General features: G+C 35.8%; 18 protein-coding genes and 3 non-coding genes across 24 annotated transcripts; 5 read left to right on the forward strand and 16 right to left on the reverse strand.

The window, feature by feature from the left end:
• Positions 1–3,950: 3,950 nt before the first annotated feature.
• LOC132176155 (transcription factor PRE4) lies at positions 3,951–5,401 on the forward strand. The gene is made up of 2 exons (XM_059588283.2): positions 3,951–4,287; positions 4,980–5,401. The coding sequence occupies exons 1-2, from the start codon at positions 4,168–4,170 to the stop codon at positions 5,130–5,132; spliced, it is 273 nt and encodes a 90-aa protein (XP_059444266.2). The 5' UTR covers positions 3,951–4,167; the 3' UTR covers positions 5,133–5,401.
• A 3,038-nt stretch (positions 5,402–8,439) lies between these two features.
• On the reverse strand, positions 8,440–9,642 carry LOC132176381 (protein LURP-one-related 11). The gene is made up of 3 exons (XM_059588573.2): positions 9,388–9,642; positions 9,071–9,304; positions 8,440–8,704 (listed from the first exon to the last, which is right to left on the reverse strand). Exons 1-3 carry the CDS (start codon positions 9,622–9,624, stop codon positions 8,570–8,572), a joined length of 606 nt encoding a protein of 201 aa, XP_059444556.2. The 5' UTR covers positions 9,625–9,642; the 3' UTR covers positions 8,440–8,569.
• Positions 9,643–13,553: 3,911 nt separating this feature from the next.
• LOC132175581 (Plant invertase/pectin methylesterase inhibitor superfamily protein) lies at positions 13,554–14,636 on the reverse strand. Its single transcript, XM_059587559.2, has one exon. The coding sequence runs from the start codon at positions 14,541–14,543 to the stop codon at positions 13,818–13,820; it is 726 nt and encodes a 241-aa protein (XP_059443542.2). The 5' UTR covers positions 14,544–14,636; the 3' UTR covers positions 13,554–13,817.
• A 1,906-nt stretch (positions 14,637–16,542) lies between these two features.
• Positions 16,543–19,452, reverse strand: LOC132176472 (small ribosomal subunit protein uS4y). Its single transcript, XM_059588696.2, has 3 exons — positions 19,316–19,452; positions 18,219–18,600; positions 16,543–16,907 (listed from the first exon to the last, which is right to left on the reverse strand). The coding sequence occupies exons 1-3, from the start codon at positions 19,341–19,343 to the stop codon at positions 16,724–16,726; spliced, it is 594 nt and encodes a 197-aa protein (XP_059444679.2). The 5' UTR covers positions 19,344–19,452; the 3' UTR covers positions 16,543–16,723.
• Positions 19,453–21,298: 1,846 nt separating this feature from the next.
• EB1A (microtubule end binding protein EB1A) lies at positions 21,299–27,796 on the forward strand. Its single transcript, XM_059586989.2, has 8 exons — positions 21,299–21,606; positions 24,447–24,515; positions 24,647–24,733; positions 26,001–26,107; positions 26,241–26,383; positions 26,485–26,561; positions 26,939–27,052; positions 27,371–27,796. Exons 1-8 carry the CDS (start codon positions 21,499–21,501, stop codon positions 27,518–27,520), a joined length of 855 nt encoding a protein of 284 aa, XP_059442972.1. The 5' UTR covers positions 21,299–21,498; the 3' UTR covers positions 27,521–27,796.
• A 1,823-nt stretch (positions 27,797–29,619) lies between these two features.
• HVA22A (HVA22 homolog A) lies at positions 29,620–32,029 on the reverse strand. Its single transcript, XM_059588243.2, has 5 exons — positions 31,797–32,029; positions 31,601–31,627; positions 31,268–31,390; positions 30,104–30,347; positions 29,620–29,945 (listed from the first exon to the last, which is right to left on the reverse strand). Exons 1-5 carry the CDS (start codon positions 31,862–31,864, stop codon positions 29,889–29,891), a joined length of 519 nt encoding a protein of 172 aa, XP_059444226.2. The 5' UTR covers positions 31,865–32,029; the 3' UTR covers positions 29,620–29,888.
• A 1,200-nt stretch (positions 32,030–33,229) lies between these two features.
• On the reverse strand, positions 33,230–36,576 carry PYE (basic helix-loop-helix (bHLH) DNA-binding superfamily protein). 2 transcript variants are annotated; one of them, XM_059588745.2, is made up of 5 exons: positions 36,360–36,576; positions 35,715–35,818; positions 34,332–34,450; positions 34,032–34,159; positions 33,230–33,810 (listed from the first exon to the last, which is right to left on the reverse strand). In XM_059588745.2, the coding sequence occupies exons 2-5, from the start codon at positions 35,780–35,782 to the stop codon at positions 33,370–33,372; spliced, it is 756 nt and encodes a 251-aa protein (XP_059444728.1). In that variant the 5' UTR covers positions 35,783–35,818; positions 36,360–36,576; the 3' UTR covers positions 33,230–33,369. The 2 variants fall into 2 exon arrangements, with proteins under 2 accessions (XP_059444728.1, XP_059444726.1); XM_059588743.2 differs by having other exon boundaries at positions 36,373–36,575.
• A 1,373-nt stretch (positions 36,577–37,949) lies between these two features.
• LOC132176533 (uncharacterized) lies at positions 37,950–44,332 on the reverse strand. Its single transcript, XM_059588771.2, has 10 exons — positions 44,133–44,332; positions 43,493–43,659; positions 43,316–43,380; positions 41,874–41,914; positions 41,615–41,703; positions 41,410–41,523; positions 40,888–40,965; positions 40,087–40,152; positions 39,497–39,577; positions 37,950–38,191 (listed from the first exon to the last, which is right to left on the reverse strand). Exons 1-10 carry the CDS (start codon positions 44,287–44,289, stop codon positions 38,090–38,092), a joined length of 960 nt encoding a protein of 319 aa, XP_059444754.2. The 5' UTR covers positions 44,290–44,332; the 3' UTR covers positions 37,950–38,089.
• Positions 44,333–50,017: 5,685 nt separating this feature from the next.
• Positions 50,018–51,702, reverse strand: TCP14 (TEOSINTE BRANCHED, cycloidea and PCF (TCP) 14). Its single transcript, XM_059587181.2, has one exon. It carries the CDS (start codon positions 51,383–51,385, stop codon positions 50,222–50,224), a length of 1,164 nt encoding a protein of 387 aa, XP_059443164.1. The 5' UTR covers positions 51,386–51,702; the 3' UTR covers positions 50,018–50,221.
• An 11,466-nt stretch (positions 51,703–63,168) lies between these two features.
• On the reverse strand, positions 63,169–64,468 carry LOC132176515 (flavonol synthase/flavanone 3-hydroxylase). The gene is made up of 3 exons (XM_059588746.2): positions 63,955–64,468; positions 63,553–63,874; positions 63,169–63,438 (listed from the first exon to the last, which is right to left on the reverse strand). The coding sequence occupies exons 1-3, from the start codon at positions 64,320–64,322 to the stop codon at positions 63,175–63,177; spliced, it is 954 nt and encodes a 317-aa protein (XP_059444729.2). The 5' UTR covers positions 64,323–64,468; the 3' UTR covers positions 63,169–63,174.
• Positions 64,469–64,898: 430 nt separating this feature from the next.
• Positions 64,899–71,403, reverse strand: NRP1 (NAP1-related protein 1). Its single transcript, XM_059587881.2, has 10 exons — positions 71,119–71,403; positions 69,740–69,862; positions 69,582–69,632; positions 69,349–69,420; positions 69,079–69,195; positions 68,927–68,988; positions 68,077–68,137; positions 67,889–67,945; positions 67,690–67,734; positions 64,899–65,411 (listed from the first exon to the last, which is right to left on the reverse strand). Exons 1-10 carry the CDS (start codon positions 71,248–71,250, stop codon positions 65,322–65,324), a joined length of 810 nt encoding a protein of 269 aa, XP_059443864.1. The 5' UTR covers positions 71,251–71,403; the 3' UTR covers positions 64,899–65,321.
• LOC132176804 (small nucleolar RNA snoR109) lies at positions 70,532–70,625 on the reverse strand. The gene has a single exon (XR_009439665.2). It is a non-coding gene; the product is annotated as a small nucleolar RNA snoR109 (small nucleolar RNA).
• Positions 71,404–76,038: 4,635 nt separating the features above from the next.
• LOC132176259 (protein PHYTOCHROME KINASE SUBSTRATE 3-like) lies at positions 76,039–77,410 on the reverse strand. The gene has a single exon (XM_059588414.2). It carries the CDS (start codon positions 77,314–77,316, stop codon positions 76,165–76,167), a length of 1,152 nt encoding a protein of 383 aa, XP_059444397.2. The 5' UTR covers positions 77,317–77,410; the 3' UTR covers positions 76,039–76,164.
• Positions 77,411–79,095: 1,685 nt separating this feature from the next.
• Positions 79,096–87,737, reverse strand: LOC132173835 (putative methyltransferase PMT2). 2 transcript variants are annotated; one of them, XM_059585464.2, is made up of 7 exons: positions 87,370–87,737; positions 85,659–86,306; positions 85,081–85,291; positions 84,340–84,628; positions 83,404–83,793; positions 81,324–81,401; positions 79,096–79,713 (listed from the first exon to the last, which is right to left on the reverse strand). In XM_059585464.2, the coding sequence occupies exons 2-7, from the start codon at positions 86,301–86,303 to the stop codon at positions 79,479–79,481; spliced, it is 1,848 nt and encodes a 615-aa protein (XP_059441447.1). In that variant the 5' UTR covers positions 86,304–86,306; positions 87,370–87,737; the 3' UTR covers positions 79,096–79,478. The 2 variants fall into 2 exon arrangements, with proteins under 2 accessions (XP_059441447.1, XP_059441448.1); XM_059585465.2 differs by having other exon boundaries at positions 85,659–86,335.
• A 1,397-nt stretch (positions 87,738–89,134) lies between these two features.
• On the reverse strand, positions 89,135–89,215 carry TRNAL-AAG (transfer RNA leucine (anticodon AAG)). Its single transcript has one exon. It is a non-coding gene; the product is annotated as a tRNA-Leu (tRNA).
• Positions 89,216–90,447: 1,232 nt separating this feature from the next.
• LOC132174938 (transcription regulator/ zinc ion binding protein) lies at positions 90,448–94,257 on the reverse strand. The gene is made up of 4 exons (XM_059586698.2): positions 94,003–94,257; positions 91,558–92,241; positions 91,349–91,447; positions 90,448–90,963 (listed from the first exon to the last, which is right to left on the reverse strand). Exons 1-4 carry the CDS (start codon positions 94,156–94,158, stop codon positions 90,604–90,606), a joined length of 1,299 nt encoding a protein of 432 aa, XP_059442681.2. The 5' UTR covers positions 94,159–94,257; the 3' UTR covers positions 90,448–90,603.
• Positions 94,258–94,508: 251 nt separating this feature from the next.
• Positions 94,509–98,420, forward strand: LOC132174822 (Pentatricopeptide repeat (PPR) superfamily protein). The gene is made up of 2 exons (XM_059586510.2): positions 94,509–97,261; positions 97,916–98,420. Exon 1 carries the CDS (start codon positions 94,796–94,798, stop codon positions 97,127–97,129), a length of 2,334 nt encoding a protein of 777 aa, XP_059442493.2. The 5' UTR covers positions 94,509–94,795; the 3' UTR covers positions 97,130–97,261; positions 97,916–98,420.
• Positions 98,421–99,583: 1,163 nt separating this feature from the next.
• OTP87 (pentatricopeptide (PPR) repeat-containing protein) lies at positions 99,584–104,508 on the reverse strand. Of its 2 annotated transcripts, XR_015911650.1 has the most exons (4): positions 101,782–104,508; positions 101,604–101,699; positions 101,038–101,241; positions 99,584–100,082 (listed from the first exon to the last, which is right to left on the reverse strand). XR_015911650.1 is itself a non-coding variant. In XM_059587611.2 (2 exons), the coding sequence occupies exon 1, from the start codon at positions 104,488–104,490 to the stop codon at positions 101,803–101,805; it is 2,688 nt and encodes an 895-aa protein (XP_059443594.2). In that variant the 5' UTR covers positions 104,491–104,508; the 3' UTR covers positions 101,566–101,699; positions 101,782–101,802. The 2 variants fall into 2 exon arrangements, 1 of the variants encoding a protein (XP_059443594.2); XM_059587611.2 differs by lacking the exons at positions 99,584–100,082; positions 101,038–101,241 and having other exon boundaries at positions 101,566–101,699.
• Positions 104,509–104,633: 125 nt separating this feature from the next.
• On the forward strand, positions 104,634–104,714 carry TRNAL-CAG (transfer RNA leucine (anticodon CAG)). Its single transcript has one exon. It is a non-coding gene; the product is annotated as a tRNA-Leu (tRNA).
• A 989-nt stretch (positions 104,715–105,703) lies between these two features.
• LOC148587115 (uncharacterized) lies at positions 105,704–107,527 on the reverse strand. Its single transcript, XM_088514491.1, has 2 exons — positions 107,244–107,527; positions 105,704–106,534 (listed from the first exon to the last, which is right to left on the reverse strand). The coding sequence occupies exons 1-2, from the start codon at positions 107,525–107,527 to the stop codon at positions 105,889–105,891; spliced, it is 930 nt and encodes a 309-aa protein (XP_088370617.1). The 3' UTR covers positions 105,704–105,888.
• A 20,156-nt stretch (positions 107,528–127,683) lies between these two features.
• On the forward strand, positions 127,684–131,532 carry LOC132174823 (alpha/beta-Hydrolases superfamily protein). The gene is made up of 4 exons (XM_059586511.2): positions 127,684–127,939; positions 128,843–129,158; positions 130,224–130,383; positions 130,807–131,532. The coding sequence occupies exons 1-4, from the start codon at positions 127,760–127,762 to the stop codon at positions 131,273–131,275; spliced, it is 1,125 nt and encodes a 374-aa protein (XP_059442494.2). The 5' UTR covers positions 127,684–127,759; the 3' UTR covers positions 131,276–131,532.
• Positions 131,533–140,498: the final 8,966 nt, after the last annotated feature.

The following is a 140,498-nucleotide window of genomic DNA, read 5'->3' on the forward strand; positions in this document are numbered from 1 at the left end:
GATATCTAAAATGGATATCTGCATTTTGCAAATGTAGCTACAAATATTGTAAATAACTAAATCCGTATGGATTCGCATATATACCCTGCATCTGCGTATATTCCAATACAGTACTAAACAGTGGGGTCAAAACTTGTTTTGAGGAAATGTACTAAGTTTAGGTGTAGGGTAGGTAATGACCAATAGTACTAGAGATAGAGACTCATTTTTTACTCTAAATTAATGACTGCGAGACTCATTAATTTGTATTCAACCCCCTTTTTCTTTTTTCTTTTTTGCTGCAACAAATGGTTGCCTGCCGGGGCTGGAATAGAAGATATTCTAAGCCTCTTTAGCATTGAAGTGTCATTTAACATGCCAAGCCAGATTTTGACCAATTAACACTTTCTGATTCTGAGTTCTTTGTAAACCTATAAGGTTGTGTTTGGTACACTGGGATGATGATTACTTAAAAATAAGAATGAATATTGCTATAAGGATGTGGATTAAGCGTTGTAAAAAAATTACAGCATATGCACCGAAAGCCTGAAATAGAATAATTATTTATATTCATTCATTTGGTAACAATATGAGAGAATGACCGAACTTTTTAACATAAATGGAATCATATTTCAACTAAATTTCCTAAAATACCATTTTTTTTTTTTTTTTTTATCATATACATATATGAAAAATAGCGGAATCCATCAAGAGAATCGACTAAAATTGTGACAAATGTCATTGTTGAGTAAAACGAGTGTTTAATTTAGTCACTTTTCCCCCTCCCCTTCTTCTGTAGACATGTAAAAAAATATATATATATAGTCACTTTTGAGACTTTCAACTGAAACGTGTGTTTAGTATTTATTTTGGCCAAGTATTTATGAAGAACATTTTCTAATTAAAGTTTTATAAGCAATATTAAAGTTAATTACTTTAATATTATTTACGAATACATAAAAGATTTGCCAAAAAAGAATTGCAGAGAGATTGAGCAGAACTTCTTTGGGACTAGATCTCAGCAGAGCCTCAATTCCAAATGGTCCGTCTCTTTAAAAACAATTATGAGGGTTTTTATTTTTTATTTTTTAAGATATTATTTGTTTGTACGCATATATGATCAGATAAAAATATGGGAGAGTGCAAGTCAACTCATAGAGATAGGAACAAATTTTCCTTGGTTTAAATCTAATTTTATTTTTTATAATTTGATAATATAATTGTTTATAGAAAAGTTTTGTTTTTGTTTTTGTTTTTTGTTTTTTTTTTTTTCTTTTTTCCTATTTCTAATGTGTTTTAAGATGTAATTTTGTATGTTTTGTATTTGATTTCTAGAAGACACAGCTTTTGCAACATATTTTTTAGGGTAAAGTTCACTAACCACCCTCAAACTACCACCCAATTGACACTTGTTAGAAATTAAAATATGGTAGTTGATTGCACGTTGCAATGAATACCTGCTAGAAAGAGTGAATGAGATAAAAAACTTGTGGGGGTTCTAGCAAGAGATAACTATGATGCTTAAGTTATAAGTAATGCTAGAAGTCTCTATTGTGTTATTTCAAGATTGATGTGACTCTTAAAATCACCATTGAACTTGTGATTGATCATTATTTGATTTTGATCAAATAATGATTTTAAAAGCCACCTCATTTATAGAGGGACACAAGAATGCCACAAAAGAGACTTATAAGTTAGCGATGGATTGAAAGTTTTTTTTTTTTTTTTTAATACGAATAATAGTATGGGTGTGTACGTGGATATATAGATTGTATCTCCCTTCTTATGTGAAGAGCCTCCAAACAATATATGATCTCGGGCCTCGGCCAAGTGCCATCCAGGAATAGGGCATGACTTTGACCAGACGCGGTGTAAATAACTGTCTCATAGCGAGGCATGCTCTTAGTCAAGTGTCGCTTGCTAAAAGGGTACAACTTTGGCCATATCGCGGCACTAATTAAATTCTTTGCCCACTAGTAGGTTAAAAGCGTTGCTCAAATTTTCTTCAAGAATACTCGAACAGCTAGGACGAAACAGTACAGAACTATTTTCAGTACTTGTTTCTAGTTGTTATCTACGCGGTTAGCGTGTTGGCAACATAATGGGGGAGTTGGGGCAATGATAAAGACAAGTGGGTTAATGAAATTTTGTGAGGGTATGTATAGTCTGGCGTGTTAATATGTACCAATTTAATAGGACAATCATTAATTTATGGGAGACAATAGGCTTTGTAACCGGAAATTTAGGGTGAGATTGAAAGGGTTGGCCCTTGACAAAGACAAAGACAAGGTAGGTAAATAAAGCCGAAGATCCAAATTATTGGATTATATATAGCCTTGAGCTCCCCCTCACCACCTCAGCTTGCGCCATTCTTGCGCATGTCTCTGTGTAGTTTAGTCATTCAGCTTCTTCTGCATATGCATTGTCACATCGCCCTTCAGATACCCATTTCTTCCATTTCACCGACAGGGAGAGAAGAATTCTACAAAGTACAATTCTCTCCCTCCACTTTAGGTTTTATTTATTAGGGTTCGTTTGGTTTTACTGTTTTCCAAACGAGAAATTCTAGTTTCATCTCCGCACACAAAGATATAAATATATATAGTTCATGTGGTTGATCAGCATTTAGAAAGATTTATTAACAAAAAGAAGAAACAAGTTTGCATAAGATTTAAGATCTGGGTCTTGATTGGCAAGATAATTAAGTTTTTTAAGATCTGATATAGATGAGAGAAAGAAAAAAAAGGGAGCATAGGAGAAATTGACGATATATTAGGGTTGGGAATCATTGGAACATATTTATCAACTGATCATCATATTCATATTGATACAGCCCAACGTAACAATCATGCGAAGATCAGGCTGATCATAAGGATAAGAAGCTGCAACAATCTGATAAAAACATGACCTAGCTTATAATTTTATGTAACTTTTATCTTATGTGTATACAACAACTTTGAAATATATATATATATATATAGTTACATAAAATACTAATAAGGTAATGTGTTTATCATGAGATTATTGCTGCTTCTTATGTATCCTTATGATCAGCCTGATGTTGTCATGATTGATGAGCTTTCTCATTATATCAGTTGATAAATCTGTTCTAATAAGAAATAAGCAGGAGGTCAGGAAGAAAAAGATAGAGATATATATGGCTGAAAAAACGAAAAGAAAAGTGAAACAGATGGGATAGGCCGGTGTGATGGTCAATATAATTCATTACTTATAAAGTTAGTACAAAATTCAACATATAAAAGACAAACTTGTCTCATTAATCTTTTCATGATAAGACCTGATCATCTGGCATTTACTGCAACTCATTTTCATCTAATTTCCAAAACTTTATTAAACTTCTATTATGAGGTGAACACAGCTTTAACGAGCTAGGCTCTTTAAGGCATTAACTCTTCAATCAACAAAAGTTCTTTAAAACCCTTGGAATGGATTTTTAGAGAAGCCGTTCTTACAGAAAACAAAGTTTTCTTTCAAACTGTACGTCTCTTTAACTTAATCTATATATTAAAGTGACATATGTCCTTATTGCGTGCGATCTAAGAATAGATGTCAGTTTAATATTTCTCCAACTTAGTTTAAAGAAAAATAAAACTTTGTCCAATCACAAATGCAATTTTTAAGTCTGGTTTCTGTCCAGTTCTTGTGCAAATTGGTTGAATCCAAACATAAAATAATGGCTTCCTCAACATTTTAGATACGCCAAAAGAAAAAAGAAAAAAAAGAAAAGGGAATTAGACAAGGAAAACATTAGTGGCCCCATAGAGATCCCCCATCAAGCAAACAGAGGAAGAAGTATCTTTTGGTAGGACATGCATATATATTTTAAACCCTAATACATAGCAAGTACCAGCCTAAACATCCATAGACACATGTCCTACACCGATAGATGTATTAATTATTTTTGGAACTATTTTCAGAAATTAATTAATTAGCCAAGTTCCACTTGATTGTTTGGCTTGGGTAGTACAGAAATGTGGGACAAGATGGGCCTTGATTTTCTTATCAAAACCCCTAATTTCTTTGCAGAGGTCTTTTTCCAAGTAATTGATTTTTGTCCAAACCTCAACTCTCACTCTCTTTTTAAACACCCTCTTCCTCCATCGCCAACTTCCACTCTAGCCGTTGATAGTAAGGGGTTGCAAGAAAGCAAAGCACCAAGCTTCAGCCATGTCTACCAGAAGATCATCATCAAGAACTTCAAATGCCACAGAGGAAGAGATTAATGATCTTGTTTTGAAACTACAGACATTGCTTCCCGGCCGGCATAATCAAAGGCGCAACAGAGCGGTATATATAGGCTAGGTTTTTTTCTGTTTTATTAATGTTGTTAATCATTAATTTCCTACCTTCATTAATGTTTCTTCATAATTGTCACATATTGTTCTTATGATCATCATACACCTTGTAGCTGCTCCCTTAAAGTTTCAAGAAAAAAAAAAAAAAAAAGCAAACATGACATTGTGGTTTGATAGGGATGCTGGAGATGAAACTTTGTGCAAGCATTGGCTTGTTTGTTAATAATTTATGTCATCTCTTCCTATCATCCCACTTTTACAGAATCTTTCTAATGATTTTTTCATTGGTTGCAAGCCAAAAACTCTTTGTAGGAAGTGATGTTGATAGCAACTCCATAATAAACCCTACAAGCATGTATATAATTCCATAATAAACCGGCCCATATATAGTAAGATACACCTATAGCTACTGCAACCATAAAAGCTTTTAGTTTTTTTTTTTTTTTTTTTTTTTTTTTTTTTTCTGGTTTTAGTTGTAAGAAAATTTATTCTCTTCTGTCTCTTTTGGGTGCAAAACTAGAAAATAAGACTATATATAAAGCTATAAAACAAGGGTTTTGTTGAAAAGATTTTTGTCACATAAAGCTAGCTACGACAAAAGTATTGATAAGTGTAGAATTCTTGTAACTAGAAAACAACATTTGTAGTCTTTTAATGCTAACAAATTCCTGTCGTTTGGTGCAGCCAACAGCATCCAAAGTTTTGAATGAAACTTGCACTTACCTCAAGAGGTTACAAAAAGAAGTTGATGACCTTAGTGAACGGCTCGCTCAACTGCTGGATTCTGTGGACACCACTGCTGTTGACACAGAGCTTATTAGAAGACTTTTGCAATGATAAATAACACCCCCCCCCCCCCCCCCCCCCCTCTCCTTTCTTATGTTTCTCTTTTTTCTAGTTGGAAAATGTTTGCAATATTATAATTTTTACTACAACCCCTTACAAACGTATGTGACAATCCACATGAGTGTCAGTGTCACGTGACATCAAATGCAAGTTTAATTGTTTAGTGGTTGACGTAATAATTTACATGAGTGTCACTTTGACTATCAAGCCAGTTTGTAAGGATCAATATTATAATAAAAGTTGTAGTACTATTAACAACATTACTCTTTTTAGTGAAGATTGTTCGGGACCGGGACCCTGCTGATCGAGTTGGACATGTAATAGCCAAATGTTCCTTTAAAACCAATAAGTGTATGTTCAATGTATTCTCCAACAAAACATGTATGTTTGGTCCTGGATTAATATTCAAGTACATATTCTTAATTAATCTATTTTCGATCACTAAATGATCAGATCAGAATCAAGACAAGAGAAAAAGAAAGAGCGCCGGTCGACAATAATTTGTATGCTGATATATTTTATTATTTTCTCCCTTCTGTCTACCCGCCAATCTAAAAGGATGTCTCCTTCCCAATATGATAATCATTTGTTGAACACATTGAGGGGGCTAATAACCCTAGAAAGTTAGGACTTAGGATAGACTATTACCTAAGAAAAACAAACATTTGTAAACTCTTCCTTAATTTATTCCCCCTACCAAAATAAGTTAAATAACCAAATCTAGCTTATGATTTTTGTAAAGTTTTTGTAAGATTGAAGATACGAAGAACTCATTCGCAAATGAGGTAGTTTTACAAAGTTCAAAGATACAAGGCATAATGCCTCAATCGCAAATATGTTCGAATGAAAAGATCAAGACAATTAATGAATCAAGTTCCAAAATTGACGTAGCAAAGAATACCTCGATTGTAGTCATGATCACATGTTGTTCGAATCGAGGACTTTAAGGCTTCAAATTTTAGGCTCTCAAAAGGCTCAATCACAAAGGCGATCGCTCCTAGTTTGAACACAGGCTAAAATCACATTGTTTCACAAAGTGTCACCGAAAGCCATGTTTGCAATCACGTTCGAAGCTTAATTGTTCCAATGCGATGATCATGAAGCCAGATTTGAGACACTCGATTGTTAGCTACGGTGTTTGAATTTCAAACACCGTTACACGATAAGGTGTGAAACCCTAGTTTCCGTTCAAACGATACTTAATTACTCCCGTTCGAATGCGACAGTCTCATACTGTTTTATTGTTAACCGACATGTTCCTAAAACATCAGTTTTCTTCCAATTTATATTAGGTAATTCATAAGCCACGATTTTCAGAAGACCTTGAAAGCTTTGTTTTTGGTTCTTTGACAGTGATTTTTTCTACCTATGCCTTAATTATCAAACCTTTCATTGATTTCATTAAACCACACAAATCGAAACCTCGCATTCATTTCATTAAGCAAAGATAGTTGAAGCATTCAAATCTGCTGACTTAATGAGTTTTTCAACCCGGATTCTGCGGCACAAATACAAAATATTTCTCTCAGCCTTCAACCTTCAATGGACTCCTGTATCCAGACTCCTTCTACTTCAGGTCAATTTTCTATCAAAACAGCTCATGACCTTGATCTTAATCTAAACGAAATCAGTACAAGCCCTCTCTCTTCAGAAGAAAGGAAGAAACTATATATGAAGCCTAAAACTTCAGCATAGGCTTAAACATTTGTTGTGGAAGCTTGCTTGGGATATATATCCGGTCAAAGCTATGTTAGCCGAATTTGTTCACTCAAACAGTGAGGACAATTGTTTCTGTCCTCTCTGCAACCTTAAGTTGGAAACAACTCAACATCCTTTTTCTGGGATGCAACATAGCTAGAATTGTTTGGAGACATTCTAAATGGCCTCTAAACATATCAGCCTTTGAAGATTACCCTATTGATCTCTCAGGTGGATAAAAAATATCCTCAATCCTCAAAATACTCTTAGCTATTCCTAAGAATGTGATCCACAGTTTCCAGCTCTTGGCAGCTATTATGATGGATACAATATGGTTCCATAGAAACCAAATCAACTCAACAATGAAGGCTCATGAGTATGCTTGGAAGGTAAATTCCCCTCCTGTTAATCTATGGAGCAAACTTTGATGTTGCTGTGAGGCAAACTTTTTCAGTAGTTGCAGCTGTTATTAACAATGAAAATGAGAAAATCATTGAAGACAAAACAGCTAGATTGTTGGGGAGTTCAATCATGGAAGCATCCCCAGCAATTCAAGGAACATGTAGGGATAGATCCTCAAGCTCCTATAGATGCTTTGAAAAAACCCACGTCTCTCTGTTTCTTGGCAGATTGCAACCATTGTGGAGGATGATATCCTTAGTATTTTCTGTTGTAATATACGTGTTACAAACAATTGTTTTTCTTTTCTTTCTTTTCAAACCCTTTTATTATTTATTTAATATCCAGCAAGTGGTTTTCTAGAAATAGTTTTGTGACTGTTTGGTCATTAAGGAGCATTTAATTTTTCGTACGTTTTTTACCTTGAGTCATTAAACCTATTGATTTTTCTTTTACCGTTTATGACCGTTGGTTATTAATATGTTTTATGGCCTTTTGATTCTTCAATTGCTATGGATATTTGGTTATTTTTAATTCCACACTAGCAACTATTTTTTGGTGTTGTATGTATTTCGTCATCTACTTTGAGGAAAAAGGGTTGTTCTATTACTCTTAGTTATTAGAAGTGTGTCCTTAACGAAGGTAGATACTATAGTCTAATCCTAGGAGGTTGCGTGTTAAAGGATCCGATCGCACCAAGTTATATACTCCAGGAGGCACGAATCAACCTTTAAGGATAACGCTCTTGTGTGATTTTATAGCATTGTGAGATCTTTTCATACTCTATTTTTCATCTCTTGTATTTATTTTATTTTTCATATTATAATTATTTTACCATTCAAAAATATTTCCAACATTTTCAACATTAATCAATTGGTTCAATTTCATTTAGCTGTTGGCTTGCTTTCTATACATTTAATTACTCCAGCCTTGTGAATCTTACTTCTTCTAGTCATAGAGCTGAGAAATCCTTTCCCTTACAGAATGGTGTGATTCAACTACTCCGAGTATAATTAGGAAATTACTTTCAATTTCCTAGGATGTCATCCTAATATGTTGTCATCTGTTACATAGTTTTCTTTTTCCATGGTTTTCTTTTTTGCTCTCCATGTATCATACTCTCAGAACAAAACGAAAAAACAGTTGAGCAAATAATTGTGATTGGCTTTTGGGGCTTGCTAATTGGGAGCAAGATTTAATGTTATTGTACCTAACGGTGTAGATGATGCAGCTACCAAGCTAAGTCTTAATATGTCATGAAGCACATGCTAGCATATCCCAGATAACTAGTAATTAACATTCAAAATGAACAAGCTATTGCCTCCATATGTTCACATTTTACAGTTAATGAGACTGTACACAACAAAAACACCCATGATAAGAGAGTGATCAATATAGGGCTCCACCACCATTGTCAAAACGTCATCGCCTAAATCAACCCCACATGCTGATTTCTTTCTCTTTAACTGTCCATGAAAACATGATAAGTTAGAATTAACACTCAAAGCAATGAGCTCTCATTCTATTTTAGGGTTTGTTTGAATTTACGATTTTAAAATGCACGATTTAAAATTTGCAATTTGAAAACACAATTTTTTAAAACATAGTTACGCGTTTGGCTTTTAAAACATAATTTAGCCTTTAAAATTGTGAGTTTTTTAAGATGCACTCTCTTGCATATGACTTAAAAACGCAAATTTTTCTACGTTTTTGAATTATAATTGTTTAAAAATGCAATCCCAAACAAGAATTTTTTTCTGATTTGGTTTAAAATCGTATTTTTGGTCTGCAAAATCACAGTGCGGAGAAGAAAAGGTGTAGACTAAATTCACCTCTGCAACAAGTCCCCCGAATTGGTCTACTATCTTGCATGCTGACTTGCTGCTATCCCAGCTTTGGATCTTGTAATGACGGGGTTGGTTCTCATCTAACCCCACAATAACCTCACATGGTGAGTCCCCTCTTGAAATCCTCAAGGTTTGGCTTACTTGGAAACCAAGCTTTTTACTACCAACCTCTGTAGTTGTGGATCTGTAGCCCTCCCAAGACCTGAACAACTTGAATCTCTACGCAAGAAAAAGCACAGATTGTGAGCATAAATGGAGTCCAAACTTCTCAAAATCATGCTATGTGATTAACTGTTTTTTACCTTTCTCAGTATGGTGAAGAGGACTTTGCCTTTGAAATCCATAAGATAAACTTCATCTCTGCATTTGCAGCTGTAGATATCAACACGATACACAAGTTGACCCTTGGCATCAAAGACAGTGCACCCTTTGCAACCAAGCACCAGAGACTTCATCCATATTGTAAAGGTTTCTTGTTTGGAAGTGAAGTAGCAGGTGGCAGAGGAAGGTAGCACTTGGGGATGAACCTTTGCCGCCATAAAGGTGGATTTACTCTTCAACAACTATAGAGTATTTAGATGTCTTATCTTTTTTGGCAAGTACCTGGAAGTTATGTTGGCATATATATAGACCACAACAACTTCTTTGAGCTACTGAAAATTGAGAGTGAAAGTAAAAAAAAAAAAAAAAAAATTATAAGCATATTGCAGTAAAATTAAGTTTCTGTCAGATATGATATGTGGTGGAGCACCAATGCTATATTTTTATATAGATGAATCAATTTAATAAGTTGAAAGATTAGGATGAGAGAAGTAGCAAATTCTTATGTTTATTCAAGTTATTGACTTGTTCTTAAGCATGAAAAAGTACACCCAGAAAGGCTAATCATCAACCATATAGTATTCAAAAGTGCTTACTTTTCATATATATATGGGACCATGTACATGTATTTGAACCTTATCAACACTTTAGTGACTCCATGCCCTATGTCATATGGAGCTTTCACTGTTACAATCTGGAGCTTTAGTCAGCTCTCCTGCTTGATGTGTGTGTGTGTGTGTGTGTGGGTGGGGGTGGTGGCACACATTCCTTGCATATGCATGATGCATGCATCAACATATAGTTATGCATACACAGTAGATACTCCCCTATATATTTTGAACAATTTTGTCATGTTCTGCATGATTAGATACTTCCAAACTGAGGAATCCTTATCAAGAAGTGCCTTGAATCATTGGCCAACATGAACTACATCTACATACATGCATAATTAATCACTGCTTGCTGCCAAGAAAAAATGTTGCAGCCTGTGGTTTTTAGAGCAGAAAATAATTATCTGTGTGCTGAAACTGACATTTGTTTTCGGAAGATATGATTCTCACGTACATTTTTAATATAAATCGACATTTGTCCTTAAAGCATATAATTCGCACGTGAGAATCTCCTCGAGATTCGATTCCAAAGTCACGGGGCAACAGTGCACTTTAATGGCTGCAATTGCTGCCTAGTGGACAGTGGACAAAAATCAGGTAAAGAGAAACCTACTGGTGAGAATTCATTAACAAGTGTCTAAAATATGAACAGGCAGTGACATGAAATGATATAGAATTAGCACGATTGTAAAAGACACATAAACAAGTTTTGTGTTTTCGTTGGTTTCTAAGGCAGTGACATGAAATGATATAGAATTAGCACGATTGTAAAAGACACATAAACAAGTTTTGTGTTTTCGTTGGTTTCTATCTCTCTCTCTTCCCCTTCCCCACTCCTTTTCTGGCGGCATTAGTAATTAGTATTCTACCACTAGATTGTGCAGGTTGAATGCAAGATGAATCCTAGACCTCTTCTTAAATGTATTTTAATCTTACTTGACATTTTTTTATGTTCAACAACTTAATATTCTGTAAGTTGATAGGGATTTAGCTTAATGTTTTGTTAGATTATCTCTTATCCTCTTCGTACTAGTCAATGGTTTTTATTTCTCCCTTAGACCTTTTTCTAGGGGCTGGATAAGTATCAGCCACTCGTTCAGATAGTCGGCTGATTTTTAATATTTTGTTTGTGAGAAATAATGTTATATTCAGAGCACATGCAGCATCCACTCTTAGATCAATCTTAATTAGAAAGGAAAAAAAAATCAAGAGTGGATCGAGCATATATATCACGTCAGTTGAGTATGCTAGGAGAATACAAAATAGCATTTTTCTACCCCTCCTCCCTCTCGACAAGCCAATAAAGTTTTTTATTAGAGCATGTGATTTTCACACACACACATACATATATATATATATATATATATATATATATATATATATTCTAAAAACCTGAATTGAATAAATTTGTTTCTAACCTAGTTTAGTTAAAAACTTCGTCTTTTAAAAAATGACAAACTTAAGGTTGTTGGGCATCCCAGGTAAGGTAAATCGATTCCCACCTTCATTGCATTACATATTGAAACATCCATCTATTAATCTATACATTATGATACATAAACAATTTTGGGGGTTTAATGGGCCCAAGGAAATTTCAAAGTGGTTAGGACATGTACTAAGGGTGGGTTCGAATCTCTGCAATGAAGAATCCCTACATATGCCTGATTAGTATTAATCGCCTTGGATTCCTATTGATGCCTTGGTGGAGTTGGTTCAGGCTATGACTTAGTCAGATTTGAGAGGGCGCCTGCGGTTCCCACCGTCTAAGCCCCTTCTGTGAGGCTCTTAGCGGGTAAGTGCTATTATGGTCACGCCCAAGTATGATAGGCACAATTGGTCTCCCCGGCTTACCCTTTTTTTTTTCTTTTTTTTTTTCTTTTTTCCATGATCTTTATGTCACCGATTGAAGGGAATACTTTGTGTTTATGCTTATAAACTTTATACCAATGATGAAATAGATTTTTGTAGATTCTTAGCACACTGGCCAAGCGACCAACGAAAATGGTGATTTTTTGAGGCATTCAATGGACAGACTGTCTGGAAAAACATCTACTGTTTAGAGAACATCATGTTTGGATCTGGAGGCCCCCAGGGGTCCAAGGCCCATGAAATATTTTTGAATTAGTCGGAAAAAAGGACTTTTTGAGGCTTGTAGTTGTATGCAGGGGGGAAGCAAAACAGAGACCAATGGGCTCATGGCCCATAGAATTACTGGCAATTAAGAGTCTCCAACATATCAAATGGCCCCAACACTCAAGTGCTCCGTCTGTCTGGCCTTCTCTGTCTGAATATTTCTGGATTTCAAAGTAGTTTGAGGATATCCCTATCATTCTATATTTCTATGCTTGTGTCAATCCAACCAAAAGGAACTTTCATTTTAGAAAAAATGTAAAATGAGTCCTTATAGTTACACTGATTTGCAACAAGCTTCTTGTGGTATAAAATTTGCTAAGAACTCATAATAAAAGCAAATAGGTCTTTACTCTCAATTTCGTCCAAAATCTTGACGGAATTTGTTAATATGTGTTACCCACGATAAAAAAAATATAAAAATACCAACAAAAAAAGAAAATTAAGGGGATGGTCAAGTTGTCCTTTGGCCAAATGGAGGATAGCTGAACCACCTCCAGGCTCCAAGGCCATGGACAGCCAACCTAAAGTATTCTTATACTTCAAATTTATTGAACTTTTTTAGATGAACAGCCAACCTAATTTAAACCTAATTTAAGATAGGTTTGCGTTTATTGGCATTGGCTGGTTTTCAGAATTTCATGATTGTCACACTTCAAAAACCCTAAAAAAGAAAAAGCCAATTTCAAGTAGTCCCACTAAATACTAACACAAAACTAACACTCACTAACGTCCCAATCTGCCTTCATTTCAAGGAGACCAATTCATGACAACACCATTTTAGCACAGAAAATCTTTCAGTCCATGAAACATAAGAGGGATAATGGAGGGCTGATGGCCCTAAAGCTAGACATGGAGACCCCTTCTCACCATTTCTGTTCATCCTTGGCCCTCAGATACTTTCCAGACTCCATGTTATGGTGTTCTCTAAGGCCACTGCTCATGAACCCACCATTGTCTTGTTCTGTCTCTCTAAATACTCTTCTTGGTCGTTCCAAATTAGCCATTTTTACAGTAAAAACTACAAACCCTCCTCAAACCCCTCTGCCATAAACTCAATTCTCAAACTCCCCCAAATATCTCGGTCTCCTCCTATATGTGCACAAAAAAAGTAAAAAAGTTGGTGTTTGAGGATATTAAGTCCAAAATCCTCCAGAAATTTTTGAGCTTGGAAAATAAAAACTGTGTCCCAGGCCGCCATAACAACCCTTATCCAGCTTTCACCATTTCCCTCTTCCTTTTCCCCCAAACTCTCTGTGAGGAGATTGAGACCCTCCTTTTCCTTTTCTTTTTTTGTGGATTCAAAAGTGCTAAGAAGCATAACTTGTCCCATTGGCTTGGAGCAAAATCTGTTCACCAAAATGGTTGCAGAGAAAGTTGCTTCTTTGGAGCCTAAAACTTCGACAGAGACTAAATCACTACTACATTTGTAATGCATTTTGACAAAAACAAGAAATTTCTATCCAATAAACAATTACTAGTGTAAATTTTACAAGATAGGGATGTGCCCCTAATATCTCTATCTCTATACATGCATTACCAATTTAACAGTGCGTACAAGATGACAAATAAACATCAGAAACAAGTCAAAAAAAAAAAAAAAAAAAAAAACACAAATTAAGATCACAAATTATGAGCAAGATTTCAGGTGGTTTTCTTTGAAGAAAAAATCAGTGAAGTGGGGACATATGGAGTTTGTCAAGAAGGGTGTGGATATTAGCCAATATTGCCAAGCAATTACTGGTGTACTCCCTAGACATCTGCATCTTGGTCCTGACCTCATCCACAGCAGTTGACTTCATCTCCTCCAACCCATCCAAGCACGTCTCCTGGTCCGTCATCGCAGCGCTGATCCACGTCTGCAGATCGCTGATCTTGGCCTCCGTCAACACCTTCTCCTCTCCCGGGCCCACCTCCATCGCCGCCACCGAGTCACCGAGTCGACCCAGCGCGTCCTCCATCTGGGTCTGGCAGTCGCGCAAAGCAGCCTCGTTCGAATTCGAGACCGTGGTCTTGAATTTCGTGAGCTCGGCGATGGAGACTCGGAGAGAGAGCTTGAAAATGGCTTCTGGGTCGGTGGGTTTTGGGGAGGTGAGGTTGGAAATGCTGGAGAAGCACGATTCGGGGTACCGGGTAACGTTGCACACGGTCTTGAGCGAGTCGGCCGAGTTGGAAGAGAGCGACGGGGACTCCGGTGGCTCGGTTTCTACCTCGTGGATCAGCGCCCCGAGCAGGAAACCGATGGTTAGAGTCAAAAGGAGGATGGAAAAGATTGCGACGGTGGTGATGAGGGGCTTTCGAGTTCTGGCAATGGTGGCGTTTGTGTTTCGGGGTTGGGATTGATCTTCAAGGTTCTCCACTTTGCCGTAACCTTTGAAGACGTTGATGGGATCCATGCCCCCTGTTTCTTTCGTTTTTGGTGTTTCAGAGTAGCTAGGAAGGAATTGCCAAGCAAGTTTAGATATACAAAAATGAGGGGGTTAAGGGAGTTTGGCTTGAGACTAATAGGAACTTCAGAGTATATATTATATATATATATATATATATATATATATATATATATATATCACGTACATTTTGTATATATCTCCATTGAGTTGACATTTAGTTTTTTTTTTTGTATTTTTTTTAAAAAAATTAATGATTAATATAGTAGGTCAACTCAACAAAAATATATAAAAAATGAACGTAAAAATACAAAAAATAAATAAATAAAATTTCTCAAAAAAAATAAACGGTAAATATGCTTCAAGTAAAAAGAAATAAGTAAAGTTTTTCTTTGAATCTTTGCCATATATCTTTCTACAGAAATTTTTCGTTAGGTTTTGTCAAGTTTTGTCAAGAGGAAAGCCAAAATCAAATAAGTAGGGCTGATTTTACCTGGGGAGAAAAGGAAAAAAATTTCTCAATTTAACTAGTTCAAATCTAAAAGTAAGAGATTGTTGCCAATTTCCTAATGACTTATCTTGTTTGGTAAAAGGGTTGGAGTTGGCCTAGACACTATTTATCACAATTTCCCAAAAAAATCAACATCAAAACATTTTAATTTTTTCACTTTTTATATCAAATCATTCACTTTTTATTATTATTCAAATAAAAAAATTACTACAAAATAAAATTTTTTCACTTTTTCATACCACTTTTTCATTTTTTTTATACCAAACTTTTTTTTTTTTTTTTTTTCACATCAATCTACATCAACTACAGTGTCTAGGCCAACCCATTTACCAAACACCACCTAAATTTTTATTTAAAAAGGTTAATCAAGAGTTAATTTTAAAAAAAAAAAAACAAAAAACAAAAAATTAGTTAACCACTTTTCAAAAACATCATACCATTTATCTAAATTCTTTCTCTACGCTATTAAAATAATATTTCTAAAATGACTTGAATGATCAAAAAAATGTTGTTGATGTCTCCATAAAAACTCCCCACACCCCCCTCCCCTCCCTCTCTCTCTCTAAGATCTCAATCAAAGAGTTATGCTCTTCTCTCCTCTCTCTCTCTCTCTCTCTCTACTACAACTCCCATGTTTCCCTCTTCACCATCTTCTCCTTTCTTTGTAGCTTCTTATTTTTTTCTTCTACTTTAATTTTTCTAATATTTTGTTTGGGTAATTAAATGTTAGATCTACTAAAAACTCACAACCAACACCCATGTGTGCCTCCTCCTCCTTCATTTGCCATGCCTCCTCCTTCATTTGCCGCCACTCGACATCCCCCCCCCCCCCCCCCTGCGCTTATACCCCATGCACCTTTGTGGCGCGTGTGGATTATACATGTCGCAACTCCTTATGTTCTATTACAAGTTTACAATTAATCTCCTCCATTACAGTACCTTTTGGTCTATTAGAAATTTCAAATCTGAACCTTCAAAAAATATTTGGTCTTAATGGTTCTCTACCCTACCGCTGTAGATGGTGTCTTATCCACTACTCTATAACTACCTCTTAGTCTCACAATAACTAAATTAAAATGAGTTTTCTTCGTTGATACCCCCATCGTCCGGCCAATCATCTATAGAGCTATTGGGCCTTTCTACATTTGGAAAAGCATTTGTAGATGAAATAGATGAAATGCATTTGGTCTAGAGAACTGACTGAAGCTATTTTTTTAGGGATTTGGTTAACCATTTTTGATAGAAATTCAAAATGCATAAGCCATTGTGGATTGATTTTTAGTCCAAAGAATACATGCCCGTGCCAAAGATTTTTATTTAAAAAAAAAAATTAAAAAACAAAGGATCCATTAGAATACACTAGAAAACATTAATATATAGAGTACTTTCGGGTAAAAACAGTCGCATTGTTAAGGTTTTAGCCAATAACCACATCCCACATACAAATAACAAGCCTAAAAGGCTTATCAGTGACAGCAGAAAGTATGCTAGCAATCCTCAATAATAAGTTTCCGCTATCAAAACCCAAGGAAGGACAGATTGTACATGAATAACAACCAGCTAATTCTATTCTCTCAAACAAAGCAATGCTAAATAGTGCAGGCAAAATATTGAAAGTTCAACAGAAGTGGAGACACAAGCTCTACTAGTATCACTAGCAAAAGTCCTAACCCATGCCTCATTCCTCGTCCTCTTCATCTGCATCTCCACCACCAGCCTTCTTAGCAGCTGCCTTCTGATTCTTTCGCTTCACTCTTCCAGGTCGGCCACCACCAAATGGACTGGTAAGTGAGAAATCAATATGCTTCTGTGAATCAACCCTCACCATGAAAGATGCAATATTCACAACCTGCCTCCCAACCCTGCCCAACCAAAAAACATACAGCATTGTTAGAGCATATGGCCCTTAATTCTACATAGCAGCCAAAATCATTAAACGTAGGAGTTTAATGTTCAAAATTTTGTCAATAGAAACAGACTTATTTTCCATTATACACCCAAAGCATTTTTTTTTCTAGTGCAGAAATCATTCTTTTGAAGAGGGGGAAAAACATCAGGGCACTTTTGGAAACACCGGTGACTGTAGTAATTGGTTGCATTTGTAAATATTTGTAAAAATAAGATAAAGGAAGAAGAATCCAAGGTATTGCCTAAATTCATTCGTACATATTTTCTGAATATTTTTTGACTCGGACCAGCAGTTCTCCTAGGAAAAATATACTAGTATTTATTGGACAGACTTAAAAGGCTAATCATTTGAACCAATGGATCCGGCTTAGGTGCGGTAGTTAAAAACTACTGCACCATGCTGTTAAATCTCCCAACAGCTGGGATTAAACAAAAAAGAAAAAAAAGAAAACAAAGGTTGTGATTTCTTTCACCGAACTGTTCCCTTCTCTCACGCTTCTTCTCCTTCTTTCCTTCTCTCTCTAAACCCATTCTTCTTCTTCTTCCTTTCTCTTTCTTGTTTTTATTTTGGTTATTTTTTATGCCTAGGACGATAAATAGGGGAGTTTAATTGGTTATTTTCTTTTCGTTTGGGAGGAAGGAAGGTGTTGGTTTTCTTGAGAAGTTTGTGGCTTGATTTTTTTTTTGTTGTGGCTTGAATTTTTTTGGGTTTTTTATCTATTGACCGCCTGGGTTGGTGTTCTTGAAGATTTGGGTTGTTCTTAAATTGAACCCAGTTTTGAGGTCCAGTTTTTTCTCCACATTCAACATGTTCTTCATCATGAATTGCAAGAACACCAACTCAGGCGGGTAGAGAGAGAGGAAGGAAGAGGTTTAAGAGAGAAAGATGGGTTTTGAGGAGAATAGGGAGAAGAAGGTTAGAGAAATTCCGTGAAAATACTCAGTTTGGTTAGAAATTGTCTTGATTAATTCTCAGATTAAACAAAAACAAGAAGAGAAAGGAAGAAGAAGAAGAATGGGTTTAGAGAGAGAAAGGAAGAAGAAGGAGAAGAAGCGTGAGAGAAGGGAACCGTTCCGTGAAATCACAGCCTTTGTTTTCTTTTTCTTTGTTTTCTGTTTAATCCCAGCCGTCGGGAGATTTAACAGCATGGTGCGGTAGTTTTTAACTACCGCACCTAAGCGGGATCCTGAACCAATACCAACTTCAAACACCGTAGCAGTTAAATAGTTATTTTGCATTTATCACACAAAAAAGATTACTTTACCTGATATGCCTCTGCCTAATGAGCACTCGAGCATGGTGGATGGACTTGGCCATGCCTGACTTGAAGACAAGTGTCTGAAGACGGCGCTCAAGGAAGTTCTCCACGGTCAGGGCCAAGACATAATCAAGCTTGTTCTGACTCTCATCCAAAAGCCCATACCGGTTCATCCGCCGGAGAAGAGCCTCACCCTCAAAGATACGACGGGGGTTCTTCTCATCAAGGGTCAAAAGCATCCTCGCATTGTTACGAATACGGCTCAGAGCATATTGAACCCTCCAGAGCTCTCTCTTGCATCGCAGCCCATACTCTCCCACGAGCTTCAACTCAGCATCCAACCGTTCCTTCTCATATGGACGGCGGGGCTTCTTAAAGGTCTTCCCATCTGCATATAACTCAGAATTTCTAATAACATAAATCATGAATATACAAAGAATTATCTGCAATTTTTAACAAACACCTCAAAGTGATCTGTTAACTTATGCTGTGCAAAATTTATGAGCTAAATGCATAAAGAGATTAGAAAATAGCTCTCTATTTAGCTGCTGAGAAACCTTGATGACAACAGGACTACGTCTAAATCCCAACATGGCTGCACTTTGGTTTAAAATTGCAATTTTAGTCTACGAAATTGCAATGCCAACGCTAAGCATGGCATTAACAATTTGCATAGTTTCTGAGAAAAATAAGAAATTAACACTATTTAGCTGAAAAAAAAAAAAAAAAAAAAAATCTATGAAGATAAAGGAAGATTGTTCAATCCTACATTTTCCAACTTTGTATAGTTCCTACATCAACCAAACAGCAGAAAATGAATGGAATTCAAATTGACCTTCCCCCCATTAGACCTCAGACCTATTATTCTAAATCTCAAACGTGCAGTCATTATTTGAAACCCAAGAACCCCCAAACCCCCGACCTTCCATCAATTTTATCAGCACCAAACAAGGATTAACATTTAGAAAGAAAAAAAAAAAAAAAAAAAAAGGTACATAAACACCAACGATTCAAGCATCACAAAAATTAAAAATATATAGTAATCTGTGAGATATATAGAAGACAATGAAAGAAAAAAGCGGAATTAAAAAGCAGGGTTTTACAGTTGCGGTAGAAGGAGACGTGCACCATGGCTCTCTTGATTGATCGCTCGCTCGCGCCCTCCCTTGCTAAGTAAAAAAGATGAAAGCTTGGTTCTTTGGTGGTTATAAGGGAACTCTAAAACCCTAGTCCTGGAATTACATACAAACCAGGCGTTGCCAAACGTGGTGGTTTAAGGCCTTTCTGGTGTTAGGACTTTTGGAGTGACCCACGGGCCACGGTTCACTTGGGCCCAACTTAAAAGTACATTTTTAACAAAATTACATAAAGTATCCCATTTTAACAGCTCATTGAGATTTGAATAAATCATATTGAGCCACATAAATCTAAATAAAAAAAATACTTAAAATACATCACATTAAGGGGTGCGAAATAAGTGTAATAACTATTATTACTCTAGCAAAATAGGAATAAAATAGTTAGTCAAATACTATTTTACCCTTTGAGAAGTGATCAGCCACCTAAAAGAGGTGTCCAACCACCCCTTGTGGTTTGGAATAGAAGATGCATGAAGTGGGTAATATTTATTTTATAGTTAGGATTTAAAATTAGTGCATTTAACGCGGTATATGATGTCATATTATTTAAACTTTTTAAAAAACGTGTCAATATTGGCATCACGTGCACCATTAGATGCACTCGCTTTAAATTATAATCATAAGATAGAATTTATCAATTTTATTTATAATTGAGAAGATGCTACTACATTTTGCACTGGGTTAGCACCTTACATTTATCATCAATTAAAAAGAAAACAAAAAACATCAATGGTGGATGGATGATGCCAACTCAGAAGAAATATACGTGAGACGTAAGTCAAACTGCAAATAAGCTTTTCTGATTTATTGACAAAGAAATTATAAAATTAATTATTTCAATCATCTTTCAATTATCTCCGTATATAATAAATGGGTAAATCTAACATTGAATTTATATACAACCCATATGAGTCAACAAATTCAAATTAATTGTGAAGCAATGTCTTTGATACTCGTGTCCACGTATGTTTGGTCAGATACCATCTAAACATATCGTAAGCTGGCCGGCCTTGTTTCCTACCTAATTTAACCAACTATAATTTCCTAAATCTGCAATTGATAATTTTATTATAAGAGTGAAAACTTACAAAAACACCACAAAAGCCAGAAGAGTGTTTTAAAAAAAAACATTTACATGAGAAAATATGCATAAAGGTTCTAAAGGATATTAATTCATGCAACATAACTTTATTTACAAGTATATATATATATATATATATATATATATATATATATATATATTTCGATTTTAATTGGTACAAACCAAACAAATTGATTGATATTTGATACCAAATTAGATCAATCTTTTTAATTTCACTTGAAATAGAAAGAAAAAAAAATTGTAATTCATATTAAATTTTTACAAATATAATAATATATATAAAATATAAACTGTTATATATATATATATATATATATATATATAAGAGAAGTGCTAAAGAGCCAAACAAATAAACTTAGAAAATTTTTTAAATTGACGTGGTAAAAGTTTTTAAACTAAAAAAAAAAAAGTAATTTTCTCTTCCTTGTCTGCCACTCACGGTCTGCTACGTCAATTTAAAAAAAAAATTTAAATTTATTTATTTGACTCTCTAACACTTCTCTATATAAAAACAAATTCTGAATCATAAATTGGATAATAAGTAGATCCTATTTCCACCCAAATACCAAATACAAAATTACAGGCCAGATGGCAGATTGTGGCATTAAAATTGGAAAGAAGTAATCGAACAAATTACAAATTAAAAAACTTCCAAAATCAAATAAAAACAAACTCCTCACACTTCAAAATGTTATTATTTAAAATTAGAAAAAAGAAAAAAGAAAAAAAAAGAGAATATAAAAAGAAAGAAGCCTAAAATTGTCTTTTTATGTCCGTGGTTACTTGGGTATAGTGGCAGCCGGTCCTTTTGTTGTGGCCTTTCGGTTTCATTCTCTGATTCTCCCCAATCCCGCACCATTCAATTCCTCCCACTTCAGTTTTTTTTTTTTTTTGTTTAAAATAACCAAACAGATTATTAAACTTTCAAAATCCCTCCAAAGATTACGCTTTTAATCACCATAATCCTCACATTATCTTTCTCATTTTCCCATCTCTCTCTCTCTCTCTCTCTTTCTGTGCGTGAAAATTGTTTGAAGGCGTTGCAATGGCGACGAATATAGGAATGATGGACAGCGGGTACTTTGTAGGGAGGAATGAGATATTGACTTGGATTAACAATAGGCTTCAGCTCAATCTCTCTCGCATTGAAGAGGTACACTATTCCCAATAATTCATTCACCCATTTTTATTAGGCTTTTTGTTGGGTTCTTGGCAGTAATGACTAATGAATGGGAGTTTCTTGGATGGATTTAAGAAAAAAAAAAAAAAAAAAAGAAATCTTTTGATGTTATATGTTGTAAAAAGTTGTACTTTTCGCATCTGGGTGTTCTTGTAGTGGACGTAAGTTTTCGCAGGGTACTATTTAGTTGACAAAGATGTTGTTTGGATGCATTTTGATGACCCAGATGGAGTTCCTTAGAGACGTGTGGTTCAATTTTTTATTTCTTATTCTTTACATAGAAAATATCGCCTTGGATTTCAGTTTTTCATAGTGGTTTCTTTTCTTAGCCCAAATGAGGTGGGAATAAAAAGTGTGCTGATAAATTACTGTATACTCCAATATGTATGTAATGGTTCAATGTTGATTGGGATGCCATACACTGTGCCTTTTGGCTGTGTGCATACAATTTATAGTGTTATCTGTCCTATTTCTTCAAATCTTGGAAATTTGGTTTACAATTTTGATGCTGCACAATAGGGTTTTATTAATGCTGGATGTGGTCATATAGTAAGTGTTAAATCACCGGTTATCCCAAAATGTTAAGTTTATAGGGAAGGTGAACTTAGTCATTTAATTACTATTCTAACATATAATGTAGGTCGAGAGCTTGATTGGTCCATGTGTGTGGGTTTAAAACTGGGGTAAAGTGATTATGTGGCAAACATTTAGTATGCAGTGAGTGGCATATTATTATCCGGCTTAATCTATATCAAATTCTAGTTCACATTATTTAGATTCAAAGTTTACTGTTTCTTATTGAGCTGGGCACGGTGTAAACTGAATCTAATCTGACAGCTCCTTAATCAGCTTTTGTTCTAGGCTGATAGGCTCTAAGAAGCGAATAGGTAAACAATATTTTCTTTGGCTTAAATCATCTATGAGTGTCACTATTTTGAGCTTAGTGTTTACTTATGTTTGCTTTAGTCTATCACTGGAGAAATCATGTTGGCTAGGCTGCTAATCGAGCAAAGGTTGACTACTCTCGAATTTTGAAATGCATTACCATCACAACTTTGCAAAGCAATGCCCACTATCAATTTTTTGTTAGTAGAAATATTGGATGAGCAATTGGTTGTCTATGACATTCATTATTGTATAATTGGGATGTTCAGATTTTGTGTGAATGCATATCTACTTTCCATGTGTCAGTCTTCATGAAATATGCACTAGGGGGCAGTGGGGAGGACACCAAAGTGCTTGAATTTTGAATGAAATGTTGTTGTGACACTTCTTAACTTGTTAACTTGTCTTATTGCCCTAATGAGTTTTTAAGATGGGCTTAATTGTTTTGCTTGTTGATCAAGTCCAATTGTTTCTTTTTGTAGTGTGACCTTTGATACAATACATCAATCTAATGAATAAACTCTTTTTTCTTGGGTATGTACTTTTCAAAATCATCTTATTAAATATTTCCATTCCTAGCGTGAGGGCGGTGGTAGTTGGCACGTGATGGCATTGGCACGTCCCGACGAGATTGTCATCAGATTTGTTTCAGTTTTGTCTTTTGGTTCTGTTATAACATTAGAGATGGCAATGGGTTTACGCATCACCGAGAGGAGCACAGGGGTCTCTAGAGTGTTGGTTTTGGGCAAGTGTAGCGTGTTTTGGTTGGTGGTTACAGTGGAGGAGGTGTTAAAAGGGGAGAATTTGAGGGAATTTTACAAGACTATAAGGGTTGGAAGTAGGGCTTATATTGCGTAGAGGTGCGCGAATAGCCATGAGCGGTACATGGCACTGGTGGAATATGGAGGAGGGTGGTATGGCTTTATTGTTGTTCCAGAGGGCCAAGAAGGTGGAGGGTGGACCAATTTTGCTGTGGAGTTGAGAAAGGGTGGTAGTGTTTTTTGATTTGGCAATGGGAGTAGTGGTATGGTTTCCCTGAAGCAGTATGGTGGTTCATTGCTGCTGGCAGAGAAGGACCAGTTGGTGGATCAAGGAAAGAAATTGTGTGTTGACGCTTTGGTAGGGAAGGGGCAGTCTCAAGAATTAGAGTATTGAGGCAGGGGTAGGGCAGGGATTTCGGAGGAGAAAATATTGAAAAGGAGGATGGATATGGAGGAAATGAGCAAAAGGCATTACCCTACATTCACAGTGATAAAGAAGGTGATGACAACTTGAAAATCTTGTCGGCGGAATTGGGTGAAGCATTTGAATTACGATCTATGCAACCTAACCCAAAATTTAATCTGCATGTGATGGACGTGCAAAGTTCATAGTTATAATTACCCATATCGAGCAACATTGATTAAGATTGTCATTCATAAATGTAGTGGAACAAAACTGTGGCTTCATAAGAAAGTAATGGAACTATGGAAGTCTTAAAATACACAACAAAAGCATCATTTCCATGATAAAACATATTTTTTTTATGAAGGCTTGCAAGATGTTGACATAAAATTTCACTTTCTATTTCTTGCTAAATATTGTTGGAGTCATGTTGATTGAGTTTGATGATGTTTTTGAGGAACCACATCAATGAAAATTGATTGAATTGGGATTGGAAGAAAGCCTTTTCATAGCACTCGTGTTATGTGCAAGTGTTCGAGCCACCAATCCCATTTGAATTTTGTTGTATGTGATTTTATTTGCATTCCGGATAAGAGAAGGCTAGTTTAGTAGCTATGAGGGTAGTTCTTATTCGATGCTTGTTTTGCTGTTGTTAGTCACATCATACTTCTCTCATCTTAAATTTTTTCCCCAATGAAATGGTTTAAGTAATTTCGGTTTTTATTTTTTTTATTTTTTATAATTATGTAAATGCTTGTGGCTAGGCCGCTTCTGGTGCAGTGCAATGTCAGATGATGGACATGACCTACCCAGGAGTAGTTCCAATGCACAAGGTGACAAACTGCCTCTCCTTTTTTGTTTTGTTTTGTTATTTTGCTTTTTAATGTTTTTTCCCCTGCAAATTCTCTTCTAATCAATAACATTATTCATAGAATTGTCTTCACTGTTTGTCATTTGGTTCTAGGTGAATTATGATGCGAAGACAGAATATGATATGATCCAAAATTATAAGGTTCTGCAGGAAGTATTCAACAAGTTGAAAATCGATAAGGTAATTTTATCCAACCGGTCAAAGTCTTTTGTGTGGTGCTTTGTGCATGAATTGTTGTGGTTCTGTTTTTCTTTTCTTACCAACTTCCTTTTCTTTAGGTGTTAAGTTTTTTATTATCAATATTCTTTTGAGTTGTTCATTCCAGGGTGTTGGATCAATTATTAGGGTTTGCCCATTTCTGACTTTGAGAAAAGTGGAATAGCATTCTAGTCTGAATTTTAGAATCAGTTTTGTTTGAGCAGAATTGAATCTTGGCCAAGAAAGGGATATGAGGATAAGAAAAGAAAATACTTGAGAACGACTTAGTTGTACTGGATAAAAAGAATGGAACTAAAGGCAAATTCTTGAATAAAGTAAAATAGAATAACCAGTATGATGGTAATGCACAAAGATATTTCACATTGGTGGTAGCCTCTTGGCTTGAATGCTGGTCCCATTGTTCCTCCAATTGGGGGACTAGTGGAAAGACTGAATTGGCTTAGAAACTGTTAAAGTCATCAATAATTTAATATTCTAACACTCTTTTTCACGTATTGGCTCAAATTCTCCTCAACTAGTGAAGTCCAACACAAAATTATTTTAAACCGAAATGGGGTAGATTGTAGGGTTAGATTTGAATTCAAGACCATTGTAGGGTCAGATTTGAATTTATGACCACTATTCTGATACCATGTTAAATTACCAATTGTTTCAAAATTTTAAACTAATAAGAACAGAAAATCTTATAAATTCCTTGTGCATGTGTGTGAATTTCTTGGGTTGCAACTCTTACTAGTAGGCAACTTTCGTGTTAGAATTTTGCTCCAAAAACGCATGAGTTTGGTTCAAGGATTTTCCTTTGTTAAAGTCCAAGTAAAATGTGCAAATACTCAATTTTAGAGTAATTTATCATTGCCAACTGGCTACAGATATAGGGCAATAGAGAGCAATGACTTTTTGAAATGGCATAAAGAAGAAAAGAGGGCCTGCATGGAGACCTTCTCTGTTTTGTAAATGAAATTAGAGGAATAGAAGAATTTGTGGGTTTATTCTAGCTAATGAAAGAAAAGGGAAAAGAAAAATTCTTCTTATCAGTGCAAGTATTAATTTTCTTGATAAAGGAGATTACTCCATTAAAATTTAGTCACATTTAGACAGCGAGCAAAAGGATGAAGTGCAAGGCTCAATTATTGGTTTTTATGTTAACCTAAAATTAGTTAGGAAGCTGGATTAGAGAGATTTACAAATTACTTTTGCATTGACTGCCAAGTCTTCTTCTGTATGGCAGCATATTGAAGTCAACAGGCTAGTTAAAGGACGGCCTTTGGACAATTTGGAGTTCTTACAATGGCTGAAACGCTACTGTGATTCTGTAAATGGTGGCATTATGAACGAGTATGTTAGTTTTTCCTTCAGTGTCCTATTACCCTTCTCCCCTTTAACATTTTGAATACTGTTGCATCAATGTTGCCACATTTTCTTTGTGATTTCTCCCTGAACTTTGACATGCATGTGGTGTTTCTTGTAGGAATTATAATCCTATTGAGCGAAGGGGTAAAGGTGTGAAGGATCGGAGTACTAAGGGGTCTCAGAAGAATCCGAAATCACTGCAAACAAACAATATGCACAATCCTGGTTCTGGTGACACAGTTGGTCTTAATAAAGCCTCTGGTCAGCTTGTTTCGCCCATTTTTATTTCTCTGTTGCTTCCAAACTTTCTATGTTTCTAACATTTCATCCTTCCCATTGTTGTTTGCTGTTTGTTGCTATAGGTTTCAGGCAAGGGAAGACATACGGAGCAGCAGGTGGAGGTGATTCTTCAGGGGAGGTTCAGGCGTTGTCCAAGGAGGTATTGACATTAGGTTCACATCACAGTTTTTTCTGTTTACATTCAAAATGTGAGCAGTCCATGACTTAAGTTGTTTATGATGACTGTCTGAGGAGATCATCCTCCTTTATCATCTATTGGAGGATAACTACTTCAGACAGGACAAAGGTAGTAGAAGGATGACCCACTGATTTAGTGCTTTCACTTTGAAATTTCTCTGGACCAATCACCACGTTTGTTCTAGACATGGTTCTATCTCCCTGATGCATGCTCTCTCTCTCTCTCTCTCTCTCCCCCCTTCATTGTTTGATATGCTCATCCTGCAGTTGAAACAGTTTATTGCATGAAGTTCAATAGAATTGATTACTTGCTGTTGTTATATGCTTTTTGTCACACAGATTTCTGATCTTAAGTTCTCCGTGGATCTTTTGGAAAAGGAACGAGATTTTTACTTCGCAAAATTGAGGGATATAGAAATTATCTGTCAGACTCCTGAATGGGAAGATCTCCCGGTAAGAGTTTCTAGAGATCCCTGATTATACTCATAGTATGGTTTTACAACTTATGTTCTTGTATTATGTCTTTTAATAGCATTAATTTTTCATATTAATAGCATATCTTGTACATGGAATTAATATTTATTTGTTAGTTTTCCATTCTGCATATTTCTCTGCTAGTGTTATGATCTTGTTCTATTTTCAATGTTGTCCTCCTCATTTGACTCTCCCAATATACCGTGCGGGTGATGAAGGAATCTAGGTCCCATTCTGCTTTTAAGAATCACTCATCTCAGTAAATGTTCTTGGCACATTTACTTCGATTTTGTGCAGATGTCTGTGGCGATTAAGAAGATATTGTATGCTGCTGACGCCAAGGAATCTGCACTTTCCGAAGCACAGGATTACCTGTCCCAGTTTATGCCTCCTGCTGAAGCTGAAGCTGAAGCAGGAGCAGAAGCAGAAGCAGAAGATGAAGCCTGAGTCTTCTGACTGCCAAAGGAGGGTTGCCTGCAAAACGTAAGGCATTTGCAGGCCCTTCTGGCTGGATAAAAGTTTAAACCCCAAGGCTTCATTTGATCAATGAGATGCTAGTGATCTTTCACGCTGCTTCAGCTGCTAAATGCCATTTAGACCTTTATGTCTACTTGTATCTGCTGGATAGATGGTCATAAATTGAAATGACTAGCCTAATAATAGTATATTGAACTTCTTTTTCGCCTAGAACTTAATTTGAAGAGAATTGGTTGGTCACCAGAAGCTTTGCTCAGCAGCCAGGGTTTTGTTTTTTTGGTTTTTCCTTCTTCTTCTGATCTAGTTCTACCATTGGGATTGCAATGTCTCCCTTTCTGTATAAAATAATCTTTTTTTGAAGAAAATGAGAAATTTAGAAATTTTTTTTTTTTTTTTTTTTTTCTAGTAGTGTATTTGTCATTTTGGGGGACAGAAAATGGACATTGCAATTCTAATGGTAAATTGGTAGGGTATGTTAAACAAATTAAAAGATCGAAAGTAGATTACAAATTGAGTGATAGATTGAGAGATGTTAAGTGTAGTTTCCTGTTTTATTTGTAAGCATTCTTTAGTTACAGAATTGATGTCTGCTTTTTCCGACCTTGAACCTATAATTAAATCATAATGGTATTTGATATTTGGGCCATTACGAAATTAATAAATTTGCTCTATAAACCCTAATAATGCTATTATTGCCATAGATTCGACTTTCGAGGGTACAAAGGCACTAAAAATGGCTGCTAAGTTAGCTCGTCTCTTTTAAAGCTTTATCTCTTTTTGGTGATTGTTTGCATTATTAAAGTGAGGAATACGACTTTGTCGTCATGCATGTGATTGTCTGCGTCGTTAAGTGAGGGAATCCACTTTATCATCATTATGCAATACATAATGGAGCTCGAGCAAAGCAAAAGTAGTCTTATTCCATCGATGGTTTGTTTGACTTAAAAAACAATTCTATTATTCCTCTCAAAATCAATCTCTAACATTTTTATTTTTTACATTACATTAATTACTTTTTATTACTATTTAAATAAAAAAATTATTACAAAACAAATTTTTATTTTCACATTTTTGTACAAAACATTCATTTTTATTTTTTTATTTTAATTTTTCACATCAATCAAATCTATTACAGTTTCAATCTACTTCATTTTTCAAGTCCTTTAGCAAACACACCCTAAAAAACATTAGGCAAAAGCAGGTTAAGTGTTATTTACACCGTGACAGGAAGACCCAAGTTCTTGAAGTGACATAAGAAACGCAAAAATAACTTATAGAGTTACTCAATTTATGTTCTTCACGACCTAAAAGAATCAGGCTGTGAGACCCATTTACAATAGACAATCCAAAATGCAAGACTCACCTATCCAAACCCCTCGGTTTTTTTTTTTTTTTTTAAAAAAAAAATTATTAACAAGTAGGCCTCGTACTTCCAATGAGCAAAGCATTCACACATTTATCCACTAGTAAAATTTCTCATAAGCATCCGGGATTCACATAGATAGATACATGAGCTTTCTCAAGGCTCAACCAGAGTATGATTTATCATGACATTGACCATTAAACAAACGCCATCACCATAGCCCAAGTTATTCAACCAAAATCATGGCCTGTCAACACATCCATGACTCCACATTCAGCAACAAATAAATACCAACTTGGTGATAAGGACTGGCTCTTGGCTGGACAGAACAAGAAAGAGGTAGGTTTAGCCACCAAGGAAGCTGCAACTGGCAAGTGAGAACTAAGTACCAAACATTATTATCCTTTTGGACCAAAAAGTACAAAACTAGAACACAGCCTAATGGATTAGAGGAAACCTCGGCTGAGATGATGCTCTATGCAATGAACATGGATCATCACCTAGGGAAAGAATAATAGGTCCCAAGTTGAAGGAAAAGTAGAGGGGCTACACACAGGGTAGACGATGATCCAGGGATGTTAGAAGAGAGATATATGGGCAATACCATGTAACCACAAATGAGAATATGCAAGCTCTGAAACCTGATGGTTCTGTAATGGAAAGAGGAGCACTATATTTACTTTTAAGCAATGGGAAAAATAGCAAATGGAAAAACTGTAAGGTTTAGCAATATAGTGCTTAATTCAAGTTAGCATAGCCGGGTAGGAAAAACTGTACCATAGAGTACTGATGCACGGAAAAAGGGAAATGCGAGGCACCCTTTGCTAATTACATACAGTAAACTAAGACATTAAGCAACTTTTTACAATAAACAAAGATTGTTTCAAACAAGAAACAGAAATACCAAGCATTAACCACGAACATCCTTTTCTCCACAAGAAACCAGATGGCAAAACATGCTCAGAGCTACAAGGCTCAATATCGAAGACCCTCATTAAAGATTGAGTGGCCTTCACTCCTGGACTTGTCAGCCTGCGGAACAAGAGAAAAAATACATTAAACCAGCAGCTCCCAAAAGCATTAGTCATTAATTGCAGGAACACACACGCATTTGCATCATTTACCAATATAGTCTCAAAAGCATGTATAAATATACTATTTTCCTTAACGGTTATGGCTGATGAGAATACCTTGTTAATAATATGCTGAAACTGTTCTGTCCCGTTCTCAGCAATATATTTCTCTGCAGCAGTAAGAATGTCATCTGGCTTACTGAAGGCGTCCTTCTTCCTTGGGACATACCAGATGTTTACAGTCTGTGGATTGATGAAGAAAGGTCTCACGTAATGCTCATATACATATGCAGCACCACTGAAGTATGGGATAACCAACCAGCAGATCAAGATTAGCTTTGCATATGGCCAGATAGGAATCCTGCCACATAAATTTAGAAATTACAGCAAAAGCTAAGTAATCCCTAACAGCTCCACACAAAAATCATAAGAAGCAGTACTGTTTTTTCATTTATAAGATTTGAACCTAAGACATTTCCCCAATTCGACCCCACCGCTTAACCATCTGCACCAAGGGCCATAGGCTACACAACCACATGCGAAATCTGTGAATTAAAAGACTTGGATGAATTGCAAATTCCCATCCTAAATTATGAGGTCTGCAATGTCCACCTTAAGCTTTAAACTTAATACCCTTAAGCTATGAGGTCAATTACCATGTGATTGTCTATGATCACATGATAAACATGTGAAAATTAAGGTTAAGAATGACAAGAATTGAAATGAACAGCCAGGTAACTTTGCAACTAATCACATAATTCAGGGGGTTGATCTCAAATTTAAAGTATGTGGAACATTGCAAATGACCTTAAGAGTTTAGGGTGGGAAAACACAATTTAGCACAAAACATTTCAAATGCTCAATACAACCCCCTACATATTAAAGTTTACTTTCCATATAATGACAGCCGCCCAAGTGTCTAAGGAGTCTCACAGGTTATCAATATACCTTCTACTGCAACACTCTGAAGCAGTAGTTCTATTAAAGAGTTCTATAAAACTGCCAAAATTACGTGAAACAACACAACAACCTAAAGCCAAGTAAACTTCAGGAGGGTTCCTTTGTATTTTCAGAAATCTTGTAAAGGAACCATGTTCGATAGTGTTGAATGGAACACAGCTCGGAGAAAATTAACACTAAGATAGCTAATGGCCAGATGCACCAAATTCAAAACCCATATTTTTCATAAGTTAGCAAAATTAATACAGAGTGTTTCCGAACAGCAATTGCTTCCAAAATAACAAAGCAACTGCGTGTAAACCCTATTATATTGCTGCTCACCATTCAAGGACTTTGGCTAGAGTGAGCTCGAAGAGCGTGATCATGGAGTACAGAACCCAATAAGTAAGCCATTGCTGATCATCGACAGGAGATTTGGTCTCGATTGCCCGAACTGAGGCGTATCTGTTGAATAACCCAAACCACAGCAGCCATGAATACACTTACTACAAATATAAAACCACCCATCACAGAAAATCATAAGCTAAGCAAAAAAAAAATTAAGGGATGCCAGAGATTATAGTCGATTTTAAAAAAAAAAAACAAAAAAGAAAAAAGAAAAAAAGAAAAAAAAAAAACAAAGAATTTAAGGAAAAGAATCAGAATCCCACTTACAGAGGATAAACAAGGCTAACCACAGGCCTGCGAATCAAACCAATGAATCAAATTAGTGAAAATTTTCAGTGCCTTTGTTTGCATAAGCAAAGTTTTCAAATAAAAGAAACTTATTAAGCGATTAACTACTACAGCATATATCTCTCATAAACCCAACAAAAAAAATTGGGTAAAAGAGCGAAGGAGGAAGACATACCAGGCAAGAATATCAAAGTTTTTGAGAACCACCTTCAAGAAACTTGCAGTTCCAGCCCCAGATCCCATCTCTCCCTCCCTCTCCCTCTCTCTCTCTCTGTCTGATACCTCAATGCGTCTTCTTCCTAAGTTGTTATCTCAAATCTCTTCCCAAAGCAGCCAAAGGTTCACTCTTTGTCTACTTCAAATCAGGTTAAAGTGGAATTGCATTGGTAAAGACGGAAAAGAGTGTTAGTACGTGTGCGCTGCGCGCGCGTGTCAGAAACCAGACAAGTGGGTGAAAAGCAAAAGCTGTTGTACTAATTACCAATGGAGTTGGGGGCATCGTGGCGACAATCTATGGAAGTTGTTGATCCGTAGAATCAGCACCGACATTGTGCGGCTGATATTTTGTTTTTCATATATTTTCAATTATGTCTACGTGTATAGTTCAATCGGCCGTAGATTATATCTCATATAATAGTAGTTACTAGTTCGAATTTTCCTCCCCTTTCCTTATGTGGACATGTCAAAAGAAAAAAAAAAAAATGTTGAAACCTATTCAAGCTTTTAAAAACATAATATTTAAAAAACCAATTACTCTCTTTTTGGACAAGGAAAAGTAAGGCAATGGAAATATGGAATGAAAAAAATGAGTGGAACGGTACGATAGAAGATTTGATTAATATGAGAGAAAAAAGTAAAAATATTTTGTATAAAAAAGTGAAAAAATTTGTTTTATAGTGATTTTTTTATTTGAATAGTAATAACAAGTTATTGATGTGATACAAAAAGTAAGAATGCTAGAGTTAATTTTAAGAAGAATTTTTTGGGAATGAGGCTTGGTCCGGTCCAGTCTCTTGGCAAACACATTCTAGAATAACTCATATGGTTTGAATTTGCATTTTAATATCTTTACAAGCCGAATGAAGAAACTAGCATAAAATTTGTATTTAGATATTTAAAAATGGATCGAGATTTATTATAATTTGTTGATTGAATTATAGCCTACTGCCGTCCTTCATAAGAGGACACCAATGAACCCACCTGCCCAGGGAACAAGATCATCTTCAGTTCATTTGAATTGGATAATATCTAGTTAATTATATTTGAAGAGTATTTTTGTCTTTTCATTTTTTGATAGGACAAAAATACTTCTCCAATATAACTAACTGAATATTATCTAATTCAAATGCACTGGAAAGAATCCTATTCCCTGCCCAGCAGGTGTTTGGGTGACCGGCAAGCGTCACTGTTAAGGCCCCCCTATCTCTATTGCCTATTAGGATTGATTGCAATTAGAACAAGCAATTACAGGAGATCGGTCCTTTTAAAATGGTTCAATGGAGCAGTTAACTTTTCATGAGTCAAACCACCATTTTTGGAACCTTTCTCTGATTGCAGTGCATTGGTGACCAACCGCCACCTGCTTTGGCCAGAAATCAAGCATCACCCAGTTGACCCAGTTCACCTCAGAACGGTATACTAATCACTACTTATCCATATTGATACACAACCCTCCAAATGGGCATAACCAATTAATCAAAAACACGGAGAGGAAATGCACAGCTACAGATTAGCGAGGAGGACAAAAGTCAAATGTTTCGAGTGCCATCTTCCCCAGTACAATTGCTACCACTAAGTTGAAATTCCTTCGTTGCTGTTGCCTGCTGCCTGAGAAGTTCCGACGGCCAAGAATCCGCCGGAGTTGGGTACCTAGCATGTGGTTTGCTCACATTTGAGTTGGGCTTAGATGTCAGCTGGGAAACATCAGGCAACGGATAAGCTTGGGGATCTGGACCAATGGGGAGGACAAAGACGGCGGATGCTTGCTGCAATGAGGGTTCTACAGCAGGCAATCTCAGACAGTCTCCCGGAAAATGTGATGTCAATTCTGGTTGCTGAAATTCAGGAGGTGATACATTTAGGTCAGGTTTAGACTGGGCCACCCTCGCTTTTAGCTCACTCTGCAGTTTCTCAATCTGATTTTCTAGGGCAGAATTCTCCTCCCTTAGCTCATTCTTCTCGATGCTCACCTGTTCAAGACAACTTAAACTAGGATCAGCAATTCAACGCATTTTCATACAAAAAGGAGAATGGATCAGGGGTCCGCTCAATGTAACAAGCAGGAGAAAATGACAATTTTCTAGCTTGCTTTCATGGAAGAAATTCTGCTGCTACCATTTAAGCTGGATAACCTCACACATGGGAGAAGACTATTTACCAGAGATCAGTAAAAGAGTGTTAAGAGCCTTACGTAGTTAGATTCAGACAAGAGAGATTCGTTCTCCTTTTTGAGACACTCAATCTGGCCTATCAAGTCTTTCAATAGTCGAGTAGCTTCACACAATGTAGAGGCCTTTCCAGTGTTCTGCTGGGTCAGTTCTGCACAAGATCCACATCATCTTGAAAATGACCACTGTTTATAAAGTCAAAGCCAAAAAGCTAATCAAGATTATTAGGTTGCTTGATTAAACATGTTGACCAGTGGACTTCTATGAATCTAAAACATGAGTAGGTGGCTGAGTAATCTCGTCATTAAACGAAAGGAAGTTACCGAGTGCACTGGCCAGGTCTAGAAAAAGCTCGTTCAAATGCTCACGCTTCAATCTTTCCCTCTCAGCCTTCTGTATTCTTTTAGGAACTTTCCCCTTATTCTTTTTGCCAGGACAAGTCCTGCACCACAAACAACTTTAAGGCAATCTAACAAGGTGCCCGAGCGATTTTTCACCCACATTTAAAATCCATGTGAAGCTACTTCGATGTATTATCTCAAGAAATTAACATGCACCGGTTATGGCCAGAATTAATGTTGCTAAGAAGAAGTTCTGAGCATTTAGCATCTGTAAGTTGCATCAGCATTAGCAGAAACTGCTAACTATTAGTATTGATGCATGTAGGAATATGCCCAAAATTAGATGCCTGCCAATGCAGAACAATGCATCCTAGTATAACTCAAGTGGGCTTCCTCAACTAAACTATTAAAGTACGGAATGCATAGACTAGGAATTACATACAAAGAACATGGAAAGAAAAAGGAAAAAAAAATTACTCCCCCCATCTAGTAGACAAAGATAAAACATCCTAAAAAACAAGGATGTTTGTAGCCTCATATTAACAGTATGAACTAGGGCTCGACATGAAAAGGCGAATATAAAAGTTCGGATCAATCACGAAAACAATGTAAGCGAACATAACATCATAGATTCATAGAAACCCCATTTCTGGAAAGAATTCCAGTCAACCACTTAAAGTGATTCATCTGTTTATCTTCTTACTTCCTTGACAAGAACGATATATAGTTATTTACAGCAAACTAATTCAAGCCCATATGTGTTCATTGTCTCCTTTTTCCAATTGAAGTTTATTTAAAAGCTATAAACCACCTACAACCATTTAAAAGGTATATTGAAAATTTCCGTGCAGCATTTTGCACATTAACGGACTCAAAAATTTCTTAAAACTATAAAATCAATCATTCATTAAATTTTACAACTGGACTCTAACTCAAATGGCACCTCCTCTACCTGTAAAAATGGTGTGGTGGTTGACCTCATAGAATCAAAATCCACTAGGTGCATGTGTAACTACCAATCAAAGAATTGCATTTTACACCATTTGTTCATAGGCGCAGGCCTGTGGAAGCGCCACAAAGTCATGACATCATCCGCCTACACTCTTTATTGGTTTCCACAGCTTCAAATTTTGCAATTAAGTGGCATTACAATCAACTGTATCTTGTCTCTTGTAAAACATTCTTTTAAAAGGGTAATTTTTAGTTTCAGGTACATTAGTTCATACTAAAGAAAATCAAACCAGCCCCAATTAATCTGTAACTCAAGCATTGAATTTGAGATACTCTGCTTTTATTACAAGATATCTTAGTGGCAGATAAATACTCAACCATCCAGCATCAAACTTAGGATCTATGAGCAATTACCTATTCATAGAATCCTCCACCACCACATTGACCTTGTCAACCAATGCGCTGTGAGCTTCCGAGTCCATGCTCGTCTCGATGAATTAAACGCCAGCGGAGAATTCCTTAAGAATAAAAAACAAAACCAATTCAAACTTTCTTTTTTTATAATAGCAGATAACCAAATAGAAAGGAGACAATAATATAATCACAATTAGGCTTGTTTTTTCCACGCTTCAGCATTCCATAGTAGCTGCATCAAACAATTATCTAGAAATGGAAACTTTGTTCATTTCCCAAACATTGGTGTTTCTTAATTCAAGCAGCTTCTATCTGACTGCCAACAAAACTACGTTTATTTATTTATGGGGAAAAAGAAAAGAACTTTAAATTTTTTTTGGACAAAAAGAAAAGAACCCATTAGAGGGATGCCCAAGACTTGGGTTAGTTCAAATTTGACTAATTCTTGGGAACCAAGAACATCTTTCACTTTCCTGTACTTTTCCACCAATTTCATAGCAACCAAAACAAAAACAGGGCATTGCTAAAACCAAAAAACCGAAATCACAAACTAACCCACCCAATAAAACCAAAAGCAAAGCAAAGAAAACAAAGGAAGCACATTAAAAACCATTGATTAAACAAGAGGCCAAAGAGAGAACCCACAAAATATTGATACCTCCAGATCAAAAGCCCAGCAGCAACCCAACCAACCCAGCCACAGACAGTTCCTGAAGAAAGCGGTTTCTGACAAACCTTAAGAAATGCAAAAACGAAGAACAGGGGAAAAAAAAAAAAAAAAACACAGGGGAATCGTATAATTGACGATGAAATTTAGGGCTTTTAGAGAGAGAGAGAGAGAGAGAGAAATCCAAACGCGTGCTTCGTATAGTACGGAGAAGGAGAGTGGGAGAGCGGCGGGGACAGTAGAAGAAGGCACACAAGAGCGCGTGGCGAGCAGGTGCCACCCACTTGGGTGCATTGTACGGGAACGTGTGAGTCCGCCACGTGATTTCTCCTTTGTCTCTGTATGGCTCCGTGTTTTTCCACGTCATGCACCCATGACATGACATGATTCCAAACTAAGATTCTTCATAATATATATATATATATATATATATATATAATCTTGATATTTTTTTTAATTAATATAAAACTATATATATATTTTAATAAGAATTGATCAAATGGTTGGCTAAAATTGTTATAAAAAAATAATAATTTTCAAAAATTATAGTATCAATATTTATTACTTTTTAAAATAAAGTAAATGATGATAAAATAGAGAGTGAAATGAGAATAGGATAATAATTAATAAAAATGAAAATTTATTATTGCGACTGAAAGCTAATAGGGAGCATGTTTCCACAACGGATGGGGGCCACCGCCACGAGGGGCGTGTGGCATCCACGAATGGGCATAGGTATCTTAACTTGTAGTACTGGTGAAAGGGAGAAGCTACTCCATTCCAATCTTTTGTACTGCACATTTATTTCTACCAACAAGCGCGTGCCATCCACGAGGCCGCATTCCAAAAGCGACTCATTCTTCTAATCCCTAAAATTCAAAGGCCATGTCATCCAAATGGACATTGAAGGTAAAGGATCGAAATCTCCTAAAATAAATTTTAATTGTTTATTTTATTTTATTTAAGTGTTTAAAATAAATTATGTTTCAACATTTAATAAGAAAAATTTAATGAGAAAATTACTCTCAATGAATTTAATAAAAGAAAATTTTAGAAAATCTCAATCCTGATTACAACTGGTTCCACTTTATTTATTTTTTCTTTTTCCTGATTTTTTTTTTTCTAATTAGATTTTTGTTTGTTTGGAATGAGATTACAGTGTATTTTTAAGAGATTTTAGATGTTTGAAATTGTTCATTTTAAAAAAAAAAAAAACCTTATTTTTACCTTTTCGAATCGTAAATGCTATTTCAAACAATCTGTTTTTAGCAACTAGATTTAAAATCACACTTTTTGTCTATGAAATCACAATGCCAAACGCACCCTTAATCATATATAAGTTTAGGTTTTTTTTTTTTTTTTTTTTTTTGGGTAGTGATGGTTAATAATTTTCACACTGCTAAAACAATAAAAAATTATATTTCTAGGATTAATTTTTCAAGGTTTAAACCAAAAAAAAAATAAAATTGATAAGACTTTTTTCCATAAACAATTGTAATCTACTTGATGTAAAACTCACTCACACACATAATTATTGAAATGAAAGAGGGAAAAGATTGATGCAAGAATGGGGAGATTGACTGATATTACGACCATCAATGACTAAATTTGTATATTTACATAGACATGTCCAAAATGAGAGAGATCCAATAAGCCTATGAAATATGTTTTTTTTTGTTATCTTTATCATCTTTGGAATATCTTGGATTCATGAGCAGCCAAGTTGAAACCTGCGAACCTTCATTCTTCCATCCAATGCAAGAGCCAGCACATCATATTCCTCTACATACCAGAGCTCGGATACCACTGCCTGAATTACATATATCCACAGACCAAACATTAGAAGAGTTAAATCAATCAGTTTGCAAAAGCTGACAGTGTAGCCTTGCCAAAAGTCTAAAAGTTCGGCTAAAGATACTGTAACTTTTACTACAAGTTTATTGATATAACAATTCATGTGACATTTACCATGTCAGCTACTAAACAATAAAATTTACATGATTTGGTAATGCATATTGCTACATGCTTAATTTTTTTTTTTTCCACTATTAAGATACTGTCAAGTGAGTTTTGTATGGGAGTAGTAAAATTAGGGTTGGCAATTTTTGACACGACCCGAAACTAATATGCGAATAGAATTGTCACCCCTAAGTAAAACCCGTAGTACCCCAAGCATTTTTCCTCTAAATGATGTTCAAAGGTCAATACTTTCAAGCAATTCTACCCCTGGGTTGATTTCTTAAAAAAGAAGAAAAGAAAAAGGATTTCCAAAACAGAGAAGTACCAACAGGCAACAGCCTTTTCAGATAAGTTATACAAAAGGTCCCACCGACCCAAATGGAAAAGATAAAAAATTGAGATGTCAATTTTGGGTATCACTAATCTGAATATTGAGGTTTTTCTCCATTAAGCTGCTCCCAAAAGTGTGCTAGACTCTACAAGAATAATTTCTATAGGCTGCTGCAGGTAAAAGTGAAAGTTGATAGGTGATCACAAGAAAGCTGCACTTCGACATTCTTGTCAACAAGGTGCCTTAAAAAGTGAATGTATCCTACTTTATGAAAAGTTCGTTTGATTCATCTCTGAAGATGCAAAGGAAGTGCCATGTGAGCCTTGTATTCACTATCACCAAATTCTTACCCTCAATAAAGGTGCTTGATATAAAACAATTATCTTATGCAGACACCTTCTACTTCTTTTTGTTACTATAATAATTTTTTCAGTTCCACACTTGAGCATCAAAGCATGTAGGACAAAGTTACAACTTAATTTCACAAGAAGGATCATACAGTCCCAATGTTATTGTATGCCATTATACCATAAAAAGTTTTCCTTTGCTTTTTGAATGACATGCCACATTCAAAAAGGACACATCACATGACTAACAAGTGAAGGTTGCTAATGCCAGGGCACAATGCATGGTCACATGAAATGATTTTTTCAAATGTATGGACATATTCCCATCTAATCTCATCTTCTAACACGAGTAAAAACAGAAATTGACAAAACATTAGTACTGAATGCTACTAAAACAAAAAGCCCAAGTTCAACTACAACCATGTAACCAAAAACTTTTAAATTTTAAATACTACCATAATTGAACATAACAACTTACCTCAAATCCTCGGATTTTATTGTTTAGGCGAGCAACTAGATCATGGAAAAATTGAACTTCGCCTGAAGTTTTATGCATCTCCTAAATAGGACAACAGTCACAAGAGTAGATATTAGAACCAAGTATATTAAAAAAAAATTAAAGCTGCAATTCATCTTAACATGAGAAACAACAAATGTTCCTTAACTTCTGATTTGGAAGAGGTGATCAAAATGCGACATTTGAACACTCATAAAACTTCTTACAAGCAACAAAGTCATGATCACATCCACAATTTATTAATAGTCATCCAAGACCAGTAATCTCAGGCCTCGTGAAAGGTGTATTGCATGGGCACTAAAATGCCTTGATATCTATTGGAGTTTTTATGTTATCACAAGTTGACATGAAGAATATATCGTATGAAAAGCATTTGTTTCTACACAATTCTTCTAAAGCTAGTGCCAAAAGTTACTTCTTGACTTCCGAGACAACAGAAGCATGTACTTTTCAACTGGTTTTCATTGCCACTTTTTAAAAATTGTGAGTGATTTCAAGCAGTAACTTGATCACACATAAGATGCAACAAAGTTAGAGATATGGTGTACTACCATTGATGATGCTGTAGGGTGTCCTAGAAGCCTTGCAAATGATGTGTGAAGAATAGCAGCATCATACTGTAGCATAAAATAACTGCAGATTAGCAAATGATAATAAGCACATACTTATCATTTCTTATATAATCATTCTACTTGAGGAACGCCAGCTACACAGTTTGAATCTACCAATGATATTGAGTAAGGAACCAATAAGGCCAGGACATGAAGATAGGACCCACCACACAGAAATGAGATCCAACATAGGATATATCAGCATCTCTTTATTCTTAACATAAACTAACATAATTAGATGCACATATCATCAGTCAATGTATTCTATAAAAACACCATGTGGTGCTGGACCTGAAAAGGTTTACCATCTGGGAGGCCATACAGCTCAATATGCTTTTCTGAAAGGTGCCTTCAATAACATGTCAAATTTTCGAGATTTGAAATCCCTGTTACTTTCCTAGGGGCCTCTTCCTTCTCTCCAGATATAAAAAATGAAAGGATAGAAATCAAGTCCATGGGGGGCATACAAAGGAGACCCAAAAAGAATTTCGAACTTCTTCCAAGCAAGGGAAATGTGAAACTTATGAGAGAGGTCTATTCGAACTTCTGGGGGCCGTGGCCTCCTTAGACCCCAACCATGGCATGCAGAGGTCTGATGAAGACATTCACATGATTCAAATATTGCAATCCAATACTAGGAGTTGAAGTGCTGCGTGAGCCATTCATACCTCAAGCCATTGATTTCCTTCACTTCAACTTCTAAGAATTCAACAAGAATAAAGAGATTCATTTGGTTCTTACAAGTTGCTTTTGTGGCGCATGTGGCAATGCAGTCCTCAGCTTGGCACGAATGGCTATGGGATCTGTCCCAGAAATTACCTACATTAAAGACTAAACCATTAATATGAAGTGGTGATGCACATTATTATTGTATTTCTTACAAAAAATTGTCAATGTAATGATTCACAATAAATTCTGCAGATAATAATACTGCTTAAGAATTTCTGAGACACATGGAGTGGTTACCATATACAAGGTTCTTCCCCACCCGGTTGGTCTCCCTAACCAATAATTAACCAATCTGACAGTGACAACCATCCACTTACAGGAACAGAAGCTTGTAAGATGAAAATTCAAGGTTTAAGTTTACGGGCTTGAATGATAAAAGTAAAGCTTCAGTGAAAACATGCACAATAGATAAACCTTCATTGCAATGCACATTGAGATATATGTAATTTTTAACAATGCAGATCATATCTCATCTATACATACAATAAGAGGTAAGGAAAAGCAAATGAGCATATAAAAGTTATCAAGAATAACCTGCCAACATCCCAGAAGCACTCCAGTTGAAGTCAAAACCACCCTGTCTAAAACAATTTTTAAAGGGCAAAGAACATCTGCAACTGCATGAACAGCGCTTGCTTCAGCTTCTATCTGAGAAACCAAACAAAAGGTTCAAGAATTAAATCTGTACTCCAAAAAGAAGAATTATGTGCACATAAAATCGCTCTAAAAGGCAGTTTACCTCAGCTTCGTTAGCAGGAACAGGTGCAATATGATGTGAGGCATGAAACATGCTAAAATGGTACAAACTGGAGTTCTGAAACCAGATTGCTAAACAAATACAAATAAGAATGCCAACAAAATAAGGCAACAAGCTCAAATCATAATTTTCTAAGAAATGTGAATTATATCAACTAAACCAAATTGTAATAGTTTAAAAGCAACGAATAACAAACTGATAACAACACAAATGTGAAGAAGTACGCAAGTTAAAAGCTTACCTTTATCAAAGTATGGATTAAATATATGTTTTACAGCCTCCCTGTCCCAAGCAAGCATGTATGGATTTAAAAAGGAAAGAAGAGAAAATTACTATATAAAACCTAAGAAGATTAAGGTGCTAAAATATGAAAAATAAGGAAAGGTGTAATATTTAATATATTCTTCCCAACAGATGCTTGAGTATCACAATTTTGGAATCAATACTTGAGTATCTTGTTGTGAAGGTCAAATTTCTATTTCACATCCAAAACCATCAGAACTGCAACTATTAGTCTCATTAAAGGCTTAAAAACCCACAATTCAAAGATTCAATTTAGCAAAACTAAGGACTTAGATTAATCATTTTATGAGTTCTCGAATTAGAATTTAAAAAGTCATCATGATTTGATGAGTTTTAACCATCTATTTCACATGCCTTTTATAGATGACACAAAACCCATTGAGAATTTTTTTTAAGGACACAAAACATGTAAATTTGATGGCCATAACTCATTAAATCATGGAAATTCTTTGCACAATTAATCCTGTCAATGGGATCCATCAATTACTAGGCCATTATGTTTGCAGCTAGATAATAAATCATTCAGTTAAGTTGATTTTTCACCAAAAATTTTAATTCAGCCGATTCGAATGTGGGCCAAACCTTTTCTGAGAGTAAGCCACCGAGGATGACAAGTGAAGCTATTGGCAATTGGCAAACAACATTCCTAGACTGAGAAGCATGGTGTCTCTACTGGTCATACTTCATGCCATATGATCAATTAATCAGAAGATAGAAGGCCATATATTAGAGACCACCTTCTAATAACTGACAATGCGAGAATCAATAAGATTGGATAAGTTTAGCCGTTTCAACTTCTATGAATGTTGGGATGAGCCTTAAGAATGTTTCAAAAATCATTCAAAAACCCCAAGGGGTTGGCTTAAGTGGTGGAGGCCTTGGTCTTGAGGTATCATCCCTTCAAAGTCCAAGGTTCAATACCTCATGGGTGCAAACAATCATTTGGGGCCACACCCTCTGGTGAAAAGCCAGCAATTTAACTAGTTCCGTGTAGGAAAACTTTCGAGGGTGCGCAAGACCGGGGTTTACTCTGCAGAGGTGGGTCCAAAGGGCTCTACCTTGGAGAGGTTCCCCGACATAAAAAAAAAAAAAAAAAAAAAAAAAAAAAAAAAAAAAAAAAATCATTCAAGTTAGACTGTTAACCTTTGGTCATGAAGATTTTTGGAATGTCTCACAAATCATTCAAACAAATGGGAGCTTGAATTTAATATGACTGCACCCAAGTAGAGGAAAGGTGACCATTGATTTTTTTAGTTTACAATAATTCTAAAATTAAAAACTCCAGATGTTTACTTCACTAAAAATCTCAAACATATGAATTTAACATATAAGGAACTACAACAAATTGCAACAGCATGGACTATGAAAATAAATGCTTACGAGATGTGCACCGAGTATGCTGTGCTGAGATACAAAACATTAGCTCGTACAGGAGGGTTTGCTGCCTAGACACACGCACACACAAAAGAGGTAAGCCATCATTGCCACTCGATCAAAGATTAAATTAATTATGCTAGCTCAGTATGTAAATGGAACAACTTAATTATAGTCTCATACTTTAAGTACAGGTGTTACAGATCCATCCTTCAAAGTGAAAATATCCGAAAGCGACAACGACTGAGATGTTTCACCCTGTTTAAGAAAAGCCGCCCCATTCTCATCTAAATCCCTCTCCATCTTATCATACAATTTCGACCTTAGATGCCCATTAGTAATTGCAGAACCTGATGCAAGTTTATCCCAAGTTAGCATTACCCCACTAATCTACCACCACATATTATAATAATCAAACAGCTTCTAGATAATCTAGAATAAACACAGCAGTGAGCTAAGTTCTAGCTATGCACCCAAACCGAAATTCGCATAAAATTATAATTTTTTAACAAGGATTAGCCGGTAAATCCACGAATATATGCAGAAAATCAGTAGAAGCGAATTTTATAATATATCTAGCAGTGAGCTTCAACTTACATGCATAAAATTAAGACTAAAAAGGATTAGCGGGTAAATTCATTGTTTTTGTACAAAAATCTCACAACAAAGCACCGTTAAATTAATGGGTCTTTCCTATTTGAGATTTCACTTACGGTGTTTAAGAGAATTTCGGATTTTGAATCTTGAAACAATGCCACAAACATTAAATTCAGTCCCAAGATTCCCAAACAGGGGCAGAAGAAAAAGGAATTAGGAGCAGTACCTGAAGACGAAGAAGAAGGTGGGGTTTGGTCATGGGAGGAGTTGCGGACGGCCATTTGGAACAGAGCGTAGAAGATGCAGGCGGAGGTGACCCAGATCAGAGCTACGCGTTTTGAGTGACTCCACCGATACCCGTTCGGAGCCCTTGGCGTCACCATTCTCCCACGTTATGATTAAGCGTAAATACATTGCTGTTAAAGTCCTAAACTACAGAACAGAGGCATTGGTCAAAATCCTCAACTCTTAACCCAATAATTATCTAATACAAATAAAACGATAAATTGTATATATTCAAAGATTAATCAATTTCTCAATAGTTTAGGACAATTTTTTTAGTTTAAAAATTACAAATCTAGATTTATATATTGTTCTTATTTTTTTTTTTTTTTATCATGATTCAGACCATACAATGTTATAGTATATTTTGACATACTACGTTTTCATTCAAACAAAGATGCATTTTAAGGGTGTTTGGCTTTGTGATTTCGCACATCAAATGCGCCTTTTTAAACAAAATTGCAGAAAGTATCCTATTTAAAAGTGCATTAGAAAAAAGTTGTGATTTGAAAGCATAAAAAAATCTCCGTCCCTGTCTTCGTGCAATAAGCAATTGACTCAATGTGACAATGTGTGTATGTTTTTTTTTTTTTTTTTTTTTTTTATAAGTATGATTTTGAAGGTCGAACCATACTTTTACGGAACATTTAACTTTTTTTCCTTTAGAAAACCACGTTTTTATTAATTGTATTTTGAAATCGTTGTTTTCTTTTTCAAGCCACATGGTTTTACTACTAAACCAAACAAAAACTTCATTAATTGTGTTTGCTAATGTGTTTTTAGAGGGTTTTCTTTTTTTCCTTTCACGTAGCAAGCGGACTGCTTTTAATACCCAATGTTGGGTGGGTGCTTGGATGGACTTTGGGCCTAGGTTTTGTATGCCACACAATCAGCCAGTAAATGACTATTTTGGATGAGATTTTGCTTAGGTAACTTAAAAAACAAATTATAGCATATTTGTTGCAGTCTTTTTCACCGATGAGATTTAATTTCAAGTTTTTCACGAAAAATAGAGAAATATTAAGATTAAATTTAGACCGTTAATTAAATTACAACACACACAGATAGACTGTAATTTTTATTTTATTTTTTAATTTTTTTACAGCACGTAAACCGAAAATGTACCCAATTGGGAGGGACAAGCATGTCCGAAGATGAGCATGCAGAAGCCACCATTTGGGGTGGATGTGTTGGTGGGTCTTGAGCTATTTTGGGGTAGATGTGATGGTGGGACTAAACCTAATTACTTTCAATTTTCATCCTAACAACCAACTTGTACGCTGAATGCCAGTAGCCAGTAGGCAGTAGGCAGGCACATGGTTGTGCAACTTTATCTGCCATCCAAAAACCAGTGGGGGTGGGGGGAGGGATTAATAGATTTTCTGGGCCCAAACAACCAAATCAGAAGGGAATTAAGAGATTTAATGGGCCAAATTAATAGAATCTCTTGGTTCTTTGTATGTATTAACCAACCTTTTACAATATATATATATATATATATATATATATATATATATATATATATATATATAGATATCCAATGCAGTTGCCGACTTGCTTGTTCACCAGCCAGAAGAATACATGGCTTGCAGGGTGTGTCTAATCATGCTATTTTTGGGACACAAGGTTGTGTTGCAGGGACCATTGGGTTGTATGATATGGATTCACATCCATGTGCAACATGTGTTCAACCAACACTATTTCTATTGGATGATGATGGTGTAACACCATTCTCCCAGACAAATACAACAAGACAATAAATGGCATAAATGTGCTTGTCATGCAGGTAGATTATTGAGGAATGGATGAGTTTAGCTTCCCTTTATGTGTAAAAAATAAACGGTAAAAATTGTCTCCATACCAAAAGAAAAAAAAAAGAAAAGATTTTTCTCTCGATCATTTCTTCTCAACTGTTTACTGAAATGCGATAAAGACATTTTACTGATGAGATTAATATCATAGGAGTTCATGACAAGAGGGGCTTAGACGTTAAACCATAGCGTGACTTAGTCTCATCCGAACACCAACGAAACCTAATTTGGTTTACTTACACTAATCAGACATGAAAATTTTCATTGCAGAAATTGAACACATGTCCTTGTGTTTTACCTAACTACATGAAAATTGCCTTGACGCTGACCTATGAACCACCTGTACGTACTCTTGATAGTTAAATGATATTAATATATTAGTTTGACATACAACTATTTTAATCCTCCCTTTTGCTACAAATAGAGCACAATATATGAAATATTTAACTAAAAATATGAGTAACTTGTGTTGTCGAGTTCAAGGACATCGACTTTAATATCATTACTATAAGTCATTTGATAAAAAATAGTGACTTTAATTTAAAATTTTTGTAGAAAAAATATGACATTAGTCTATTGATAGATACCCAGATGTAGACAGAGGTACTACATTGAATGTACTTTAGAAGTGTTAGGACCAAAATTTTCAATTTGAAACATGAAAAATTAGATTGACAATAAATGGACATTTAAAGGGACCAATTTTTAGTATATCTTTTTCTTTTTCTTTTTAATTTATTTTTTTTCTTTTTATATGAACAAGAACAAGCAACTCGACAACTTCTACCAAATAACTGCCTTATAGTTGGGTGGGTCAATCATATAATAAATTTAAAGTTTGAGTTTGTTTTAAATTACACCCACAAGAAAATAATGACAACATAAATATCTCATACCAAATTATTGAATCTCGATATACATTGAATCTCTATTTATTTATTTGAAAAAAATAAAATTTTCATTCATAATTGTGGTTGCTTTAAAGAAACAATAATATTACAAATACAATGAGGAATTTCTTCCATCCAAATCTCATTTATAATAGTTTTATTTGTTTGTTGGGCTAATATATGTGCCACCGCATTAGCTTCTCTATTAATATGACCAATTTGCCATCTATGCATCGAATCTAGCACCGCACGTATATTTTGCCATTGTCTGTCCAAAGCGGCTTCAATTTCGTTCTGTGCACATCACGTATATTTGAAGGGCATCCCATTCCATAAAAATATTATGTAGTCTCAAATCCCTACTAAATTTAGCCGCATTAAAAATCTGCCAAAGCCTCTACTACCACCGGTTGTAAATGCCCAAGAATTGTTAGGCCACGAGCTGCATTTATATGCCCCTCGAAATCCCTTATCACAATGCCTATGCCTATTCGCCCCATAACGATATATGTTGTAGCGTCCCAATTCACCTTATATGTACCTCTATTAATTAACACTAATTAAACTCACTCAAACTATATTTAACATCTCTCTGGGTACTAAAAAAATCCATTACTTTGAATGTCCAAGTAAAATTTTAATACAAAAAAAATCACAAAAATAAGGAGATGTTCATCAAACTATGTTTATTTGTCAAGATTGTTTCACACATTTTTTTAGTTATTTTGCAAGTTTTTTAAATGTCAAAAATCACTTCTGATTAAGACAAAAGTAATATTACTCCTCACACTTATGTCATACAAGTTGACTATGACATATTTTAAATAGCTTAATTTTTTTTTTTTTTTAAAGTATGTAATATGAAAAGCCACATAAAATACATTACATTAGTGGTGTGAAATGAATATAAAAAGTCACATTATTCCAAAATTAGCGGAATGATTTAAAATTATACATTATGTGAGAAAAGAGTAATGCTATTCTTCGTACACATTTCATATTAACTGATATAATATACTTTAAGTGATTAACATGTAAAGTGACTTAGAACATGTTATATTAGTCTATACAAAAATAGTGTAATAAATAAATATAAAGAATAATATTATTCATGAGTAAAATATTAAGATAATTTAGAAGAATGATCTGCTGTCATATCACAACTATGGAGATGGCTGTTGGGAATACTTGGGCAATGATTTTTAATAACGGATATTATATATATAGTTAATTGGGAAAGTTTCGTAAGAGATGGGGATTAGTTAATTTAGTTTAATATGGTTGATTTATTTATTAATAAAGTTGTGTAAAACTTATGGAATCTACGAAGCAGGTATTTTGAATTTTACAATGTGAGTACACCTGTCAGACTCTCTTTTTACATGCCGTATCATCATTAAGAAGCCCGTAGGACACGACCACTTTTATAGTTTATTTTTATTGTTTGCTGGGCATTAGAAAAAGAAAATATATATATATATATATATATATATATATATATATAAAAAACCACCCACACCCATAACTTGAATTTAACTCTTCCTTGATTGCCCAACCCAGGTGATTACAAGACCCTGCCAGATATACTTATATACAACAAGATGTAATTACAATATATAGAGAAGGAGTAGAGAAAAAATAACAAGGAAAATTAACTGTTAATGACAAAAAAGCTATGTGAATCTACAAATTGATGTACGTTAATAGTTTTATAATTAAATTTTATTATTAATGACTGACATAGTAAGTAATACGTAAACCGTTACGTTAGTTTTGTAAAAAATTTATAAGATGTATTACGTTGCTTTTTCGTGTGAGTTGTGATGTAATTCATTTTCCCTTGCTTGTGATCTAAGCTACTTCTTAGATTCCAACTTACCCTTCACTTCATCGATGGATGCCATGTACATTACACTCTTATTTTACTTACTTGGTGGTGTGATAATATTTACTAGCCTTGATTAAAAAAATTAAGGGATGATAAGATATTATCACGTCAGTCTAATAAAATAATAATTAGGATGAAGATATTATATTTAACATTTAGGAGCTATGATTCCTAAAAAGTGAATAAACCAATACCTCCAACTCTAATCATGACTTTTGTTTTTGATAAGTAGCTCTAATCATGATATATACAAATTATAGGATTGTGACACATGTCCTTTGTGTCCCGATGTGGGACACGTGTTACAATTGAGTAACGAACTTAATTTCAAATTGAAATCGAACTAAAGCAAAACCCTACAAAGTATATGTATACGAGCATATATATATATATATAGAGAGAGAGAGAGAGAGAGAGAGAGAGAGATGTAATAGGGTGTTAAAAAAAGAAGGTCCAACAATTGTGAAATGCCAACTAGAAAGTAGTCTTAAAAACATGTTGAAGGGAGACAGTAAACAAGTTGGACCATGGGAACTGCAGATTCCACATCTTTTCCCCTCACTGAGACCCAATCATTCAATGTGCCCATGAAAATGGTGGCCCAGCGAATGAACGGTGTAGATTAATGAGCTGATGGGGCCATCTGGGAGGTGGGGTCATCAACACCCACCACCGATTTCTCTATGGTGCCAGCAACTGCACCATAAGAAAAGATGGGGAATGATCCACCTGTTTGTCAGTGACATTGTACATTGGTTTGGGCAATGACCAGCAGCCCGGTCCCACCACCTGAGCCAACACCTGGAACTGATAAGGTCTGGACCCCACCCTTCTATTAACCCCATCTCTCTCTCCTTCAATCTTAATCATTGATGCTGTAAACCTTCTTCACATTCATCAAAAAAAATATATATGTATATATATATATACAAAGTGTAAATTTTGAACACCCTTTCTCACTGCACCAGATGCCAGGTAGGCAGAACTTAGGAGACTTACCCTAGGATGCAAACAGGTCATTTTCTCCAACATAAAAAGCATAAAATTACAAAGTAACAGCTTTGGAGAAAAAAGAAAAAACAAACAACCAAAGATTGATTGCACAAACAATGATGATAAGATATCGTCTTGTAAAAAACCCAAATGCCACTTTTAGCCAAAAAAATAAAAACCCATGTTATATATATATATATATATATAGAGAGAGAGAGAGAGAGAGAGAGAGAGAAAAAAAAAAAAAAGAGAGGGAGAGAGATTGTGTCTTCCCCAAACCCTAAAAACCTCATATTAATCACACAAGAAAAAAAAATTTGGGAAATAAATAAAAACTCAAATTTTTAAGAGCAATCAAGCCTCACGTGTGTTACACATCAAACTAGTACACATGTGATGTGGGGGTGGGGGTGGGGGAGGGGGGGGGGGGGGGGTGATGAATGATGATAGTCTATGAATGGTGGCTAGTTGTGTCGTGCCGGTCATCGCCGCCGCCGCCACCGTGATGCGAATGGGAACCGCTCGCCTGCGACTCTGATATACTTGTACCGGAAATAGGCCGATAAGGATTGAACCCAGCAAGCATATTCAAGTGGCCTTCGCTCATACTATTACCACCCCCACTGCCACCACCGCCGCCACCGCCGCCAATTCCTGAGGCTAGTTGTTGGCCAGGCATTAGGGCCACCGGGGGAGGGAAATTCATGAAATGTAACCCACTTGACATGGTGCCCCTATACAAAGCAGCAGCGCTGTTGTTAACGGAAGGAAACGTCCATATAGGGTCACCGCTCATAACCTGGTTATTGGAATTAGCAACCATCCAAAAATTGGCCGGAATCTGACCGTGGCTCGCCGGAATTGCCCCGGTGCTCGACTGCATCAAGTAGCTACCCATTTGGTGCTGCGACATTAAGTCCTGCTGCTCCGGCCTCCGCTTCCTCCCTCCTCCCATGCTCTCCTCCGTCGTCTCTGACAAGTCCAAAGATGACGTGGCGTCGCGCAACTCTTGCTTCGCTTGTAGCATGGAGTTCATGCCGCCGGAAGACTGAAAATTGAGGAGCGTCGACGTGCCGCTGTCGGAGGATAATCCGATACCGGGAAACAAGCTCCGTCGGCTTTGTTGCTGCATCGAGTAATTGGGACTGAAGTAGGAGGATCTTAGTTGGGAGGGAACGGACATGCTGGAGCCGGAGCTCCGGAGAGATATATTCAGAGACGTGAAGTTGGCGGGGATGGTGCCGGTGCCAGTGGCGGCGATCACAGCCGGCTCGGCTTGCTGGAGCAGCCACTCGATGGTCTCGCCGTCGGACTTGTGACCCAGTTCGCGCGTGAGCTGGAAGACCCTAGCGGCGCAGAGTGCCGGCATTCGGATACGGCGGCCTCTGCCGTCGACCTTGGTGTGTCGGTCCTTGGTAGAAGCTCTCTTCGGGGGTGGCTTCTTGGAGGGTTCTGCGGAGGCGCTTCCGCCGCCAGCGGTTTGGATGGCGTTGGGTTCGACGGGGCAGATGGCAAGGGAAGGGTATCCGGAGGAGGTGGAACATGGGTCGTCTTCCTTCTTCTCTAGCAATTGGAATGGGAAATTAGGGCGGTGGAGCTCATCACCTCCTTCCATGATCGCATGGAAATAGGTGCCGGGGGTGGACTTGAAAAGAGTAGTAATGGTTTTTGATGAAAGGATTGTGAGTGAGTGAGTGAGTGAGTGAGGGTTTAATTTAATCTTATGGTGGGTCTCTGTCTCTGTCTCTCTCTCTCTCTCTTACGCTCTGGCTAGCTAGCCTATATATATATCTATCTTCTATATATATATATATATATATATATATAAGAGTAGAGTAGGGTGTGTTTTTCTTTTGCTGGAATTAATTTGTTTGAGAATTTTTCATGGGAGGAGTAGAGAGAGAGGATAAGGAAGGGAGGAGGGCAAGCTTTAAGCAACAAAGATAATGAGTGGGAATTATATGGGTGAGCTTTAAAAAGCATAAATTTTTTTAGAAAAAGAAATTGCTTTTTCATTAATTTTGTATTTCTTTTAGAGAAATAATTAGTTTTTTTTTTTTTTGGGGGGGGGAAAATATCTGGGATTTTTATTTTTTGGTGAATGAAGGAAGGGGGAGGTTCCTTTTTATTCTGTGGTTGGACAGCCCCTTTGGTTCAGACTCCACGTGAGGTGCTCTTTTTATCATTCAATCCATAAAGACAATGGTGGCCGATGTGGGACCAATCCCAAGTCAAAAAATTGAGAGACTTGGAAAGGAAAGACTATCATCTGGGTCCCATCTCATTCAAGTAATCATTTCGTTTTGCCTTTGCCCTTTGCCTTTTGTGCTGCACCTTTGCTGGGGGACTTTGGGATTATTCCTCAACTTGCCTTGCCCTAATTTGGCCTTCCTTACTATTAGGGTTTCTTTCCTAATTATCAAATTTGGGTTTGGGTTATGTCTGCATACATGTATGTTTGATCACTAGTCTTCCTTTTGCTTGTGAGCCATACTATATATACTTTGTAAATATATATATGTATATACACTATGTATTACACATTTTTCCGTGCGCGTTGGTTGGTATTGCTACGTTAGTCAATATATAATATTTTTCTTTTCTTTTTGTTTTCAATATCACTAAATCTATGTATTAATCATGCCACTCAGCTCCCAACCATCACGCGCGCGGAGGTGATGCCGACCACCAGATTTGGCCCATTGAGTAGTTGGAGTTGGATGCCTGACATCTCTCAAAAACTTGATTGAGCAATTTGTTTTTTGGGTTGACTTGACACGTTAATGCATAAGCTAGCTAGCGGTGCATAAATTCAATTGAAAACGTAAAGAACAAAGTATAAGATGCATATCTAGAATGAGAAAAAACTGTCAATGGAGTTTTGAAAGTATAAGGACGTTGATTTTCCAGCTGAAAATCACAATAAAATTGACAGATGGATCAGCTAGAGCCGGGAAATGCATGTATGTTACATTTTTGGGCATGTAATTTGTATAAATTGAGTTCTTCTATAGATTAAGTTTGGCAAAACGAAGGGGGAGAGAAAGAGAAAGAGAAAGGAGAGGGAGGAGGAAGGAAGGAAGAGAGGGAATAAGAAGATGAAAATTTTATTTTATTTTATTTTTTTTGACATGTCTGCACAAAGAGATGGAGAAAATTATACTTTTTTTAGGTGTTTGGTCGTTTAGAGAGGAAACTGGATTGAAATAAAATTATATTAATTATATTATAGGAAAAGGCAAAAGAAACATGTTTTGGAGAAAAGAGAAAGAGAGAATACAAGAAATTTGAGATGGTTCGACCTTTAAAGGCCTACATTTTTGTTATAATACTCACTAAAGCTACATCTTGATCTTATTTAACTTAAATATTGTTATTACAAGACGTCCTATATATTTATAGAGCATATATGGTTGGTGAAGTAAGTCATACAAGATAAATATTGTAAATGTGGTGAGAAATCATATGAATCTTATTAACTACATTACTATGATAATTCTAGGCAAATATACAATGAAATCCTATGAGTTCTAATAATTAAAACTAATTATACTGTTTCTCTTTCTTTATCTCCATCCATTCTTGATGGACCCCAAGGGAAGACAACCCCTCCCCTTCCTTACCATCCATCCAATTAGGGGTGGAACCACATTATCGATTGGGAGCAGTAGCCCCTCAAAATGTTAGAAAGTCCTTTAAAATTTATGCTTTTTTTTTTTTTTTTAATGAAATATTAAACCCTTTAAAATTATTTTTTACCCCCCCTTCAATTCTTTGCCCCCATATATATAGCTAATTCATTATTCGACCCATTTATCAACCAATTCCTTATCAAACTCGTTTTTTTCGCTGTTCATTAAAAAAATATTCAAAATTCATTTCACATTTATGTCACTCTAGCCTCGCATTAACCCGTTCATTTCTCTTTTTTGCTCTAAAAAAGATTTGCCAAACACCCCAACCTTAAAATATTATGATCTTGTTCACATAAAATTGTCTTCATTAAATATCATGACGAGCTAGCTAGGCCCTTAATAATTCCTATAGTTAGGCTTCCCCCCACCCCCAAAGAATTGTCTTCATTAGATGAATTTCTAATATCCAATATAGTTTGCAAAAAACAAAGTAAAAAAGAAAATCTAGAATATTTCTACAATTGTTACCCTTGATCAACTAAAATACCTCGTACAATTAATTAAAGAAAATAGTTTAAACAATTTTTTGTAGAAATGTAAAGAGAATTTATTCATTTCAAACAAATAAATCTTCTACCGTTGCAAATGAACTAAACCAATTAATTAAGCTCGAGAAGAACTTATTTTTATTTAATTATTCAAGCTTGATTCTTATTTAAATGCGTACTCTTTTAATAAACGATTTAAGCTTGAAGTACAATTGTCAAAGATTATTATATATGTCATTTTGACTCACGAACTTAATTAGTACGTTCATTAACAAATAATTAGAACTCGATGGTAATTAGGGTTGTAATTAATGAAGAAACCTAAAGATTGTGTGGCGGACATATATGTCGGAAGAAGTTATTCCTATTACGAGGTGGAATTGTCCAAAACAAAGCTCTCATAATCTTGGAGAGGATGACTGTACTCAAAGTAGCTAGTGGCAAAAACCCACTTTGAGAGGATGACAATATTGTTACGTACGACAAGCTATGAGCTGGTGGAGCCCAAACTTAATTACTTAACATACATTAATTTGCTTCTCTATTCACATTAATTAAGGAGTGTTAATTAATTAATTAGAATGGGGCTAGCTAGATAGGGCTGTAAATTAATGAAAAGAGTCGCTTAATTATGAACAAGTTCGGGTTCGGTTCATTTATTAAATGAACATAGCTTTAACAAAAATTTAGGCTTGTTTATTAAACTAGCCGAACTTTTGTATAAACTCGGATCGATTCGTATAAGCTCGTATAACTTCATTTTTTTTTTTTTTTTTTTAAACTTTGTAATTATGAGAACATGTTAAGTTTTTAGAAATTGATCGATAAAAAAGAATTCTTTTAATTTTGTAGTGTAATAGATATAGATTGATCGAATGTTGTAATTGTGAGACTTAATGTGTGTATATATTATATGAGTGGGTTTATGTGTAAGTTAATTGATCGAGCAACTCGTAAACAAGTTTGAGCTTAATTTTTTTTTTTTTTTTTTTTAAAAAAAAAGAACGTAGTTTGAACAAAAAAATAAACCAACTGAATTTGAACATTCAATATTCGGCTCAATTACAACCCTAAATGGATCGGAATTGTTGTGATTTGTGTCGTTTTGTAAGATTAGTTAAATTAATAATTGGTTGATGCAATTAATTAGGCTCAATGGTGGGATATCATAAGTTTTGCTGCAGAAACTTTGGACACAGTCGATGAGAGAGGAAATGCATGTGAGTTTAATCGTCTAATAAGAAAAAGAAAATTGAAGGAGCAAAGAAAATGAAGTTTCATGGATTCCATGCCCTACATGGACTATTCAGGACCACTAGGTGAAAGATGACCCAAAGGCTTCAAGCAATATCTCCTAATTAATTTTTATTTGTCAATCATATAAAAAAAAAATAATAATAATAAATAAATACAATGATGAGTTTACGTACAGAGAGTAGCTAGGGATCGGTGATTCTGCTAGCCAGTCTCAATCATGCAGATTACTTGGGTCTCCTTTAAGGTTTATTTCCCTAATTGTCACATTATTCTTCACTTATCTGATTATCTCACTAATTACTTTTTCACTGTTTGCAAGAGGCTTTTTTTTTTTTTTTTTTTTTAATTCAACTTATTAAATTACTATTTAATTCAAAATTCTAAGCTATAGAAAATAACTGTTTTGATCTTTTAATACTCCTCTAACATAAGTGAGGCCCAACAAGTTAAATATTAAATTAAAACGTTAAGTTGAAATTCAAGACATTTGTTTTGATGCTATGTTAAATCACCACTTATCACAAAAAACTTAAAAGGATAGAAAATAATTAATTTAATTATTTAATCAATATTCTAATACAACTCATATATTTTACATTATGGGATCAATGGAGAATAAGGGCCAAATGATAATTAGGGTTCCAATTTGAGTGCGACTGAAATGGTATACTGGAAGTCGTTTATATGGTATGTGCTAAATCATCATTTATTTCAAAAGTTTAAGTTGATTTGTGGTTTCAAAATGCAGGATTTAAAAAATAGTGATTTTAGAACGTGTGATTTGAAAACATAATTTTTAACAACGCAGTTAAGTGTGTAGTAAAATTGTGATTTAGTCTTTGACATTTTACATTTTTAAAAACACATGCATTCTTTTACTTGCAATTTGAAAATACAGATTTTTTAAAGTTTTAAAATTGTAATTTTTTAAAAGTGCACCCCTCAACAATACATATTTACAATATTGTTTAAAATTACACTGTTCACCGACGAAATCATAGGTCCAAATGAATCATGCATGTAGAATATGCGTGTTGTTATAGTTTTCACTACAATTTTTTTTTTTTACAAATTGATATGACAATTTACGTGACATTTACCATATTAGTCACTAAAATGTAAATGGCCACATAACACTTATCATATTTACAAACTGACGTGGCAACACACTCGGTACTTAACACGTTAGCTAGTGCAGAAATGGGGGAGGGGCACCCACCCCTACAACATGTTGTGATAATTCAACCCGACCCAAAACTAAGATTAAACTCAACGATCTATATATGCTGGCTCGTCAGCCACTAACACGTAGATTGCCATGTGACGGTCCATATATATGATTGATATTTCCATACAATACAGATTTACACGTGATCGGTTTGTAAAAAAATTGTAGTCTTTCATTTTAAGCAAGTAGTACTAGTGGTGAAACATGTGAATAGGTGTGATGGTTGGGTGGTATGAGGAAGAAGTAATTAGTTGGTGTTGAAGTGTTTTGTAGACGACAGCATTCATGTGGACCTGTTGCCGAGGAACATGGACCACAAGTTAGCCAATGCTGCCTTTTATGAGACCACACACACCTTGCCCACTTATGTGCGCCATTGACGAAGACAGCTTACCTTCTGATTTTTGGGCTAATATCTTTGCTATTGGATCCATCTGCAGGATTATTTGTAAGCTCCCAGTTTTTGTAATGGGACCAACAATATCCTGGGAGAAAGCTAGCTGTCCCGCCCCTCACCTAACAGAAGACACCACGATCCATCATCCTTCTGCACATATTAATTAACTCTTCATGCTAAAATATCATTGTTTGTTGAACATTTTTCTTTCTTCTCCATCCAAATTCCTCATATTTATCTATGCATCATGAGTTCTTATATATATTGGTGGTGATTCAGTATGTTGGAGATCAGAGCAACTTGGTTGCAAATGTCGTGCAAAGCGGCTAATGTCAATCTAGAAGCATATAATAGAATTTGTTAAGAGGAAGAGAGAGGAAGTAGAGAGAGAAAGAGCATGATGAAGACGGTTAGGGCTACATCTTTATATTAATGCTTCTATGAAGACGGTTAGAGCTACATCTTTATAATGTTTCTAAGTCGATCTTTTCGATCTAGATCTATCAACCTGTGAAAGTTTCGACTATTAGGCTATATTTGACCTGGTTCGCATCCAACCTGATTCAAGCTTGGCTCGTTTTGTTGTTTTGACCAAGTTGGAAGTTATATTTATAGTCACTGACTAGGGTTTTGTACGAATGTATAATTGATGCCTCTTGTATAGTCTCTTTTGAAAATAGTAAAAACCCCCTAAAACTCTGTGAACGTAGCCCTTAGTAGTGAATATAATATCGTAAATCTTTGTGTTTGTGATTACTTGTTTTTGTATTTTTCTTAATTTTCGTGTCTCACTAACTCTAAGAAATATGATAGATTTTCTAACACTGACATCACCACTGCCATTGTGTGTCATGGTCAGTCCCTCACCTGCCACCAGTGTCGCTGCTGTACAGCAGTGCCTTTTCCACCTTCAGAATAGTTCATTTTTTATCTGTACTGTGCAAACTTGATTATGGGATAATTTTTTAAAGGCCTAATACAAAGAATATCATAAAATTAATATTGTAGACATCCACAGGAAAGAAGGTTCCAATATTATAATATTTGCAGATATTAGTACTGGACCTACACTTGATATCCTCGCATATAGATGGGAACATGTATAATTGAGTTGGCCAAGGAGATGACTAGATCAGAATCAAATACCTAAGAATCTAAGATATATATTGAGCCCCTTTGGTCTAATTTGATCCACGTGGTTTTCTGACGAATTTTGCATGCTTCCATCCATAAAGAGTACTCTTGACTCAAATGTGATTATTAATTGTATGCATCCCACCAAGAGGCTTGACCAAAAAATGAGTGTGTTGGACATGCAACTTGACTGAAAAAAAAAAAAAGAAAAAAAGAAGAAGAGAAACTTAAATTACATTATAATTAAGGGTTGAGTTTAGAGCAGTAATTTCTGGGATTAAGATCTGAAATCATAAGAGAAGGAAAATCGGCTTGATTGCGAGGTATATCATTACTTATAAGTGACTGTTTTCTAGTCAACCCCAACTAGGCCAACTTGTGGTAACCATTCATTCATGTTCCTATACAGAAAATGTCAATTGTCATAGAGATTTTTTAATTTTTTAATTTTTAAATGAGGAGATAATACAAAGGAACCAATCAAGAGAAAAAAAAAAAGAAAAAAAAAAGAAAAAAGAAAAGAAAAGGTAAACGAACAGGTAATACCGCACTCTTGATCTTTCATCATTTTTGCAATCATACTTTTAAATTTTAAAAAGTGTTAATTTAAGGTTATTATATATATATTTCAAAAGTTTGCAACGTTAACATTCCCGTCAAAATTCAGTGTTAAATCAAACGGTTAATGAATGAAATTTCCAAAATACTCCTAAGATGTTTATAAAATTACAAAAATGCCTTGAATTTGAATTGGAGTATTTTGGGAATTTCACTTTCTCCATTAGAATTTAACTTTGAATTTGGACGAAATGGTTGATATTGCAAACTTTTGAAAAATAGTAATCCCAAAATTAACATTTTTTTAAAGTTTAAGGGTATGATTGCAAAAGTAATGAAAAATCAAAGATGGTGAGTGAATGTTTTCCAAAGAACAATTACAAATGAGGTCCTTTCCACTATCAAAGAGAAGGTCTAACAAAAGACAAATGAGAAATTAAGAATACATTTAGAGAATTTAGAGATAACGGCTAATTATTTAACATGCTCATAACTTGACAAATTATAGTAGAGAATCATGAGTCTCTGATTTCAATTATCAAATTTTACTTGGACAAATCTCAAGGAGGATGGTGGGGAATAGGATTGATTTAACTTTTTCATGCATTAAGATAAATCAAGATGAATTGATTTAACTTTTTCAGCAAGTTGGATATTGTCAGTACTGCAGGCTAGTGCACCAAGCAATTTGTAAGGTGGAATAGGGCTTTCACATTTTTGTGGGTTAAGTTGGGCCAAGGGTACCCCAACCTTAGTTAGGAATATTCAAGGGTTGGCTTTAGTTTGAGTGGAGGGCGGGCTGCCCTAAACCCGACAATCTAGCTAGTCAATGTTCTTTCTCTTGTCCATAAATAGGCAGGCATAAGCTTTATGCACATTCTAGTATATTTATATACAGCAAATTAAAGCCAACATCAGAATCAACTTTATTATTACTTTCTACATATACATGATCATGTGCTATATTAATATATATAACCAATCAATCTACTAAATCAATTAAATTTGGCAAATTTTATGCAACATGAAATTAAGTTGAACTTGGGCTAGCTTTGCCTGCTTTTGATAACCCAAGCATTAATATTGTTTACATTGCATGGGTTAAATGCCATGCAAGCTAGACAATTGAAATTATATTGGCTCATATGAATTCTCTCACACTTAAGCTTTTGAAATTAGTGACGACTTAACAAGGCTAATTGCAAACTCACTTTTTTCTTTTCTTTTTTTTTCTTTCCAATTCTTCATGTGTTTTAAAATCTAATATTCATATATTTCTATTCAAGTAGTCTATTTCTTTCATGTAATCTCTATATAAAAGTTGAAACAATTGTTGTGGGCATGCATGCATATGATCATCATCATATCGTGATTCATGTGTGTGCATATGCTCTTACTTTTGTTCCTGTTTTTTAAACATACATTCTGTTCATTTCAGAGGTGCGATATGGGTGGATAAATGACTGTAGAAATCACTTTGTAATTGTGAACATATATAGTCGAGATTCGAGACACTTAGAACTTCTGTTTTTTTTTTTTTTTTTTTTTTCTTTTTTTAGTAAGCTCGTTTTGGTTGTAGTGCTCTAGATATTGTTGTGTTTTGGTTGGTGGACACGTCATTTTGTCACATAGCAAATGCTCATTATATAGCAAGTTCCGTGATAATTTACTTATATACGAAGTCGTGGACTTTGTAATTGCTACTTTTCACCTATGAAACATCCTGATATTTTGCAGATTAGTAGGTTTGCTAGGCTGTAGATTCCAGTGTTTTGCTGGGATGAAGATGTTGAGCGAATGGCTCGTATTGTCAGGTTTGCGTAGATAGATAGAAGTTGTTAATTTTGTTGCGTCTCTCTTTGGAAGCTCTAAGAATTTATTGATGATAATTAATGACATTTGAAGGTAATAATAGTTTGACTCAGATAATTCTTTTCCGATTTCCGCTATACTTTACTATGATAATAAGTGTTTGTATAGTGAACTCAGCTAATTACCAGTTAATTAATAGGGAAACCCTAGGAGCAACACTCCAAGTTAATTATTTTAATAATTAATTTTGAGGAAGGCATTCAAAAAGAAAAAGAGGGGATGACCTCTTACTTGGAGGTGGAAGATTGAGAGGGGGAGCTTCTCTATCTAAATTATAAAAGAGAAAGAACAAAATGGTCTCAATGCCTTCATTTATTTATTTTTGAAGGACATTACGGAAAGCAGAGTACATATCAAATAACCAAAAACTCATAGTCCCATTTCTATTGCAAGTTGCCACATAGTTCTTCTTTGTTTTCATTAGCCACATGAAAACAATTTCTTGTTCTTCTTCTTCTTATTTTGCTTTCTCAAGTTTCCATGTAGTATCACTTTCATATGCATCTGCCACATTAATAAACAAAAATAACAAAACTTTTATGTTTGTATGTCAACCTGGACCAGGCCATATAGCATGCATAAGTAAGATTATTGAGTTAAAAAAAAAAAAAAAAAAAAAAAAAATCTAATGAATCTCTCTTTCTCAGTTAAGTCGGTTCTCTTACGAACTAAAAATTATCTTTCCATCTCTTCCTAACTCCTAAAATAAACGTGCTTACTTAAGCATTAAAGTACCTTCGGCTCCGGCCGAGAGACCTCTAATATTCTCACGTTGGGGCCCATCTCAAGTCAACCTTGATATATAACTACTGTCATGACAGCATATTCTTAACCCCGCCGAAAATGCCCCAACAATATTTAAGATTTATGAATGGATAACACAAATATATGTTAAAGTGCGTTTTGAAGTAAAATGATGAATAAACACTATAATTTTTGAGCATTAAGTTAAAAATTAAAAATAAAAATACCATAGAGAGAGAAAGAGCGAGTAGGGTTGAGGGTTTTTACCGGATTCCAAATCTTGGGGGTGGGTGTAAGTTTACGTTGTAGGCATTCGTCGACACATTCCTCATCGTTGAAGGAACCTGGATGCCTAATTATATTGGATACAGAGATAGGATTGGACTGGAATTCTGAAAAGAAGTGAGAGCGGGGGGATGATTGAAAGAGAGAAACGAAAAGGAAGGGTCGTCAGCTAGCACCATAGCTTGAATAAGGATGACCAACGTCACCACCGGTCCACCATCATCGATATATACCAATTCTTTCATAACACTTTTACCCGCCCCTCCCTCCATTGAATTCTTTTTGTTGTTTGGAATTATTGTATTGAACCACAATTTATAGAAATGTATAACCTTAACCAAGACTCCAAGAGTCATGGTTTCAACCCTTCTTATTTACCTCAAGAGCTACCGTATTTTTGCCAAAAGAATGACTCATTGTTTTGGCATGATCATCAAAATGCTTCGGTAAATTATGGTTTGATGCTATTATAAATTGTGGTTTAATACAAGAATTGCAAACAAGAAAAAAAGAAAATTTAAAGAAGGGAGGGGTGTTATGGCTAAAAACGTTATGAAAGGATTTGTTTTGATGATGCCGTTGGTGTTGGCCATCTTTGCTCGAGCTGTGGAGCAAACTGAAAGCCCTTCCTCTCTCACTCCTTTTCCGCATGCCCCTCAAATCGTTTATCCATATCATCATGATGCTCAATCTCGTTCAAAGAAAAGAAAAACTCCTCAGAAAAATCAAAATTCCAAATCACTAGCAAAAACACCATTTGAAATTTGTCAAAGATCAGAGTGCAATAAGGACTTCCAAGCAAAATGGAATAAGGGAGAGCGTTTCGTTGCTGCTAACCACCATCAGGATTGTATGAAACGCTGCCTAGAAAGTAAATTTCCACATTCCCCAATGCATGAGAAGTTGGTAAAAATCCCCAACCCTTCTCTCTTCTCTCTCTCTCTCTCTCTCTCTTCACTATTTTTACTTTTACTTTTTTAATTTTTTACTCTATTTTATTTTGCTCAGAAAATATAGAGTGGTTGACGGAGTGAAGCAGCAGGAACCGTAGCATATATATATATATAATAACATGCATGTCCACAAAGTAGTCCTTTATATATCTTCAAGTGCCAATATGCAAAGTAGCAGCAAAAGTACTAGAAGCTCAATCCAACTTAAGCATCCAGCAAGAACTCTATCTGGGTTAAAAGAATATCTTCACCCAAGTAATATTTTAGCTAGCTTAGCTAGTGTAATAAAACAAAGTCGATCTCCATTGGCCAACAATACATGTTCTAATAGGCGTTTACGTGAGTAGAGCGGCACTGGCTGCTTGCCGGCAAACAACTTCTCTTAGAAGTAGTATTGGTTTTCTTATGTGTTTAGTTTAGTAATAAGTGGATGTGTATTTAAAGCTGATGTAATCCAATTATATCAATTATTATGAAATTGATTGCTCTGCTGCTACTGGTGTGATACCAGCTCTGTTTCTGAGAATGTGTTGTAGAGAAAAATCAGACAAGGAAGTTGCTCATACAATATACATGGACTCCACTTATATAACGAATTAATAAACTTGTCTTGGACCCAATTCATAAAATTTATAACAAAACCAAGCATCAGTCCATAATCACAAACCTTTTATTATAATATCATTCTCATTTTCCCAACCCATATATATATATATATATATATATATATATATATATATATATATATATATATATATATATTTGAGAAGAGAAGGCAAATCAGGAAGATAGATCATATTGCATAGTGGGTAATGTGGATTGCATCTTCAGGTTTGGAGGGTGGATGGGTCTTGTTTCTGATCCTCAATTCCTGGTATTCCTTGTATTGGAATCCTCTGTACTTTGGTGCCTCTCCAATCTCTTTGGTGAAGTGTGGCAACGGTTCAACCCACTTGTCTCCCTCCAAGTTATAGAAAAAAGCATACGAGAATCTGCTAAGTCCTTCCTTTCTCACCACCCTGTGAGTTGCACTCTTGAATTTGTTGTTGCTTAACACCTTCCTCAAATGTTTCCAATTAGTTTGTGTCAATTGATAATGAACTTTTCCTTTTCCCTCTTGAAAGAAATGACAGAATAAATAAAGAAAGAGGGTGGAGTTTGGATCGAGTACCTGAATGACATCGCCAATGTTGACAATGATTGTGCCTTGTGAAGGAGTCACCGGAATCCAGTCTCCATTTTTGCGAACTTGTAGGCCTCCAACTTCATCTTGAAACACAAAAGTGATGAGATTCCCATCTTCATGTTCTGAGATACCATTGTTCTCATTTTCAGTTGCCGGGAAGTAATGCTTGGCCGTCATGATATCCCAGCTCCTATCATGATTGTATTTCTTGAGGAACTCCGGGGGTAAGCCCAAGCACGCATTCAATATGCCCTCCACAACCTCACCGGTTCTGGTTAAGTGGGAGAAAATCTCTTCCAACACTTCCCTGTCAAAAACAACACCATATATATATTAACAAGTAATTTTAAATGGTGTACTACTTAAAAATAGTGTACACATACATACTTGAATTGAGGTGGGTTTTGGGGGTAGACATTGAAGCCGGAGTTGGGTGGGAGGAGCATCAAGTACTCATTCTTGTCCGACGAGTGTTCCGGCTGCCTACCGTAACCTGCAGGAATAGGTAAACAAGAGGGAGCACGAGACATAAGCTTTTCCTCATCTGGGTTGTTCTGAAACCATGTGGTGGAGAGCTCAAGGGCTCGGCTCATGAGATTCAGGGGAACCCCATGGTTTACAATTTGGAAGAAACCATATTCGGAACAGGCTTCAGCAATCACCTGCATCCATTTCTTCTTCTCACCCTCATCACCATCACCATCTGATCTAAAGAAAGGAGAGAGATCAACTATTGGAATGCCTGAGCTACCCATTTCAACCTTCCTAATTACGTCTCTTGTACCACCATCACTTCTTATAATTAAGATGATGATGATCACTTCCTAATTTTTATCGTAATCTACATCTGTATTTTAAATAAATAATCTAACGGAATCTGAAATTTCAACGAAATAATATTTTAAAAGATTTGAAAGGATTAACTATAATTTTCCATGTTCCAAGCTCAAAAAACAAAAGCAAAAAGTCAAACAAGCATTTAGTTCTTAACAAAAGGCACCCCCAAAAACCCCAACGCCGTTTTCATCTTGTCGATAAGCCCATTGAAGTAGATTATAAAAGAACGGGATCTGTGCAAATCTTCAGATCAAAACTGGAGAAGGTATAACGTTTTTGTTTTAAGCAAATTATTTTTTTCTTTTACAGAAAAAGAAATTATTTTGTTAAGTTTATTGAGACGCTTGATAAGGCTCCATGAACCCTTTAAACACTAGACATCAAACCGATGGCAGTGATACCAATTACTACTTTTAAGATGAAGAGCCCATTTGCGGTGGGATCACACCAGAAATTATGAAAAAAATTATAGCAACATAATCCAAAAAAAATGATAATAAGAAGCCCAATTTCTGTGTATAATCTCTGCATATATAGAAACACCAGAACAGCTTTACACCAACTACTACGATTTTACTCCCCTCATTAAGTTACGATAGAATGCAATAATACATTAAACTAATACACCATTATCGTCTAGAAGACGGCATATTTGGAAGGGAACCCACAAAAATAACCCGATAAAGTAAGAGAATTATGGCTTTTAAGCAAAGAGAAACAACAAAGTCAGAAAACTAGAGACTGGCCATGTTGGCAGTCAATTGCCTACACGATAAAGAGCTCTCGTAGAATAGTTAAGATGGTGACGCTCCACTATCACAGGATACTTTAGCAGCAACTACTAGAGACCACTCACTTTACACAAGCTGTTACCAAAGCAGTGAGAGCCATAAGTGAATGCCCCGATGAAGCGAGTTTTACTTGCCGTCTTCCTCACCACCCTCATCATCGTCATCGTCATCTTCTTGGTCATCCTCATCCTCGTCAGAGTCATTACCATCCTTTCCCTGTTAGTAGGCAAAATTCAAAAAAAAAAATGAGACAATTGTCTAGGTTCTACAATGGCAGGATACCTGCCACTATGATTCCACAAAAGAATTCATTGGCATTTAATCAACATGAAACAAAATAATCAAATTTGAATCTTGGAAATTCAACATTGAATCTTACTTCAGAAAGTCTAGGAATTATGTAAGCTTTTATACAGGTCTAAAATAGAAAAGGTACCAAAAATAGTCAACTGCAAGCACTGTATTCTATTAAAGATACAAAATTGCAGGAACTTATGATGAAATATGAGCATAGTGTATCCCAATTTGGTAGCAAAAATTCCTACTTCAATGACGAACAAATAAAATCACTCAAGATTTGGTTATTTACCACTAGTCTTCATATTCAAACACTCAATTTATGGAAGAGGACTTGGCCTTCAACCACATTTGAGTCAACCACAATAAGCTTGTAAGCGTTAACTGAACTTCATGCATGTGCAGTGATTACATTGCATTTAATTATATTCACCATCTCTTGGCCCATTTTCAAGGGAGCCAGAGAGACTATGATCACTATGCCGACCATTATTACAATTTTTTGTCCCAGAAAAAGTAATTATGCCCCAAAAATACTTGCAAATCATTAATGAGAAAAGATTTATGCTTAAGATCAAAATTCAAGATTTTGCTCATTTTTTCAAACACATGAAGAGAAACTGAATTGAACATCTCTCTGAAAGCCTCTAATTGATTATGTCATGTTCTTCCTTTCAGCAATCTCAAAAATTACCTCCACATCCATTCAACATACCTCTAATGTTGACATTACATCATCTATGGCCAGTAAGTACTTTAATTTTGTATTACCACAATCAAGAAACACTGTATTGAGGTCTTGAAACCTATGCTTATTTCTGCTAGTTGACCTACTCAACAAAATTGTTGGGAGAACACATTTATCTAACACAGGATTGTTATAAAACCCATCCCTAATTATGGTTAAAAGTCGTAAAACTTCTGTGATTTGTGCCAAAAAGAAAAGCTATTATAAAAAATGTCAAGACTTGAATGTGCACAACAAAGCTTTCATATCGACAAAAGAATCCTTCTCCAATTTCAATCATGGAAGAAGAACAACCTCTTTATAATAAATTCATCCTTTTCTTTTTGGCTTGGGTTAGCCATAATTCAAAAATTGTTTCAACATAATTTCTTAAATGAACGAAGTCAACCCACCTTGACTTCCTCATTGACATATGGCTTCAAAACAAAGAAATAAAGGAAAAAACAACCCTTAATCCCACAAATATATTACCGAACCAAGAGATTACAAACCCCTTCTAAAAGGAAATATTGGACCAGGGAAAAACTAGGACCCTGTAAACCTGGTTCAAGTGAATCCATAAATATCCCGGGTGCAAAGGCCATTGAGGTACTTAGTAGCAAGTAATATCTAACTGTCAACTATTTTAAAACTGACAAGTACTTCAAATTTTCAGACTAACCCCAAGGGGTTGGCTCAAGTGGTAAGGCCTTGTTCTTAGAGTTTAAGTTTTGAATCTCCTTAGATGCAAACAATTCCTAGGGGCTAAGTATTACCCGATCCTTGTGGAGGGGGCACTTTGCACAAGTCAGAGGTTTACCCGATAGAGGTGAGTACACAAAGTGGACATACCTTGGAGGGGTTCCTCGTCATTAAAAAAAAAAAAAAGACTTCAGACTAATGAGGCTCTACTTGACATTTCATCCCCATACTGCGTTAATCTAGGATTTAGAATAGCATGAAATACTTTTTCAGTAATTGGATATATAAAATTAAAGTTTTCTAGAGTGGTTTTAGTCATTTCATCTATGTCAAGGCCTCCTATGGACATCTTGATATAGTTATGCAATTTAGACCTAATAATGAAGAAGAAAAAAGGCTACAAGTATTTTAGGACGTTTATGGCACCTCAATGCTAAATTTGTTCTAGATCTCCTAAATATATACATGAAACCCAAACATCAACTTTAAGCAAGTCATCAGACTCTTAATCTTCATTTTCTAAAGCATTTCCTAAATGCCAAGAGCATCCATGTGTTACCTGAACTCTGTGCTATATTAACGGAAAAGTATCAACTGAATCTGCAAGCAGTGGCAAACTAGGACTGACTGACAGATAAAAAAAAAAGGACGAAAAAAAAGCTCTTTAATAAATATGAATGTAAATGAAACCCTAAAACAGAAAACAGCACCAGAGCTACAGATATTATGCCCTTGAATTTTTCTCCTTAAAAGAATGTCTTCATTTACCTCTTCACCGGCCTCATCCTCGTCAAAATCTTCTTCATCTGGATCCTATGTCAAAGAGGTCATAATGATTGTTAGAATATAACATTATGAAAGTAATATAAGCTTCAAAGCACATAATAAATATATATTTTTTTTTAAAAAAAAGACCCTTTATGACTAATGGGATTAAAGGGAAAGAAATCAGGGAAAAAGAAGATACATTATTGAAGTAAGTGAGTGGATTTGGCCATAAATCCTCCTTAATGATTTCTGCAATCTGAAATGTTTTGGAAGTGAAAGTTTAATATATAATGCTATAAGAATACCAATAACAATAATAAAGACATCTGCAGTACCTCCAACATTGAGAGAAAACTGGTAGAATTTGGAGACAAAAATAGAACTTACCTCATCATGGATGTCATCCAAGTGATCCTTCTCTTGAGTATCTGTAAACCAGCTAAAGAAGCTGCATTCAACATGGTAAAATACTGACTGAGACAGCGATAAACATGAAGAAATGCAGAAGTGAGGGCATTCAATTCATATAAAGAATGTTAAGGCATTACTTATCCATGAAACAGAAGTTGGAGATGCAAGGAATAAGCTTGATAATTAATTAATACATGACTCTGGAAACCACTAGTATTTTTTGTTTTTCCAATTTGAAATTCTGAGACCGAGAAAAGAAAAGAAAATAAATGAAAATAATGCCTTTTTTTATAAGTGTAAGCTAAAATAAAACAAAAATACAAAAATGCTTTAAAAACAGTTTTTTTTTACCTCCACAGCAATAAATCATATGATAAATCTGACTACCAACATGAAGCATAGATAAATCAATTCATGTGAGTGACTACAAGGGAGACCATGCCTTTTCAACCTTCTTGAAATAGCATATCAAGAGATTAGCAAGATTATCAATGCATAATTGTGTTGCATTTTACCGCAGAATCAAATAGACTATACATGAGGAAACCTAGCATGAACATTTGATCATGACAAACATAACAAGCCTTGATAATCAGATAAACATCACATTTTATTACACCACACAATTTAACTGGAATTTACAAAGTGACCAAATTTAAATTGTTGTTACATTCCTTCATTGCATCATTTTTCTAATTTTGTTATCATCATCATTATTATTATTCTTATTGTTATTATTATTAATTTCTTATTTTGCACAAAAATTGATGATTATATCAATGGAACTGGCTGAAAACCCAGTTCAGCCAGGCTGAGGAAAACTAACCTTTCTTCGATAGCAGGACGCTTGTTCCCTTTCTTCTCATGGTTAACTCCATTTGGTATGCCCTTCCATATCAGCAATGCAATTAATCATCAAACCACAACAAAACAGACAGGTTCAATACAGCCGGTTGTAGTAATTTAAGTAGGCCTTACCATGCCCTCTTTCCACTTTATTGATGTAGCAGTAATTTTTGTTGTTCCATCATCATCGGCATAAGTAAAAGTCTTTGTAAGTTTTGTATCTTCAAAATAAGGGTTTGGGTTAAAGTGCTGCAAATTATCAAAACAAATCAGTTCAATTCAGTGATTTCATTAGTTGAACCACAATGCAAAATTCACATCCGCATGCAAAGCAAAGAAATAAAGGAATTAATTTTCAATACTTGTTTACAAAACTAAGCATTCGAAAAGAAATAAACTCACCAATGTGATAGAGTAACCAGATTTGACATCCTTGAAATCCTCCACTTCCAGGGAACTTAGATACTTGAATATCTATCAACAAGATAGGCAATAATGAAGCAAAATCACTATTTAGGCATATGACAAAATTGAGCAAACCAGCTAGAAGTCATAAGATACTTAAGAAGAATCCTTGCCACATGGCTCATGGATTCTTTCAAATTTTATAATCAATGTAGGCACAGAGTCCAGACCTTTTGATCCTCTTCTGTCAAAAGTTCACCAAGAGCAGGATGACTCAAAAACTGCATAGAGTTGGAAACAAATCAATTAAATAATAGATGTCTTGACATCATAACAGCGAAAAAGATCGCATATTCCCAGAGTACAGAGATGGAAACAGATTACTAACAGCAGTTAACCAGAAATCAGGGATGGATTTAATAATGTCATTCCGCTTATCATAAACAGGCCTGCGTATCTCATTATACTTCTGCTCTACTTCCAGGACCTTATCACTGGCCTCCTCATTGATCTAGAACATTTAAAAAAAAATACAAAAAGACACAATAACCCATGTCAGTACAGCTTCACTGGCATAGATCATAAGTAAAACATATCATATGCTACAAGCCAATCAGCAGTATTTAAGAGGTAAACAGGAGGCATCCAACAGAAATAAAAGCTGATATATATCCAAACCCCATGCATTATTCCAATTTAAATATGAAGCTAAAGCTACAAACTATAAGATACAGTACAGCATTCACAGTCAATACCAGCAATGAACAAATAAGTAAAAACCACTCAAACTACAAGCAAAAACTCAAGGTTCAAAAATGAAACATACAGAAAATACAAACAATTAGACTTACGGTGGGTCTTAAGAATTAAGAAGCATCATCAAGGCCATAAGCGCCCCTTGCTTCCATATTCCAGTGTCAACAAAAATATATTTTTTTGATTTGGCACCGGGTATCCGGAGCCTCGCTCCAACTAATCCCGGAGGTGCACAGGCCCTCGGCAAGGAGTTTCTCGCAAGTGCACCTTAATTTAAGGGGCGAACCCCCAGTCTGATGGCCCCAAGAAGCAGTTTGCACTTGGTGGGTTTTGAACCTAAGACCTTGAGGAGCATACTCAAAGTCCTAGGCTGTCCAACCACTAAGCCAACCCCATGGGGTTGAAACAACAAAATTAATACAAAGAATATAAGAAGTTCGGTAAGCAGATTAGTCGACGGAGAACGGAAAGATCTCACGACAACCGGCCAGTAAACTTTTCAAGAGTGGCAAATGCAGTATTGAAATGAATTTGGATTGCTGTGAATTGTGTGGCTCTAAGCTAAACTTAAACATTCACTGTTCACAACAACTCAGTACATCCACATAAAGAATGTGTACAAATTTATAACATTTCACAATCTATACACTGACATTATTTATTTTGCTATGAATCCACCCAAAAAATAAATTCCGGATTTGGCTTAATTTCCTTTACCCAGAAATAAAAATCAAAGGTTTACAATTGTGCACTTCATCAGCGGCTTAAAAGTATTAGTTTTGTGCACTTATCTGAACTAACTGAACGGTGAAATTAGGAATCTATTGTAATTAACTAAAATATTACCCAGCCAGAAGAAGAAAAAAAAAACCAGACAATAGAGTCAATAGACAATCAATCTATCCTGTTTGGTTTGCGAGGAAGAAATTTGCAAAATATAAAATCATCATCGAAAGGAAAATTGGCACGGAACAGAATAGTATGAGCAAGAGCGGCGAGTGTGAATTATACCTTTTCAAGCTCGTCTTGGATTTCCTGGAGCTTTTCGATGGAGAGGACAAGCTTCTCGTCGATTGTCTCCGAGTTGTTCTCCTCCTCGCCTTTGTCCGCTACCTTCAGCTTCTTGCCCTTGTCAGCCACCATTGTCGCTGCCTTTGTACAAAAACCCTAACTCTCACAGTCTCCCTCTCGCTCGCTCGCTTTTGGTAGCTCTGGGTGGTGGATTGTCTAAAACCCTAGTGGCTCTCTCTCGCTCGCTTTTGTAGAGTGGAATGCGAGTGAGAGAGAGAGAACAAAAGGGTTAGGGTTTTTGGAGATTGTATCTCCTCTGGGGGATGGATCTCGGGTGTAGTAGATAGACCAATGAGAGTTGGAGAAGTGTTCGGGAGAGGGTATTGTAGTCTTTTCGAAAGACTTCATGTGGGCAGTTCGGGGATTCGGCTACAAAGGCCTGGAGCTAGGTGTTGAATGACTAGGGTACTTCAAGAGAAATGCGTGATCTTGGCCGTTTATTTTATTGATTTTTCTGCGGGTGTTTTAGGGGATCCACGCACCAACAGTTCAGATTAGTTTCATCTAAGGAAAAAAAATTTGGTACAAACTGGTTTATAACTAATTCATATAAACTCATCTAATAAAGTGACATGTGTCTCATAACTATTAAAAATACATGTGATTCTCACATGTTAAGGGATACATGGCACTTTATTATATAAATTTGTATGAATTAATTACAAACCAGTTTGTAACAAATTTCTATCCATTAAAGAGTGCCAAAAATATTTTTATTATTTTTTTATAATTAATTAGAAAGCGTTAAAGATATTTGATGTTGATTTTATTAACACAAATCTTAGAGAGATTTTGATTTTATTTTTAAATTAAGCCCTAAAATTTCAAGAGTTTAGCTTGCCTTTATTTTATATTTTTCAAATTATTTTTATATATTAAGGATTTTATATATGACTAATTGTTTTATTAATTTTTTAAAATTATAAAAATACCAATAATTCAAACTAAGGAACCCAAATTGCAAATATTTTCAAACTTTATTTAGTAATTTACCCTCTTTTATGAATTATGATCATCTTTGTAAATATGGGCTGGGCCGCACTTATTAGTGCAAAGACAAGGCCGTGACGGTCAACGGTACCACTAGAGATGGCCCATGGCAAATCCATTGCTTTAAGATGTTGCCCATAGGCTATCACCCATTTTGAAGGCTCTATAAAAGAAGTCCATCCTAAATATAGCCAAGGTATCCACAAGAAAAAGAAAAAGAAAAAAAAAAAAAAATCCACCAAAAATAAATAAATAAATACAGCAAGGTTATGAATTGGGATGGAATAATAATGATGAGTAATGCTAATTACTCTTTTATCCCGCTATTATTCTACTCCATTGATGTTATACGGTAAATAAGTCCTTAGATTAGTCTTATTTTTTTTAAAAAAATAATAATAATTGATTGACGCTACCACATTAACATAGTGAAACAGTGATAAAATAAAAATATGATTTCTAGCATTACTCAATAATCGTTTACCTTAAAGTTAGTTGATTAACACATCAAAGAATTTTAGATAACATTTTATTAAACTGGACACACTATACCAAAAAAGTTATCCTTAAATGTTTTTAGTGTCCTTTTGATTTATCGGTTTGAAAACATATATTTATATATAAAAAAAAAAAAAAAAAAAAAAAACGGTGTTTCTAAAACGCAATTCAGTGTTAAAAGAGTGTTGTTTTTAATGATTTGTAGATGGTTCGGTCTTTAAAATCGTGTGTAAAACATCCATTTTTCCGTTATGCAAAAACGCATATTTTTTCGTAATTTTAAGCAATCAATTTTTTTTTTTTTTTTTTTTTTAAAAAAATGCACTCTAAAACATGACACTTTCTGCGCTTTTGTTTAAAAATGCATGTTGGGCCTATAAACTCTAAAAATGAATTGCTCTATTATTTCTGTCTTTTAGGCTCAGCCCATTGTGGACAAATTAGAACTCAGAATCAAGATAAACAAAACAACAATAAAATATTTTATGATAGCAACTTTACAATGGATGTGGGTTTTATTCTGCGACAGTATTTATGGCTTCAGCTGGATATTGAGAAAAAATGGGTGCTTTGTGGTGGCTGCTGGCCCCTTATGGCTTTTGAAGGCGACCCTATTGAGTTTTTGATGTTTTCTGTTTGTAGTGTTAATTGTTGGTTTGCTTATGATGTTTGTATAATACACAAGATCATATGAAACCAAGTGTAAAGAAGCAATCAAATTAGTGGATGAAACAACAACACAATCACAAGTAAGAGACAACATGGTTCGCTACTCAAATCAATATATATTCACAAGCAATTTGATAAGCAAAGACAGAATCAGACAGCTTCGTCTTAAATTATGCACAAATTTCAAAATTGGGAGTTTATAACCCCCGGCCCCGAATTCCTTCAAATAGCTTGAATCAAATCCTTGCAAAAATGGTGAAGGAAAATCTCTTTCTCTTCTATAAAAAAACCCACATTATTAAGTGCATAACCCACAAAAAAGAAAAGAAAACACACACATTTCCAAGAATATTTCACTTGTACCAAAAAAAAAAAAAAGATCAAATCAAGATTAGGGTATGATTTTGTATCACATTTCCAAGACCTTCTCTTATTTAAAAGTCAGTTAATAATTTATTATCACTTGATTAATTTGTGCCTCACAGTTTTTTAATGATTTTTAATCCTCTTACATAAAAGAGTTGCATTAATATCTTGATTCTTGGGTACGTTTCCTTTTTGCTTTGCGGGTGGGTCAATCTTTATGGTCTCCATGTCTGTGATGTACTGCTGAAAAGTGAAAACATTTTTCCTCACGTTTAATTGCACTTTGGTTTCAATGAAAAACATGCTTTGGGCTTTGGGCCATGTTAGATGACTTAAGTATCACAGTATTCTCGGCCGAAAACCGGTAAATTTCCGATAATCATATTCTCTATTTTATAGGTGACCTGTCGCCAGTCTGGCCGTCGAAAAAATTGCTTCAATAAATCCCATCTTTCGGCCTTCTTGTTGAGCCTTCTTTGTTTTCCCTTTGATCATGGCTCTTCTCTCAGCAGACTTAATAGTACCAATGCTTCTTCCTAATGTGGTCCAAAGGCAACTATTAATACTATCATCTTGATATCAATCCAACCCCATTGGTCCCTTCACTACATTCCATTTCACAGTTAATATCTTCCTAATTCCTCTCACATCAATTTTCTTTGTCCATCTTTTAAGATTGGGTGTGATGGGCAACCCCTTCTCCTTTCCACCTTTCATGTGCATTTATGGCTTATCTTGCCTTCACTTTCTAGCATTCCTTCTTCATCGCAATATGCATATATGACCTCCTCTCTCTCAAATATCTAGGGGTTCCTTTCAAGAAGTTTATAATTAATTTGTAAATGACTAATCAATGCAGAATCTTAATATATCCACACTTCATAAAAGATATTTTTTTGTTGTACATTTATATGAGCCCTTGATCAACAAGTTATCAACATGGCACTTCTTGCATCACAATTTTATTTAAGCAATTTTGAAGTTAATATCTTTTTTGTAATTTCTCAAAAGCCATAGCCTTTCATCTGAATCCAATAAAGAAAAGCCATATAGATGTTGCATTCAACACGTAGTATCCTTGTTAGAATATCAATCAAAATGATTAAGTCTACCATTTCGATCCGCATTTCTGGAAAAACCGGTGATTTATCATGGTATCATAGTAGAGATCAATAATTCACTTCTCATTTTAATTAAGTCTACCATTTTCTATTAGCGGGTCTAAGAAAGGTCGAGTTGTACAGAGACTTCCACTAGTGGTTGTCAAAACTTTGTTTAAGAAATGTTTACTTGATTCCCAACCTAGTTTCTGTGGGATGAAAGGGAGAGAAGAGGCAATGGGATCCACCTTGGCTGTAAGATGGTTGCAGAATTGAATGTAGCCTACCCAACTTGCTCCTGCATATAATGGCTTGGCAGTCATGAGTTGAACGTGTCACTGTGGTCGACATTCCTTAACATGTTCCATCACTAGAATCATATATTCATTGAGCAATCCAACTCTTCATTCAATCCCATGGAAAGCAGATATCTTAACCTCTTCATAGTTAAAATGTTATAACTTCTCATGCTGGTGCCTCTTGTGGTCACAAATTGCTGCTTTGTGTGTGTAAGGAAAGGAGCTACATATAGGCCAATGGGAATTCTTTCATACTTTGACCCGTTCAGATGAAAAATTCTGGTTCCGTCCCTGTTTATATCAGGAATGGTCAAGGGGGGTCATTCATACTTTGACCCGTTCGGATGAAAAATTCTGGTTCCGTCCCTGTTTACTGGTAATACCACAAAAAGGCAACAAAGAGGGATCGGATTTCGCAATGTCAGACCTTGTCTTAGTCAAGTTGTTAAAAGATCAGGTAACACCACTAAAAGGCAACAATGCTTGATACTTTCTGAAGCTTGCATTTCAATTTGTCGGACGTTGTCTTAGTCAAGATAGATACAAGGCAACACAAAGTTGTAGATTTGTAGGCTGATAAGTGAGGCAATCGTGGTTGGCCAAAAGCAGACTTGGTTAACGAATTAGAGAGAAGCTCAAAAACATGAGTGACCCTTTAGGTTGAAAATCAAGAGAACAAGCACAAAAGTTAAACTATTGAGGAAAAGGGTGGTCAAGAATTTGTGGTCTGCTAATGTATATTCGATCCAAGTGCCTCGACAAACCCAGATCTCTCCTTTTCATTTTTTGGGGGGTCTCCTGCCTTTAGATGACAATAAAGCAATTGTCATAAAGCTTTGTTTCATTGTTAGAAAGAAGTTGGTACTTGAGTGGAATAAATGGAATGGATAAATTAGCACATAAAAGTATATGTAAGAATTAGAGGAAGATTGCATGATAGCAGTAAAATCATGTCATACAAGAAAGTTTGCGTCATAGCCTACAACATTCGAAGATTCGGTAAAACATGAACTGAGATGAAAAGGGAAATCTCTTGCACTCATTGGGACTCATAATCTTTCACCTTAGCCTGAGGAATCCAACCTTTGGCGCTGTAGTGTTGAGTCAGACTTTGCCTTTTCATTAGTTTTGTGTGCAGCTTCAGCAACATCCACTGCTTTGTGACTCTTACAACTCAGTGATCCGCTTGGGCGGCTTTTTGGCACCTCCTTGCCAACTTTTTTCTTACTGTTTTCTTTCAGTTTCTTTTCATCATAGCCTGTATTGAGTGAGAAATTATCAGCAACACTGGCTGTGACAACACTCCACTCAATGCTGGCCTCACTTGGCTCGTACCTGGTGGTGGAGGTCAAACAGCTGGACATGCCATCGGATGCTTGCCTGGTGAACATTGGCTTTTCACTGGTTGATAAGTTCTCTATCTCAAACAGATCAGAACTAGCATCACTCCCCATATCTTCATCCTCTCCTCCACCAGTTCCTGCAGATGTAGTTGAAAGCTTTTGGGATTTTGGAATGGCATCCCAAGTTAGCACAGAGAGTTTCCTCTCTAAGTTCATTGCAATGTCACCCTTGTTGATCATCATATCATGAGAGCCAAACACCTCCAGAGAATTTCGTGGCTCTTCTTCTTCTTTGATCTTCTGATCCTCTTCCAACTTTGACTTTTCTCTGTTTGACCTTTCAAAACTTGGGGCATGACCAATTGCTTTTCTACTCTCCTCTTTTCCATGAATCACTCCATGCTCAATATTGTCATGAATATTGATAGCCTTCTTATCTGAACAAGACCTACTGCAGATAAAACCAGAAAAGTATATCTTTCCATTTACCTTCTTTTGCGTATTCTGGGATGGTTTCTTGTGGAGACTTGGTAATAAAGTAGTCTGGTTATACCAGCTTGCTTCAGAGGTCATGCTTGGAGTTCCTGGCCTGCTCTTTGGTTTCCTATTCTGCAGATCAAAGTGGTGATCTTTCTTAAGCCCACGGTCAATACTTGTAGGATTGTCATCACCCAGCTTCAAGTTGAAGTATCTTTCAGCACCAAACACACTGATTTCACCCTTTTCAGCCTTGGTTTGGCTGGTAGTGATGGCAGAAGGAGGGTGCTGAACTAACCTGCCAAGCTTATGCCCAGTACTCTCTCCTGCTGTGCTGAGGCAAGAAGAAAACGCAGCATTGGTGGGATTGCTTCTGTTGTTGTTATTGTTGTCCATGGTGATGGAGAGAAGACTTTTGAATGACACGGAGGTTTGGAGGATTTTAAAGCTGAGACAATTTCAGAAAGGGCTAAAGGCAGAAGATGGTGGTGTAATTTACATAACAGAGATAGGCTTGGAGATCACTTGCCTTGAGAACATGTGTATAAGTAGGCTTGTGGGGGGTGCACTAAAGAAAGGGTCTGGGACCTACTTGTTTTGTTTAAACCAAAGTAAATTTGGATGATGCAGCAGTAAAAATTAATTATTGAATTTTTTATTTTTTATTTTTTGAAAGTATTGATTCAATGATTGAATTTTAGTATTACACTATCAGATTGTATAACATTCATATAATAATCTACTAAATAGCATTATTCTTCCGAAATATAGTACCTACTTTCGCAAGATGAAATGCCTTAAATGTTGTCATCAACTCAGCATTAGCTTATGAGGTGTATAAGCTTTGATTGGACATTATTATGGACAAAATCCCTTGTGTTTATGTGGAAATGGGTATGTCACTCTCTGTGGACATCATTAGGACAGGTGGCTCACAGTTGCAGATGAAGCTTATGCTTGACCATTAGTTTAGTTTAAGAGGGTTTGCCTGTGGGATGACTGGAGTTTATATCATCAGTATGAACAGAGTCTAAGTCCCGTTTGGTAAAGTTTTATTCTAAGAAAGTCTTTTGGGGTTTTGGGTTTTGATAATGGTAAAAATGAAATATTAAGTTATATCTTTAAAAAATATTCTGTGTTTTATTATTATTATTTTTTTTTGAAAAGTGTTTTAGGTTTTAAAGAGTTTTATAGTTTATATTGAAAAGTGTGTTAGTGGTGGAGCTACATTTGAAAATCCAATTGGCTGACTAGCATTTGATAAAACTCTTCAGCGTTTGAAAAGAAAAAATAGTTTTCTAAAAGTTTACCAAACAAAATTGTTATTCAGGTACAATTTTGTTAACAAATCAACAATGTGAAAAGCCCACGATTTGAATGCATGTGGGTCATTTCATTGAATTTGGTTACAACGAGAGCTGGTATTGTATACTTGATTATAAGAGAAAGACTTATATTTTGTTTTGTGCGCACATGACGCAAGTTAGGAGTGTTACATCAATAATTGGGGATACGTAGCACTCCAGCTTGTATCTTATACACAACAAATTTGATTTCAACAAAAACTAATATTGTATACTTAATTATATGAGAAAGGCTTGCATCCTGTATCTTGTGCGCACAAGACGCAAGTTGAGAGTGACACATCAATAATTAGAGATACGTAGCACCTCATTTTCATTTTCATTATAGTAAACCTTCGGATATGCTTTTGAAAATCTTATTTACCTATTAACATTCACATTATTGCATCTTATATCTAAACTTGTCCATTGCTTATTATTGTGCTCATTGTTGCAAGAGCAATCGAGGAAGAAACTTCCAGTCCAGCAGACTAGGCTAAACTAAAAGTAGCTATGGCCAAGTTTAAGAACTCATGTTCTTTTTTGCCAAGTTGAGAATTTATATTTTGATAATAGTTCTAATTTCTAAACGAGCTACATTTTTTTTTTAGTGACTTGAAACCCTTCTAGGTAGGGTCATGAATTCGTGACCCACTCATGTCAGGTAAACCCCGAATACACAATCCCACCTGCATGAGCCATGTATCGATTTTGTAAGGACTCGAATAACTAATCTTATAGGTATTAATCAAACAAGTCGACCATTCATATTGACCCTCAACTTTGAGTCCATCTTTGAACAGAATCTAATAAATTCACTGACCATTCAAACTTAATAAATAAAATAAACACAAGAATGCATTATATATGAGGTAAAACCTCAAAATCTGTTTATACACCATGGCAGGACATGTTAAAGCAAAAATTTGCTCCACTCTGGTATGAACCTGAAGGTTGTAAACATCAGCCCTAAGCTCATCAAAGAGAGATGACGAGAATTAAATAACTAAAAATTTGGAGGCCAAAATTAACATGGAGCTTTAACAATTAAAAACACCTATCGATGTGCTATATCTACCACTGAAAACAGGACAATCAACAATATTGCTACTTGCCCGGTGGACGCCTATGGGTTGGTATAAAATAGACTTTGAATTTGACTCAAAAGAGTTTCCTGCTGTAACTGCACTGAAAAAACTTTCCTCTTCTTTCATTTCAATGTGGAGATGTGGAGTTGTTTTCACCCACAACCCAATACTGTTTGACAGCAAACAATATCTTCTCAGGGACAAGAGGGCCATCCTCGTGATCCACCATTTTTGTCTTCCATCTCATTCCTTTCACAATTCTTTTCACCTTGATTAGCACATCCACTTGGTCCCGGAATATAACCGCTCCTTCAGGCCGTAGCATGCGATCCATCTCCAAAAGAATATCTTCCGCATTGCACCTGCATTAGATTGGATTTCAGCATAAGCAATCCACAAACATGAAGATGAATCCCATCTGGAAATATTAACATGAGCTGATACCAAGGCCATTGTCGTCCCCAAGGTGGCTCTTGCTAGAAGGTGCATCCATGGGTGAACTTTAATGTAGTTCCATGGGTGAACTATTTCATCTTTTATATTTAATGCAAAATGGAGGTGGACTTCACCGCTCACCGAATACTCAAATTAAACAATATATAATACCCATCTATTAGTATTCTTCTTATTCGTTGTGACATGGAATTTTTTTTTTTATAAATAATCGAAATATCATTAAAAAGCGAAAGAGCAACTCAGGTATGCCGGAAGTATATAAGAGAAATACCTAACTAAAAGGAAAAACACATAAATCTCCCAATCATGGGCCGCTCTAATAAAGCTTACGTTCAACTGATAAGAGCTATTAGAAAGCTTCAAATGAACCACTATGGAGGCATCCTTAACAAAAGCATTACTATATAAATCTGGAAAAGCTTCCTTAAGGGTTTGATCCCCACACCATAGGTCATGCTAGAATCTAATCTTTGAGCCATTTCCTACCTCAAATCTGGTATGACTAGAAAACACCCCCAACCCCTCTTAATGTCCTTCCATAACCCCACCCCATACGACCCAAGAACTTCATTAGAACACTCACACCACAAGCTGCCATATTTGGAATCAACCACAACTCTCCACCAAACCTCCTCTCAAGCATATAAAGCACCATAACCATTTTCCCAAAAGAGTACAATTAAACAACAGCAAGTTTCAAACCTCAACCCTCCCTCAAAGGTTGGAGAACAAACTTTGAACCAGCTTACCAAGTGAAATTTAAACTTTTCACCTAGCCTACCTCATAAGAAATCTTGTTGTAGCTTCCCTATGCGGTTTGCAACACCAGCAGAGAAAGGTTAGAGAGACATGAAATACGTAAACAAATTGGAAATGGTGCTCTTGATTAAGGTAATCCTACCACCCTTACATTCACATGCTATGAGCACCAAATCAAGGATTTGCCTACCTCTAATAAAAGCATTCTGATGCTGCGAATAGTCTTCTCCACAACCCTTCTCAACCTATTGGCTAGGACTTTGGCAATAATTTTGTAAAATCTACTCATAAGACTAATATGTCAAAAGTCCTTAAGATCAATAGCCTCGAATTTCTTCGGAATGAGTGCAATGAAAGTGGCACTAAGACTTTTCAAACTTACTACTAGCATGAAAAAGCATGAAAATATGAAAACTCAAGAGGCTTTGGCCTCTAATCAAAACGAGCTCAAGAAACCCATCTTGGACCACCCAGACCAAAGACTACACCCACGCCATTAGTAAGAAATTGACCTTTAAAAGGCTTTCTTCTACAACACTTCATTCATACGCATATAATCCCATCCTATATGTGCAATACCTTAATCAGCCCAAGGAACACTGCCATTGCTTCAGGGAAATTGACTAAGCTTCACAAAATTCTATGTTCACCATATATTTGCCTGCTTACTTCTAGTATGTTTATATGTCAATACTACAGATAGTGAAGTCTTTATTCCATCAGAATAAAGTAAGATGTAATGTCGAAAAAGACTTACTTATCCTTGTATAAGCTGAATACACCATTTGCATGAATAAGGTCGTATGTCCTAGGATACGAGGAGAAGGCTTCACACCTGGTTAAAAACAGAGAGGTTATGAACAAAATTTAGGCATTTGAGAAGTAACAAAAGAACATACAAAGCAAGCATCCAATTTCAGCTTCAACAGCCCACAAAAGAAAAGAAAAGAAAGAGCTTGCTATACGCTTTACTTTTCTAACTACCAATTCTCGTAATGCATAAAAACAAAGCCCATGCAGAGTAAGATATGTGATTTAGCATCAAATACATTCAACTATCAATTCTAAGCAGAAATAAAGCCTTGTAGTGAGAATAAAGGAAATAATGGCAACTTAAATACAATAGATTATCAAACACACTTAATTGAATGTTGGCCAGCTAAGATTTCCTGATAAGGCTACTTTCCAGATCCTGACATCCTTTACTAGATAATCAACTGCAGCAAGGAATTGCTTGCATCTTCTGATTGGCAAAGCCCCAGATCAGAGTATGTTTAAATCCCAGAAAAACATAAAGTGGGGATATTTTATTCCGAAACTAATCCAAGTTCTGCGGTGTGTTAACTTTTTCACAGTGGCTTGCATTCCTTACTTGTTTTGTTTCACTCCTTAACCATGTCAAAAGCTCATTCTCAGTTTCAATTATAAAGACTAGTTCTTGAGAACATAGATAGATGCTTTTCCCTGGTTCTTGTTTCCCCTCTCTAACCCCGTGGAGTAGCCCATCATGACTGTGGGCTTCAACCAAAGGTCATTGGCTTTCTTGGACTCAATATGTTGAACTTAAGAGGTGAGGTATTGTCAAAGAACAGCCTGATACCAGGGTCAGGCCATAGTCCAGTAAATATTCGGCAACCAAATGTCCTATTTGTATAGGGAAACATGAATTAACTTTATTACCAAAAATTATTGAGCCTATATCTAGCCTATTGCACTTAATAAAGTTCTCGATTGATCTTCGCACTACTAAATTCTAATAAAGCACACAGACATACTATACAAGGTACTGTCTATGATATGGAATGTGAATGTACAAGTCATCGATCTTGCTAGAGAATTTATTGATAACAATCCCCAATTACAGAACCAGTTCAAAATGTGGAAGGAAAAAGACACTTCCTAAAGCAAAGAACATTCCAAAACCAAATGCTGTATTATCTAAAAAACAATGGGTCAAATACATACAGAGTAGAGCATTGGATATTTTGATTACAATCAACAGATACATGTACTTTAGCTTGAAAATACACATCAACTTCAAAAATTCAATCAGAGTCTAGATTGTTGACAATATCAGGTCGACCACTCACTATATCTCCAAGGTGACTGATGAAAACTCTAGTTAATGAAACTAGAGTAGGGTTGAATTTTCAGCTTGAGTAACCGACAGAAATTTTAGCATGGTGTATAATAGGTAGGTTTTAGAATAAGTACATGAAATGTAATTTAATTTATTAATAATTGCTAAAGAAGTAAGAAAGATTGGCTGTTATCTGGGTACAATCACGCAAAAAAAGGATATTTCACCCCCAATAAATTGAACTAAGAAGAATGACATTATAGAGTGAAACTGAAGGAGAAGAATCAAAATGAAGCTAATTGTCCAGGTAAGCTTTATATGATATGGTGTCGGGCAGTCAACATCAAACTGTTCAGGCAGCACCACTAGAAAAAACAATGAGAGGCATATTTGTGTGACTAGTAACAGCTACTGCAACTGTTACAAGGAGTGTCATGATTCAAGTTCATTGTGCAGCAACGATGAAAACCAGATGAGACATAGGTTAAGGTAGCAGGGAAGGACATTTTTGCTTGTGATTTAAGATAAAAAAGTGGTCCCAGGATCGAACACAAGATTATCGTAACCAGCCCAAAATAGTAGGAAAAGGGGCTTCATTGCGTAGATATCACATTGAACACATGATAGGAAAAGGATCATCAAGATTGCTATAAAGGCTAAGCTTAAATAGATCAGGGTTCTTTGACAAATCAATATTCCACTCAACAGTTATACTTGCAAAGCAATGACATAACAGAGAAGACATCCCAGAAGTTACCAATCATGATATATGCCAATCAATCCACGCTCATATATAACACCCAGAGTGTCCTTCTCAGCTATTGTAGGCATAACATTCATAACCCACAACTTGGGAGCTTCAAGAGCAGCAGCAAAACTTCCAAGACCAGCGTTCATATCCATAATATTGCGATATCTCCCTGAATCAATGATCTTGTTAATCCTCTTATAAGAATTCACATGCTTCTTCCATGATCGGATGTCCTCCTGGTATGCCTCAACAGATATTCCAGGAATGGATCCACTAGATATTCTGAAGGGAATGGCATTGAGTCTCTCTGGAAATGGCTTCCATGCTCCACCAGCAACTTCATCTGGACTAGCAGTCTCAGGATAAGAAGTTACACATGCTTCCATCTTCTTGTACCTAGACACCAGCAGAAAATAGATTTTTCAGAGAGAATTTACAAGATTCACCCACAAAAAAGAATGCTACATGATAACTCAATTAATGTCATTGAAGAAGTTAAGGGGAAAAATAAAAAGCTTAAGATCTTCTCAAATACATGATATACAAATATACAACCACTTCACACCCCAAAAGTTTTTTTTGGACGAAATCTCTCAGATATCTTTAGAGCCTAATAATGTAAATACTAGGTCATCCAACAATACTCTTGTTTGCTTTCCAGATTCACAATGCTTATAGAACCAAAAAGCACCAAATGGAGCATATAGTGTAAGAAGTACATCGCTGAAAAACCATTTTATTATTGTCAGAACCAGTAACGCAAAGCACATATACAAGTGTAAGAGGTAAATCAAACCTCCTTAAATTTTTTTTGAGAAAAAAAAAAAAAAAAAAAAAAAAAAAGACTAATGCGCCAATAATTGGTTGCATCTAACTATTCCAGACACATTTATCTTGTCCAATAAAGATTCAAAAAATTTGTGAAAAAAGAGAATGATATACCAAACATCATCAGCATTTTCAGATTCACATATCGTAGGTTGAGAATCTTGATCACGGCAATTGTCATTATTTATTCTTTTCCTCCAAATGGCGATTTCACCCTTTTCATGCATCTTTTCCCAGCAAAGAAGCTTGGCAGTCTCTTCAATCTTCCTTTGTTCCTCCTGAAGCTCTTCTTCAGAACGCTGCCATGCTTGGTAATTATTCCTCCAATTGATGGGTGGACCAGAAAGCACCCAGTAACCACCAGGTCTAAGAACTCGATCAACTTCCATCATGTACATTCCATCTGCAGGAGTTCAATAATGATGTTAAAAATTAGTTGCAGCACCTAAAATGGAAAGAAAAGAAGCAACATCAATCATAAAGATCCAGAAATTCATCAGAAATTAAAAAAGTTATGTGTCAATTGATATCAATCTGCCTGCCACAAGTAATTTTAGCTTTCTATTGAGCACTTTGGATTATATTCTGCGTCCAGGGACTATAATGCTCATCTTAAGCCAGCTGAAATCAAACAAGTAACTTTTCAGCTAACTTTGAAGAAGTCAAGCTTGATATTTCATGGCCACCACAGCTGAGTCAAGGAAATCCAGCTCGCTTTATGCTTAATTTGGGTCCCTAACACATGAACTTAATGATGAATGATCACAAAATTATCTTGTATTGCACTTGGCCAGCTAATGGCTTCCAAACATATTACATATAAAATATAAAAAACTATATCATGGTTATCCTCACCATTTGCACCCCATGGAATCAAACAACGGGAACAATGTGCCATGTCAAAGGCTCTAGAAGGATATGGAAGCTTTATGGTTCCAAGAACGCCGATAACCGCCGGAACACCTCTTTCCAAAGCAAATTGAACTTGTGCTTCATGAGAGTCCCTTGGTGCAAATGACATCGCTATAACATTTTTCTTGAACAAGTAAGCACCCCAACTTGCAACCTAACCACCATCCACTAGCAATAAATCAATTATAATACAAATAATGGAAACCATATATACATACAGAAGCTCAATAGACTACATAGAAAAGTGGCGGAAAATTAATCACATAAAATGAACCAAAGATAAGTTCTAGCCATTACTTATCAAAAAAAAGACAAAAAAGTTCTAGCCATTAGAAGAAGTGCATTTGTAAGTATGAAGCGCTGCAAATACAAAGAATCCACAAATGCTATGAATTACATTAAGATGACCAAAAAATGGGAAGGTGTGATGCAAATAAGAGTATGGGTATATAAAGAGCACTATGTGGATAAAAAACAGAGCTGATAAATCCAAATGAGGATATTTTATAAATTTAACTTACCCCACAGCCCGTATCCAAAGCAGTTCTAACCATCCCATTGTCCAGTGGAATCACAGATGCAAGTTGATCAATATATGCATCTGCTCCATGAGGAAACTGTGTGCCTCCACCAGGGAACCTAAAAACATTGCCCTCATATTGAATCCAGTTTTGAACAGCCTTCTCAACTGTCAAGTTCTTATACGGTGCATTTGCATAGGGCACATAGTCACGACTCTTGGGCCATGGGAATGGGGTCACATATCCTTTTGGTGCAGGAATAAGGCACTGAAGCTTCTCTTCTTCAGGAGGGCAATGTCGTTCCCTATAGTTCATATTTTCTCGGGGGAACATCATTGCCCGCATTTGGTCTTGACAGGGTGTGTAATCAACGTAGTGATCATCACATGCCTTGAGCTCCTTAACTTCTGCATCAGATTCATCAATTGTCCCAGCATCCCCACCATGATGGGTTTCATAATTTAGATTGCTGAGAATACTGCAGTCTGATTGTCTGGTTATCTCCAAAGCTATGCTGTCTCCCTTTCCAAAACCACTTCGCTGCCATGCACCCAGTATATAGAAGAAACCACACAAACCAACTACAATGAAAATTGACATTGAACTCCTACTTCTATTGTCTCCTGAGTTCCCTTTTGTCGCCATTATCTGGATTTTTTATAAAGTATTTGGAAATTCTACATCAATGAAAGGACATAAATGCATCATACATATACAATTTTATGTTAAATATAACTAATAGACAAACAAGTGAATTTTTCAATCCAACCTTATCCAAAATGAGTGAACTTCTATTGGAGCAAATACATACATATATATATATACATATATATATATACACTTTCTCTTAATTCAAGTGGTTCGTGGTCAACCTGCACTCCTAAATTATTGTTTGATCACCTGTTTGTGCCCAAATGTGAATTTTTGGGTTTCAGAAATGATCAAATCTTACAACAAAGAAAGGAAAAAAGAAATCCGAAAAGAAAAAAAAAAAGAAATGAACCAAATAAAATTTACAACAAATGGCCATGAAAGAAAGCTATGTGTTTTACATTATGTCACATTTAACTAAAAAAAAATCAAATCAAGAATATAATCTCAGCCCTAATAATATTCTTACTAAAACCTTAAGAGCTGAAACAATAAACAAAAAAATTGTAAAAATAACAGGCACAAGCATCGTCTACCAAGGGCAACCATTAAAGAACATTGCACCAGTCTTGTATGCAAATATACAAATCCGAGGATAGTATCAAGGAAACAAAACAAAAATTAATATTGGGTCTTTAATTTTTCTTTCTTTGATAAGTAACATTTGGCCGTTGACATTTGACATTTGATCAATTGGGAACTTGAAAACCCAAAGGTTTCCTCTCAGCTGAGCCAAAAAAACAACTATTTAGCTTGAAATGCTTAACTATAACTGGATTTTCTATTAATTGGAAAACAGAGAGACGCATTCAATAACGTTCAATCATTTTTCTTTATTACTCATCACCTAAAAGGGGAGCAGCAATTACGAATTCGAGGGGGGGGGGGGGGGGGGGGCGCGGAGCTCTCTGATATTCTATCAATTAACACAGGAAAAATGATACATTTAAAACAAAAGGAAACAGAGCACCATCAAATTGAAGGCATAAGATCATTAACATGAGAAACAACAATGAATTGGTGCGAAAAGAGATCTGAATCAGAGGCCCAGAACGCTTACGGATCTCAGATTGTCAAAAAGGCGCAATCTTTTTGTTCCCCGTCAAATCAGATTCACATCTTCATCTTTCAAAACCCATAAGCGAGCGCGCGCGGGCGCGCGAGAGAGAGAGAGAGAGAGGAGTAATCTATCAGCGTGAGGGGATGATAATGGCGAATGGGTTGAGATTGCAGAGGCCGCTCAAAGTCGTCTTTCGCTCTCTGACTTTCTCAACTGTTGTGATAGAAACAGAGTTTCGTTTGTAATTGTAAATGTGAATGATTCTGAGTGTGTTTTCTTTCCTCTGCTTTCTCTTTCTCCGATTCTGATTCAATCCAACTTGATTGGTTACATATCCGACGCTTCCAAAGCAAAAAACTATGGAAGTTTGTTGTTTGGCCAATTAGATCCCGCCACTTCAGTTTTCAACAAAGTTGGTCTTGGTTAAGCTTTTATTTATTTCTTCTTCTTTTTTTTGGTAATTATTTCAAGTGATTGCTTTCCTCTTTTTCTATTTTGGGCTAATGAGTAATGAATACTAGTTGTGTTCCGAATAAAATAAAGATAATACTTGTTCATAGGGCTACAAACAAACAAAACTGTTGGCAAAGAGGCTCGGCTCAACTTGAAAAGACTTAACTTTATTCCGGTTCATTTAATAAATGAGTTAATTGTGAACATAAAATATACGTTACAAAATTATACTCGATTATTAGAGTCGTGATTGGGAGTACGCCTGGCGTGCTTCAACAGTGAAGCACGCCAGGCACAAAATTTTTTTTTTTTTTTTTTTTCAAAAAAAGTAAAATAATAAAATAATAATAAAAAAAAAATTTGTGCCTGGCGTGCATCACTGTTGATGCACGCCAGGCGTGGTCAATATCTTTACCCCGATTATTAAACAAAACATACTCGTATAAACTTTGTTTAGACTCGTTAACATAACTTGAATAAACTTGACTCAACTTGTATAATCATAATTGTGACTTTTGTCGTGCTTTGAAATATTGGATCATTTGTTTGATCTTTATTCCCACATACGATGCCAACTATATTGTCATTCTCGGTAATTCTTTGATCTTAGATCCTACAAAGAATAAGGAAAGATCAGTAATGGAATGTCACAAAGTAAGGGATGTGTCGGCCGTTCCACCTCCATTGCACAACTCATCCCTTACTCAGTGGAATTGAGTTGGTTAACTGAGAAAGTGGAAGTAAAACTTATCCCTTGTGTGGAATCGTAATAAAACTTTCCAAAAGGAGAAAACCAGAATGGTGGAAAGAGTAGACTCAATGGTAATGATCTACTAGTTACTCACGTATTTTATAGTCACGTATTTTATAGTCATGGTTACTTATGGAGTCATAGTTATATACTATATTATATAATATGGTTACATTAACACAATATATACTTGCACTCTATAATAACATATTAATACAAAAATAATATAGTACTATGTAAGGGGTGTAAGAAAAAATGGTTGTTTCATCAGTATCCGTCCCTTCCACCGATGGTGGAGGTTTATCAAAGTGGTAATAGTATTGCACTTTCCAGGAACAAATTCCATTGAAGGAAAAGTTGTACACTAGAATTTGTAATGATGATTGGGATGAAAGTCTTGAAATGAAATTCCTGCAAAATTTCCTTGAAATGAAAGGTAAAAACATATAAAAATGTAGCATTAGTTTACCTTATAGGCTCCTAATTATGGGGATAACGTGGGTGATTTTGATTGGCAGCAAGGAAAGAAACAAATAAAAAAACAAAAAAAAAAAATTAAGTTGTGGAGAGTGGGATTTGAACCCACGCCCTTTCGGACCAGAACCTTAATCTGGCGCCTTAGACCAACTCGGCCATCTCCACGTTTGGTTGCTACTTTCCTAAATTTTTTAAAACAAACTTTATAATATAAATAAATAAATAAATAAATATGAGAAGTTCATATGCATACAGCTTAGTTTATAAATTATTTTTCTAAAAAAAAAGTTTTATAAATTATTTTATTCATACAATGACTATTTTATACACACAAGTGTTTAGAGTTGAATGAATAACTATTTAGGATGGTGGCCTCTAGCTAAGTAAAAGAGTTTTTGGCTTTTAAAGTGACGTTTGATCAAATTTATGGTTTTGGATAGAGTTATGATGATTTTTTTATGAAATTATTTAGTGATTTTTTGGAATGATCCCTCTGTTTTTTTAGGTCATATTGATTGGGAAATTTCAATCCATAGTTTATCTCTAAAGTCCGATTGGTTATCACCAAAATCAAAGACACTGAATACATATGTATATAAAGCGATTGGCACAATTCCTACCAATTCCTAAAAAATTGTTTAATTGTGTATATAATATATCTACTAAAAAACATATCCCTATCTCACCCTATTTTACTACTGATGCGGCAATGCATATTAACCATTGTTAAAAAAATAAAAAATAAAATCTAAGAGCTAATAAATACTATCATGGCAACTTAGTGGGATGGGGTGAGATGCGAGTGCAGATTTTAGCATTTCTCCAAGTTAAAATGTAGGATGTCTTCTTCATAAGTTAATGGCCAACATCTCATCACCATTTGTTGGAAGAGGAATGCTAAAAATTATAATTTCATCTCACCTCCATTCCATTAAGCTTACGTGATAGTGCTTATCAGCATTTAATTTTTTTTTCTTTTTTTTTTTTAACATTGCTACTTCAGACCAATGAAATGAGGGTGAGATGGAGGTGTAGTTTTTAACATGTCGTTACTCGAATTGGAATGAAGCATAATAATTTCAATAAATAGATGCTAAAGTAAAAAATGTCCATGTTGACTATATTTGTTGTCTAGAGGATATTTGCTCTATGGATATTTTTTGCTCTGTTGCATATGTAATGGTGGAAAAAAAAATACTTCTATCCTTTTTAGCACCCACCCCTGTTTTCCCCTTTGATGCCCTTCGCTCCATCTCCATGCCTTTCTTTTTTTTTTTTTTTTTTTGTTGAGAAAATAGGATAGGACAGTCGTTTCTATCCCCCTTTCCTTCGTACGTAGGTGGAACATGTGAGTAGATTTTATGCAATGAACAGAAAGGTAGATTGGTGAAGCAAAGTGACATTCTGAAACTTATGTACTTTCCTTGATCTATTTCCACAAAGCAACAGCCAAAATGGCATACCCAGTAGCCCATTCAAAAAAATGTGCTTGCCAATGTATTGAAACTTGAAAAAAAGAGAGCAAAAAGCTCCTAGAAATCCAGCTATATACCTCAGTAATAATCTAGAGAACATTCACTATGATCTTTCACTTGGGGACCGGCATTCACCGATGGCCGTTGCCAAACTTTCCCATTTGAAGTTGTTTCCACTTGCTTGTCTTTGATAAAATATTTCAATTCATTGCTATCATGCTGCACCCTCCCTGTTATCTCCAAGCATAAACCGCCGGTTAGGCTCTTGTTTGGTTGTCTTCCTCTATCAGGCTTCTTACTGGGGCCCGGGTCCACAAAGACTGGTTGTACCTTAAGAGTGGGGTTTGGTTTAATACGGTTCACTTCTCTTTCATCTGGTGGCCGTAATATTCTGTTTTCTGATTCAAATTCAGAAGCTTCATCTTCATTCAAAAGAACCTGCAAAAGCAAAACATATGTATATGGATATAAGAAAAAGGAATACACCTACAGACTGAGCAGATCTGAATCAAAGACCAGTAAGAAAGAAAGAGGCCAAAATTTGTTATGGACAATGCATATGAGAGAGCTTTATGAGCATCTATGACAAGACGTGAGAAGAGGTAAAAAAAAAAAAATCCTGTGTGCGCGCGTTAACAAAAGCTGGTATGGGAGAGAGAGAGAGAGAGAGAGAGGAGTTCAGTAGAAATTCTCAAAAAATACAGCACTTAAATGAAAAGGCCATACTAATGCCAAATCCAACTGGCTGAATAGAAATTCATGCAGCAACTAATCCAAATGACAACCGAATATAAGACAGTGCATCTGGGGAAGCATTAGATACCTTGCGGCCAACCAAATCAAAAGTCACTACCACTTTATTTCGTTTAGCCCGTTCAGCTTCTTCAATCTCCTCTTTCTTCTTCGTAAGAAGTTCTTTTTCCTGTGTAGGAAAAATATCATTTGCAAGTGAATTTGAAGTACGCACATAAAAGTATTACTAAAAGTACTACCATGTGCTTCAACCATACAGGTTGAAGAGAAAGTGGATACCTCCATTGACAGCCAACTGTTCCCCTCGATTTCATAGTAGTCACTCTGGTCATCAATAACTGTTGTACGTGCTGCAGAGTTCCGGTCATATTCAACGAGCCTCTTTGCAAATGCTTCAGCAGCTTCTTCGGCATCTGAATGGAGAGGCAAACTTTCATCTAGACCAGCATATGTGCTCCCTTCCCTCAGCACAAGGGCACCACAAAAACTGCAAGGCCCCTCTCCCTCTTGTTCACAAACTATCTTGCCACAGGATAAACAATTGCTCACCAGCCTGTGTCGACGGGCCTGGCATGAGCATGGTTTCCCCTGCTGAAATACAATTGACCCTTTGGCAGCCTCTGCAAGTGAAACAACTTTCCCAGCTTTCTTCTTTTTAGAATTAACTTGGTTACCTTTCTGGATGGTTCTTGACTCACTTGTCTCAGATGGGACCTGGTTTTCCTGATAACTGGACGCTATATGTTTTTTTGGTACTTCCTGAGAACTGGGGACTGAAACCACTTTTGGTGTTCTAAATGGTTTCTTGGTTCCACTGACAGAACCTTCATCTGAGCGGGGTTTGACATAGGCTTGTAATTTTGAAGTTGGAACACCTGGGGTGCTGCTGCTGACATCGGAGTGACCTCTCCTCCGTAAATATTCCTCAATGACAGTTTTGCCCACTTCCTGGCCAATAATATTCTGTATAGGAAAATAGAAACTAGAATTTTCAGCTTTCAACAGCTGATGCAGGGCTTGTGTAGCATCTGAAGAAAAATAAGGATAAATATTGACTGCAATCTCTGCAGCATACAAGGAATAGGAATTCTGCCAGACTGCAAACTTAGCAACATTTTCCCTCATTATGTTCAATTCTTTATTTGCTATTGCATTCATGTTCAGCCATAGAGTCGTTTCCCTTCCATGTTTTTATTCTAGCTATCTTCAGCAAGAATCATGTGATATGTTTAATAAACCCCAGAAGGAGAAGCGAGAATAAATTATATCAAGTTATCTGTGTGGCATTCAAATTTCAAAGCCAGTCTAAACTTATTCTATTGTACAAGGTACTATATCTATGCACAATACTATTCAAATATGCTACAGAGAAGACATTATACCCATCAACTGGCAGTTATCCCTTTGGTCTCATTTAAACCTATTACTGGAACAAAAAAAAAATGTCAATCAACAAGCATGGACATAATTAGATTGAATGGTGAAGATGAGTACATATTTAGAACAGTTTCCACTTTCCTTGCAGGCTGCAGCACCATAATAAGAGGCAAGTAAAACAACTAATTCTAAATGCTTTTTTTCATGGAAGATGAATAATACGTAAACATGTTCTATTTTTTTTTGTTCAAAAAGAATTTACATGCATCAACTTCCAGGATTCCTAGCATTAACTTTTAGCCTTTTTAGTCTAAGAAAATAAAAGTCTGATTTAAACCAGAATTTTCAGTCTTTCATTTTTTTTTTCTTGATAATTGTTTTTGAATGATATTCTAATCTTAAGCTTCCTTAGCTTCCATAAAGGTCCTCCAATCTTTGTTTTTATAAACCATAATAAGCTGTAGACATGAAAAACAAATCTTTTTTTTTGATAAGTAGACATGAAAAACAAATCTAACATCTTCAAAGAGTGCATAAGAAAGCCAAAATAGCCTTGACAGAACAGCCCAAAGAGTAAATGAATGCCCTTTCTGATACATGAAAATGCAAAGCAGACCCCTACATGACTTGTCAAAATATTACAAGAAAAAAATATAAGAAGTTAAAATTGTGCAACAAAACCAACCGAAGGAACTTAAAAAGAAAAAAAGAAAAAAAGAAAGAAAAAGGATTCATCCTATGATCAATCAAAATACGAAACACATCGTAACCTTAGAAAGTTTAGAATAAATGCCCAACAAGCTTTAGGAAAATCATCTAAATGTTCCTGAAAAATTTATGTCTAACAGTTTGTCTTATAGTGTAATGAGAAAGTTTGCTTCTTGAGGTATGACCACATTAGACACTATGAAGTTGCTACCAAGTTTTACTGGTAATGACGCTGAATTCAAGAATAAGATAGTGTATCAGAATCTGACTAAGCTGGGAAATTATTTGCCCAATTGGCCATCAAAAACTGCAGGAGCACAATCTGGGTACCATTGAGCTAAGCTAAACTACCTTTCTTTAGTGGGTTTTCTCCAATTAACATCAGGCACCAATGTCTAAGATAACCGTGAAACTCTTTCTAATCATAACAATGACAACAAAAATCTCAGTTTAGCGGTATGAAACCAAATATTATCCAAACATTAGCAGGTCCGAAGAAAAAAACTAAACTCCAAAATTCATCATAATCTCAATGAAAGCAAAGATTTTGAGGAAGACCCAGAAATTGTAATACAAAGTAAAGCCCAATAACCAAGTAAACAACATCAAATAAATAGTGGGTGACAGAGAGAGAATTACGTCAAGGTACTCTTTGGCGTCCTGGGGATGAGCAAGCTCGCAGTAGGAGACCAAGCCCGATATCATATCGGTATCCATACCCAGACCCAGACCTGTCTCTACCCTTTGGCATAGATCCACCAGCGCCTTCTCTAACCACTGTCCCGTCGTCTCCATTCTCTATGTCTGAACTTTTTCTGAATCGAATGCCTAGAGGCAAGTTTGAGTTTTGCCAAACTACACAGGAGTCGTTTTCTCTTTTGGTCCTTGGAATAAGTGAAAATACTCTACCCTTCCTTGCATTCTTTGAAATTACACTTTAATTTACATAGATAATTTTGTCAACAAAATTTGTAAAAATTACGCGACCTTTTCTAATGACATGGCAAGATGTTAGTGGTTGAGAGCCAATACAGGACTCAAACTCATTGCAGAGAACCATTCCTCTTCACCCTTCTCTTCTCTGCAGTCCCTCCATTCAAAACCCTCCATTTGCTTAATGCATTCTTTCTTTTCCTTCCTTGAGAACCAGTGATTGAAGATGAGAGACTTTCAAGTTTCAGTTTTGCTTTTGCTTTTCCCACAATTTCTCACCAACCAAACAGAACATGTAAGAGTTTTTCTTTCACTCATTTACGGCATAGTGTTTACTGTTTCGTTCGTTAGAACCACATTTGGATAATAATCTTTTGTGGGTTTTTCTTTATTTTGGTATATGGGATAGCTGAAACCTGAAGCAAGTGAAGATAAGCTTCAAAATTTAATGGGTTTGGGGATTTTAATGTGATTATCTATTATTAGCTGTGTTTTTGGAATGAGTCCTGCTTTACTTCCTAAACATGTTGCCGCGGTCATCAAATATCAAAAAGATCCGTTAAAAGCGCTTGCAATGTTCAATTCAGTGAAAAAGGAAAATGGGTTCAAGCACACATTGTTAACTTATAAATGCATGATTGAGAAGCTTGGGTTTCACGGGGAGTTTGAGGCAATGGAGAGTGTGATCTTGGAGATGAGGATGAATATCGATAATAGTTTGCTAGAAGGTGTCTATATTGGAGCCATGAGGAATTATGGAAGGAAAGGGAAGGTTCAAGAGGCCGTGGATGTGTTTGAGAGGATGGATTTTTATGATTGTGAGCCTTTGGTTCAATCTTATAACGCAATCATGAATATACTGGTTGAACATGGGTATTTTAATCAAGCCCACAAAGTGTATCTGAGGATGAGAGATATAGGGATTGTTCCAGATGTGTATTCTTTCACCAGTAGGATAAAGTCCTTTTGTAGAACAAGTAGGCCTCATGCTGCACTGAGGCTTCTTAATAACATGGATTACCAGGGATTTGAGTTAAATGCGGTTGCATATTGTACGGTGATTGGTGGGTTTTATGAAGAGAATTTTCAAGTTGAGGCATATGAATTGTTTGAAGGGATGCTCAGGCATGGTATTTGTCCTGATGTTACCACATTTAATAAGCTTATACATACGCTTTGTAAGAAGGGGGATGTCCAAGAAAGTGCAAAACTTCTCAACAAGGTACTAAAGAGGGGAGTTATGCCAAATTTGTTTACATTCAATATCTTCATCCAGGGGCTTTGCAAAAAAGGTGCGCTTAATGAGGCTGTTCGAGCATTGGATGGTGTGAAGAGTGGTGGTCTGACTCCTGATGTTGTCACATATAACACGTTGATTTGCGGCTTGTGTAAAAACCTTAAGGTTGTGGAAGCTGAGCGCTATTTGCATAAAATGGTGAATGAAGGGCTGCAGCCTGATGGCTTTACCTACAACAGTATTATTGATGGATATTGCAAACTGGGTATGATCCAAAATGCAGATAACATTATTAATGATGCAATTTTCAAGGGGTTTGTGCCCGATGAATTTACTTATTGCTCATTCATCAATGGATTATGCCATGATGGTGACATAGACCGTGCCATGGCTGTATTTAATGAGGCATTGGGGAAAGGATTAAAACCTAGTATTGTTCTCTACAATACTTTAGTCAAAGGGTTGTCTAAGCAGGGATTAATTTTGCAGGCCTTGCAGCTGATCAATGAGATGTCAGAAAATGGTTGCAGCCCCAATATATGGACTTACAACTTAGTTATAAATGGGTTGTGCAAGATGGGGTGTGTCTCAGACGCCAGTAATCTCATGAAGGATGCTATTTCCAAAGGCTACCTTCCTGACATATTTACCTTTAATACTTTGATTGATGGTTACTGTAAACAGTTGAAGTTGGATAACGCACTTGAGATAGTAGATATGATGTGGAGTCAGGGTGTCACTCCTGATGTGATCACTTATAATACTGTGTTGAATGGGCTTTGCAAGGCTGCAAAGTCTGAAGATGTTATGGACACCTACAATGGGATGATGGAGAAAGGGTGTGTCCCTAACATTATTACATATAACATAGTCGTAGAAAGCCTGTGCAAAGCTCGAAAAGTAAATGAAGCATTGAACTTACTTGAGGAAATAAAAAACAAGGGTTTGACTCCAGATGTTGTTAGTTTTGCCACATTGATTGATGGATTTTGTTCTAGTGGTGATCTGGATGGAGCTTACCAGCTATTTAGAAAAATGGAACAACAATATGAGGTTTCCCACACAACAGCGACATACAATATCATGATCAATGCTTTTGCAGAAAAGCTAAATATTAATATGCCAGGAAAGCTTTTTCGTGAGATGGGTGACAAAGGCTTTGCCCCAGACAGTTACACGTACCGTGTCATTATTGATGGTTTCTGCAAAACGGGGGACGTTGATTCCGGGTACATTTTTCTCAAGGAAATGATTGAGAAGGGGTTCATTCCATCGCTGGCGACGTTTGGACGGGTACTGAATTGTCTCTGTGTGGAGCATAGAGTTCATGAGGCAGTTGGTATCATCCACCTCATGGTGCGCAAAGGCATTGTCCCTGAGGCTGTGAATGCAATTTTTGAGGCTGATAAAAAGGAGGTAGCAGCGCCAAAGATTGTTGTAGAAGATTTATTGAAGAAATGTCAAATAACTTATTATGCTTATGAAGTTCTATATGATGGCATTAGGGATAGAAAATTACTAAAGAAAAAGCTTCCAACCAAGTCTTCTCAAAAGCGGAAAATGAGGTTTTTAAAAGTTGATGGACCAGTATCCTGATTTCAAAAGTGGAAATTATAGCTCTTGAATCATGATCTGTTGCTAATTCCACAATCTCAGAAGCCTCAAGTGGAAAGCTCTTTAGACAGTGCGCTCTAGTCACATCTGAAGAGAAGTACTACAGCACACTAGGTATTCCTCCTCTTTCATTCCTTACCTCTTAACTTAGCTTATGCATGGCATGTGGTAACACTGGGTAGTGACCTTCTACTTGTTTTGACTCAATCCCACTATTTTGCTCTTAACTACCCCGTTGTCAATCCCATCTAGAATGTCCATATTGATAATTGGTTGTCATTTATAATTAAGAGATAAAACATCTGTGAACATGCCACACTTACTATACACTGACCTTGCCTTTTTTGTGTTTTTTTCTCGTTAAATTGAAATCTGAATATGAGTGCCCTGCTTTGGCTCTCTTATATAGCTCACTGCTCCTTGTTACTTGTTAGCTTATCTTGAAAGCAATTTTAGTTACTTTTCTGGTTTCCATTCGACTGGAAAAATTATGAAGCTCTGCTTCTCTTACCTTGGCCTTATTATTTTGTTACTAATACCTGTTATTATCTGTTAAACACAGAAAAAAGGATAAAGGTGGTATAACTAGCTAAAAAGCGGAAATCAAATAGTAAATTGAGTACTGAGGCGATTGTCTGTGTTGGAAAAACATTTTAATAAAAATTGCTGGTGCTCTTCTGCGTCGAATTGGACTTCTTACTTTCTTGAGTGGGGGTTGTTCATATGATAAACTTTGTAATATAATTGGGTTGCCACTCGTTGTTGCAGGTCTTATATCCAGAATATGTTGGAAGCATGCCTCAGACTAGCAGCATCAAGTGGTATCCTTCTAATGGACATGGAGCATGAAAATGTTACCATCTCTGGATCGCAATGATTATTAAAGCCAAACCAGCAAAGACAATAATACAAACTTGTAGTGTGTTGTTTCTTGAGGGTGATTCATTTTTGGTCATTTACCCTCCATAGGACTTGACTGGCTCTAAATGCAGTACCTTATAATCTCACCGGTGGGCTTGTTTCCTCCCTTTCTAACTTGAGCAGACATAGAGGATTCCTCCAGTTATACTTCCTTTTTGTCTTTATTTTTTGAAGGTTGGATTGGTTTAGCAAAAATGAAAAGATGCCAGAAAACAAGTATTGTAAATTAATTACTTGGTACTGGGGGAAGAAAGAGGTTCTGTAGTATGCTTGTAAATAATACTATACACTTAAAAACTGTTTCTCTGCATAACATAATAACATAATGATAAATCTCTTGATTCACAAATTATATGGGCATATTATTTAATTGGGTTAATTATTTTTTGCTCTCATGAACTAACACGGCATTTTAAGTTGTCCCCATGTATTGACCCTGTCAACTGCATATTTTGTTGCAAAAACTTTCATTTGTTAGTCAAAATTGTTAAAAAAAAATAAAATAAAATAAAAGAAGGAAAAAAAATATGTAAAATGACGAAATACTATAAGTTTAAAAACTACATTTACATAAATACCCTTAAAATTAAAAATTTCAAAAAATAGCTACTAAAAAAAAGAACAAAGGATAAAAAAATATTGGAGGTGGTGGCTGAACAATTCTCAAAACACATTGGGGATGGACGAGTCACCCTTAAGCATTTTTTGGGTGGTGGCGGGCTTAATGACCCTCAACCACCCCTTGAATCATACAGAGTGGTATAGTACACATTGCACATAGATGTGTGAATAGCCATGATAAGTTCTTGAGAGATATCAGAGTATGGTGTAGGAGAGCGGGGAAGCTTCATCATTCCAGAAGGCAAAGAAATGAGTGGGTGGAGGAGCTATGTTGTTCATAAGAGGAAGGTGGGTCATTATTTTGAGAAGGATTCTGCCTGAAGTATTTTTTTTTTGACATGGATTCTGCCTGAAGTAGATATGGTAAGAAGCACAATGACTCTTTGTTGATGCCGTGGCCAGACGATAAAGGATGGTGGTCTTTGTGGAGGTTCCAGTAGTGAAGGGACATTCTCAAGAAACAGTGCTGTCAAGTAGGGGTATTATGTGTATTTTAGGGACACAAAAGGTAAACTTAATAGAAGTTTCTGACAGGAAGGAGGAGCAGTCATTACCCAAATTTTTTTATTTTTTTATTTTTTTGGTGTTTGGCTCCTTTGTGTTTAATGCTGAGTATTTGGAGATAATGGAATGCAACAAGCTTTGAACATCGAGAGACTTTGATGATGGTTCCAATCCCTCTACACATGTATATCTGTGTTCAACTCTCAATATTAGGATTTTTTATTTTATTTTATTTATGAACTTCTTGCATACTAAGGTTGTGCTCCTTCTACGTTTTAATGAAATTGAAAAAAAAAAAAAAAAAAAGTTTTGATAAGAGAAAATAAAAGATAGAAACGGTGCCAAAACCTCTTGTGGCACACCCTTCATATCCTTTGCTGAGAAACAAACTGATAAAGCATATATATCTGGATTTGGATGTAATCACTTAAAGCTTAAATTGATTCTATTTCAATGGGTACAAAGAAAATTGAACAGCTCAACATCCGAGCACTTAGTGCTATTTTCTTTTCAAACACCTTAAACAGATCCCATTGAAACTCTAATTCAAAAACAGTAGTAAAAAACATAAAAATAAAAAATAAAAAATACATCTGCTCCCTTTTGACACATGATATGCAAAGGTAACTGTGTTCATTTGACACACTGCGGCTGCATCCTGAACTCTGGTCAGTGCTTGGCCTTCAACTGCTTTCTTCTCTGATCCAAAAGCAAGAACGGAACCACATGCAGCAAAGAGCATATCAAACCCTGGAGAATATCCTTGCATAACTTATTACCTTTCAATCTTTTCATTCTTTCATCCATGGAACGTGATAATTTTTTTTGATGAATAACAAGAGTGGCAGCTGCTTTTTCTCTTCTCTTTTTTCGATAATTCCCATTCAGACTACAAAAAAGAATTTTAAAAAAGAGAGAGTAATATTAAGCATTCAAAAGAGGAGCAAGCTGGAGTAAGGAAGTGGAATGAAACTACCGTGGTAATGATCTTAATGCTCAGGCAGAGAAAAAAGGGAAACACTTGGATGTTATGTACTCACCCACTAGTGCATGGAACAACAAAAACATAAATTCATGTGAGAAAAAAGACCAGCTTGTCAAGCAAATCCCTGATCGCCTAAAATTACAATGTATAATCACAAGATGAAATGTATTGAAATAAAATTGTGCCATATATATGAGCATAAAAGTATTTTAAATCTATATGGATTTGGAGAAGATATGGAAATCAAGAAGTTCTGGAAAAGTCCAACACAGTTGCAGGAATAAGATCTAATTGTAGAATCAGTAGTATTTCTTGTGGACACAAATCTGTTTTGCTATGCATACTATTTACTAAAACAATCATAATTAGCTGATATTGGAATGAGACTGCCAAAATTGTTATAGCATTGGGGTTGAATGTTTTATTAGGAAAGCTTAGAGATGTTATTTTGCAGTATCATTTTTTTTAATAACAGGAAACCCTTTCAAGGCAGAGCTACTTCGAGTACTGACCCCTATCAGGCAAACTCCGGACCCGTAAAAAGATTCCCCTTTAAGACGGAACGGGTAAGATTCCGGCATAGCCAGCGGGCGTGGCCCCAATGAATTGTTTGCACCTAATAAGATTTGAACCTTAGACTTGATGAGAATGTCACTAGACCAAAGGCCTTTATCACTTGAGTCAACCCCTTGGGATTATTTTGCAGTATCATGTAGATGAAGAATCATAAAAAAGAATATTATAAATGCTAGATTGAGGAAGAGTTAAGTCAAGTAATCTTATGCACACACCAACTTACATATCTGTTTGCGAAGATAAGAGTCAATGGATGTAATTACAATGGATTTTGAGGACTTACAGATGTACAGAGTTTGGCAGGATTTATTGGCCTGAGTGGTTCTCTGAAATGCCCTCTTTTGCTGAATATAGTTGTACAGATTTTCTTTACCTTGTAATTATATTAACTGTCCAAACCGTTGGATATCTGAATGGATCACCATCAGATATGCCTAGTTTACAGTGAAACTTCATACCATTCTTGGTGAGATGTAGACCAGTTATTCTGCAAGGAAGTGCTAGACATCAGAAAATTTATGTTCATTGAGAGAATACCTCTACTTTGGATTGAGAAAGTTGGATTTCACACTAGAATATATATTATAGTGGTATTCTAACTTTACGGTCTTCATTTTTTTTTTTAATAAGTAATGGGCCCCTTGGGGAGGGGGAACTTTACAGTCTTCATGAATCATGAAATAAAAAGAAAGATAGATGTCTGTAGCCTCTAAACTTAAGAGATTAAAAACAAAGGAAGAGAGGAGAACATAAGAAGTAAAACCCCATCTACCACCCTGAAGTCACAATCTGAAAATGACAAACAAAGAGATTGAAAACAATATGGAAGACAATTAAGGCGTCTCTAACCAGTATGCACCATTGGGCAGAGCACTGTCTTCTCATTTATTAAAGTCGATCCTTTTTGGTTTGCTTACTCTTCAGATTCTATCAACTCTCCTTATTCTACAAATTGTAAGGGTTAATTCCATGAGAACCTTACATGGTCAAAAAACCAAAAGATCTAAATCACGTCATGGAAACTCACTATTCATGGCATAATTGCGTTTCACACAAAGCTCCAACCGGGTTCCTTCTTCACCCCAGTTCCCTTCATCTGGCTTCTAATCTTCAGGACTTCTTCCCATTGGCCTATCTCTGCACAGATGTTTGACAAAGAAACATAAGCTCCAGAATCACATGGCTCCAACTCCATAACCTTTTTGGCTGCTAGCTTTCCAAGCTCAATATCTCCATGTACTTTACAAGCAGCCAGCAGGGTTCCCCACAGCAAAGCATCAGGTTTCATAGGCATGTTATTGATGAAACTTTCAGCCTCTTTAAGTCTCCCTGACCGGCCAAGAAGATCGACCATACAGGCGTAATGACGATAACCAGGCTCAATTCCATAATCTTTGGCCATTGAATTAAGATGGATATAGGCTTCTTCAACCAATCCATTATGGCTGCAAGCAGACAAAACTCCAACAAAAGTCACCGAATCTGGTTTAATTCCTTCTTCTCTCATAAGCTCATAAAAACGTAAAGCCTCAGCGCCTTTCCCGTGTTGAGCATAGCTGACAATCATAGCTGTCCAACCTATCAAATCAGGTTTATCTATCTGATAAAATGCCTTATGACAGTCTTCTATGCTTCCACATTTTGAGTACATTGTCACCAGTGAACTTCCAACAGAAACATCTGATTCCAGACCCGTCTTTGTAATGCAGGCATGCAGTTGAGTCCCAATGCCTGATCTACTCAAAAGTGCAATGGCCCCAAGCACGGATGAGACTGTGAAAGAGTCAATGGCCAAATCAGACATCAGCATATCACGGAACAGTATAAGGGCCTTTTCAATGTACCCATTTTGGGCATACCCAGAAACCAAAGAGGAGCACGCAATCTGATCCTTTTGAGGGAGCATATCAAACACCCTACTTGCCAATTCTAGGATGCCGCATTTCGAGTACATAGTCACAAGTGCACCACCAACAACTATATCTTTCCCAATACCAAAACGAAGAGCATAACCATGAATTTCTTTTCCTTTCTGTAAAGAATGAAGAACAGAACATGCAGTAAGTGTTGCAGTTAAGGTCATCTGATCAGGCATAATTTCTTCAAACAGCATTTCCCTAAATAACTGAATGGCTCGATCTGCACAGCCGTGTTCTGTGCAACCGGCAATCATTGAGGCCCATGAAACATTGTCTTTGTCAAGGATTTTCTCAAAAACTTTATAGGATTCCTCTAAACTACCACACTTCGAGTACATAGTGAAAAGCGAACTACCAACAGAAACATCAAAGACTAACCCAGTCTTAAGAGTGTAGCAGTGGATCTGTCTCCCTAAATTTAAACAGCCTATAATGCTCAAAAGACTAGATGTACAAAACTTATCTGGTCTCACACTTTCTTTTAACATCCTCAGAAAAATTTCAATGGCTCCTCCAGGGTTCTGATTCTGAGCAAAAGCAGATATCAATGCAAACCATGCACCTAGATTCTTTACATTTCCAACCTCTCTAAAGACCAGCTCACATAGATCAAGAGCTCCTATTTTTGAATACATATTGATCAAAGCAGCCCCCACCGCTGCATCCAAATAGAACCCAGTTTTTAATATCCAGGAATAGATTTGGATTGCTTCATCAAGCATGGCTGGTTTAGCACATGCAGTAAGTACACTGGTAACAGTGTAATTATTTATTTCCTCCCCCACTTCTCTCATATCTTTAAAGAACATGAGGGCAGAAATAGAATCGTCCTTCTGCACAAAGCCAGAGATAACCGTAGTCCAAGAAACTACATTGCGGATTGGCATCTGCAAGAACTCCCTAACAGCTTCTTTCATATCTCCACACTTGGCATACAAGTCAATGATAGCAGCTCCCACAAAGACATCTTCCACACCGCATTTAATCACCCACCCTTGAACTTTTTTTCCAATAGCGAGTTCTTCAAGTGCAGCACAAGCAGTTAAAATGCTTGAAAATGTAAAACTATTTGGCATAAAAGATCCACAACACATTTGGCCAAAAAGATCCAAAGCAACCCAGTACTCTCTATTTCTAACAGCTCCAGAGATAATAGCATTCCAACAGACCACATTCTCACATGAAACATCATGAAACACCCTCAAGGCATCCTCAAAGCTGCAATTTTTGGCTAACAAGTCTATCATTCCAGCCCGAACATAACCATTTGAAAAGAACCCGTTTTTCATCGCAACCGAATAAACTTGCTTACCAAATATTGGAGCCTGCAAAGCAGTACAAGCTGAAAGAACACTCCCATAGGTTATCTCATTGGGCTCGAAGCCTAAAGAATGCATCCTACAGAAAATCTTCCATGAATCCTCCAATAAAGCGTTCCGATTGTAACCTGAAATAATGATATTCCAAGAAAAAACATTCGGTTGAGCTATTGTATCAAACAGCTTGAGTGCATCACCCATGGCAGCAGATCTACAGTACCAATCAAGTAAAGAATTAGCGACAAAGATGTTAGAATGTAGTGCAGCTGATTTGAGCAAGTGGGTATGTATAACTTTGGTATTTCTGACGGTGCAGTGCCAAGATTTTCTATGCTCATTGAAGAACTGAAACGGGTCGAAAGGAGTGACATTATGTAATTTCTGTTCACGTTCGACGAGAAAAACTGATGGGTTTTCGATAACGGCAAGCGAGGATTTGAGTTTGCAAGTGAAGAGTGGAAATTTTTTCCGGAAGCTCTGATTGATGAGAGAATTCATTCAGATTCATCTATATAAGTCGGAAAGATAGGTTTTGAAGAGCGCGGGAAGCCGCGTTGGTTTTGAGGTAATTAGAGGTGGTTCGGAATCTTGCTCAAAGAATTTATGGTAATTAAATTTTTCTTTAATCAGATTAACATGTAGTCAAGATGGCCGAGTTGGTCTAAGGCGCCAGTTTCAGGTACTGGTCCGAAAGGGCATGGGTTCGAATCCCATTCTTGACAGACGATTTTTTATTTTTTACCTACCATTCGCTTTTTACCTATTTTTTTATTTTGGTCATTATTATGAAGAAAAATATAATTTTTATTTTTTAAAAAAATACCAAATAAAAGAAGGACCAAAATAAAAATTATTCAGAAATTTTTTTTAATTTTTAATTTTGATATTTTTTTAAATTAAAAAATAGGAAAAAAGTTGGTCCAAAGTTGGCCCAAGTTGAGGCTATATCATTCCTTTTTAGTGTTTTTGTTTTTTTTTTCTCTGACATCCCATGATGTTACTTTCACAAGAACACAGAGCTTAATTAGGTTTATTATTATTATTATTATTATTATTATTTCGTATAAGGAAAAAGAAAATGGGAGAAAATTTGAACTAATAATTTATGCTTTATGAGACTTGATTTTCAATCAATTGAACTACCCTTTAAAATAATTTAAATAATTTAAGATATTTTTGAATGGGTGTTCACCAAAATTAATGGTCGGATATAAAAAAAAAAAAAAAAAAATGTGACCAATGATCGGTAGGTATGCCAACTTGTTTGCACTCCATTTGTTATATGAAACTGAAAGGGCTACCTAGCTATGACTTTCCTATTCATTATGGCTAGGTCAATCTTTTGCCTTTTTTCTTTTAAATATACATAAAAATTAAAAAAAAAATAAAAAAAATAAAAAAAATAAAAAAGATTGCATGACTATTGGCTTATCTAATCTGTGACTAATATTTGTTTTATTTTATTTTTTCTTTTTCTGCAAGAAAGTTGACTAGCACCTTGAGGAAGAAGTCAAGCAAAAGAGGAGTTTCCTTATCATCCACCAAAACAACTGCTAGTATGCTAAAATAATGATTAAGTAATAAAAAATTAAATTTTTTTATTATTTTAAATTTTTAGAATAATTAATGATTTAACATGGTATTAGAGTTAAAGGTTCTGAATTTGAACTTTAACTCCGTCAATTCACCTTATTTAAATTAAGGGAAATTATATATAAAATCCTTAGGTAAACGCGCTTTTTTAAAAAACTCCCTGGGTATTTTTTTTTGGAAATTTAGTCCCTGGGTAACTCGAAATTACAAGAAAACTCCCTACCGTCAATTTTTGTTAACTTCCGTTAGTCTACTCAAAACTCACCGTTTTATCTGATTAAAATATTATTTTTTTTTATTAATTCAATTTAAAAAATTCAATCTAAAAAAAAAAAAAAAAAAAAAATTTGAGGGGTGGCAGAACTCCATCATCCTACGGGTGCCAGAACCGCTGCCGGCTCTTGATGACCCCCGTTTACGCTTGCGGCTGCTACCTACGTTAGATGGCTCCCCTTCTAGGCTCTCCTCCTCATCATCGGAGCCCGGAGAAGACGAGGAGCTATTCGATGAGAAGCTGATACCTGTTGGCGGGGGCGCTGCTGCTGCAGGAGTTGTGACGGATCCAGACACGGCAGCTGGTGCAATAACTGCCGCACTCGGATCAGGAGGAAACATTCCGACACCTGGAGGGGCTTGGGGAATTCTGATAGAGGAGATTGGCATGATAAAGCTGCCGATGCCGATCCCAGTGGAAACAGGAGAAATCACTGGGTTGATGATAGTAGTTGTCGCGGGCGGCACTAGGAAGGACGCTGAAGCGTTATTGCCGGTGGCACTGCTACTGGCAGCTGAGCTATGGAGAGCCTCAAGCTCGCTGAAGAATTTGTAGCTTTTCCCATCTTGACAACCAGCTCGGCCTTCCTTTGTTCGCTTGTAATACTTGTGGACGTTCTCAAATTTTTCCTTGCATTTCTTGGCACTCCGTTTGTACCCCAACTCCGCTAGCTTCCTGCCACCACCCCGAATTTTGCTTTGTATAAATAGATTCACTCAACACTTATCACAATTTCAGGTGGTAAAAAATCATATATCTCGACGAGTTCAGGAAATTAACCAAAAAAGTGCTAGCTAGCTACATAAAGAAAGCAAGAGAGAGAGAGAGAGAGAGAGAGAGAAAAGTACTTGTGTTTCTCTTTTTTCTTTTCTTTTCTAATAGGGTCCGATTTTTAAGACTAAAATTATATAAAAGCAAGAAGAATTCTTCTCGGGATTGAATATAGTAATATAAATTGATTTTTCTTTCTCTCTAGGGGGGGGGGGGGGATAAAAGGAAAGTTCACTGTTTCTGTGTATAAGGGGATTGGCTGAAGACATGCAGCGGATCTGGGGCGTTTTGAAAATTACATAAAAAGAAGAAAAGAGACAAGGATGCCCAGCTAGCTCGTGAATCGTGAGGGCAAAGTGATAAGAAGCCATGTGCGTTTTTGTGCGGGGAATGAGAGTGCGTGCGTGAGAGAGATCTTGAGTGGAATACCTGCTTGCTCACCAAATTAAAGCTTTGTATGTAAGCTTTGGTTTTGGAGGAGGACAATGCGTTCTAATAAAGAAAAAGGAGTTTTTTTTTTCTTTTCTTTTTTTCTTTTTTCCTTTGTTTAATTATTGTAGAATTCTTTTGGAAATGAAAGGAAGGAAGGAAGGGGTTGAATTATAATTATTACCTAGAAACATCTTCCCAGAGGGGACCTTTGAGGGTAGCGTCACAGAAGACAGCGTCCATCTCGGACCTAATTCTGAGAAGAGCTAGAGTCTCTTGACGAGGCCACCGATTCCCGCCGCCAATAGCTCCTCCCTCCCCTGCAGCGGCGGCAAGTGCATCCTCATCTGCAGTCCCGCCCTGTAGAGGCATCAGTTCATCCAAATTCACAGCGGCCGAGGCAGGAGGCCGGCTGCTGATGGGCGAGGCCGCTTCTACTAGCTGGGCTTGTCCACTTTCCGTACCCATCGGCTGACCCGTTGCAGCAGCAGCAGCCAAGGCAGGAGCACTCAAATTTTTTTTTTTTTTTTTTTTTTAGATTGAATTTTTTAAATTAAATTAATAAAAAAAATAATATTTTAATCATATAAAACGGTGAGTTTTGAGTAGACTAACGGAAGTTAACAAAAATTGACGGTAGGAAGTTTTCTTGCAATTTCGAGTTACCCAGGGTCTAAATTTCCAAAAAAAAATACCCAAGGAGTTTTTTAAAAAAGCGCGTTTACCTAAGGATTTTATATATAATTTCCCTTAAATTAAATATTTTACAGGTTAGACCTCACATCTTCCTATCAGCTTAAACAATCACTTTGTATTCCTAAATATGAATAGATGGATGTTGAATATTTACACTTTTGCTCCAAATCTGATTTTAAAAACATGACTTCCTCCCTGCTTTCTTCTAATTAATAAGAAAATAAATAAATAAATAACTTAAAATTTTACCACCAAAATACACAAGCATATAGACCTGTAAATTTTCCAAGGTCAAAAGCTTCATGCCAATTCAAATAAAGAAAATGAACATGTACATATATATATTAACAAAAGAATTGTTGATGCAGTTTTTGATATGGCCTCACTGATGATAATTAACTATCTGCAAAATAGTAAGAACGTCAAAGAATTTGCAAATCTGAAAACCAGAAAAATCTTGGTGCTTAAGTTATATCTATTGCATTACTCTTAAACCATATTCAGCTGAAATTCTACTCTTTTTTTTTTTTTTGTAAGTAAGAGCCTCAAATCCGGCATTTCCTATATATGCACAAGTATTTTGAGATTATTTTGTAAGAGGAAAGCTTCAAGTAGATTATTTTTTAAATGGGAGAGGGCATGTGTAAACCAAAAAAAAAAAAGAAAATTGTTTGGTATAAATTTTTTTCAATTCATCGAAAAGAAGAAGCTTCAAAATTAATTGCCTCGTTCGTATGGTTTCAATTTCATGATTATATTATAGTAAATGACAATGAGAAACAACTAATAGTTCTTATTTCCATTGCTATCGCAAGTTTCAATACTTGAAAAAAATGGGATAAAGAGATTAATATATTTAATAACAAGGCTTGTAATAACAAATTGATGTCAGCGTAATTATTCTGAGTTCAAGCTATGCATTCAACCCAAATAACCCCATAAGTGAAACCAAAAAAAAAAAAAAAACTTAATTATGAAGTGAAACATATCATAATTGTATTAGTGAAGAAGTTTCTACACAATTAATTCTTGTTTTTTTTTTTTTTTTTTTTTTTTTTTTTGACATAATGCCAGTCACGTACGTCACAGACTCACATGACTTTTAACAATTTGATCTCCAAAAAATGCCCTTGGGGTAAAGTGTTATATATATATATATATATATATTTTTTTAACAAAAAAAAAAAAGAATTGAGAGTGGTCGAGCCACATGCACCCCCACCCCCCCTTTGGGGCTCTATCGCAAACAGCTGTCAGAATTGAGTTTTTTTATTTATTTTATTTTTCCCTATATATATTTAATAATAACATATATATAATCACCAAAAGAATGATTATATTTTTGCCAAAAGAATGGCTCCTTGTTATGGCATAATCACCACAATGCTTTGGTATAAATTGACCCAATATTCTTATAAAACCATTTCATATTTAACTAATTTGATCGTTATATTGTGTCCTTTGAAGTATTTATAACATGATTGCGATTCACGTTGCACAATGTGTTAGGAAATTAGACGCCACTAATTCCTCTTCAGGATCTTGGGATCCAATCGGTCAAGAAAAACAACAATACACAAGTACGGTAAATAATATTTTACCAAAGATACAGCTCGGTATGTTCCCAGGTAAGATTGGAGGAGTCACACCGGTCTCACTTAAAATCCAATCTTTCCTCGACAGAACATACACGTGTACTTTTGATTAGTACTATAAACACGCACAAACATACACAAGACAAGAAATTTATACGTGGTTCGGCCAATACTGCCTACATCCACCGAGTTGCAGAGATTTCACTACTTTGGGAGAAAATAACGGGGAGACTTTACAAGAGATATTTCAGAGAGAGATTGCACACAACTCTTCTATGTTGTGATCTGCAATTCTTATATGCCTAACACTAGACTTATCTCTCTATACCTTTTTTCTCTCAACCTTTCTTTCTTTTTCTCTCTCTATACTTTTCTTGTCTTAGCACTAAGAAACAATGAAACTTGATGCTCCTTATATAGGTATAGAAGGGTTGGTGAGAATGGTTGGTGAGAATGGTTGGTGGGAATGGTTGGTGAGAATGGTTGGTGGGAATGGTTGGTGCAACAACCATGTACTATTCATTCGACGGCTTGGTTGGTGCAACAACTTTTACTATTCCTTTGACGTCTTCTAGAAGATACTACCATAGTTTACTCATTTGACTCCATTTTTCAACAATCTCCCACTTGGAGTCTAATGAGTTTGAATCTCAACAATCTCCGCAATTCCCTCTTCTGCAACTCGTCCACTTGTCCTCAAGCTTGAAGACCAACTGAAGTTGAGCACAACTTCAATTTCTCTATAGTAACTGTTTTGGTTAACATGTCAGCTGGATTCTTGCTGCCTTGGATCTTCTCAAGTATCAACACCTCATCTTCTAGAAGTGATCTGACGAAATGATACCGAAGTCCAATGTGCTTGGTTCTTGAATGAAATGCTGAATTCTTTGCTAAGTGTATCGCACTCTGGCTATCACTATACAAAACATTCTTCTCTTGTCTGAAACCCAATTCTGCCAACAATCCCTGTAACCAAATCATCTCTTTGCTAGCCTCAGTTACAGCCACGTACTCTGCCTCTGTAGTGGATAAAGCAACAACCTTCTGTATCTGCGAAATCCAACTCACTGCAGTAGTACCGACTGTGAAAACATATCCAGTAGTGCTCCTCCTGTGATCTACCTCTCCAGCAAAGTCTGCATCTACAAACCCTTGTAGTTTTAGCTCGCCATTTCTGAAACATAGGCTTCTGTTAGTTGTACCTCGTAGATACCTTAGTATCCACTTCACTGCCACCCAGTGTTGCTTCCCAGGTTTTGACATGAATCTGCTCACAGCTCCCACTGCATGAGCTATATCTAGTCTCGTGCAAACCATGGCATACATCAAACTTCCAATGGCTGAGGCATATGGAACCTTAGCCATGAAGTCCTTCTCTTCTTCTGTCTTGGGGGACTGATCCTTGGATAGCCGAAAGTGACTAGCCAAGGGTGTACAAACTGGCTTAGCATTACTCATACTAAACCTTTTCAGAATACGGCCAATGTACTCCTCTTGAGACAACCGCAAAGTACCCATTTGCTTGTCCCTATTTATTCTCATCCCAAGAATTTGCTTCGCTGCGCCCAAATCCTTCATGTCGAACTCACTCGATAGTTGCTTCTTCAACTTCTGGATTTCATCCATATCCGAACTTGTTACTAACATGTCATCGACATATAGTAACAAAATAACGTAACTGGATTCAAACCTCTTGAAGTAACAACAATGGTCAGCGTTGCACTTGTTGTAGCCATGCCTCTGCATAAACCCATCAAACTTTTTGTACCACTGTCTTGGGGCTTGCTTCAGGCCGTACAAGCTTTTAGACAATTTGCACACAAGTTTCTCTTTCCCTTCGACTGGAAAACCCTCCGGTTGTTGCATGTAAATCTCCTCCTTTAGGTCTCCATGGAGGAAAGCAGTCTTCACATCTAACTGCTCTAGGTGCAACCCCTCTGCTGCAACAATGCTGAGAACTGAACGAATGGTATTCAGTTTCACAACCGGTGAGAAAATGTCGGTGTAGTCAATTCCTTCTTTCTGCTGAAAGCCTTTGACCACCAATCTTGCCTTGTGTCTCTTGGAACCATCATGCTCCTCTTTGACTCTATATACCCATTTGTTGTGTAGAGTCTTCTTTCCCACGGGTAACTTAGCTAGCTCCCATGTTTTGTTAGAGATGAGAGACTTCATCTCATCCTTCATTGCAAGCTCCCACTGGCTCGAGTCCTCTACCTGACATGCTTCATCATAGCATTCAGGTTCTCCACCATCTGTTAATAACAGAAAGTTCATGTACTTCCTGTTTGGTACATGTGGACGAGCAGACCTTCTAGGTGCAAGCGTAGGAGTTGGATCTTGTGGTGCTTGTTGTTCTGCAGGTTCTTCAGGCTGAGGATCCTCACCAACTTGTTGCACCGGATTACTTTCTGGAAGATCATCCAACTCAACATACATATGATCATCTTGTACTGGACTAGTAGGTTGTGCAGCACCTCTATCCTTGTACATCACCTTCTCATTGAAAACCACATCTCTACTTCGAATGATTTTCTTATTTTGGTCATCCCAGAGTCGATAACCAAACTCGTCTCCTCCATATCCAATGAAGGTGCACTTTAGTGACTTAGGGTCTAGCTTTCCCCTCACATGGTCACTAATGTGCATATAAGCAATGCAACCAAAAACTTTTAACCATGAAAGATTTACCTTCTTTCCGCTCCATACCTCCTCCGGTATGCGATGCTCCAACGGCACTGATGGTCCTCGATTAATGAGGTAGGTTGCTGTGTTGATTGCTTCAGCCCAAAACTGCTTGGGTAGGCCTGACTGAATGCGCATGCTTCTGGCTCTTTCTGTCAGTGTTCGGTTCATCCTTTCTGCCACCCCGTTCTGCTGTGGGGTTCTTGGAACAGTCCGTTCTAAACGGATCCCCTTTCTCGAAACAGAACGTTTTGAACCCGGTGTCCTCGTACTCTCCACCATTGTCAGATCTTAGCTTCTTGATCTTCAAGCCTGTCTCGTTCTCCACCATGGCCTTCCATTTCTTGAATACTTCGTACACCTCCGATTTCTGTCTCAAGAAATAAACCCATACCTTCCTGGAATGGTCATCAATGAAAGTCACAAAGTATGACTTTCCGCCAATGGACGAGACTGCAGCTGACCCCCAGACATCTGTGTGAACTAGCTCCAGCTTCTCATTTCTGAGGGTTCTGCCACCCGTTTTGAAACTCACCCGTTTCTGTTTGCCGAAAATGCAATTTTCACAAAAGTCGATATTAATCGACTTTAACATTGGTAGCTTCCCCAATGAGTGCAAAACTTTGAGCCCTTTTTCACTCATGTGCCCTAGCCTTTGGTGCCACAGATCTGCTTCAGCACTTGCATTCGCAACAGCAATAGTATCCCTCATATCTGTGGTCATATAGAGGGTACCAGTCTTTTCACCTTGAGCTATCATCATAGCCCCAAATGTGACCTTCCACTTACCTCCGTGGAAGTGAATGCCATGCCCTTCATCATCAAGCTGTCCCACAGAGATCAGAATCTTCTTCAGTTCTGGAACATGCCTGACTTTCTCCAACTTCCATACTGAATCTGCATGTATTCTGATCCGAACATTTCCCATGCCCACAACATCTAGCGCCGTACCATCGGCTAGATACACTTTCCCGAAATCTCCACTAACATAGTTTCCCAAGATTTCGCGTATCGCTGTTGTATGAAAGGAAGCTCCTGAGTCTAACACCCAAGAATCAAAGGGACTGTCAACCGAGAGGATCAGGGCCTCTTGCGCTTCATCTGCCACCACGTTTGCAGAGTCGCTTGTTGCCTCCTTTTTCGGAGCTTTACATTGATTTTTGTAGTGACCCGTCTTGCCACAATTCCAACACTCAATAGGTTTTGAGCTGCTCTGGCTGTTGGAATTTCTTGGATACCTTGATTTTGACCTGCCGGCCCTTGATCTCGACCTTCCATGCCCGTTGCCTCTGTTTGATCTTCTGCCTCTACTTTCCACATTCAAAGCAGATCCGGAAGTGGACTTATCATCTGCCTTCTTCATGGTCGCATGAGAGATGATGTCTTGCACAATCTCATTGAACTTGAGAGTTGTCTTTCCAAACATGAGCGTGGTGACAAAATGCTCATAAGAATCTGGAAATGATGCAAGCAATAACAAGGCTCGATCTTCTTCACTGAATTGAACATCTATCCGATTCAAGTCGTTGATCAAAGCGTTGAAGATGTTGATATGCTTCATCACGTCCTCGCCTTCCTTCATCTCCAGTTTGAAGAGTTTCTTCTTGAGGAAGAGCTTATTTGACAAGGATTTCCCCAGATATATGGCTTCTAGCTTGTCCCACATATCTTTGGCAGAGATTGCTGATATCACATGATTTAACACATCATCTGTGATATACATCTCAATGGTAGAGATTGCCCGTTGATCGATATCTGACCACTCGGGGTCAGTCATGGCCTCCGGTCTTTCTTCTAAGGCAACTAGCAGCCTTTGTTGAATAAGAACGCCACGCATCCGCCTTTGCCATAAGCCAAAATTGATCTTCTCATCAAATGGCTTTATTTCAACTTTCATAGATCCGCCTGATCCATAATTTGGACTCCACTTCTTTGAGCTGTCACTTGAAGAAGGAACTTCATGAGTGGTTTCGGGGGTTTCTTGAGACATCCTTCTTGTTGTATAAACTTGACGCTATTGCTCCCACTCGAACGGAACACGAACCGAGCTCTGATACCAATTGTTAGGAAATTAGACGCCACTAATTCCTCTTCAGGATCTTGGGATCCAATCGGTCAAGAAAAACAACAATACACAAGTACGGTAAATAATATTTTACCAAAGATACAGCTCGGTATGTTCCCAGGTAAGATTGGAGGAGTCACACCGGTCTCACTTAAAATCCAATCTTTCCTCGACAGAACATACACGTGTACTTTTGATTAGTACTATAAACACGCACAAACATACACAAGACAAGAAATTTATACGTGGTTCGGCCAATACTGCCTACATCCACCGAGTTGCAGAGATTTCACTACTTTGGGAGAAAATAACGGGGAGACTTTACAAGAGATATTTCAGAGAGAGATTGCACACAACTCTTCTATGTTGTGATCTGCAATTCTTATATGCCTAACACTAGACTTATCTCTCTATACCTTTTTTCTCTCAACCTTTCTTTCTTTTTCTCTCTCTATACTTTTCTTGTCTTAGCACTAAGAAACAATGAAGCTTGATGCTCCTTATATAGGTATAGAAGGGTTGGTGAGAATGGTTGGTGAGAATGGTTGGTGGGAATGGTTGGTGAGAATGGTTGGTGGGAATGGTTGGTGCAACAACCATGTACTATTCATTCGACGGCTTGGTTGGTGCAACAACTTTTACTATTCCTTTGACGTCTTCTAGAAGATACTACCATAGTTTACTCATTTGACTCCATTTTTCAACACAATGTGTTCTTTTATATTACGTACCCTTATTGAAGGGATACCATATGCATTCTTGGAAAGTAATTTATCATTTTACACTCAATGGTGTTTATGTTACCTCAATCAACGAGTTGAAAATTAAATTGTATGACTTTAATTAAAACCAAAAGACACAAATTAAAAAGTAAAGTAAAGAAAAGAAAACTACGTGTAAAACTTTTCTATATGGCCACACAAACATTAATGGTTTGAATGCTATAAATTGTGATTTAATACAAGAATTCCAAACAACAAAAAAATTAATTCAAAGGAGGGAAGAGTGCTATGGCTAAAACGGTTATGAAAGGATCTGTTTTGATGATGGTGGTGGTATTGGTCATCCTTGTTCGAGCTGCGGTGCAAGCTAATAACCCTTCCTTCTCGTCTCTCTCTCTCAATCATCCCCCCCTTCTCACTCCTATTTCACATCCCCATCCAACCGTCTATCCATATCATGATGCTAAATCTCGAATTCGTCCAAAGAAAAAGAGAAAAAATCCTATTAAAAAACCAAGAATCAGAACACCACAAGAAGAATGTGAACTGAAGTGCGAGAGGGCGTTCACTAACCAAAAAAGGAAACAAGTAAAAAATTTCCAATATGAGAAGCTCCTTTGGAGCTATCAGATCTGTGTCAAACAATGCCGAGAAGAACATGCAGTAATATCTCCCCCAGGAATTGGACTTTGGTAAAATCCCCAACCCTTGTCTCTTTTCTCTTTAGCATTTTTAGTTTTACTTTTAATTTGTAACTTTATTTTGTGGTTCTCAGAAATTATAGAGTGGTTGGCGGAGTGCACCAAGGAACAGTGGCCAATAAGAGTCGTGCTGCAGCTCAGTAATTAATATTAGTTTTCTTGTGTATTTAGTTTATCAAAAAGTGGATGCCTATTTAAAGCTGATGTACTCCGATTATTAATTATTATGAAATATGCATTTTGAAGTATTTTATAGAGTTGTGATTGTTCTGCTATTGGTGTGATAAGGGTTCATTATCAAAGTCGTCACTATCTCAAAAGTCGACACTGATAAGTGCTTATCAACGACGACTCTCGTGAATTCAAGAATTATAAAACCGCTCAGATGGTAGTGATTTAACTATAACATAAACATAAAGTTTAGTGTCAGTTGGATCAAATATAGTGAGATGAGTTAATGTATATATACTTATTCCTCACCGTGTAAGCCTTACTAGCTAGTAGCATGTACATTCATTGTGCCTCTATAACTTTTAACAAGAGAAATGCTATTTTTCTATCTCTTATCCATGCATCTCCATTTATATATTTTTTTTGGAGGGAAATTTCATTTACTCTTGAAATTGTCATCATTTTTGCAATATTTCCTCTAAAGTTTAAAATCTCTCAGTTTAGTGTATCGAACTTTTCATTTTATTCAATGTCCCTCATCCGTTAGGATTTTCCGGTAAATCCCAATAAAGTTCCCAAAAATCCCCCCCCCCCCCCCCCTCCCCCTTTATCTTTTTAGAATAAATATTTAAAATTTTTACAAAGGCTATTTTTGTAAATACTATTAAATTTGGACCAACGCCTTAATCAGTGTAATTTTTTTTCTTCCCTAAAATAAATGGGGGTATTTTGGAAAAAGTTAATGGATGAGTGAGATTGCAACCAATTGAAAGATGGACACACTAAATTAAGAGAAATTGAACTTTAGAGAGACATTGCAAAAATGATGACAGTTCAAGGATAAAATAAGATTTTCTTAAATTATTTTTTCAAATCCACCATTAAATTTAAAAAAGAGACGGATGCATAGCAGGTTTCTTTTGACAATGTCGTAAGGTGGATGTTCAATATTATTTACACTTTTGCTCCAAATCTGAGTTTAAAAACATGACTTCTTCCCTGCTTTCTTACAATTAATAAGAAAAAAAAAAACCTTCAAATTTTACAACCAAAATACACAAGCATATAGACCTGTGAATTTTCCAAGGTCAGAAGCTCCATGCCAACTTCAAATAAAGAAAATGAACATGTACATATATTAACAAAAGAATTGTTGATGCAGTTTTTGATACGGCCTGACTAATGATAAACTATCTGCAAAGTAGTAAGAGCGTCAAAGAATCTGCCAATTTGGAGATCAGAGAAGCTCCGGTGCTTAAGTTATATCTATTGCATTACTCTTGAGTCTTAAACCACATTCAGCTGAAATTCTACTTTTTTTTTTCGCAAGAGCCTCAAACCCGGCATTTCCTATGCACAATTTGTTTGAGATTATTTTGTAAAAGAAAAGCTTCTCGTATATTATTTTTTAAATGGGAGAGGTCATGTGTTAAAAAAAATAATAATAATAAATAAAATTGTTTGGTATAAAATTTTTTCAATTCATCGAAAAAGCAGCTTCAAAGTTAATTCCCTCGTTCGTATGGTTTCAATTTCAGGGTTATATTCTTTCTGCATGTTGTATATATAACATGCTTATCTTCATTCAATATTATAGTAAATGACAATGAGAAACAACTAATAATTCTTATTGCAATTGCTATAGCAAATTTCAAAACAATTTTTTTTGTTTTTTTAATCAAATAGGAAAAGATCGAATTACAAGTTATCGAAATATCGAAAGTAGGTGGGCTCCCCTACAACATATCCAAAAACGAAAATCAACAGTATAAGTAAACAAACTAAAGTAGAAAATAGGTCAAACAAATGACCCGATCAATCCTCTCTAAGGGAGTGCACAAGACAGTTACTAAAGCAAAATGAACACAGAAAGAGTAATGAATATTGAAAGCAACTAATTAATAGTTATTCTTCCCACCTTTGCTATCGCAAGTATTCCATATGGATTTCACCTTTATTTGCATCTGCCACATTAACAAACGCCCATATGAATTCTATATGTATGTGAATCAACCTATATATATACCTTGATCTGGCCATATTGCATGCAAGCTTATATTAATGGAAAAAAAAAAAAAAAAAAAAAGATAAAGAGATTAATAACACCACAAGTGAAACAAATTAAAGAGCTTAATTATGAAGTGCAACATATCATAATTGTATTAGTGAAGAAGTTTCTATTATTATTATTATTATTTCTCTTGGTTATTTTCCCTAGCTAGCACAAAAATGTCTTTGTTCCACACTAAAAACTAAGAAATTTTGATATTGTAATGAATGTGTAATCATGCATTGATTAATGATTTTAATTTTAGAAATGAGAGAGAGAGAGTGAAGGGTTGGGGATTTTACCACATCCAATCTTGGTACTCACATCCATGGCAATTTATACCCCAAGCACTTTCTGATGCACATTTTATAGACAACCTCCAGAAGGGAACCGGAAAATAATCCTTCTTTTACTAATTTTGAGCAATCATCCAAACATTTTCTTTCTGTTAAGTCTGAACCTGGAATTCTGTTTCTCCTGTGACTATTTCTTCTCCGAGAAGTATTCCTTTGAGATTCCGCATCAATATAATTCAAAGAAAGGTAGATAATCGGCAGGGAACGCGGAAAAGGAGCGGGAGAAGGGGCTTGAATATTGGGAGAGAGATAGGAAAATGAAGGGTTGTCTGCTTTCATCATAACTTAATTGAACACGAATGGCCAACATTATATTGCCATTATTATCACAAGCAGCCCTTTCATAACTTTTTTAACCATGGCACCTGCTTCTCATTTGCATAACTTGTATTAAACCACTACTTATAGCATGTGAAACCTTAATCACTCACTTAAAAATCTATTGGAAAATTGAATTATTTAGATATTGTAGTTTTAAATTTGATATAATTTTGACACCTTTGGAAAGAGGTTACGTGGAGTTATGGAGATATTATCCAATGGATATAGGTCATAGACCAAATCATGTAAATCTCTATATCACTATCTTATTATTTCTTCATTAGTAGTTTCTTTCGCAAAGAATAGCTAAGATCTCCGATAGAATAGAGGCAACAATACACCTGGTAATAATCTTTGCAGAAATCTTAAAAAACGTGTCATGTAGAGGGTGGTAATGATCATGCCAAAAGTCTCCCTTTAAAAGAGGGTCTAACTCCTCGAAAATCAACTTAGGCAGTGATATTCTCCAAATATTCCTTACTTTGATTGAACCTAATGATTTATGTTATGAGCCTAATGTTTCTATCAAATAATGTGATTGTAAAGTATAATTATATTTTGAATAATTGAACAATATATGGTAAGTTGTCATGTTGTAATGGTAGACACCAGTGCAATATTTACGCTTTATTTTATAGTCCAATTCAGTCCAGTGTTGACTTGGTACCAATAGTTTATAGTGTGACTGAAACAACCATGTTTAATTGGTGGTTACTACGGACGAATGTCATTAATGGTATGGATCACTCGGGGTTGGACTTGATCGGCTACTTTTGATGGACGATATGCGACAATGTTGGGACACTAGTGTTGTACTATAGGTCACTCAGAACAGTTTCAGCCCTGTTGAGAATGAGTTAAAATCTTGGATAAACCATATTATGAAGAAAGTTACAACTAAACCCTATATTATTAAGTATAAATTTCCATTAGCATGACTTATGCATTGAATTATGAATTGACCCTGAAATTATACTCAATCTCTTAAAACATTAAAATCATTTTTTATTGGCGTAGTAACAAAGTCAAAACCTTTGAATTTTTTATAAAGCTCTTGTCATTCTCTAATATTTTTCGGAAGTGTATGGAAAAAGTTTAAGTTACCTAAGGCTCATTGTATAACAAATTCCATGACAATTTACTTATTAAGTTGTAGACTTACACAATCCTTTTTTACTGTGAAACACTTCGATGTTTTGCGGATTAATAGGTTTGGTGAACTTTTGGAGCAAGTATTTCGCTATGATGAAGATGTCAAGTGAAAAGCCAACTTAGTCAAGGTTTTATTAGAATAGTAGGTCGTGTTTTACTTCGTAGATATTAATTCATGGAAGCTTTATATTGGAAATTGATGCTAGTCATTGTTGTATGTGAACATATTTAGAATGGTATCAGATCATTTTCTTTCCGCTTTCCGCTATAGTTTACTCTGATAAGTTAGTAATGGTGTAGTGACTCAAGCTAATCACAAGTTAATCAAATGAATGTACTACGAATTATGCTCTGGGTTGATTATTTTAATTAATCAATTTTGGGGGTGTTACATGTAAGCAAAAAAAAAGGGTTCCTGCCGTTAAAAAAATTGGCAAAATCCATTATGTGTAACGTCTGCACCAATCATGTCGTAACATGAATCACTTATAATAAAACAATATATATATATATATATATATATATATATATATATATATAATAACTTATTTGCTCAATCAGCTTATTTGCTCAATCAGCCCCCATTATATGAACCAAAATCGTATATGCTCAATCACTAAGAAAAATAATTTCCGCAAAACTAAGAAAACTTGATTCGAAACCCATGGATGATAGATGGACGGGAGAGACAAAAAAAAAAATCATTTCTCTTTCAATCAAACAGAATCTAAATATCTAAAGGCATCGTGGAAAAAAATGTTAAGTTGACAAATCGTATCAAGCTTAATTTTTGTGTTTCCCCATTAATTTCCAGTATTTTCTCATAAACCAAACAGAAATAAAGTGAATGGAAATCCAACCACGAAGTAGATGCAAAAAGTTTTTAGTAGGAGATCGAAGGTTTGTAAATCCCCAAATCCAATGCTAAATTTCATTACCAACCAATAAGGAGGCCATCAATCAAAGATCATCTAACAAAGTAACGATCCAAATGCACTCAAAACCCTTATCTTCATTCAATATTAATTATACTAAATAACAATATTGAGAAACAAATAATAATTTTTATTCCCATTGGTAAAATAAGCTATGCATTTAGGCCAAATCAACCCACAAGTGGGAGAAAAAAGAAAAAAAAAAAGAAGAAAAGAAACGGGGCTTGATTAGAAAGTACTGAAACACATCATAATTGTATTAGTGAAGAAGTTTCTATATATGTTATTTCTTTGATATTTTACACTAATCCCTTGAAGTATGAGCACTTTTGAATTTTAGCCTCCAATTAATGTTTAAAATATGTCATTCAACCCTCACAAACAAACTACTAAATTGTGGCAAGTTAGCCAATCCATCAACTTTTTTTGTCTTTTTGGATAGAATGCAAGTCACGTGCGTCACACGTGACTTTTTAACGACCTGATCTCCCAAAAAATGCCCTTAGGGTAATGTTATAGTTTTTTTTTTTTTTTTTTTTAAAAAAAAAAAAAAAAAAAAAAAGAGAGAAAAAGAAAAGAATTGAGAATGGTTGAGCCACCCCCGGCTCTTTAGTGAAATGGGGGTGGCCGAAACCACTCCCATGATCCACAGAGGTGGTTCGGCCACCCCCAAATGACAAAATAGAGGTGGTCTAAACCACTCCTTAACTAGTTGGGGGTGGCTCGGCCACTCTCATTTGGCCAGCCTGGGAGTGCTAGCATATCCATCCCCAATGGCCATAGGGTGGTTTGCCACCCCTAGACTGGCCAAATGAGAGTAGTCGAGCCACTCTCTTTAGCCAAATAGAGATGGTTTTGGCCAGCTCCCATTTGGGTATTTGAAGTAAGGTGAACCATCTCTAATGGGCATGGAAGTGGCTCGCCACCCTCAAACTCGCATTGATCAATCAAGAGCTTTGCTGCCACTCCTTAAGGTAGCCAACAAGGGGTGGCTCAAACACCTCCAATTCTTTTTTTTGTTTTTCTCATTTAGTTTAGTTTTTATTTTTAATTCTGTATTTATTTATTTATTATTATTTTTTTTCTCACTTTACCCCGTTTGGGATTTTTTAGATATCAGGTTGTTAAAAGTCACATGTACGTGATGATGAACTAACTTGCTAAAATTCGGTAGTTTGTGAGAGGTCGAATGTCACTTTACACAAAAGTGGCCAAACTTTTGGATTATAGAAGAATGATTTCAGTCGAATATGATTGAAACTCATAAAAGGAGCATTTGATGTTCAATTTAGGTAAAAATGCTCGTTTTAATTTTATATATACTTGATTTAATTATGCCTAAATTTATCACAAATTAAAAAAGGGCGACTACAGAAATCATGCATCCAAAAATTTCGAATAAAATTATTTAATTAATTTGGGATTACACACTGTAAAAACCCAATTTTGCAACTCGTAATTTATCCAAAAATTAACTAGGATTACATCTCTATACGTAAAAGTGGTGATTTTGATAAATTTGTTAATTCACATTTTGAAGTCCTGTGATGAATAGAGATAAAATAACTGATCATATAGTGAGCACTTTATTATTTCTGGGAAAAATAAAATAAAGTTAGAAATTAAAATTAAAATTAAAAAAGTAGACAGAGAGAGAGAGGGGTTGGGGATTTTACCACATCCAATCTTGCTGCTCAAATCCATGGCAATGTATACTCCAAGCACTTTCTGATACACAGTTTATAGCGAAAATTGAGATGCATACCGGAAAATTGCCCATATTTAAATAATTTTGTGCAATTATCCAAACATTCTCTTTCTTCTTTTGTTATTTCTGAAGGACCAAGTTTTTGTTCCTGGGGAGTATTTTTCCTCTGTGAATGATTCCTTGGAGATTTAGCATGATAATATGGAGAAAATGAGTGAGAGAGTACTGATGGGGAAGGGAAAGGTTGTCTGCTTTTACGGCAGCTTCAACAAGAATGGCCAACACCACCACCATCATCATCACAAAAACTCGTTTCATAACTTTTTTAGCCATCACACTCCTCCCTCCTTCAAATTCTTTTTAATTGTTGGCTACAAGTCTTGTATTTATAGCACGTGAAACAGCTGTTAGAAAATTGAAATCTGGAAATATTCTAGTTTAAAATTTAAGGTAATCTTTTAGACCTTTGAAAAGAGGATATGTGGGGTGATGGAGAAATTTCAACTTAGGTTTTTTTTTTTTTGTTTTTTTAAGTGTCTTTTGGTTTTGGTTAAAGTCATGCAGCTTATATCTCAGGTGAAAAGATAAGTTTAATTTCCTCCTCTTTGCTGTTTTAATTTCATAAGAAGTGCATTTGATGTCCTTTCAATAACAATAATGTAAAAGAGCATATCAATTACCAAGGCAACGTGAGTTGCCAACCATCCCTTGGAAAAAAGAAAGCAGACGATATAGTACTGGTTAAAGCCATGTTTGTACAATTATTTGGTACGTTATCTTTGGTGACATTTAGAATTTTTTTTTTTAATACCTATTATCATGTAAGGTGTAATTTGTATTGGCAGGATCCGAATAATTATAAATATATGTAGAAGAGTGACATAAAATTCATTCAAATTGAATTGGAAGAATTTTTCTAACATACTCTATAAATTTGCCATGTTTCTCTTAAGATGTCAGAAACTTATGATTTTTTAAGTAGCATGTGCTTCTAATGTGCTATTGTGACACTTTAAGGGTTAATTGTTATTACTAAACCCCAAGGTCGTTACATATTGTGATCAGCGCAACCACCTATGAGTGGTGGTCACACTTGTGGCTTCACTAGTTTAGTGCCACTAAAGGTATCAACCCCCTTGAGTGACTAGAGGGCGGCTATCTATTTGTACTTTACTGGGGCACCATAATTATACCATATTTCCCATGGGACGCACAAACCCCACCGTCAAAGGGATATAGGCCATGTGGATAATGGTTATGGACAATGACACATTTATTGATATTATATTGTGCACTTCATCAGCATGACTTTCTATCCTTAAGCTACTATTACTTAAGTATAAGTATATGCCTTAAACTGCTGGCCAATTGTATTGTTTCCCAAACTGACAAGATTATCGTGTTATTTGCTTTTAATCATGATTTGTCTAAAACTTCATGTTAAAAACCTTATTGATTTTCCATGACCTATTAACTTTCTGACTTTTATTACCAACATAAACCAGGCTCACTACTTGGGTTAAGTTTCGTTGGTGATTTAGTTATTAAGTCATAGACTTACGTGTTTTTCCACATCTAAAACATTATAATTTTAGAGATTAGCATGTGATAGTCCCAAAAGTGAAGAGTAAATGTATCCGCAAGATATTTGAGGTCACAACAATGAGTCTTGTAGAGACAATTTAATGTGTGTTCTTGTGCTTAATATTGTGTTTGGAAAAATAGTATACTTTTTAAGGTTATTGTATTCATAGAGGCTCTCTCGAAAATGGGAAACGACTGCCTTCTCCTGTTGAACTGCCCGGCTAGAATGTTTAAGTTGTAAATCTAGCTTTAGGGCAGATATGGATATTCAAATAAGTCTTAAATACTTTGTTCAAGGTGAACACCATTCAAATGAGATGTTTATAAAGGTAGACAGAACACTTAAGACAGAAATCGATGTTTGAACCTCTTCGTATACCATATACCGCATGACATAAAGCCTCGTTTGATTCGCAGATTGTCTAGTTCATTGAAAAATGATCAGCTACCACCGAGAATAGAAGAGTGTGGAATAGATTAACTATTCATATTCCTTTGTTTGGTTGTAACGCTAGAATAAACTAGCTAATCATATTCTTTTATTTGGTACAGTGCAATATGTTAGTGAATGGAATTGTATTGTGATCAAATTTGTTAAAATACTCTTATAATATAAATACAATTTATATTATTAAGGAATTTTGTTTTTTGGAAACATAAACAACTATATATATATATATATATATATATATATATATATATATATATATATGAATCATGAATCAGCTAAGTTGTGAAACCTTAGCGTGTGTTCGAACGAGACGTACTCCTTTTCAAAATTTTAATTTGACACTTCTCTGAACATGCGTTTAATTCGGCATTTAGTCAATTGCTCTAGTAAAATTTAAAATGCTTTGTGCCTTGTGAGAACAAGTTAATAAACCTAGTTCTTACGGGTCGGGGGCATTACATCAACACTTAATTCAAAAGCTTCAGCTGAAAGAAAAGAGTGATACTCATTTAGTTAATGCGTGGATTTTTTTTTTTTCCAAGTAGTGGCCATAGATTTTTTTTCCTTTGTTTGAAACAACCACATGGATACAACTTATTATTCTTCTTACTTTACTATATATCTCCAGTTTCCATATAAATATTGTAACACCTCATCAATAAGGCGTGGTCACTAGCCAATCGAGTTACCCTTTGGGGACTGTTGACTAATTAATTATCTTCGTAGAGGAGGTTATCCAAAGCAAACTAAAATAAACCTGTTACTTGCATTATTAAAATTCATTTATTAAATTGAAACTAAGGTCAAAACTTCTCCTAAAAAATAAATAATTTTAGAAAATAAAAAAGCAAAAAAAATAAAATAAAATGGCCTCCCAAATTATCAGTCAGTTTCAATTTGGCCTCCAAATGTTCAAGAATCAAAATGTAATAAAGTAGTCCCACAAAGGTCCAAAAAATTTCAAATTGGTCATTCTGTTAGTCAACACCGTCAAATTGGATGGAAAATGCAATACAGCGTCGTTATTTGAGGTTAAGTTATCAAAATGCCATTTTGAAAAAAAAAAATCAATTTAAAAAAGGCCTCCCCTCAAAACGACGTCATTTTGCTTGAAAAAAAAAAAAAGAAAAAAAAAAAAAGGCCCTCATGGGAGTGGCTTGCTGGCCACTCCATAGGCAATAGGGGTGGCTGGTGAGCCACCCCTGGGCCTGGGCGTGGCTGCCCAGCCACCCCAAGCCTGTGGGGTGGCTCGCCATAGGCCATGGGGTGAGCCATCCCCATGGGGGCCTTTTTTAAAAAAATTGTTTTAATTAATGTAAATTTGTTTTTTAATTAATTTTTTATTTCAAGCAAAACGACGTCATTTTGGACGCCGGCCTTTTTTAAATTGATTTTTTTTCAAAATGGCATTTTAGTAACTTAACCTTAAAAAACGACGTCGTATTGTATTTTTCATCCAATTTGATGTGTTGACTAATAGAGTGACCAATTTGAAATTTTTTAAAACTTTGTGAGGCTACTTTATTACATTTTGAACATTGTAGGGCCAAATTCCAACCTATAGTTTGAGGTGCCATTTTATATTTTCCAAAAAAAAAAAAAAAAGAAGTTCTCTTGTGCATACGCCACTTATTTAATCAAAATAAAGTTCATGATAATGCATCCCAACTTTCTCCATATATCACATCCCGGCCTCCAAGCGGATACTGCTCATAATCTACAAGTGGAAAACATGAATATAGGTGAGTGGAAAAGGCTCACTAAGTACAAATGGTTGGGTTAGAAATCGAATATATATATATATATATATATATATATATATATATATATATGTATATTTTAAAAACAAATTATCTTAAAACTGAACTTATTTTCTCATAGCATGGCCTATGCCAGCTGTTACATCCCGTGTGCTAAGTGATGCAGGATGAAAAATAAATAATTGGGTCTTTTAATTGGCGATGAATTACATATTTTTTAACATCTTTTGGTTGATTGTGCTTTCATCTCACCTCTGGCACCAATAGCCACATCATAATCTCTTTAAAATAATATTCACTTAAGATTAGGAGGATACTATAAGAACATCATGAGAACACCTTTTTTCATATCATGTGACTAACCTTTAAGCCATTTATTTTTCTTAGGAATTATATGGAAAATACTTTTCTTACTCATGCTTAGTGGCCATGCGATCCATTTAATATAACAAGCATATACACATTCTAATCCCACCTACTTGGGCTTTCCCTAGGAATTAACCTAGGTTTTAGTCATAGTTTTTTTTTTTTTTTTTTTGGGTTTTGGTTGAAGTCATTCGATTTATTTTTCAATTGGTTGATAAAGAGGTAATATTACCACTAATGAGTTTGAAAGGATAAAGTCAAATTTCCTTCCTTTTTGTTTGTTTGGTTGTTTAAATTTTTAGGAATTGATATAGGAAGTGTCCCTTCAATAAGAATAGTAGAAAAGTGAGTTGCAAGGTTGCTATAAAAACATGAAAGGATACGATGAAATGGTCAAAGTTCAATAGAAAATATAAGTTTTTAAACGAATAATGTTCTATTTAAAGAAAGGTTTTCATTTATAAAGATTTTTAAATGTGAAAAGTATATATAGAGATGTAACGTGTTCTTGTTAAAAAAGAAATAAATCTTGAACTTTTTTTTTTTTTTTTTCTTTGTCTTTGTGTTTACTTAAGAAACTTTTAAAGACGACATTGCGATACAAGAAAATCGAATCCCGCCGAAACAATTACCTAAAGTGGCTTTATTATTTTTATAGGATTTGGTAAGGCCAAACGACGAGGGTTCTTGTTTTTTCAACAAAGAGGGGGATTTGGATTCTCTCATGGATCGGAGGTTCGGAGGGTATCCAATTCATAGTTAGAAGCTACAAATATGCCATGTGGAATTTCAATAAAAATAAAAAATTAATTAATTAAAACTTAAAAAATAAAAAATAAAAACTAAAAAAAAAAATTAGGGTAGAGATTTGGGATGGTTTGGCCACCCCAAAGGGCCATGAGGTGCAGGTCTGGGGTGGCTGATGGCCCTTCAAGGGGGGTGGCCAAAATGAATGAAAAAAGAAAAAAAAAAAAAATTTAGGGTTGAGATTTTGGATGGTCCAGTCGAACCACCCCCAAATCTCAACCCTATATATATATATATATATATATATATATATATATATTTGGCCCTTGGAAGTGGTCGGAACACTCCCAAGGGCCATGGGGTGACTTCGGTCCTATCGTGGTGGCTGGCCACCCCCTATGAGGTTGCTGGCCACTATCTTTTTTTTTATTTATTATTATTATTATTATTATTTTAGTTTTTATTTTTTATTTTTTTTAAGTTTTAATTAATATTTTATTATTTTTATTAAGAGGACACGTGGAATATTTGTTAAAAAAATCCTAGCCCAATGATATTCAGGTGAACTAGTGAACTGTAAAGACTCGAACCATTGGAGTCAATACTGGTTAGCCTTCTTCATTTCTGGGTCATCCATGGCGTTTTCTGCAGCATTCTTCACATCTTCATCACCTTCTCTCACTCTTCCCTGTAAGACCCGCAGACCCTTTTACTCTCAAACCGGTTATTGTCTTACACCCCTAACAGTTAGGGCCTCAACCACTCTGGATTACTCCAAGGTCTCTGTGGAAGATAAGACTCCAAACCCATCAAAGGTGAGCCTAAGCTATACCTTTTTCTCTTGGCTTGAATTGGGTTTTCGTTGTTTGTTTTAAGAATTCTGAAATCGGATTTCTTTTTTAAAATTTTCTTTCTAATTTTATAATTGTGAATATGTGATTGAAAGCTGTGGCTTTTATATTTGTAGCTTAAGGTAAATAGAGAAAAATAAAGAAAATTTTAATTCTTTTTTGTTGGGGTTTTGGGGGGATGATTTCTTAAAAGAAGGAAATGGAATACTTAGACTTTGCTTGATTAACAATCGGATGCGTCCATATGTAAAGGAAAAAGGAAGAAGAGGTAATGAGCTAAAATAATGATCAAAAGTTTAAACTTAGTTGTTACTTTTCTCACACTCTTATATGAGGTGTCAAATAGTTGTGTATCAATGGTGATTGAATTGAACTTTTATCATTTTAGAAGGATTTTGTTGGAAATGAGATTGTTGCACTTCAATTTCGTGGATATATAATGGTCTTCAGGGGCGTAAAATGGTGATAAAATTATGAATAAATTCCTTTTATGGGGCATTCCTAATTAGATCCGATATGTGCTAACCAAATAGGATCAAGATGTTAATATTCTATGAAACAAAAGATAACACCTTTAAAATTGTATTTCACATAAAATAGAATAGTTCTGATTTCATGTGGTTTTTGGATTTAGATCCTGAGGCTGTCCGTTAATGCAATGGGCAGCCTCATTGCTCGGGATACCGGTTCATTTCTATGTACTCCATTATATAACAATACTGAACCAAGTTTTTCTGGCCGCCGAGTTGTGTGACAATAATTTACAGAAAAACTAGGACTTTATTAGAAGTGTTGCTTTGTTTGCCATTACAAATGTAGGAGTCCTAACATTTCTGTTTGTTTCACATATTATACTTGCCGTTTCAGACTAGTAGTTGGCAATGGAAATTCAAGGACAATTATATTAACATCTACTATGAGGAACATGTGAAGGAGAGCCCCGATCCTCCTAAGAATATCCTTATGATGCCGACCATTTCTGATGTTAGCACTGTTGAAGAATGGAGATCAGTGGCCAGAGACATTGTTCAGCGAGTTGGTGAAGTCAATTGGCGAGCCACCATAGTTGATTGGCCTGGTCTGGGTTACTCTGATAGGCCAAAGATAGATTACAATGCCAATGTCCTGGAGGAATTCCTTGTTGACTTCATTAATGCTCGCAATGGCCCAATAAGTGACTCAGGTTTGTATTATGGCCGTTTTTGAAGATAATTATAATATGAATTTCTGAATTTTTTCCTAGAGTATTTCTCACTTTCTGAAGAGCTTGGCCATCTTTTTTCAATAGATTTTGAGTCCGTTGATACACCTTATAGCTGTAAAAGTTAAAAAGATCACAATTTAAAGTTGTTTATAGATTAAATTTTTCTATGAAAGAATTAGGTTTTAGCCAATCTTTTATATGTTTTGGGTGCCCAACCCACTTGGAATGCCATTAAAAGTTGGAGGATGCAGTGAGGAACCAGAATAAGAGGATGGTCCATGATCTCTAGCTAGAAATCAAGCTCCTATATATATATATATATATACATACAAGTATACTTCGAAATGGAAATGGCTCTGTATCTGTGGGAACAGTAAGCTTTGGCTAGTCTTAAAAGTCACGAAAGGATTCATTCCACATGCCCAAAAGGTAAATGGTTAGTAGTCACCATACCAAGAAATGTCATGATAGTGGAAGTGGTTTGGTTAGTTAGATGAACACTTCAAGACCATATCATTCTCTAAACATCCTTCATAGCTTGCACACGCCAAGTGTGGCCACTGCCAGCACTAAGAGATGGGATTTCCATGTGAAAATTGCGGAACTTTTTTATTACCATTGATTTTGCTATGATTATTACAAACTTATGCCAAACTGGCTGAATCCAAGGGAATGTAAAACCTGTTTTCATATGCATCTCTGGGGTTCCCATCAAGTTTATCCATAAATGGTTGATCCACAAAATCTCAATTTTGTTTATCTTCATTTGTCTGTCATATATCCTGTTAGCAAGTTCCTTGTGCTCTGGCTCCTGCATATGTATATTTTGTTAATCTTATGAGAATTTTCCTTTTGTAAATATGGTCATGCTTCCTCCTCCCCCACCTGCAGAAAAGGGTTATTTTGGGGAAGAATGTATTCCTTACATGTGGTTTCTTAGCTCTTCATCTCCAAGATTTTATTTTCTTTTTGAATGTTTCCAGCAAATTATTTATGTAATCATTTAAAATTTCTTTTGCCAATAACTTTCTATTTTCAAACTAGAGAACAATTTGGTGGTCATTGGAGGAGGGCATGCAGCAACAATTACAGTTCGTGCTGCAAAAAAGGGTTTGGTGAAACCTACGGCTATAGCTGCTGTTGCACCCACTTGGTCTGGCCCCCTTCCTATTGTGTTTGGTCGAGACTCCAGCATGGAAACAAGGTATGCTGAACCTGAATACCTCCAGTATGAGAAGAAGTGTTAGCTTGTTTAGAACTGCTATTTTACGCATGCTTTCTGACACTAGAAACACAAAGCAAAGTGAAAAACTACACGCTTTGTAGGAAATTCAATTTTTCTAAGTTGCTTGTATAACTGGTTGTTACAAACTGGGAAATAGCTAGATCTTCCTCTCAGTTACAGTTTGGATAGTAAACGATTTGTTGGACATCTCACTTGCTGATAGGAGTGCGATTAGTGTTCTGAATATTATCTAGCAAGCACTGTTGGTTCCTATCCGAACCACATGTCTGAACCAGATTTATTTTGTTAATCAAAACGTGGTTTACTTATTTTCTTATTTCCTTTTTTTTTTTTTTTTCTTTCTTTTCTTTTTATAACTTAAATTTCTTATTGATTTACCAGGTATGGGTTGCTTAGGGGAACCTTAAGGACCCCTGCTGTGGGATGGATGATGTATAACATGCTTGTCAGCAACGAAAAGGCAATTGAATCCCAGTACAAATCCCATGTCTATGCCAATTCTGACAATGTTACTCCAGGCATTGTAGAAAGCAGATATGCACTAACAAAACGGAAGGGTGCCCGTTATTTGCCTGCTGCTTTCTTAACTGGTCTACTTGACCCTGTCCAATCTCGGGAGGAGTTTCTTGAACTCTTTGCATGGTTGGAGGGAAAGATACCTGTGCTGGTTGTGTCAACCGAAGGATCTCCAAAGAGGTCAAAAGCAGAGATGGAAGCTCTAAGGGGAGCCAATGGGGTGAGCAAGTTTGTTGAGGTCCCAGGTGCTCTTCTTCCACAAGAAGAGTATCCCACCAAGGTTGCTGAGGAACTTTACCAGTTTTTGCGAGAGAGTTTTGAATCCAGGTTTTAAAACTTTCTTGTTTATGGATTTTTTGTTCCCTTATACTGTTGATTCCCCACCTGCCCCCCGCTTAGAAAATTATGTTCACTGAGATTTTGCGGTGCTGCAATTTATGCCCCCCCTGATGAAAAGCTTCTACAGGGATTATGCACATTCACAAATGTTGTTTTATACTTGATCTTTAAACTCTGCTTCTGTATGTGTTCTAATAGAACGTGGTGTACATTTTGAGATCTCTATAAACAAGAATGATTTATGTTGTTTTCTACGTTTGTCCCAAGTGCCTGCATTAACCTATCCTCAGCAGAATAGGCAAATGACCTATAAGAGCTAAATTTGACTTTTTTGATCTATTTTTTATACCCAGCAGAGCAGCTACTTTTACATTTTTATTTATTTATTTGTATAAGTAATGTATATTCAAACTAAGCACACAGAAGTATACAAGGGAACTCCTAAACCCATAGAAAAAGTAGAACATAAAGCTAAAAATTCAGAAAAAGTTAAAAACATGCAAAGTATGTCATGCCACTTTCCATACATACAGGGTTTGTAGCACCATCTTTTTCAACTCGAGCAAGCCATTTTCACAATCATCAAAACTTTACGTATTCCGTTCTTACCAAAGACACCACATCAAACACAAAGAAGCCATCATCCATATATACGCAACACCAAACGGTTGCCCCCAACTGTGCCCTCCAACTTTCCACCAACTCACTCATTGATGCAGATCAGATAAAGCTGGCATAAGGCTCCGTTCGAACGGCCCTATGTTATTTTCGCATTTTCTATGTTTTAAGTCAAGTCCAGTTCGAATGGCCGTTTGTCTCGTTTGAACGCGTAGCGCTGTTTAGGTTAAACCGCCTTAATTTATTTATTTTAGGGTTAGGGTTTTGGGAGTCTATATTTCGTATTTTATTAGGTTTTGGGTTTTGGGAGTCGATATTTCGTATTTTATTAGGTTTTGGGTTTTGGGGGTCTATAAATACATGCTTATAGCCTCCAGAAAAAGTCAGTTGTTGTTTATGAATCAGTTTTTATCAATGAGAATACTCAGAGTTGAGTTTATTTCTCTTTTTTCTTCAAACTTTAGATAGACTCTAACGTTTTGAGAAGAATTCTTAGATCTTTGAAAGACTCAAGATCTAGAATTATTTATTTGTTATTTTCTTCTTGTTATTCGCTGCAGCCCACTAAGTCATGCTGCATCAGTTGGTATCAAAGCTCAAGTTACTTTCCATGAATGGGGAGAGGTGACTGTTGTGCAAGTATGAACGAAGTGTACGTGTGCACGAAGGCAACACGTAAGGAGCAACCGGCGTTTCGTTTGCAGCACATGAGTGGTGGGCCGAACGGTTGTCGTCGCCAACCAAGACCGCGATTCGCAAAGGCGCAAGGCAAATCTATTGCTGAACGTTGGCAACATATGGAGGATCAATTCAAGGCTATGAGGGATCAAATTGAAGACCTCACTACTGGAATATCCAACATGGGTGGTCACAATGGAAATGGATCTAGAAACCCGTTTGCGGAGCGCCGAACGCACGGACGTCAGCACCTTGCGCAAGCTCATGCTAATTGGCGGGTGAGTAGATTCAAACTCGATATACCGGAATTGCAAGGTTGCTTGCAACCCAAAGAGTTCATGGTGACAGAAAATAATAGAAAATTTCCACAAAAAGAAGTACCTAGAAAGATGGCGGATGTGGTGCCTAGAGAAACGGCGGAGGTTAGGAGTCAATCGGTTGTGGTGGAGGAAGATGGATTTATTGAAGAAGGATTGTTTGGTAGATTTGGCCTCTCTACCAATCTATGACACCTATCCCGATGAAGATGTGAGTTTTATACACCAAGTGTTTGATGAAAGTCCTAAAAGAGAAGTCTTTGATTTGGAAGTTGATTTCCTTGGAGTAGATGCTATCTTGTCAAAAACTTTTAACCAAAGTTGTGATGAAATCTATGGGGTAGAGACAATTTTTCTATCAAAGAGTGAAGGGGTTTTTGTGAGTACTTTAGGAATTCTTACAACATGTGGGAAAGGCAAGGCACGACAAGAGCATGGCAAGCCTACAAGGCAAAGGGAGGCGCAATAGTATAATCGTGGTTGTGTGTTGATGAATAAGGCCATCACGTTTATTATGGGGTGTGGCCATGTTGTGATTTTGAGAAGAGGAGATTGGAATGAGTTGACTGGACATCCGAAGGACCGTGGGAAGAACTGGCCGAATTCGATGACGAATTCTCGCCAACCTGGGGAGAATGATGCATATCGGATGAAGCTGGCAAAAGGCTCCGTTCGAAGTCCTGTTTGAACGCCCATTCAAACGGCCCAATGTTATTTTCGCATTTTATATGTTTTAAGTCAAGTCCCGTTCGAACGGCCATTTGTCCTGTTCGAACGCCTAGCGTTGTTTAGGTTAAACCGACTTTAATTTATTTATTTTAGGATTAGGGTTTTGGGAGTCTATATTTCATGTTTTACTTGGTTTAGGGTTTTGGGGGTCTATAAATACATTCTTATAGCCTCCAGAAAAGTCAGTTTTATGAATCAGTTTTTATCAATGAGAATATTCAGAGTTGAGTTTATTCCTCTTTTTTCTTCAAACCTTAGATAGACTCTATTGTCTTGAGAATAATTCTTAGATCTTTGATAGACTCAAGATCTAGAATTATTTATCCGTTCTTTTCTTGGTGTTATTCGCTGCAGCCCACTAAGTCACGCTGCACCACTCATCTAGCGAGGTATAACCCACGCAACACCAATAAGTTGAAAAAGTGCACTCCAAGTCTATGTTGCAACCTCATAATGAATGAATAAATGTTTGATAGACTCACCACAATTCTTACACAAGTAGCACAATTTAAGCACAATAATATTCGTCTTTCATAAATTATCCAAGGTAAAAAAATTTCCTACAATCGCCATCCACACAAATAATGCCATTCTTAGTGGAATATTAACTTTTCAAATACTCTTCTAGGGAAAAGTTGATTGTACAAGAGTAGACAAAACTTGATAGTATGACTTTACTTTAAAAGATTTCTTGTTCGATGAAACCCAGCACATTGTATCCTCGCCTCCATACCTAATTTTGTTGGAGTACTACAAAAAGAATTGATAGACCATGTCCTTTCTCAATCATGCATAGGTCGAATATACAAAACCTTTTAATGAATATTTGAAACCTACACATCTTTACCACATGCAACAGTGGACAACTCTAGAAAAAGGGCCTTCAAAGGTAGTTCCCCACACTACACATCATGCCAAAAAAGACACTTTTGAACCATCTCCTACCTCATTATGCACATGATGCACAAAACCATCCCACCCTCTCCTTATACATTTCAACACTCCTACTCCATAAGGTCCTCACGTTGGAGCACCAACCACCCCTTATGCTATCATATTTAATGTCCACTAAGTTCCTCCACAAAGCATCCATTTCTGTAGAAGACCACTTACCCAACAAGGCACAATTAAACTAAAGCATATTTCTGGCCCCCAACCCCGTTCTTCGGAGTACATACCTTCGAATAATTCACAATACGAAACTTAAATTTATCACCAATATCTCCCCAAAGAAAGTCTCTTTAAAGTTTTTTTCTATTCAATTGGCCACTCCCACTGGAATAGAGAAGTAGAGACAAATAGTATGTAAGTTAGAGAGAGTACTTTTGATCAACGTTAACCTGCTACCCTTTGATAATTACGACCTTTGCCAACCCACTAATCTACTCTCCATCTTCTCAATAATGCTACTTCAAATAGTGGAAGCTTTATACTAAGCACCTAACGGAAGACCCAAATACCTTATAGTGTAAAAAGTAAATAAGCTCTTATGCTTATTCACTATTCACGGTTTTTTTTTTTTTTTTTTTATTGTTATTTTTCCTCTCTCCCTTTTTCTTTCACTCTCTCTCCCACACAAAAAAAAAATATTTAAAGAAAATAAAGAGTAGAATACAGAATCTGTTTGAGTATGTATAGAAAAATGAGTAATTAAAGTTAAAATTTAAACTTTTTCAATAGCTATTTTAGCTACTCTTGCTGAAAATACTCTAAATGGCTAGTCAGATTCCATTGCTTTAGTTGCATGCCAGCGGGAATTGTATGAAGCCTTTCCTAGGAACGTATTAAGTCACAAATGCCAATGGGCCACTTGGTCACAAAATGCTCAGAGTACCAAGGTGGTAAAGTTGGTTACTTTTACCCTTTTTACTACAATCTCCTTACAAACTGATGTCAGTCCATATAGTTATTCTATGTTAGTTACAATCAAATTTAATTGTTTAATAGTTGACGCGATAAGTGTCGCGTGACTTACAAACAACGTGGTAGTTTACGCGGTGCTTATCATGTAAGTCACGAGTTAATTTAATTGTTTAGTAGTTAACGTAATAAATACTACGTAGACTACTACGTTAGTTTTTAAGAAACTTATAATAAAAATTGTAATATGTTAACATCACGAATTAAACAATGAATTCTGGTAAAGAGTCCCCTCTCCATCTTTCTCTCTTTGGGTGTTTAGCTTGAAAAAAAGGGTACAAAATTCCAAGTAGATAGGTAAAACTTTTTTTTAATAGCACAAAATGTCATATTACCAACCTTTGTCATGAATATGACATTGGGAATATGTTAATTATTACTAGACTAATTAACACATAGATTAATTAAGAATATACTTAGGATCCGTTTGAATATACATAGCTTAATTGCAATTTGAAAATGTAAAAATTTTTACTTATCTCAACTGCAATTTTTTAAAAATGTACTTCCAAATATATATATATATATATCGTACAGACAGACAATATCCCCAGAAGAGAATGAAACAAAATTTTTCGATGTATTGGTCGTGTCTAGCTCATTGCACCCAAATACAACGATGCAAACGACTGCTTATCTGGTTTTCCACCATCTTAGAAAATAATCACACAAAAAAAAGTGTAAATTATTTCGAGAACGTCTTGGAACGAACAGCTACAAAGATAATTGAGAAAAATGCATCTTTTTTTATTAGAAAATAATTATTTTATCATATGTCAAATTTAAAATATGTAGCACTAGTTATTGAGGCTGCTGGATCTCGATTCTTTCTTAGTTTTTTTTTTTTTTCTTAGTTAAAATAAAAAGATTATATATATATATATATATATATATATATATATATATATAATCAAAATGCTATAGGTTGGATGAGATTTGGATATTGCACCAAATGCGGTGATCTTAACAACAAATAAATAAATAAAAGTATTTTGAGCTCTGTCAAGTGACCGAACCACTGAAAATATATTGGCTTTTTATTAGTTTGTGGATGGTTCGACCACCCTTTCTAACCAAAGTTATCGAGCTTTTTTTATATTCGTTGTGTCGTTGTGGAGTGTCTCCCAAAAATATTTATTAGAGATTTAGACCAATAACTAAAATATAATGTGACATTGAAGGATGATTAATTGTTGATAATGTGAACGTAGATTGGTTTTCTTAGCAAGTATACAAGTCAAGCTCGATTCCCTCGTGGTAGTACATATTTTTCTATCTAATTTGACCCACATCTCTACATCTTTTGAAGCCTTTGTGCAAAAGTCACCGTCTTGCTTTCATATTGCCCTGCATGTATCTTTCTATACAGTACAGGCAGGGCGGCTCCATATATTTTAAGGTTTATGGCGTGGGGTCTTTTTCTTAAATTTTAAGGACTTTAACAATTAGTTGTTGTAAAATAATGAAATTGGAGAAGAAGAGAAGAATTCAAATTTGAATAAGACTTGAATAGAAAAATAGAGAAGAGAATGAAAACTTATATTCTAACACTTATAAATAGGAGTTTGTAATTGAATAAAATATTTAATGACATTGCATATTCTTAACATTTAATTTCTATCATAAATTCATCTAAATGTATGTACCATGTGTTGGTATTTTTTATTTTTTATTTTTTGTAAGAGATATAAGCACGACCAGAGCAACAACAAGAAACAAAACTAACAAAGGGTGGATCTTTCTCACTACAAATGAAAAAAGAAGGGGAATGAAGTGAGTGAGTGGGAATGTAGGCGGAGTGAGCGCTAGCCGCTGCCCAATAAGCCACATGGTAGGCTCAGAAGTCTCAACTTCTGTGAACTTTTCTTGCTTTCTAAGAGGAAGATGAGGGAATCATAGCAATGGAGTCGGCGATAATATTCTCAACTTTCCAATCTTGAACCAGGGACGGTTTTTGGAGTGCCATGATGACTATAAAAGAGTCACCTTTCAAAATAAAATCTGAGATGTGTGGTAATTGGATATGGGTGATAAGGGGCAACAATGCTTGAATCCAGTTATCCATAATAGGAGGTACTACTGCTTCTTCTTTTTAATCACAATATTGTTGGGATTAATACAACTTTGAATTATTTTTTAATATATATGAGAAATGCTAGGCGTTCTCATGATATTATCTTGGTGTTTTCCTGATTCTAGGTATATATTATTTTCTAAAAAAATGGTGAGAGAAATAAGGACCACTTTTTAAAAAATAAAAATAAATAAATAAAATAATAATAATAATAATAATAATAATAATAATAATATTCACCTAGGACGTGTAGAACACATAGCATTCCTATATATATATAAAAAACAAGTTGAAAATTCAAACCGAAAAGTGAATAAAAGACAGAAGTACCGTACTATTTTGACAAACATGACTAGTATTTATTGGTGTGTAGTGAATTTTTGGTTTGAAAGTGATTGATATAATATAAAGTAAACAAGAATTTTGAATTTTTTGTATGCAAAAATAAAAAAGTTTTATTTTATAGTAAATTTTTTATTTGAATAGCAAAAAAAAGTGATTGATATAATATAAAAAATAAAATGTTGAGGAGTTGAATTTTTTTTTTTTTTTTTTTTTTGTTGAGAAAAGTTGATTTTTTTTAAAAAAAATTGAACTTTTGTCGGTCATTTTCCAAACAGACCTTTAGTATAAATACTAAACTATAAAATCTCTAGTGGATAGGACCGATAGGTACCGGTACGACGGAAGTAGGAATATAGGGAGGAGGTGGGTGCACGAGGGCATACATTTTCAATTAATTTGAAATAAGGGTTCATACATAACTATATTTACATAAAAATATATCAATAATACAATATGCTAATAATTAGAAGCACCGATTCTTTGTAAAATAAAAAAATTAGAAGGCACCGTGCAAAGTGAACAGAAAGACAGAGGTTTGACTTATCGCTGGAGATTAAAAAAATACCTTAAAACCCATCATTTCATGGGGTCAACAGCTAAGCAGCCCTTTAGGATCAAAACACATTGAATTATGTGTCGGGAGTAGGGAGCCACACGATGGCCACGGGTCAAAATTTCACATGGCCTAGCTGTCACATCCTAAAATCTCACTTGATCTCAATTGTGACACGAGGAAGGGTTAAGTGGTAACTCCCCATTGAAATTCCTCTAGGATCTTCTTCCATCATGATCGTGACACATTGCATCAACCAAAGACAATTGGGTTGCATGGTGGGCTCTATTTTCCACCTACCATGCCGGATCATAGTTAAGTACCCTTTGTTATGTCCATTTGAAAAATAAAACAAAAGACAAAAAACACTTTTCACCGAAAACACATTTTAAAAAGCGTTATCAAACACCGTTTATTTTTGGCACTACTCTCGTAAGATTGACAGTAACATATTCACACAAGAAGAAGAGGAAGAAGATAATTTGAATTAGTGACATCTGCTTCATAAAACGTAATCACTAATCGATTGAGTTACCCATTGAAAATGTAAAAGTATAATATTATGTGAATTACTACATCTGTTTTGTAATGCGCTAATAACGCACAACGAATTTTTAAAGCTCGATCTTTTATTTGGTCGTTAGCTAGCGCAACATATTTTAGCGTTTCATTAGTTACGTGCAACAGCTTTTAATGTGTAGACATTTTGTCAACGAATTTATAGTCCGTTCCCATTAACCGCTCGAGCATGAAACTAGAAATTTCACATAAATACATACTTATTAGGTTAGCCGGAAGATGTTCATCACATCAATTGATAAGAGGCTTCATATGAACAGCATTTTTGGTTTGGTGCTAACCATACACGTGTCCTTCATTGCCCAAGTATGGATCACATGAGAGAGGATGGGCCCAGATGCCATGTGGACACAAGATAGCTGCAAAATTGAAAGGGTTAATTAATTAGAAGATCAAGTACCATTCAATATTTTATGCATAGAGGTGGCAGTGACACCTGAGCGCCACTTGGACGGTTGTTTAGGTGCACACGCGGCATGGCAAGTCAAAAACTCTTCAATCTTGTCCATCAATCTGTACGTGATGAATCTGACGGTTCGAATTGATATATTACATAACACAGATTCGAATTCCCTCCAATCGGAGAAAAATTGGAGATTTCTTAATTGTTAATTGTGACAATTCATTTTAAATTTAATGGTCTATAAAATCATTTAAATCTCGATAAAACAAAAGTCAGCATTTAATACCTCAATTATACAAAAGCAACTGATATTTTATAGACCATTGAATTTAAAATAAAAGGTCGAAATTAACAATTAGAAAATCTCTAATTTTTTTTTTTCAATTAGAGGGGATCTCAATCCACTTGAATAGGGCACGTTCTAATCTAAATAAGAATGGATGTGACCTAAGTATATATGTATCTATTGATGAGTGACAAGATAGTTTCTAGTTCAAGAGGTTACACTTACCAGCTTTGCTGACTTTGTTGTATTTGATAATAATTTGTATATTTATTGTTTGCTTTACACTAGATGCAAAAGATGTGAAGAATCACATATATAATGATATATAGTACAGTACCAGACACGATAATTAATTAGCTAAAAGAAACGTTTGGTTTATATCTTTTGTATATTTTTTGTTCATCTCTATATAAAAGATGAATAAATTCATCATTGAATATGTAGGACGACATGTGAGTCAAATAGATTCAATGATTAATTTGTAAAAAAAAAAAGGGTAAAAAATGGATAAGAGATAGATGTGTAACACTTCTCTAAGTTAAATTGTTTTGTTATTCATCGCAACTGAAATGGAGACGAGCTATCTCAATTTTATGGTCAAATTTTGTTTTATTACATAATGCTATATAATTTTAAATGACGTGGTACTATGTGCATTGTTAAATATAACAAAATACAGTTTTAACCATGAAAGGGCTTTTCTAATGAGAATCCTT

The sequence above is a fragment of the Corylus avellana genome, chromosome 3 (genome assembly GCF_965113065.1).
Source record: "Corylus avellana chromosome 3, dhCorAvel1.hap1.2, whole genome shotgun sequence".
Lineage (NCBI taxonomy): Eukaryota > Viridiplantae > Streptophyta > Magnoliopsida > Fagales > Betulaceae > Corylus > Corylus avellana.

Coding starts and splice junctions, on each gene's coding strand:
- LOC132176381 (XM_059588573.2), bottom strand. CDS start 9,624: ATGGCGGCAAAGGTTCATCCCCAAGTGCTACCTTCCTCTGCCACCTGC. Junction 9,305..9,387: donor TCTTCACCATACTGAGAAAG/GTAAAAAACAGT, acceptor TTTCTTGCGTAG/AGATTCAAGTTGTTCAGGTC. Junction 8,705..9,070: donor TCGGGGGACTTGTTGCAGAG/GTGAATTTAGTC, acceptor TTTCATGGACAG/TTAAAGAGAAAGAAATCAGC.
- OTP87 (XM_059587611.2), bottom strand. CDS start 104,490: ATGAATTCTCTCATCAATCAGAGCTTCCGGAAAAAATTTCCACTCTTC.
- LOC132174938 (XM_059586698.2), bottom strand. CDS start 94,158: ATGGAGACGACGGGACAGTGGTTAGAGAAGGCGCTGGTGGATCTATGC. Junction 92,242..94,002: donor ACGCCAAAGAGTACCTTGAC/GTAATTCTCTCT, acceptor TTTCCTATACAG/AATATTATTGGCCAGGAAGT. Junction 90,964..91,348: donor TTGATTTGGTTGGCCGCAAG/GTATCTAATGCT, acceptor TTGCTTTTGCAG/GTTCTTTTGAATGAAGATGA.
- LOC132175581 (XM_059587559.2), bottom strand. CDS start 14,543: ATGGATCCCATCAACGTCTTCAAAGGTTACGGCAAAGTGGAGAACCTT.
- LOC148587115 (XM_088514491.1), bottom strand. CDS start 107,527: ATGGGTACGGAAAGTGGACAAGCCCAGCTAGTAGAAGCGGCCTCGCCC. Junction 106,535..107,243: donor CTCTGGGAAGATGTTTCTAG/GTAATAATTATA, acceptor GGGTGGTGGCAG/GAAGCTAGCGGAGTTGGGGT.
- LOC132176533 (XM_059588771.2), bottom strand. CDS start 44,289: ATGGTGACGCCAAGGGCTCCGAACGGGTATCGGTGGAGTCACTCAAAA. Junction 43,381..43,492: donor CTGTAACACCTGTACTTAAA/GTATGAGACTAT, acceptor GCGTGTGTCTAG/GCAGCAAACCCTCCTGTACG. Junction 40,153..40,887: donor ATGCGCCACAAAAGCAACTT/GTAAGAACCAAA, acceptor TTTATGCTACAG/TATGATGCTGCTATTCTTCA.
- LOC132176259 (XM_059588414.2), bottom strand. CDS start 77,316: ATGGACAACAATAACAACAACAGAAGCAATCCCACCAATGCTGCGTTT.
- LOC132174823 (XM_059586511.2), top strand. CDS start 127,760: ATGGCGTTTTCTGCAGCATTCTTCACATCTTCATCACCTTCTCTCACT. Junction 127,940..128,842: donor AGACTCCAAACCCATCAAAG/GTGAGCCTAAGC, acceptor TTGCCGTTTCAG/ACTAGTAGTTGGCAATGGAA. Junction 129,159..130,223: donor TGGCCCAATAAGTGACTCAG/GTTTGTATTATG, acceptor TTTTCAAACTAG/AGAACAATTTGGTGGTCATT.
- LOC132176515 (XM_059588746.2), bottom strand. CDS start 64,322: ATGGGTAGCTCAGGCATTCCAATAGTTGATCTCTCTCCTTTCTTTAGA. Junction 63,875..63,954: donor CAAAACCCACCTCAATTCAA/GTATGTATGTGT, acceptor TGTTTTTGACAG/GGAAGTGTTGGAAGAGATTT. Junction 63,439..63,552: donor ACATTGGCGATGTCATTCAG/GTACTCGATCCA, acceptor CATTTGAGGAAG/GTGTTAAGCAACAACAAATT.
- EB1A (XM_059586989.2), top strand. CDS start 21,499: ATGGCGACGAATATAGGAATGATGGACAGCGGGTACTTTGTAGGGAGG. Junction 26,384..26,484: donor TGGTCTTAATAAAGCCTCTG/GTCAGCTTGTTT, acceptor TTGTTGCTATAG/GTTTCAGGCAAGGGAAGACA. Junction 27,053..27,370: donor CTGAATGGGAAGATCTCCCG/GTAAGAGTTTCT, acceptor GATTTTGTGCAG/ATGTCTGTGGCGATTAAGAA.
- LOC132176155 (XM_059588283.2), top strand. CDS start 4,168: ATGTCTACCAGAAGATCATCATCAAGAACTTCAAATGCCACAGAGGAA. Junction 4,288..4,979: donor ATCAAAGGCGCAACAGAGCG/GTATATATAGGC, acceptor CGTTTGGTGCAG/CCAACAGCATCCAAAGTTTT.
- LOC132176472 (XM_059588696.2), bottom strand. CDS start 19,343: ATGGTGCACGTCTCCTTCTACCGCAACT. Junction 18,601..19,315: donor CGTCTCCTTCTACCGCAACT/GTAAAACCCTGC, acceptor AGTTATATGCAG/ATGGGAAGACCTTTAAGAAG. Junction 16,908..18,218: donor ATTAGGCAGAGGCATATCAG/GTAAAGTAATCT, acceptor TTGGTTGGGCAG/GGTTGGGAGGCAGGTTGTGA.
- PYE (XM_059588745.2), bottom strand. CDS start 35,782: ATGGACTCGGAAGCTCACAGCGCATTGGTTGACAAGGTCAATGTGGTG. Junction 34,160..34,331: donor AGACCTGGCCAGTGCACTCG/GTAACTTCCTTT, acceptor GATCTTGTGCAG/AACTGACCCAGCAGAACACT. Junction 33,811..34,031: donor TCTTGTCTGAATCTAACTAC/GTAAGGCTCTTA, acceptor TGTCTTGAACAG/GTGAGCATCGAGAAGAATGA.
- TCP14 (XM_059587181.2), bottom strand. CDS start 51,385: ATGGAAGGAGGTGATGAGCTCCACCGCCCTAATTTCCCATTCCAATTG.
- HVA22A (XM_059588243.2), bottom strand. CDS start 31,864: ATGGGATCTGGGGCTGGAACTGCAAGTTTCTTGAAGGTGGTTCTCAAA. Junction 31,628..31,796: donor AACTTTGATATTCTTGCCTG/GTATGTCTTCCT, acceptor TTTGATTCGCAG/GCCTGTGGTTAGCCTTGTTT. Junction 31,391..31,600: donor GTTAGCCTTGTTTATCCTCT/GTAAGTGGGATT, acceptor GTTATTCAACAG/ATACGCCTCAGTTCGGGCAA.
- LOC132173835 (XM_059585464.2), bottom strand. CDS start 86,303: ATGGCGACAAAAGGGAACTCAGGAGACAATAGAAGTAGGAGTTCAATG. Junction 83,794..84,339: donor GAAAATGCTGATGATGTTTG/GTATATCATTCT, acceptor GCTGGTGTCTAG/GTACAAGAAGATGGAAGCAT. Junction 79,714..81,323: donor TTCAGCTTATACAAGGATAA/GTAAGTCTTTTT, acceptor AATCTAATGCAG/GTGCAATGCGGAAGATATTC.
- NRP1 (XM_059587881.2), bottom strand. CDS start 71,250: ATGGTGGCTGACAAGGGCAAGAAGCTGAAGGTAGCGGACAAAGGCGAG. Junction 69,196..69,348: donor CTGGTTACTCTATCACATTG/GTGAGTTTATTT, acceptor GATAATTTGCAG/CACTTTAACCCAAACCCTTA. Junction 67,735..67,888: donor CACTCACTTACTTCAATAAT/GTATCTTCTTTT, acceptor TCTTTGACATAG/GATCCAGATGAAGAAGATTT.
- LOC132174822 (XM_059586510.2), top strand. CDS start 94,796: ATGAGTCCTGCTTTACTTCCTAAACATGTTGCCGCGGTCATCAAATAT.